Here is a 144,179-nt window from a genome sequence, read left to right as displayed (position 1 = left end):
AGAAGAAAACTCCTATTGCATCAAATGAACATAACATTTCATTTAAGACTTTTGATGCATCTTATGTGCTAACTAACAAATCAGGCAAAGTAGTTGCCAAATATGTTGAGGGCAAACACAAGGGGTCAAAGACTTGTGTTTGGGTACCCAAGGTGCTTGTTTCTAATATCAAAGGACCCAAGACCATTTGGGTACCTAAGAACAAGGCCTAAAATTGTTTTATAGGTTTATGCATCCGGGGGCTCAAGTTGGATCATCGATAGCGGGTGCACAAACCACATGACAGGGGAGAAGAAGATGTTCTCCTACGAGAAAAACCATGATCCCCAACGAGCCATCACATTTGGGGATGGAAATCCAGGATTGGTCAAAGGATTGGGTAAAATTGCTATATCACCTGACCATTCTATTTCCAATGTTTTTCTTGTAGATTCTTTAGATTACAATTTGCTTTTTGTCTCTCAATTATGTAAAATGGGCTACAACTGTCTTTTCACGGATATAGGTGTCACTGTCTTTAGAAGAAGTGATGATTCAGTAGCATTTAAGGGAGTGTTAGAGGGTCAGCTATACTTAGTTGATTTTAATAGAGCTGAACTCGACACTTGCTTAATTGCTAAGACTAACATGGGTTGGCTCTGGCACCGCCGACTAGCCCATGTTGGAATGAAGAATCTTCATAAGCTTCTAAAGGGAGAGCACATTTTGGGACTAACCAATGTTCATTTTGAGAAAGACAGGGTTTGTAGCACATGTCAAGCAGGAAAGCAAGTTGGTGTTCATCATTCACACAAGAACATCATGACGACTGACAGACCGCTCGAGCTACTCCACATGGATCTATTCGGCCCGATAGCTTACATAAGCATCGGCGGGAGTAAGTACTGTCTAGTTATTGTGGATGATATTCTCTCTTCACTTGGGTGTTCTTTTTGCAGGAAAAATCTCAAACCCAAGAGACCTTAAAGGGATTCTTAAGACGGGCTCAAAATGAGTTCGGCTTAAGGATCAAAAAGATTAGAAGCGACAACGGGACGGAGTTCAAGAACTCTAAAATAGAAGGCTTTCTTGAGGAGGAGGGCATCAAGCATGAGTTCTCTTCTCCCTACACGCCACAACAAAATGGTGTAGTGGAGAGGAAGAATAGAACTCTACTTGACATGGCAAGTGAAAGCATCTAGGCCCCTGGTTGGTTTTAGTGATTAATGACAATGTAATATTATATGTGACTAACGTGTGTTTTGTAGAGACAAATGGTAAGTTAGGTCGCATGACAGGTAGAAGTACTACAACGGTGAAAACAATCCCGGAGATAAGAACTCGAAGCGATGGCTAAAACGACGAAACAAAAGGCAAAGGTCTATGGAGTCCGAGTATCAAGGAGATGTGGACACTCGCGATTTAGTTAGGTCTTTTATTCTCTTTCAGCCGTACTATAAAGAGGGGTTGTCGATGAGTAGTTTGACCAAGAGAGTTCTAGTGTAGTGTTGGTGCACAATCACACTCACATACAGTGCTAGGTGTCACTCTAGAACTCACTCACAAGTTAGAACGAAAACCGATTTGAAAATCAGCTGAAAAACAAGAGTTAGGGTTTCTGGCCCTGGGGCACCGGACTGTCCGGTGTGCACCGGACTGTCCGGTGCACCCTCTGCCAGGTGGGGCCTGGCTGGACTAGGGAAGAGGCATCCCCTTCGCAGAAACCCGAGAGCGCAGGTTTCAGAGATGAATTTTAGTGGCGCACCGGACAACGCACCGGACATCGCACCGGACTGTCCGGTGTGCACCAGACAGTGACTGTTCACTGTCCGGTGTGCCATGAGTCCAACGGCTAGCTGTCAGAACTAGCCATTGGAAACGACCGTTGGCGCACCGGTGGCGCACTGTTGGCGCACCGGTGGCGCACCGGACTGTCCGGTGCGTCAGTGCGCAGAAAGTTGCATGTAACAGCTAGTTGGTGGGTGAGGGCTATTTATACCCCTTCCACCCACCATATTCAATGTCTTGCACTCCACATTTATTCTAGCACATTGCTAGAACATTGCAAGCACCAAAAGCCTAGTGAGGAGATTAGAGAATCTTAATCCGCGTTTGTTCCTCATTAGCGCTAGCGAGAGCCACCTAGAGCACACACCACTTGCATTAGGCTTCTCTTGGTCAAGCGAAAGTCTACGGCTTGTTACTCTTGGTGATCGGCATCACCTAGATGGCTTGGTGGCGTTGGGAGCTCGGTGATCACCGTGAAGATCTTGTTGGTGACCCGACTCAAGTTTGTAAGCGGTCTCGAGGGATCCACCGCGCTGGAGTGGCAAAGGATCATCTCGTAGTGAGCACTTGGTTCTTGCGAGGACCAAGGGGGAGCGATACCCTTGCGCGGGTGCTCCAACAAGGACTAGTGGAGAGTGCCGACTCTTCGATACCTCGGGAAAAATTGGAGGAGTCTTCTAAACCTTGCTTTACATTCCGCACTTAATTCAAGCACTTTACATTGTGTATTTGTTTAGCAAGTATTTGAAGTATTGTCTTAGCATTGTTGCATTTCTAGTATCATATTCTTAGTGCTAGTTGTTGGGGTGAAGTTGGGCTTTTGCTTAGCTCTTGCTTAGGTTTTAATTAGTGTTGATTTTTAGAAAAGCCCAATTCACCCCCCTCTTGGGCATCGTGATCCTTTCAATTGGTATCAGAGCCTTGTTGCTCGTAGATTAGCTTAACCGCTAGAGTTACGATGTCCGGTGGGGATGGACCTCCTCCCGTTTTTTATGGTGACGATTTTCCTTATTGGAAAATTCGTATGGAAGCATACTTAGAGGCTATAGACATTGGTGTCTATAAAGCCGCCACACAAGGATTCCCCGAACCTAGAGATCCCACAAATCTTGTAGGTGATGAGTTCAATTATGAGAAATGGAATGCTAAGGCCAAAAACACCCTTTTTAGAGCCCTTTGCAAAGATGTGTTCAATAGAGTAAGAAATCATAAAAATGCTCATGATTTGTGGATGGACATTTGTGCTCTACACGAAGGAACTAGAAGTGAGCGTGAGGAGAGATATCACATAGCCATGCGAAAGTTAAATTCTTTTGAAATGCTTGCTAATGAAAATGCAAATGCTATGTACTCACGTCTCAATATTCTTGTAGAGGAAGTTAATGGATTGGGGCTTACTCAAATCTCACAACCGGATGTTGTGAGGAAGATTCTCAGTGTCCTCCCAATAGACAAATATGGACACATTGTCACTGTGCTACATCAAATGGATCTTTCAGTTACCACACCTACACAAATTTTGGGAAAGATCAATGCCCATGAGATGTACATGCACATCAACGACAAAGAAGAATAATCTTCCAAAAGAAAGGATTTGGCTCTCAAAGCAAATCATGAAAGAAAAGGAAAAGCAAAAATACAAGTTGAGGAAGAATCCTCAAGTGATGATGACCTTGATGCAAACATTGCCTTGATGGTAAGGAAGACCACCAAGATGTTGAAGAAGCTGAATAGAGAAGGCATCAAATTTGATTCAAGAAAGAAGAAATTCTTTTCCAGCAAAAGAAAGCCCATTTCTGAGATGGACTGCTACAACTGTGGTGAGCTCGGTCATCTTGCTCATCAATGTAACAAGCCCAAGAAGAATAAATTCAAGGGCAAGAAAGAAGATGACAGCGATGATGAAAAGAAGGAAAAGAAATTCTTCAAGAGGAAGGATGGGAAGCAAAAGAGGTTCCACAAGAAGAAGAATGGAAAGGCATATATTGTTGGTGACTGGCTCACCGACATTGAATCATCAAGTGGATCTTCTTCAAGTGAAGAAGAGAATGATGAAAAAGTTGCCGCCATCGCCGGGGACTTCTCTTCACCACCACCATCGCCATCATCGACTTCTCACCTATGCCTCATGGCTAGGGGTGAATGGAAGGTACAAAATGATATTAATATTGCTGATGATAGTGATAGTGATAGTGATGAGGAATTTGCTTCACCTTCATATGATGAGTTAGCTGACTTGCTTAAAGAATATACTCAAATCATTAGAGAGTCAAAAGCTAAATGTGATAGGTTGAAAAATGAAAATGAACCTTTAAATGCCAAATATGACATAGTTATAAAGGCTAGTGATGAAATAAAAGAAGAAAATAAAACTATGTCATCAACTGTAAATGAGCTCACAAACTCCCTAAAAGATGCTAAGGAAAAATGTGACAAATTAAATGAAGCTAATAGGGAGTTGCAAAATAGACTAGTAAAGATCAAGGAAGACTATACTCAAATTAAATTTGATCATGACAATCTTCTTGTTGAAAATGAACTTTTATCTTGCAAAACACATGAGGCTATTAACCCTGTTGTTAAGATTGATGTAGCAACCTCATGTGATGATTTGAGTCAAGAAGAGCAAACTAGTCTACATGCTGAATTGACTGAAAAAGTTGAAGTCCTGACTTTAGACAACCAAAAATTGAAGAATTACTTGACTGATGCAACTACTAGAGGAAAGGTTGCTATTGAGAACAATGATTTCAACAATGAGTTGGCAGTGGATAACCAAAGGCTTAAAAATGAGGTCAAGAAACTAAAAAGTGAAAATGAACATCTTGCAACAAGTGTGCAAAAGTTCAACAAAGGTCAATACCTCCAAAATGAGCTGCTTATGAATATTGTCATGAAAAACAACAAGAGTGGTATTGGATACAATGCTTTTGTGCAAAAGAAAGCTACCACTCAATACAAGCCAAAGCAGACTCACAGGCCTATCAAATGCTTTGAGTGTGGAAATGAAGGTCATTTTGCCCACAACTGCAAAGCCAAACCACCAACTCCCTTGCCTAAGCACTCAAGACCATTTGCTTTCAATGCTCATTATGTTCTAAGAAAGGTTGCAAATGGAAAGGTCAAAGTAACATTCCTAGGTCCACCAAACAAGAGCAGACCTAGACAAATCTGGGTTATTGACAGTGGATGCACACAACATATGACAGGCAACTCACGGATGTTCACCTCACTGGATGAGAATGTTGATGGTCAAGATAAAATCACATTTGGAGACAATTCAAAAGGAAAAGTGCAAGGACTTGGCAAGGTGGCAATCTCAAATGATTTATCAATATCAAATGTTCTCTTAGTTGCACCTTTAAGCTTCAATTTATTATCAGTGGGTCAACTCTGTGATCTTGGACTTCAATGCTTATTCACTCCAACAGAGGTTATTGTAACAAAGATGGATGATGAATCAATGGTATTCAAGGGATTTAGATACAACAACCTCTACTTAGTGGATTTCACTTCAGAAGATGCAGACTTAAGAACTTGCCTCTTCACCAAAGCTTCTCTTGGATGGCTTTGGCATAGGAGGCTTGCACATGTTGGGATGAGCACACTCAAGAAGGTATTAAAGAAAGATATGGTTAGAGGATTAAAGGATGTGGTGTTTGAAAAAGACAAGCCATGCAGTGCATGTCAAGCTGGAAAGCAAGTTGCTAATACACATCCTACTAAAGCTTTCATGTCAACATCAAGGCCACTGGAACTACTTCATATGGATTTATTTGGACCTACAAATTATGTAAGTGCCGGTGGCAACCTCTACTGTCTAGTGATTGTTGATGACTTCTCAAGATACACTTGGGTGTTCTTTCTCCATGACAAATCTGAAGTTGCATCTATATTCAAGAAGTTTGCCAAGAAAGCACAAAATGAATTTGATTGCAAGATCAAGAAGATTAGAAGTGATAATGGCAAAGAATTTGACAACACCAACATTCATGAGTACTATGATGAAATTGGGATCAAGCATGAAGTATCTGCCACATACACACCTCAACAAAATGGAGTTGTTGAAAGGAAAAATAGGACCTTGATCACTCTTGCAAGAACAATGATTGATGAGTATAACACACCGGAGAGGTTTTGGGCCGAAGCTGTCAACACTGCATGTTATGCATCAAACAGGCTATTTCCTCACCGGCTACTTGCGAAGACTCCTTATGAACTGCTAAATGGGAAAAAGCCAGATGTCTCCTTCTTCCGGGTGTTTGGGTGCAAATGCTACATCTACAAGAAACGCCATCACCTAGGGAAGTTTCAAAGACGTTGTGATATTGGTTTTCTTTTGGGTTATTCATTAAAGTCCAAAGCATATGAGTATTCAACCATGCCACTGGCGTGGTAGAAGAAACATATGATGTGGAATTTGATGAGACTAATGGCTCCCAAGGAGCACTTGAAAATCTTGATGATGTAGGTGATGAGCCACTTACGGAAGCAATGAAGAACATGCCTATTGGAGCTATCAAACCAAAAGAAGATGAAGAAGAGGTGCAAATCATTGACAGGCCTTCTTCATCAAATGTACCACAAGATGATGAAAAAGATGAGAGGCATACAAATGAAGATACATTTGTCTCTCATGAACAAGCAAGGGTACAAGCCGAAGATGTTGATGCTCCAGGATCTTCTTCCCAAGTGGTTGACAGGAGAAACTCATCACTACTTCAAGCTCATCCTCAAAACCAAATCATCGGGAGTCCTTCACAAGGGGTTATTACTCGATCACATAGACATAGACATGCCTCTTTTATTGAACATCACTCTTTTGTTTCTTGTGTTGAGCCTACTTGTATAGATGAGGCGCTACAGGATCCGGACTGGGTGAATGCCATGCATGAAGAACTTAACAACTTCACCCGTAACGAAGTTTGGACCCTGGAGAAGCCCCCCACAAGATGCAAGAATCATTGGAACAAAGTGGGTGTTCAGAAACAAACAAGATGATCAAGGTGTGATTGTAAGAAACAAGGCAAGACTTGTTGCAAAGGGATTCTCTCAAGTTGAAGGCTTAGATTTTGGAGAGACCTTTGCACCGGTTGCTCGACTGGAAGCCATCCGTATCCTACTTGCATATGCATCATGCTATGATATAAAACTTTATCAAATGGATGTAAAAAGTGCATTTTTAAATGGCTTCATAAATGAACTTGTATATGTTGAGCAACCGCCTGGATTTGAAGACCCTAGATATCCTAACCATGCTTACAGGTTGTCTAAGGCGCTATATGGGCTAAAGCAGGCTCCAAGGGCTTGGTATGAGCGCCTTCGCGACTTCCTCATCGAAAAGGGCTTCAAGATCGGGACCGTCGACACAACTCTCTTCACAAAGAAACATAACGGTGATATTTTCATTTGTCAAGTATATGTTGATGATATAATCTTTGGCTCGACAAATGACTATCATTGCAAGGAATTTGGTGAGTTGATGTCGAAGGAGTTCGAGATGTCAATGATTGGTGAGCTAACGTACTTCCTCGGCTTTCAAGTCAAGCAAATGAAAGATGGTAACTTTCTCTCACAAGAGAAGTATACCAAAGACTTGTTGAAAAGGTTCAACATGGAGAAGTGCAAACCAATCAAGACCCCCATGCCTTCAAATGGACATCTCGACTTAGATGAGGGAGGTAACCATGTTAATCAAACTCTCTACCGTTCCATGATTGGTAGTTTATTGTACCTTACCGCATCTAGGCCCGATATTATGTTTAGTGTCTGCATGTGTGCTAGATTTCAATCTAATCCTAAGAAAGCTCATCTTCGCGCTGTTAAGAGAATTCTTAGGTATCTCAGGCACACCACAAGCGTTGGTCTGTGGTATCCCAAAGGAGCTACTTTTGATTTAATTGGCTATTCCGATTCGGATTATGCCGGTTGCAAAATTGATAGGAAAAGTACTTCTGGGGGATGCCATCTGCTTGGTAGATCACTAGTTTCATGGACATCCAAAAAGCAAAACAGTGTTGCCTTGTCAACTACCGAAGCGGAATACATTGCCGCAGGTGCTTGTTGTACACAAATTTTATATATGAAACAAACTCTTCTAGACTATGGCGTAGTTCTAGAAAAGGTACCTTTGTTGTGTGATAATGAGAGTGCTGTTAAAATTGCTAATAATCCTGTACAACACTCTCGCACCAAGCACATTGATATCTGTCATCACTTCCTTAGAGATCATGTTGCTAAAGGAGATATAATTCTAGAAGGGGTGAGGCCGGAAGATCAATTAGCGGATATTTTCACTAAGCCACTTGATAAGACCCGCTTTTGCATGTTGAGGAATGAACTGAATATTCTTGATCTCAGAAATTTTATGTAAAATGTCAAATGGTGTTGTCAAGCTTGCATTGCATGTTTAAATTACTTGTATTGCATCTAGGGCTTGTCTAACCTAGTTGAGATAACCGCCAACAAAGCGAGTGAAAAAGCTTAACTCGGGTCAAACTTGACAAGTCTTAGTTTTAAGCTTTTAGCACTTAAATTCTTACTTTTTATGCAATTGTTGGTTCTTGAAATATGCATGAGGTACTGCACTAAGGGGGAGTATTCAACACTCAAATCACTCATGAAAACCCCTAGTGCAAGCCAAAATGCAAATTTCACCATTTGCCTATTTCCTCTAAAAAAATTATCTAGCCTATGGCAAAATATTTTTGAAAAGTATATGAGGGTGCCAATACCTGTCCCAACAAGTGTTATTTTGTGTGATTATAAGTTGGGATTTGGTTTGGTTGGAAATTAGATAGAAAAATTCAAAATTTTCCAATCTTCCCTCTGTCTGGGCTCACCGGACAGTCCGGTGTGCACCGGACACTGCACTGTGCAATGTCCGGTGCTCCGGCAGCCGCACGCTATAATTCCTTTCTTCTGTGCGTTGTCCGGTGGTTCACCGGACAGCTACTGTGCGCTGTCCGGTGTGCACCGGATAGGCACTGTAGACTGTCCGGTGCGCCCATACTCCGTTTTTTAAAAAAAATCCTCTCTGCCCGAGCCTGAGGCCTCGCTCTGTTTTCTCCCCTACCCGCGTCTGCTCTCTGTCTCAGGCGACTTCCCTCCCTTCGTCGGCGATCTCCCTCTCCGGCGGCGATCCTCCGGCGCCCTGTGCCTGCGCTTGTCCCCTCTCCCTCGCTCGGTGAGCAGCTCTCAGCTCTCCTCTCCCTCTGTCTCTTCAATCTATTCCTCTAGCTGTGAGAGGTTGTGCCACCCCTTTTTGTGCCAATCTCCAAATCCTGTGAATTCCTGTGAATCTTTGTTGTGCAATGTGTTCCTCTATGTGCCTTGGGCATTCCTGCAGGTTCTTAGCTCCTTCGGGAGGGTTTCACAACCTAAATTGACTCAATCTCCCAAAACCTAATTCACCGCACGCCAAGTGTTCGGTGAAATGCCCAAACCAGCAAAAAATGCTCCAATTGAACCCAAATTTTTCAGGCACCTTCACAACACTTCCAGTAACATACTTGCCAAATTTCACGTCAATCCGAGATTCCAGGCTTAAATTTCACCAAATTCCCTGTTTCGAGCGATCGTTTCCGAACCGAGTGCCCAAATCTCTTTTTCTTCGCCTAAATTCAAACCAAGCACACACTTCACTCATATTCACCTATATAAACCTATTAGTGAAGTATCGGCTCAATTCCATGTCGTTTCGTGCCTCAATTCAAATTCCAAACCTCCTATGGCACTATTTATCGTTCAAACGTCGTTTTCACGCCGTTTGACCTATCGATCGTCTCGTCTCGTGTTTTCTGTGCCATATTTATCTGTGTATGTATTTATTCACATTTCATATACTTATGACTATGTGACTAATACGTGCTCACCTCTTCTGTCATTTCAGTGACCTTGGTTGCCCGTGTGCCGTCTCCTGTCCTGCCTGGATCGTCACCTCTTGTGTGAGCTTTCCAGGTAGTCATCTCATCCTTTGCTAATTTATCGGACATTTTCGCTCTGTGCTTAGTCACTCTCTCTCATTTGCAGACATCAGTTCAGGATGCCGCGCACGAAAAATGTGTCGGCGCCAGGGGAGGCGATGATGAGGACCCTCGTCGCCCCTTCAGGTAGGTCAAGGGCAAGACAGTTTACTTGGAGCAGCAGGAAGGCCGCAAGAAGCGGCGTTCAGACAGAGCAGCCCGTGCAGCAGCAGTAGCAGCAGCAGCCGCTGCGCAGGCCGAGCTTGGAGATCAGCCGCAGACCCCGTCAGATCAGATTGCATACTGTGTTTGTCGTCTCGCCTCCCGGCCTCGCTCCTCCACTCACACCACTGCTTCCACTCCACCACCCACTATGCCTGCTCCTGTCACCCCTGTTGTGCCATCCACCACCACAGCCATACCCGCTACCTCCACTACGCCAGCTTCCACTGCTCCTCCTCCCGCTCCCGCTTCAGCTCCTCCTGTCCCTCCACCTCGTTTCCGGGAGCGCGATGAGACTGAGGTACAACCACTTGTTGCAGATCCTAGACTGTTTGACCTTCAGCGTGCTACAGCGGCACAGGTACGTAAGTTCAGATACGTACCCATGGAGTCTTGGTTACCAGCTCAGAGGGACCCTGCAGCAGTTGACCTATTCAGCACACGTATTCAGAGTCATTTTTTAGAGCTCAGATGTCTGCTCATATAGCTCTGCGAGTGCACCGGCTTTTGGATCTTCTAGCCTTTCTGCTTGCAGCCGGTGCTGACTCTGAGGCGCACCTCACATATCTGCCTGGCCTTCTGACCCTTTTGACTACCAGCGGCAGGTATGTTGAGGAGTGGGTACGAGTCTTCTACGCCTCTGTATGGATAGACCCGGATCATCACTGGATGAGGTTTCGTTTTGAGCGAGAGGATGTCACCATTACTGCCAGCCAGATCCGCCAGCTCTTTGGATTTCCCGAGTCGACGACTCGTCTTCACAGCCTCTGCTACGGCACTTCTGACCCTCCTCGTCGCCCTCACGGCGGTGTGGCTCCGGGTACAGCTCACGTCGCGGCTCTGTTTCGCCCGCCCTTTTCAGATGGGTCGCGACGTTCACCGGCAGACTTTACTACAGCAGCCAAGTACTTATTTGAGCTTATCAGACGGACTCTTCTGCCGAGGATGGGATACAGGGAGGCTACCACACATATTCAGCTCTGGCTCCTTGGTGCCCTGGTCTCCCACTCTGAGTTTGACGTCGTGGATTTCCTTATTTGTGAGATCGAGGACACCGTTTTGGATGGGATTCGTGCTCGTAGACAGTTGCCATATGCTCACTACTTATGCCACATCTTTGCGCAGCTGATTCAGCCTCCTCGGTTTCAGGGCACACTTGAGGCCTCACGCCTCGTTTTTGGATCCTACCGTCCTGCGCCTGAGGCTCTTGTGCCAGCTTCTGCTCCTGTCTTTGACTCTCAGGCCGAGGATGCAGCTCTTCATCAGTTCGACACTCAGGATACAATAGTTGATGATGATGATGATGATGATTTTGGGGTTCCTCCTCCGCCTCCTATGCCTCCACGCTCACATGATCATGAGGCTGGGAGTTCTAGTGCTGCCCCTGCTGCCCCTCCGGCTATGGACCCTGCTCTTGCTTCGATTCTCCAGTCTATCACTCAGCAGCAGGCTCACCTAGCAGCCGAGCAGGTGAGAGCACCTAGAGGGGGGTGAATAGGTGATCCTGTAAACTTCAACTTATAGCCACAAACTTGTGAAGGGTTAGCACAATAATTGCCAAGTGGCTAAGGAGGAGATCTTGCACAATATGGTAATCACAAAGAGTTCAACACAGAGAAGACACAGTGATTTATCCCGTGGTTCGGCCAAGTACAAAACTTGCCTACTCCACGTTGTGGCGTCCCAACGGACGAGAGTTGCACTCAACTCCTCTCAAGTGATCCAATGATCAACTTGAATACCACAGTGTTATGCTTTTCCTTTCAATTTCCCGTTTGCGAGGAATCTCCACAACTTGGAGTCTCTCGCCCTTACACTTGAGATTCACAAAGAAATACGGAGTAAGGGAGGGAAGCAACACACACAAATCCACAGCAAAATGCGCACACACACGGCCAAGAATCGAGCTCAAAAGACTATCTCAAAGTTCTCACTAGAACGGAGCTCGAATCACTTAGAATGACAAACGAATGCGCAAAGACTGAGTGTGGATGATCAAGAATGCTCTAAGGTTGCTTGGTGTCTCCCTCCATGCGCCTAGGGGTCCCTTTTATAGCCCCAAGGCAGCTAGGAGCCGTTGAGAACAAATCTGGAAGGCCATCTTTGCCTTCTGTCGTCGGGCGCACCGGACAGTCCGGTGCCCGATTTATTTCCATAAACAGCGCAGCCGACCGTTGCCGACCGTTGCAGATCTGGCGCACCGGACAGTCCGGTGCACACCGGACAGTCCGGTGCCTCCTTCCGACCGTTGGCCAGACCACGTGTCGCGCGCAGATTCTGCGGCCGACCGTTGGCTCGGCCGACCGTTGACTCACCGGACAGTCCGGTGCACACCGGACAGTCCGGTGAATTTTAGCCGTACGCCGTCGGCAAATTCCCGAGAGCAGCGTCTTCAGGTCGAGGCAGCCTGGCGCACCGGACACTGTCCGGTGCACCACCGGACAGTCCGGTGCCCCAGACCGAAATAGCCTGTTGGCTGTACACAGCCAACATTCTCCTTTCTTCTTCTCTCTGTTTCTAACACTTAGACAAATATATTAGTACACACAACCAATGTACTAAGGCTTAGAAACTTACCTTTGCTCTTGATTTGCACTTTGATCACCCATGGGCATAGATTCACATTTAAACACTTGTGTTGGCATCCAATCACCAAAATACTTAGAAATGGCCCAAAGGCACATTTCCCTTTCAATCTCCCCCTTTTTGGTGATTTATGCCAACACAACATAAAGCAACTAGAACAAGTGCAAAATCACTTCAAATAAAACTCAAATTGATTTTGATTCAATTTTGGCATATATGGATCATCCTTTGCCACCACTTGGTTTATTTTTGCAAATCAAACTCAAATCTCTATCTCTAAGTCAAACACACATGTTGAAGCATAAAGAGAGTCATTCCAAAAGAGATTTGATCAAAGATTTCAAAAACTCCCCCTATTTCCCATAATCAACACTTCTCCCCACAAGAAGCCATCTTTTGACAAGAGACACAATAAAAGAGTTTTGACAAAACAAAAGGCTCTATTCTACTATTTTCAAAATCTCTCAAGTGGTAGCTGATCCATTTATCGCTTTGGCCTTTATTTTCTCCCCCTTTGGCATCAAGCACCAAAACGGGATCAATCTTGGCCCTTTAACCCCATTGCCTCACCAAAATCTTCAATTAAGAGTACAAAGGCAATAAGATCATAGAGATGAACTTGGAATAAGTTACCCTCTCATCGGAGTGCAGTGGAAGTCTTGCATGGTCCAAGTTCACCTTTCCCTTTCAATTCACTTTCGAGACTAAATCAAGCAAACTCAAGCAAATGGTTAGTCTCAAAGGGTCAAGTTGTAACACATCTCCCCCTAAACATGTGCATCACTTTGCAACGGACTTGTGAGGTCCAGGGAGTGTTTGTACAACTTGAGCACCACAATAAGCAACAAAATGCAGAATGATCATGATCAATGGCATAAACACATGTATGCTATAAGTCAATCCAAGTTCCGCGAATCTAAGACATTTAGCTCACTACGCAACCTGCAAAAGGTCTTCTCATCTAGAGGCTTAGTGAAGATATCGGCTAGCTGGTTCTCGGTGCTAACATGAAACACTTCGATATCTCCCTTTTGCTGGTGGTCTCTCAAAAAGTGATGCCGGATGTCAATGTGCTTTGTGCGGCTGTGTTCAACAGGATTCTCCGCCATGCGGATAGCACTCTCATTATCACATAGGAGTGGGACTTTGCTCAGATTGTAGCCAAAGTCCCTGAGGGTTTGCCTCATCCAAAGTAGTTGCGCGCAACACTGTCCTGCGGCAACATACTCGGCCTCAGCGGTGGATAGGGCAACGAAGGTTTGTTTCTTAGAGTTCCATGACACCAGGGACCTTCCTAAGAATTGGCACGTCCCCGATGTACTCTTCCTATCGACCTTACATCCAGCATAGTCGGAGTCTGAGTATCCAACTAAGTCAAAGGTAGACCCCTTTGGATACCAGAGCCCGAGGCAAGGCGTAGCAACCAAATATCTAAGAATTCGCTTCACCGCCACTAAGTGACACTCCTTAGGATCGGATTGAAATCTAGCACACATGCATACGCTAAGCATAATATCCGGTCTACTAGCACATAAGTAAAGCAAAGAACCTATCATTGACCGGTATGCTTTTTGATCAACGGACTTACCTCCTTTGTTGAGGTCGGTGTGTCCGTCTGTCCCCATCGGAGTCTTTGCGGGCTTGGCGTCCTTCATCCCAAACCTCTTTAGCAAATCTTGTGTGTACTTTGTTTGGGAGATGAAGGTGCCATCCTTGAGTTGCTTCACTTGGAACCCAAGGAAGTAGTTCAACTCGCCCATCATCGACATCTCGAATTTCTGCGTCATCACCCTGCTAAACTCTTCACAAGACTTTTGGTTAGTAGAACCAAATATTATGTCATCGACATAAATTTGGCACACAAACAAATCACCATTACAAGTCTTAGTAAAAAGAGTTGGATCGGCTTTCCCAACCTTGAAAGCATTAGCAACTAAGAAATCTCTAAGGCATTCATACCATGCTCTTGGGGCTTACTTAAGTCCATAGAGCGCCTTAGAGAGCTTACACACATGGTCGGGGAACCGATCATCCTCGAAGCCAGGGGGTTGCTCTACGTACACCTCCTCCTTGATCGGCCCGTTGAGGAAAGCGCTCTTCACATCCATTTGGTACAACCTGAAAGAATGGTGAGCGGCATATGCTAGCAAGATTCGAATTGACTCTAGCCTAGCCACAGGAGCAAAAGTCTCCTCGAAATCCAAACCTGCGACTTGGGCATAACCTTTTGCCACAAGTCGAGCCTTGTTTATCGTCACCACCCCGTGCTCGTCCTGTTTGTTGCGGAACACCCACTTGGTTCCCACAACATTTTGCTTCGGACGAGGCACCAGCGTCCAAACTTCATTTCTCTTGAAGTTGTTGAGCTCCTCCTGCATGGCCAGCACCCAGTCCGGATCTAGCAAGGCCTCCTCTACCCTGAAAGGCTCAGTAGAAGAGACAAAAGAGTAATGCTCACAAAAATTAACTAAACGAGAACGAGTAGTTACTCCCTTGCTAATGTCACCCAGAATTTGGTCGACGGGATGATCCCTTTGAATCATCGCTCGAACTTGGGTTGGAGGTGCCGGTTGCGCATCTTCCTCCATCACATGATCATCTTGTGCTCCCCCTTGATCATCCGCCTCCTGTTGATGAACCTGTTCATCGTCTTGAGTTGGGGGTAGCACCGTAGTTGAGGAAGAAGGTTGATCTCGTTCATCTTGTTCCTGTGGCCGCACTTCTCCAATCGCCATGGTTCGTATAGCGGCCGTCGGAACATCTTCTTCATCTACATCATCACAATCAATAACTTGCTCTCTTGGAGAGCCATTAGTCTCATCAAATACAACGTCGCTAGAAACTTCAACCAAACCCGATGATTTGTTGAAGACTCTATACGCCTTTGTATTTGAGTCATAACCTAATAAAAACCCTTCTACAGCTTTGGGAGCAAACTTAGAATTTCTACCCTTCTTCACTAGAATGTAGCACTTGCTCCCAAATACACGAAAGTAAGATACATTGGGTTTGTTACCGGTTAGAAGCTCATACGACGTCTTCTTGAGGAGGCGGTGAAGGTAGACCCTGTTGATGGCATGGCAAGCCGTGTTCACGGCTTCCGACCAAAAACGCTCGGGGGTCTTGAACTCTCCAAGCATAGTCCTCGCCATGTCGATTAGTGTCCTGTTCTTCCTCTCTACCACACCATTTTGCTGTGGTGTATAGGGAGCGGAGAACTCGTGTTTGATCCCTTCCTCCTCAAGGAACTCCTCCACTTGAAGGTTCTTGAACTCGGACCCGTTGTCGCTCCTTATCTTCTTCACCTTGAGTTCAAACTCATTTTGAGCTCTCCTGAGGAAGCGCTTGAGGGTCCCTTGGGTTTCAGACTTATCCTGCAAAAAGAACACCCAAGTGAAGCGGGAAAAGTCATCAACAATAACTAGACCATACTTACTCCCTCCTATGCTCAGATAGGCGACGGGTCCGAAGAGGTCCATATGCAGCAGCTCCAGGGGTCTTGAAGTGGTCATCACATTCTTGCTGTGATGTGCTCCTCCCACTTGTTTACCTGCTTGACAAGCTGCACAAGGTCTATCTTTTTCGAATTGCACGTTAGTCAAACCTATCACGTGTTCTCCCTTTAGAAGCTTGTGAAGGTTCTTCATCCCCACATGTGCTAAGCGGCGATGCCACAGCCAGCCCATGCTAGTCTTAGCTATTAAGCATGCATCTAGACCGGCCTCTTCTTTTGCAAAATCAACTAAATAAAGTTTGCCGTCTAATACACCCTTAAAAGCTAGTGAACCATCACTTCTTCTAAAGACAGACACATCTACATTTGTAAATAGACAGTTATACCCCATGTTGCATAATTGACTAACAGATAGCAAATTATAACCAAGAGACTCAACTAAAAACACATTAGAGATAGAGTGCTCATTAGAAATTGCAATTTTACCTAACCCTTTTACCTTGCCTTGATTCCCATCACCGAATATAATTGAATCTTGGGAATCCTTATTCTTGACGTAGGAGGTGAACATTTTCTTCTCCCCCGTCATATGGTTTGTGCATCCGCTGTCGATAATCCAGCTTGAACCCCCGGATGCATAAACCTGCAAGGCAAATTTAGGCTTGGGACTTAGGTACCCAACTCTTGTTGGGTCCTACAAGGTTAGTGCAAATTTCCTTAGGGACCCAAATGCAAGTTTTGTCTCCCTTGCATTTTGCCCCTAACTTCCTAGCAACTATCTTCCTATCCTTTCTACAAATAGCAAAGGAAGCATTTAAAGCACAATAAATTGTAGAAGGTTCATTTACTACTTTCCTAGGAGCATGAATAGTATTCTTTCTAGGCACATGATAAATAGCATTTCTCCTAGTCATATCTCTACCATGCATATAGGAAGAACTAGAAGCAGTCATGGCATAAGAATCATAAGCATGTGAATCAAAAGCATCATAACTTCTAAAAACATTTCTAGAATTTTTCCTATCATGATACAAAAAGGCATGGTTCTTTTTAGCACTAGTAGCCATAGGGGCCTTCCCTTTCTCCTTAACGGGAATGGGAGCCTTATGGCTTGTTAAGTTCTTGGCTTCCCTTTTGAAGCCAAGTCCATCCTTAATTGAGGGGTGTCTACCAATCGTGTAGGCATCCCTTGCAAATTTTAGCTTATCAAATTCGCTTTTGCTAGCCTTAAGTTGAGCATTAAGACTAGCCAATTCCTCAGTTAGTTTGGAAATTGAAACTAAATGATCACTACAGGCATCAACATCGAAATCTTTACATCTAGTGCAAATCTCAACATGTTCTACACAAGATGTTGAATTACTAGATTTTTCTAGTTTAGCATTTAAATCATCATTTTTGCTCTTTAAACTAGCAATTGAATCATGACATGTAGACAACTCACAAGAAAGTATTTCATTTCTCTTAATCTCTAATGCAAGTGATTTTTGTGCTTCTACAAATTTGTCATGTTCTTCATACAACAAATCTTCTTGCTTTTCTAAAAGCACATTCTTATCATTCAAGGCATCAATCAATTCATTTATTTTGTCTATTTTAGATCTATCTAAACCCTTGAATAAGCATGAATAGTCTATGTCATCATCATCACTAGACTCATTATCACTAGAAGAAGCATAAGTGGAGTTTCGAGTACTCACCTTCTTCTCCCTTGCCATAAGGCATGTGTGACGCTCGTTCGGGAAGAGGGATGACTTGTTGAAGGCGGTGGCGGCGAGTCCTTCATTGTCGGAGTCGGAGGAGCAATCCGAATCCCACTCCTTTCCAATGTGTGCCTCGCCCTTGGCCTTCTTGTAGTTCTTCTTCTTTTCCCTCTTGTTCCCCTGTTCCTGGTCACTATCGTTATCGGGGCAGTTAGCGATAAAATGACCAATCTTACCGCACTTGAAGCATGAGTGCTTCCCCTTTGTCTTGGTCTTGCTTGGCTGTCCCTTGTGACCTCTTAGCACCGTCTTGAAGCGTTTGATGATGAGAGCCATCTCTTCATCATTAAGTCCGGCCGCCTCAATTTGTGCCACCTTGCTAGGTAGCGCCTCCTTGCTTCTTGTTGCTTTGAGAGCAAGAGGTTGCGGCTCGTTGATTGGTCCATTCAAGGCGTCGTCCACGTACCTTGCTTCCTTAATCATCATTCGCCCGCTGACGAATTTTCCTAGGACTTCTTCGGGCGACATTTTGGTGTACCTGGGATTCTCACGAATATTATTTACCAAATGAGGATCAAGAATGGTAAAGGACCTTAGTAATAGTCGGACGACGTCATGGTCCGTCCATCGCGTGCTTCCATAACTCCTTATTTTGTTGATGAGGGTCTTGAGCCGGTTGTATGTTTGGGTTGGCTCCTCGCCCCTTATCATTGCAAACCTTCCAAGCTCGCCCTCCACCAATTCCATTTTAGTGAGCATGGTGATGTCGTTCCCCTCGTGAGAAATCTTGAGGGTGTCCCATATTTGCTTGGCATTGTCCAAGCCGCTCACCTTATTGTACTCGTCCCTGCACAAAGAGGCTAGCAACACAGTAGTAGCTTGTGCATTTTTGTGAATTTGTTCATTAATAAACATAGGGCTATCCGAGCTATCAAATTTCATTCCATTCTCTACGATCTCCCATATGCTTGGATGGAGAGAGAATAGATGACTACGCATTTTGTGACTCCAAAATCCGTAGTCCTCCCCATCAAAGTGTGGAGGTTTGCCAAGAGGAATGGAAAGCAAATGCGAATTCGAACTATGTGGAATACGAGAATAATCAAATGAAAAGTTTGAATTGACCGTCTTCCTGTAGTCGTTGTCGTCGTCCTTTTGGGAAGAAGAGGATTCGTCGCTGTCGTAGTAGACGATCTCCTTGATGCGCCTTGTCTTCTTCTTCTTCCCATCTTTATGTCTGTGGCCCGAGCCAGAGTCGTTGGATTTATCATCTTTTGGCTCGTTGACGAAGGACTCATTTTCCTTGTCGTTGATCACGATTCCCTTCCCCTTAGGATCCATCTCTTCGGGCGGTTAGTCCCCTTCTTGAAGAGAACGGCTCCGATACCAATTGAGAGCACCTAGAGGGGGGGGGGTGAATAGGTGATCCTGTAAACTTCAACTTATAGCCACAAACTTGTGAAGGGTTAGCACAATAATTGCCAAGTGGCTAAGGAGGAGATCTTGCACAATATGGTAATCACAAAGAGTTCAACACAGAGAAGACACAGTGATTTATCCCGTGGTTCGGCCAAGTACAAAACTTGCCTACTCCACGTTGTGGCGTCCCAACGGACGAGAGTTGCACTCAACTCCTCTCAAGTGATCCAATGATCAACTTGAATACCACAGTGTTATGCTTTTCCTTTCAATTTCCCGTTTGCGAGGAATCTCCACAACTTGGAGTCTCTCGCCCTTACACTTGAGATTCACAAAGAAATACGGAGTAAGGGAGGGAAGCAACACACACAAATCCACAGCAAAATGCGCACACACACGGCCAAGAATCGAGCTCAAAAGACTATCTCAAAGTTCTCACTAGAACGGAGCTCGAATCACTTAGAATGACAAACGAATGCGCAAAGACTGAGTGTGGATGATCAAGAATGCTCTAAGGTTGCTTGGTGTCTCCCTCCATGCGCCTAGGGGTCCCTTTTATAGCCCCAAGGCAGCTAGGAGCCGTTGAGAACAAATCTGGAAGGCCATCTTTGCCTTCTGTCGTCGGGCGCACCGGACAGTCCGGTGCCCGATTTATTTCCATAAACAGCGCAGCCGACCGTTGCCGACCGTTGCAGATCTGGCGCACCGGACAGTCCGGTGCCTCCTTCCGACCGTTGGCCAGACCACGTGTCGCGCGCAGATTCTGCGGCCGACCGTTGGCTCGGCCGACCGTTGACTCACCGGACAGTCCGGTGCACACCGGACAGTCCGGTGAATTTTAGCCGTACGCCGTCGGCAAATTCCCGAGAGCAGCGTCTTCAGGTCGAGGCAGCCTGGCGCACCGGACACTGTCCGGTGCACCACCGGACAGTCCGGTGCCCCAGACCGAAATAGCCTGTTGGCTGTACACAGCCAACATTCTCCTTTTCTTCTTCTCTCTGTTTCTAACACTTAGACAAATATATTAGTACACACAACCAATGTACTAAGGCTTAGAAACTTACCTTTGCTCTTGATTTGCACTTTGATCACCCATGGGCATAGATTCACATTTAAACACTTGTGTTGGCATCCAATCACCAAAATACTTAGAAATGGCCCAAAGGCACATTTCCCTTTCAGCAGGCCCGGTTATCCGAGAGGATGCTCTCGATGTTTCAGAACATGCAGGACAGGCAGGATGCGCTTCAGCAGCAGCTACTCCAGGATCGGGCTGAGAGCAGGGCATTCATGGCTCTTATGCTACAGCATTCTGGTGTCTCAGTTCCCCCAGTTCAGTCTGCTCCACCTCCTCCGCTTTAGGCTCCAGTTGTGCCAGCGATTCAGACCGGACCCCCTATTCCTTCTGTTGGTCCCTCTCCGCTCCGGCCGGTCACTTTGGCTTTGACCTCTCCAGTTCTCAGCTCTGTCTGCCCGCAGCCGCCAGTGCCACCAGCATCTGCTGTTACCACTACTGCTGTGGCAGTATCTGTGACCACTTCTATTCCAGCAGCTCCTACAGTGCGGCCTCAGTCTGAGTCAGTACCAGCTCCAGCTTCTACCGCAGGTCCTGGATCCGAGACTGACTCTGACCCTCCGCCGGCGTTCGCTCTGCTGCCTCGACCGCGACCGGATGCGCCCCCGCCGCCTCCTCCCGCTTCAGATGTTAGGGTTCGGGTGCCCTTTTGGTGTTTGACGCCAAAGGGGGAGAGATATGAGTTGTGAGAGCTAGGGGGAGTTAGAGAGTTAGTAGAGAGTCATTTTGATGTAATATATGTGCTTGCCTCTCTCTGTACTAGCTTGATGTTTTTGGCTCACAAACTCGATATATACTCTCGTTGCTTATGATTGACTGTGTGTATTATGTTTTCACCTTATATTTTATCACCAGTCTTCTAGTTCTTGTTTCATTGTTTAACTTCACTTTTATATGAACAAGAATCTTATGATGTGTATGCGCTCACTCTTATTATTATGGTACACGTTCTTTCTGTCAAAGATTACTGAGTATAACTAACCATCCTTTCTATTGACAGAAACTTCAAAACAAACTACTCTCACAAAACTTGTAGGGTTGTCATCAATCACCAAAAAGGGGGAGATTGAAAGCATCTAGGCCCCTGGTTGGTTTTAGTGATTAATGACAACGTAATATTATATGTGACTAACGTGTGTTTTGCAGAGACAAATGGTAAGTTAGGTCGCATGACAGGTAGAAGTACTACAACAGTGAAAACAATCCTGGAGATAAGAACTCGAAGCGACGGCTAAAACGACGAAACAAAAGGCAAAGGTCTACGGAGTCCGAGTATCAAGGAGATGTGGACACTCGCGATTTAGTTAGGTCTTTTATTCTCTTTCAGCCGTACTATAAAGAGGGGTTGTCGATGAGTAGTTTGACCAAGAGAGTTCTAGTGTAGTGTTGGTGCACAATCACACTCACATACAGTGCTAGGTGTCACTCTAGAACTCACTCACAAGTTAGAACGAAAACCGATTTGAAAATCAGCTGAAAAACAAGAGTTAGGGTTTCTGGCCCTGGGGCACCGGACTGTCCGGTGTGCATCGGACTGTCTGGTGCACCCTCTGCCAGGTGGGGCCTGGCTGGACCAGGGAAGAGGCATCCCCTTCGCAGAAACCCGAGAGCGCAGGTTTCAGAGATGAATTTTAGTGGCGCACCGGACAACGCACCGGACTGTTCGGTGTGCACCGGACAGTGACTGTTCACTGTCCGGTGTGCCATGAGTCCAATGGCTAGCTGTCAGAACTAGCCGTTGGAAACGACCGTTGGCGCACCGGCGGCGCACCGGACTGTCCGGTGCGCCAGTGCGCAGAAAGTTGCCTGTAACGGCTAGTTGGTGGGTGAGGGCTATTTATACCCCTTCCACCCACCATATTCAATGTCTTGCACTCCACATTTATTCCAGCACATTGCTAGAGCATTGCAAGCACCAAAAGCCTAGTGAGGAGATTAGAGAATCTTAATCCGCGTTTGTTCCTCATTAGCGCTAGCGAGAGCCACCTAGAGCACACACCACTTGCATTAGGCTTCTCTTGGTCAAGCGAAAGTCTACGGCTTGTTACTCTTGGTGATCGGCATCACCTAGACGGCTTGGTGGCGTTGGGAGCTCGGTGATCACCGTGAAGATCTTGTTGGTGACCCGACTCAAGTTTGTAAGCGGTCTCGAGGGATCCACCGCGCCGGAGTGGCAAAGGATCATCTCGTAGTGAGCACTTGGTTCTTGCGAGGACCAAGGGGGAGCGATAATCTTGCGCGGGTGCTCCAACGAGGAATAGTGGAGAGTGCCGACTCTTCGATACCTCGGGAAAAATTGGAGGAGTCTTCTAAACCTTGCTTTACATTCCGCACTTAATTCAAGCACTTTACATTGTGTATTTGTTTAGCAAGTATTTGAAGTATTGTCTTAGCATTGTTGCATTTCTAGTATTATATTCTTAGTGCTAGTTGTTGGGGTGAAGTTGGGCTCTTGCTTAGCTCTTGCTTAGGTTTTAATTAGTGTTGATTTTTAGAAAAGCCCAATTCACCCCCCTCTTGGGCATCGTGATCCTTTCAGCAAGGACCATGCTTGATGAATACAAGACTTCGGACCGGTTTTGGGCGGAAGCAATCAACACCGCTTGCTACGCCATCAACCGCCTCTACCTCCACCGAATCCTCAAGAAGACATCGTATGAACTCCTAACCGGTAAAAAGCCAAATGTTTCATATTTTAGAGTCTTTGGTAGCAAATGCTTTATTCTTGTTAAAAGAGGTAGAAAATCTAAATTTGCTCCTAAGGCTGTAGAAGGCTTTTTACTAGGATATGATTCAAACACAAGGGCATATAGAGTCTTTAACAAGTCCACTGGACTAGTTGAAGTTTCTTGTGACATTGTGTTCGATGATACTAACGGCTCTCAAGTAGAGCAAGTTGATCTTGATGAGCTAGATGATGAAGAGGCTCCATGTGTCACGCTAAGGAACATGTCCATTGGGGATGTGTGTCCTAAGGAATCCGAAGAGCCTCCACATGCATAAGATCAACCATCTTCCTTAATGCAAGCATCTCCACCAACTCAAGATGAGGATCGAGCTGAAGATGATGATGAAGATCAAGAGGAGCCACCTCAAGAGGAGGACAATGATCAAGGGGGAGATGCTAATAATCAAGACAAGGAAGATGATGAGGGTCCAAGGCTGCCACACCCAAGAGTCCACCAAGCAATCCAACAAGATCACCACGTGAACACCATCCTCGGCGATATTCATAAGGGGGTAACCACTCGATCTTGTGTTGCTCATTTTTGTGAACATTACTCCTTTGTTTCCTCTATTGAGCCACACAGGGTAGAGGAAGCACTTCAAGATTCGGATTGGGTGTTGGCGATGCAAGAGGAGCTCAACAACTTCACGAGGAATGAGGTATGGCATTTAGTTCCACGTCCTAACCAAAATGTTGTAGGAACCAAGTGGGTCTTCCGCAACAAGCAAGATGAGCATGGTGCGGTGACAAGGAACAAAGCCCGACTAGTGGCCAAGGGTTATTCACAAGTCGAAGGTTTGGATTTCGGTGAAACCTATGCACCCGTAGCTAGGCTTGAGTCAATTCGTATATTACTTGCCTATGCTACTTACCATGGCTTCAAGCTTTATCAAATGGACTTAAAGAGTGCCTTCCTCAATAGACCAATCAAGGAGGAGGTCTATGTTGAGCAACCTCCCGGCTTTGAAGACAGTGAGTATCCTAACCATGTCTATAAACTCTCTATGGCGCTTTATGGGCTCAAGCAAGCCCCAAGAGCATGTATGAATGCCTAAGAGACTTTCTTATCGCTAATGGTTTCAAAGTCAGAAAAGTCGATCCTACTCTCTTTACTATAACTATTGCAAATAATTTGTTTGTATGCCAAATTTATGTTGATGATATCATATTTGGGTCTACTAACAAATCTACTTGTGAAGAGTTTAGTAGGATAATGGTTCAAAAATTTGAGATGTCAATGATGGGAGAGTTGAAGTATTTCTTAGGATTCCAAGTCAAGCAACTCCAAGAAGGCACCTTCATTAGCCAAACGATGTACATTCAAGATATTCTTACCAAGTTTGGGATGAAGGATGCCAAGCCCATCAAGACACCCATGGGAACCAATGGGCATCTCGACCTCAACACGGGAGGTAAATCCGTAGATCAAAAGTTATATCGATCGATGATAGGTTCTTTACTCTATTTATGTGCATCTCGATCGTATATTATGCTTTCCGTATGCATGTGTGCAAGATTCCAAGTCGATCCTAAGGAAGTTCACCTTAGGGCAGTGAAATGAATCTTGAGATACTTAGTTTATACTCCTAAGTTTGGCCTTTGGTACCCCAGGGGATCCACATTTGATTTAATTGGATATTCAGATGCTGATTGGGCAGGGTGTTAGATTGATAGAAAGAGCACATCAGGGACTTGCCAGTTCTTGGGAAGATCTCTGGTGTCTTGGGCTTCAAAGAAACAAAATTTTGTAGCTCTTTCTACCGCCGAAGCCGAGTATATTGCCGCATGCCATTGTTGCGCGCAATTGCTTTGGATGAGGCAAACCCTTAGGGACTATGGTTACAAATTAACCAAAGTTCCTCTTCTATGTGATAATGAGAGTGCAATTCGCATGGCGGATAATCCCGTTGAGCACAGCCGCACTAAGCACATAGCCATTTGGTATCACTTTTTGAGGGATCACCAACAATAGGGAGATATCGAAATTGCTTACATTAACACCAAAGATCAATTAGCTGATATCTTCACCAAGCCATTAGATGAGAAATCTTTTACCAAACTTAGGCATGAGCTAAATATTCTTGATTCTAGGAATTTTGATTGATATTTTGCACACATAGCTCATTTATATACCTTTGATCATATTTCTTTCATGTGCTATGACTAATGTGTTTTCAAGTGAATATTATGCTAAGTCATAGATTGAAAAGGGAAATGGAGTTCTCGGCGAAGACAAAAGGCTTCCACTCCACTCCATCGAATTATTCATCCTTCGTCGTCGCTCCACAACGCTCTCCAATTTGGTATAATCTTCACTCCTATATTATTTACCAAAGGGGGAGAAAGTTTGAAAAGGGGCTTATATTTCACTCACAAGTATCCGTTTTTGGTGATTCATGCCAAAGGGGGAGAAAATATTAGCCCAAAGCAAAAGGACCGCACCACCACCAATTTCAAAAATTTGTAGTATTTCAATTTATATTAAGGAAGTGTTTTTAAAGATTTTCAAATTGGTATCTTAGTGTTGATATAATTTCAAATTGGTATAACCTCTTCAAAATTAATGTATAAAACCCTCTTGAACACTAAGAGGAGAATTTCATTGAGGGGGAGTTTTATTTAGTCAAAAGAAAAGCATTTGAAGCAGGGGGAGAAAATTTCAAAACTTGAAAATGCTTCTCAAAATCCTATTCATATACCTTTGGCTATTTGCAAAAAGACTTTGAAAAATAATTTCTAAAAGAGTTTGCAAAAACAAAACAAGTGGTACAAGCGTGGTCCAAAATGTTAAATATGAAGAAAGCATCCATGCATATCTTATGAAATGCATATTGGTTTAATTCCAAGCAACCTTTGCACTTAAATTAAGTAAACTAGTTCAATTCTGCACTTTTATATTTGCTTTGGTTTGTGTTGCCATCAATCACCAAAAAGGGGGAGATTGAAAGGGAAATAGGCTTACACCTTTTCCTATATGAATTTTGGTGGTTGAATTGCCCAACACAAATAATTGGACTAACTAGTTTGCTCTAGATTATAAGTTTTACAGGTGCCAAAGGTTCACAACAAACCAATAAAAAGACCAAGAAAGGGTTCAAACAAAGAGAGCAAAAGACAACCGAAGTGTGCCCTGGTCTGACGCACCGGACTGTCTGGCGTGCCACCGGACAGTGTTCGGTGCACCACCGGACAGTGTCCGGTGCACTAGGGAACCCGACTCCAAACTTGCCACCTTCAGGAATTCTGGGAGCCGCTTCGTTATAATTCACCGGACTGTCCGGTGTAGCACCGGACTGTCCGGTGCGCCAGCGGAGCAACGGCTACTTCGTGCCAACGATCGTCTGCAGAGAGCAATTAATGCGCTACAGTGCGCGCAGAAGTCAGAGCAGAGCGAGAAGGCGCACCGGACACTCTACAGGACCTGTCCGGTGCACCACCGGACTGTCCGGTGGCCCAGATGTCAGAAGCTCCAACGGTCAGAATCCAACGGCCGAGTGACGTGGCTGGCGCACCGGACAGTGTCCGGTGGCGCACTGGACTGTCCGGTGCGCCATGCGACAGAAGCCCTCACCAACGGTTCTTTTGGTGGTTGGGGCTATAAATACCCCCCTACCACCACACTTCATTGCATCCAAGTTTTTAGCCTTCACACCTCTTACAAGAGCTATAGCATTCAATACAAGACACAAACAAAGAGATCAAATTCTCTCCCAAGTCCGGAATCACTCCAACCAAATTAGTGACTATAGAGAGACATTTGTGCTCATTTGAGCTCTTGCGCTTGGATTGCTTTTCTTCTTCATTCTTTCTTGATTCCAACTCAATTGTAACCAAGGCAAGAGACACCAATTGTGTGGTGGTCCTTGTGGGGACTTAGTGTCCCGGTTGATTGAGAAGAGAAGCTCACTCGGTCTAAGTGACCGTTTGAGAGAGGGAAAGGGTTGAAAGAGACCCGGTCTTTGTGACCACCTCAACGGGGAGTAGGTTTGCAAGAACCGAACCTCGGTAAAACAAATCACCGTGTCACACTCTTCATTTGCTTGTGATTTGTTTTCACCCTCTCTTTCGGACTCGAATTTAATTCTAACGCTAACCCCGGCTTGTAGTTGTGCTTAAAGTTTGTAAATTTCAGATTCGCCCTATTCACCCCCTCTTTAGGCGACTTTCAGATATCATGACACGGGTTAGGTTTTAAGAACTCTGATACCATGTTATTGTTTCTCGAAGCAAAAAAAAGATCACATCTAACTAAGATACAAGTAATCACAGTGTTTCTTTAAACCGTCAAAAAGATCAAAACAATTACAATATTTGACACTTCTGCACTTAGCTTCAAACTAAAAAAAGTAACATCAATTTCATAATCGCGGTCGCGAGATAGGATCACAGTTCACGGGAAGACAACCGAATCAGGTGTTGCGGCCAGGGCCAGGCTTCAACCTTGCCGGGCTGTCCTGGACTCCTGGTGTCGGGATGGGCTATTGGGCTGGAAAGATTTTGTTATGTGTTTTCTATGAAACATATTCCTACTGTTATTGGGCCTCGTCCTGGACTGCAGCCTGGGGCCCAAATCCACTCCTAAGGACTTATCATTTTAAAAAAGGATTTTTAAATTTGTGTTGCAAATGACAAATACATATAAGATTCTCACTAATTATAGAATCTACTTATGCACAACAAATACAAACTTTAGGACGAAGTACGGATCAAAACTAGAAATACTAAACATGTGGTAAATGGCACAAATGTATGCATAATTGTATAGCTCAGCCAGGAAGAGGAATAATAGCAGCAGGACAAGGAATCAGACCTAAGACCTTGGCTGTTTTGTTTGGCGACATCAATGAAACATATATGGCCCTGTTTGGCACAGCTTATTTTCAGCTTCTTCACAAATTTAAGCAGAAGTTCTGCCAAACAGCTAGCTTCTGCAGCAGCTTATCAGTTCAGCTGCTTCTCAGAATACACTAAAAGCAGCTAACAAGCAGAAGCTGCTTTTCACCAGCTTATCAGATAAGCTGCTTTTTCAACAAGCAGCAGTTGTGCCAAACAGGGCCTATGAGCAAACCACAGTTCAAGTGACATTGTAGAAAAAAAAAAGTCGTGGCCTCTTCTCCCTTAAAAAGCATCGCAAAAGTAGAGACCAACAAGCCATCCTTGATTTTGCTTGTAAACCCTGCCTGGAGCAGACTCTGTGCCTTTGGTTGCAATGATATGAAGGTACGGGATGAATCGATCCCTCAAATAAGATTGTTTGATTTAGGGTCAAAGGTTAGGACAAGACTATCTCAATGTTGTCTCCAGTTATTCGTCAAAATTGAAGGGACAGAGGACGTCTCTGTCCTGTCTGTCCGGCAACCAAACGCACCCATTTAGATTAGGTTCTTGAATGGTCAGTATAAGAAATTCATGAATATTGAGAGATAGTGTCTTGGACAGTAAACATTTTCTCAACAATGGTCAGTATCACAAATTCAGAGTACAGGTTCCTAGACTGACATAACACATTGTCAAGCCAGCCAGGGCTTGCTAAGACCATGCAGTTGAAATTGAAAGTTTTTCCAGTTACTGGGGTGAAAATTTTGTATTTTGTTCTTTTTAGAAACCTTTTTTTTACAAATAGACCTCTGATGAGACCTTTTAAAAAAAAGGACCTAAAACTCGGCGTTTTAGGACACCACGCCGTGGTCCCAAGGGTCGGCGTGCTCCTCTGGCCCCTTGCGCCGTGGATCGCCACATTACTCTCCGTCGTCTCCGACCACTCTAGAGTACACTTCCCCGGCGCCGCCGAAGCGTGCCCGTTGCTTCTTCACCTCTGCATTTCTGATTGTTCTGTTCGCTGAACTTTACTGAAACCACACTATATGTTTCAGGAATCATTCGTCGTCTGAGATTGTAAACGCTCAAAAAGGAACAAAAGCCTCAACTGACAGAGTCCGATAAATCAGGCAGAAACTGGAGCCACTTCAAGCTCCAGATCAGTCACAACCCAAAGGACACTTCTTTTTTTTAACAACAAAGATGGGATAGCCAAAGGCACGCCGCCTTTCTATGCATGGCACTCATTAACCAAGCACCAATTTGCCTTTGCCTTTCTGTATGAAAATCATCACAAATTCTACGGATAACGTGCAGCGTTTTAGTCTCCAGCAAATTCAGATGCGTAGGACGATGGCATTGTAGGGTCTGGAAGAACCGTCGCCGTCTGAAATTGTAACGCTGAAGAGGAAGAAGAGCCTGAAGCTGACAGCCCGATGAACCAGGCCGAAACAGAAGGCTGCATGCATGCAGCTGGCTCGAACTCCACCCAGAATCCCAGATCAGATCTCAGCCAGAGGCCAAACGGACGCCGCTTTCGACCGACAAAAGGTAGTAGGATCACGAAAGGCATGCATGTCTGCCTCTCATCGCTACGAATGGCAATACGGCATCTCTCGGCAGAAAAGAAACCGGTCAACAAAACTCAGCAGCGGAAAGCGACGGTTCGTCAGAATGGGCTGTTAGATATCATCTAGAACTCTAGAGGATAATACGTCGATTGAGCACTGCATGCGAAGAAGAAAGAAAAAAACCATTCAACGCTGCACGTGCGACGTCCCATCCCTCGCCTTAGCTTGCTTCATGGCCTAACCTTATCGGTTAAAGAAACGCAACATGCATCACGGCGGAAAGATACACTACTCGTAGCATGCATTGGAGTGGTTCAGAATTCAGAGAGGTTTCCGCACGTGGAGTCGTGGACTGTGGAGCTTGCTCGAGTGTTCAAAGAGCAGTTCATGATTCCTCGTAGGAAATTGTCTTCCAGAACCAGAATGTTCTAGCTGTTGCTTTGAACTACCACTTTGCTCGCTGGCACTTCTTACGTGAATCGTGATTGTCTTCTTTATATCCTTTTGGTCTGCTTCCAGTAGCACGAAAGCGACACCACACCCTGCTTGTGCTTGATAGGTAGGTTTTACATCACTAATGTCTTTATCATGGATATTATTTTTCTTTTTTGCATGTTGCCACGAGGTCGCACAAACCGATAAAATGGACTAGTGAAAAAAGACCTACAAAATGGGGCCAGGTTTTACCAGTTCTAGATCCAAGGCTTGCTGTGGAAGTGCTCAGAGCCTAGCGTCAAAGAATCCTTGGCAGTAGAGGTGTTAATAGGGAATTCTCCACCCACATACCTATCATACATATAAGATTTATCACATATCCATCTTCATTCGAGTATTAGATTCCCAATGGATCCTCGTCGCTGACAACAAAAATATGATCATATTATATTTTATATGACATTAACAGACACATAACAACCATCAACAATACACCACAAATAAATCTGACATGTCACAAGCAAAAATATTATTTAGCCATGTAAAACAGCAAAACAAAGTGACACGTTCTAGAAATAGTAACTTACTTAATCCCAACATGTACATGTTTTTGAATTCAAATAGAGTATGAATGATAAAAACTTGCATCTCTCAAGGTGACTACCACCACCAGGATGCACACCTAATTTTACTGGATGAATATTACCCATAGGTAATCAGGTTCGGGTTCTGCTTACCCATACACATACCCAGCATACCTAATAGAGAAAGAATTTCTCCTAAATTTGTACTTATGGGGATTAAAATCTCCCCATACCCCAAACCTAATAGAGAAATTCTCCATGGGTTAACGGGAATCGGGTCTATATTGACACCTCTATTAGCGGGACAACGTGAGTGGAAGATATTTTTTGGACTTCTTAGGACGTATGCTAAGTTGGGAAGATAAGATATGTCCTTTAAAACTGTAGAAAATATATTTATAATGTTCCAAGGCCCAACTACTCATTAGAACTAACCCACTCATGTCTGTGGAATGTTGTACCGTCCGAACTCCGAAGCCCTAGGGTTGAACCATAGTGCATGGGTCTAATGCCCTCTGATGCGGCCATGTGTACTAGTTGTTTAAATATTACCAATGCCACCCAACGAACATATGCCTGTATAGTCTGATGCCTTTATGTTCGACGACCGTCAAACCAAAACCTTTAGGGCTAATGATCTACACAGAACACAACCAAGATAGCCAACTCTCGTTGGACTAGTCTAGCGACTACCATCGGACCAAAGTCCATGGTCCGACACCCATGTTCCCAGTCACAATAGTTATCTAACAGTGGGATCCCTTAGGTGAACAATGCACCTATCTTGTTTGATGCCATGTTTTGCTTAATTGTTGGATCAAAGGTAACGAGTTCGATGTATTCCAGAGAGTGATCAGAGAGAAATCTAGGTCGTTGACTAGTCTGACACCCAATATCAGACCATATCTATAGGTTTGACCATCTCTCTCTCAGTGCACTATAGTTCGTTGGACTTTGTATCAGTCTGACACCATCAATAGTTAGGGTCTAATGCCCTCTGTTTATCTCATATCTTCCCATATTTTCATATGTGCTAACTCCAACATGTTCAAAACACTATGGATCATGAGTCAGCCTAAGTCAGTGCTGACTAAAGTGGTTTTCACAACTTTATTAGGTTCTAATGTATATACATGAGTTATCTCACTAGTAGCACATAAGCAACTATCTTGAACCATGAGTTCCTCTTAATAGCACAATTATTTATCCTAAATTTGATCACACACTCTATTGTGTCTTGATCGGTAAAGCAAAATGCCCTAGCTTATACATTTCCCTTGCATTTGCATCTTGCTTTTATTTCTTCCTACGATTATTCGCTTCTGCAGCGTCAATGACATCCCTAGATCCAACAATGCTAGGCACCTCGATTGCCTTACTCTTATCAATATGTATCCTTGTAGAGCATGTGTTTATCTTTGTGAGCTTCAACTTATCTTATTAATGACACTAAAAATTAGGTTAGTCCACCTAGTTGTTTCAACTACCAGAACCACACATAGAGCTTTCAGCGCCCCACCGAGCTCCCCTCTAGGTGGAACAAGAGAGCAAGGAGGGAGAGGGACGATAGGCTCAAAGCTAGGTTGCTCACTATAGTCTAGTGCATCGAATCATTTGCTGGCCAGAGGTGCCATCTCACTACCAAGGGCGCGAGCATGCTCGTAGCTTGTCAGTTAGGGCAAGGGGGACCTTCACACATGGTGGTGGTGGTGACCGCATGGTGGCCCCACTGTGCATAGCTCGAGAGCTAGCCCCGTCAAGCTTCCCTAGAGTTGAAAGGGGTCGAGACAGGCGGGAAGGGTGCTCTCTTGTGCTAGTGTGGAGAGCATCGCGGGCGACGACTGCACGACGAGCATGCCATGGCCAACAACCACGCATGGGGTTAGAAGTGGTGATGTGGTGGTCGTAGTAGATAAAGCTTGGGGAGAACAGTAGGAGGTGGGCACCATCATCTAGGCAGAATTTGGTGATGATAGTGGCATGAAGGAGCAACCGCAATGTGGCGTCGCCTTAACCGTGAGAGGGCGCCGGGCTCACTGTGGCCAATAACCACATGGTTTGGTGAAGGACGGGTGTGGTGGAAGAAGAGAGGAGAGAGGCGAGGAGGGGAGGAGTGGCAAATACGAGGGCATCGCCCTATCTAACGGGCACGTTTGGCCTATGTTAGTATCTCTTATGTGAACTAGAAATTGTATAGCAAAGGTCAAATATCGAAGTTTAGTTTAGATCGAATAACTCAAATTATATGTTATATTTACTAAAAAAAGACCATCGTATAAGAAGGAAAAGGTCATAAGTAGATGAATAACAAAATTCACTCTGACTTTTGCCATAAGAATCAGTGTCTTTATTATTCAGCAGAAATGTATTATTCAACCAAACAGACCTGTTGCAAGCTTCCAGACGGTGCCAATAGGTAGGACGTTGTATTCGGTTGTTTTTTTAGGGAAAAGTCTATAATACAATTTATTAGTACGGTATTTCCAACCCGGACATTGAACCAAGATAAACGCATATTTGGAGTCAGTCAAATCGTTAGGCAATTCTCTCTACGCTGAGACTGGAGCCGAGTACTGCCTGTTTAATTAAGTTTAACTGCACGCGCGGGGTCCGTTACTCCGTCCAACATTTGAACAACAAATACGCATGCGGACAGAAGCTACGGACAAGTCTAAAGTCTTCTCCGTCCACAAAACTACACGTTAATATATGTTACTTTTCGCCTGACGGGAGATCGAAATGCTTTTTTTTTCAGGAACGGCGCCCGCGTGGACTGTAATTTCTGCGTCTATATGCGTGCTCGAAGAACAGTCAGTCAAACGTCGGCGCTGGTGGCTTCGCCTAATTTTCCAATACACGGAAAAGGAAATGAAGGAACGCGCGGTAAAAGATTGCGGTGGAGGAAAAAGCCAAATGAATCAAAATGGCCTGAACAACAACTGGACGAACGCGTCGTTATATACAGTAGTATCGGTAGCTTCGGTTTGTCGTCGTCTTGCTTTACAAACTGCTGGAGTACGTCAGCCGCTTATTTGTAACGACGCATTTATGACTGCGGTTTGAGCAGATGGGTAAGCATTATCCACCATGTCAGTAGTGCTTGAAATGAACCATTAAAACGTCTCCTGTTTGACGCTGGCAAATTCGGGGTTATATATATATATATATATATATATATATATATATATATATATATATATATATATATATATATATATATATATATATATATATATATATATATATATATATATATATATATATTAGGAGCCCTGTACTTCCAATAACTAAAGGAAGCTCAGGCCAGACAATGCAATCCGGTCGAGCCAGACCAGGTCCAGACGTCTATAAAATAAAATTCGTAGTGCTAGGGATCAGTTTTTCACGCCCTATCTCGATTCATTAGCGACGGCGGTTGCCCGATAGCGCGCGCGGCGGTGGACCCCCGGCCGGTGGCTGCGGTGGCCGCGGCTCCCCGACCTCAACATGCGGTGGCGGCGGTTCCCAGGCCGGCGGCGGCGGCCCCCGATCCAGAGGGCGAGCGACGACAGTGCCCTTGTGCGGTGGCGGCGCGGTTCCCAGGCCGGTGGCCGCAACTCCATTACCTCGACGCGCGGTGGCGGAGGTTCCTCGATCCGGAGTAGTGACGGCGGTTCCCCAATCCAGAGGGCGAGCGACAGCGGGGCTCTTGTGCGGGCAAGCGGCGGCGTCCCTGAAGTCCCGAGGAGGCGGCACTTCCAAGGCCGGCGAGCAAGCAACGCCCGTCGACGTGCGAGTAGCGACGGCGATGCATGAGGCGCGATGTTCGAGCGAGCGACGTCACGGAAGGCGCGAGATGCGCGCAGCGATGATCGCACGTGACATCCTCCGATCCGGCGCAGTTTTCTTTTCGATTATTGTGTTTTATGCCTACCACATATATTATTTACGCTAAAAACTATACGATTTTATGCTTGAACACAGAGTTCGTATATCAGTTTACTGCATGCACATTGGAAAGACAATTCCTTGATTTATGCTGTTCGTAATTTGCGCGCATGCAATGGAAACTTCCACGATTTTGCCACAATTTTTGGATCTGTATAAAAATAGAAACCGTATGGATGCGGCTGCCATGTTTTTCGGATCTGTCATAAAAATAGGATCGTAATAACAACCTACTAAAGCTATCAACCTCTCATTGACTCGGTATTTACGCTTATAATTGAGGGATTTTATACTCAAAACTTAAGGTTTTTACGCTCCACCCGGAGATGCGTCCACCAGTGAACAACAAGCCAGATTTTTTACGCAGTGTAAGGAATTGCATAAATACCTACACCGTATAGTATAATTTGTTTTAGTATAAATCATAAACTAGTTATAAAGCGTTTAGCTGCATGGCTGTTGGAGGGATCCTATATTTATGAAGGAAATAAAACATTAAATGCGATTTTTTGTTTCTATGCATGCAATTCATTTCGTTTCATTGTATATTCCTTCCATCATAAATTCGTGTGCATGCAGCTGGTAGGTTATTTTTACGCAGTATACCAAATTGCATAATTATCTACACAGTGTAGTATATTTAGTATCAGTATATATCATAAAATGGTCATTACGAGTTTTAGTTGCATGTCTGTTTAAGCGATCCTAAATTTATGGAGGAAATAAAGCATTTAAAATAGAAATCGCCACACATATCTTTCCTAAATTTACGCGCATGCAAGGGAACATGTTTGACTCATGCATGCATTTTGCCATAATTTTTGGATCTATATAAAAATAGAAACTGCATGCATGCGGCTGCCATATTTTTCAAATCTGCCATAAAAATAGGATCGTAATAACAACCTACCAGAGCTATCAACCTCTCACATTGGTCAGGTATTTACGCTTATAATTGAGAGATTTTATGCTTAAAACTTAAGGTTTTTACGCTCCAACCCGGAGATGCGTCCACCAGTGAACAACATGCTAGATTTTTTTACGCAGTATACCGAATTGCATAAATACCTACACCATGTAGTATATATATATATATATATAGAAGGTATAACGGGAGCCCTGGGCTTCCAATAGTTAAAGAAAGCCCAGGCCGATCATCCTGCAACCTAGTTCAACCCAGCGCACCGACTGGACCAGTCTGTCGGTTGCACCACCCGCGCCCATGTCTGTGCGCGCAAAAAAAGGAAATGCATGCATGAGTCAAACATGTTCCCTTGCATGCGCGTAAATTTAGGAAAAATATGTGTGGCGGTTTCTATTTTTAAATGCTTTATTTTCTCTGTAAATTTAGGATCGCTGCAACAGCCATGCAGCTATATTCGTAAGGACCATTTTATGATATATACTGCTACCCTGTGTAGATAATTATGCAATTCGGTATACTGCATAAAAATCTGTTACCAGCAACATGCACACGAATTTATGATGAAAATAATGTGCAATGAGAGGAAGTGAATTACACGCATAAAAACAAAAAATCGTATTTAATGTTTTATTTCCTTCATAAATATTAGATCCCTCCAACAGCCATGCAGCTAAACACATTAGATCTAGTTTATGATATATACTGATATAAATTATACTACATGGTGTAGGTATTTATGAAATTCGTTACACTGCGTAAAAAATATGGCATGTTGTTCACTGGTGGACGCATCTCCGGGTTGGAGCGTAATAACCTTAAGTTTTGAGCATAAAATCCCTCAATTATAAGCGTATATATCGAGCCAATGTGAGAGGTTGATAGCTCTAGTAGGTTGTTATTACGATCCTATTTTTATGACAGATCCAAAAAAATGGCAGCCGCATGCATGTGGTTTCTATTTTTATACAGATCCAAAAATTATGGCAAAATTGTGGGAGTTTCCATTACATGCGCGCAAATTACGAATAGCATAAATCAAGGAATTGCCTTTCCAATGTACATGCAGTAAACTGATATACGAACTCTGTGTTCAAGCATAAAATCGTACAGTTTTTAGCGTAAATAATACATGTGGTAGGCATAAAACACAATAATCGAAAAGAAAACTGCGCCGAATTGGAGGATGTCACGCGCGATCATCGCTGCGCGCATCTCGCGCCTTCCGTGACACCGCTCGCTCGAACATCGCGCCTCATGTGTCGTCGTCGCTACTCGCACGTCGACGGGCGTCGCTTGCTCGCCGGCCTTGGAAGTGCCGCCTCCTCGGGGCTTCGGGGACGCCGCCGCTTGCCCGCACAAGGGCCCCGCTGTCGCTCGCCCTCTAGATCGGGGAACCGCCGCCACTACTCCGGATTGAGGAACCTCCGCCACCGCGCGTCGAGGTAATGTAGTTGCGGCCACCGGCCTGGGAACCACCACCACCGCATAAGGGCACTGCCGTCGCTCGCCCTCTGGATCGAGGGCCGCCGCCGGCGGCCTGAGAACCGCCGCCTCTACTTTGGATCGAGGAACTGCCGCCACCGCATGTCGAGGTTGGGGGGTCCACCGCCGCGCGCACAATCGGGCAACCACTGTCGCTAATGAATCGAGATGGGCATGGAAAACTGATCCCTAGCACTACAGATTTTCTTTTATAGACGTCTGGACCTGGTCCGGCTCGACCGGATTGCACTATCTAGCCTGGGCTTCCTTTAGTTATTGGAAGCCCAGGGCTCCTAATATACAATCTATATATATATATATATAGCCATGGGCTCTGTTTAACTACAGGAAGCCCCAACCACGTACCGACCAGGTGCGCAGACCGCACCAGACCCTTTTGGCTTATTATACCTAACTGCTTACGACAAATTATAATACGAATTATGCTGATTTGTGTAACAATTTATGCAAATCTATGGGCCAACGCATAGATTTCATCCCGCATATTACGTGCATAGGGCCCACGATCCCACCCACGCGCTCGCAGTTATCCGGTCCCACGCTGCCACTATAAAAACACCCCCACGATGCTAGAGATTAGGTTTTAGTAGGCGGTTCCCTCGGGCGTGCGAGCGCCGGTGATCCTGGGGGGCAGCAGCGGTGCCACCCCCAGGCAGGCGACCGACTGCGGTGCTCCACCAGGAACGAGTGACAGCGACGCTCCTGAGGCGGGCGTGCAAGCGGCGACGGCATTCTCGAAGCGGACGGACGACGACAGCGCACCCTAGGCCCGATGGCAACGACGTTTGTCCCGTCTGTCTCTGCGATGGCCACCGCCGCTGCCGCTCCAGCGTCTGTGGCGCCGTCCCTTGCGCCAAAGGCCAACAACAGCAGGAAGGCGGTGGTGCCTAGGATGACTGGGTACGAGCTGCTCAAGCGCGTCAAGGAGTCGGCGGTGCTCAGGGACATCCTCGTCGTCATCATGTCGTCGGAGAACGTGCCCACCCGCATCACCCACTGCTTGGAGGAGTTCGACCCGCGCCTCACCGTAATTTAGGCCCTATTCGTCGTTACGAAATAAATTGATGATGTACGCTAAAATTTGTACCCATTTACGCTGTTTTGGTTCACGTTTTACGCTGAAATTTGACCAAGCCAGAATCCGTGCACGATCGAACGTGCGCAATTTTCACGCCGTAATTTTTGGGCCCCATTCGCTGTTACGAAACAGGTCTATAATTTACATAAATTTTGTATTCATTTACGCTATTTTGGTTCATGTTATTGAAAGGGAAATGTGCCCTTGGGCCCATTTCTAAGTATTTTGGTGATTTAGTGTCCAACACAAGTGCCAAAGTGTAAAAAGGTGGACAAAGTACAAATCAAGAATAAAGGTATGTTTCTCAGACTTAGTACATTGTTTTATGGACTAATGTATTGTGTCTAAGTGCTGGAAACAGGAAAAATCCAATTGTAAATGTCTTGGCTCGAGCAGCCAAGACTCTACTGAGTCTGGGAGCACCGGACTGTCCGGTGGTGCACCGGACAGTGTCCGGTGCGCCAGGCTGGTTAGAGCGAAGTGGCCGCTCTCGGGAATTCACCGGCAACGTACGACTATAATTCACCGGACTGTCCGGTGTGCACCGGACTGTCCGGTGAGCCAACGGTCGGCCGCGCGATCTGCGCGGGACATGTGGCCGAGCCAACGGCTAGAAGGGGGCACCGGACTGTCCGGTGTGCACCGGACATGTCCGGTGCGCCAACGGCTCCAGGTCTGCCAACGGTCGGCTTCGCCATTTAAGGAAAGAAATCAGGCACCGGACAGTGTCCGGTGTGCACCGGACTGTCCGGTGCACCAGTCGACAGAAGGCAAGATCAGCCTTCCAAGATTGCTCTCAACGGCTCCTAGCTGCCTTGGGGCTATAAAAGGGACCCCTAGGCGCATGGAGGAGAACACCAAGCATTCCTACAACATTTCTAAGCACCAAGACATCGATTTCACGCATTCTTTTCATTGTGATAGCATATAGAGCTCTAGTGGAGTTGTGAACTCATTGAGTTGTGTCGCGAGCTCATGTTGCGACTTGTGTGCATGTGACACTCTGATTCTTGTGTCTTGTGTGTGTTGCTAATCCCTCCCTTGCTCCGTGTTCTTTGTGAATTTCAAGTGTAAGGGCGAGAGGCTCCAAGTTGTGGAGATTCCTCGCAAACGGGATTGAGAAAAAGCAAGCAAAACACCATGGTATTCAAGTGGGTCTTTGGACCGCTTGAGAGGGGTTGATTGCAACCCTCGTCCGTTGGGACGCCACAACGTGGAGTAGGCAAGCGTTGGTCTTGGCCGAACCACGGGATAACCACCGTGTCATCTCTGTGATTGATCCTTGTTGGTTATTGTGTTTTGTTGAGGATTCCTCTTTAGCCACTTGGCAATTATTGTGCTAACGATTAACCAAGTTTTGTGGCTTTAGTTTTCAAGTTTCACAGGATCACCTATTCACCCCCCCTCTAGGTGCTCTCAATTGGTATCAGAGTCGTTCTCTTCACAAAGGGACTAACCGCCCGAAGAGATGGATCCTAAGGGGAAGGGAATCGTGATCAACGACAAAGAAAAGGAATCCTTCGTCAACGAGCCGAAGGACGACAAGCCTACCGACTCCGGCTCGGGCCATAGATGGAAGGAAGGGAAGAAGAAGAAGACGAGGCGCATCAAGGAGATCGTCTACTACGACGACAGCGATGAGTCTACTTCTTCCCAAAATGACGACGACCACAACGACTACGAGAGAAGAAAACCGGTTAATTCGAATTTTTCTTTTGACTACTCTCGTATTCCGCAAAGTTCAAATTCACATTTGCTCTCCATTCCACTCGGCAAGCCTCCACACTTTGATGGGGAGGACTACGGATTTTGGAGCCACAAAATGCGTAGTCACCTATTCTCTCTCCATCCTAGTATATGGGAGATTGTAGAGAGTGGAATGCACTTTGATAGTTCGGATAGTCCCATGTTCATTAATGAGCAAATTCATAAGAATGCACAAGCTACTACTGTTCTTCTAGCTTCATTGTGCAGGGATGAATATCACAAAGTGAGCGGCTTGGATAACGCCAAGCAGATCTGGGACACCCTCAAGATTTCTCATGAGGGCAACGACGTCACCTTGCTCACCAAAATGGAGTTGGTGGAGGGCGAGCTTGGACGGTTCGCGATGATAAGGGGCGAGGAGCCAACTCAAACATACAACCGGCTCAAGACCCTTATCAACAAAATAAGGAGCTATGGAAGCACGCGATGGACGGACCACGACGTCGTCCGACTGATGCTAAGGTCCTTTACCGTTCTTGATCCTCATTTGGTGAATAATATTCGTGAGAATCCCAGGTACACCAAAATGTCGCCCGAAGAAGTCCTAGGAAAATTCATCAGCGGGCGAATGATGATCAAGGAGGCGAGGTACGTGGACGACGCCTTGAATGGTCCGATCAACGAGCCGCAACCTCTTGCTCTCAAAGCAACAAGAAGCAAGGAGGCGCTACCTAGCAAGGTGGCACAAATTGAGGCGGCCGGACTTAATGATGAAGAGATGGCCCTCATCATCAAAAGATTCAAGACGGCGCTTAAGGGTCGCAAGGGACAGCCAAGCAAGACCAAAGCCAAGGGGAAGCGCTCATGCTTCAAATGCGGTAAGCTTGGTCACTGTCCCGACAATGATAGTGATCAGGACCAAGGGAACAAGAGGGAGAAGAAGAAGAATTATAAGAAGGCAAAGGGCGAGGCTCATCTTGGCAAGGAGTGGGATTCGGACTGCTCCTCATCTGACTCCGACAATGAAGGACTCGCCGCCACTGCCTTCAACAAGTCATCCCTCTTCCCCAACGAGCGTCACACATGCCTTATGGCAAGGGAGAAGAAGGTATGTACTCGAGACTCTACTTATGCTTCTTCAAGTGAGGACGAATCTAGTGATGAAGATGAAATAGATTATTCATGTTTGTTTAAGGGCCTAGATAGAACCAAGGTAGATAAAATTAATGAGTTGATTGATGCTTTGAATGATAAGAATAGGCTTTTAGAAAAACAAGAGGACTTATTGTATGAAGAACATGACAAATTTTTAGAAGCACAAAAATCTCATGCCTTAGAAGTTAAGAGAAACGAAATGCTTTCTTGTGAATTATCTTCTTGCCATGAAACAATTTCTAGCTTAAGGAGCATTAATGATAATTTGAATGCTAAGTTAGAAATAGCTATTAAATCAACAACTTGTGTAGAAAATGTTGTTACTTGCAATAGATGTAAAGAGTTTGATATTGATGCCTGTAATGGACACCTAGTTTCAATTTCAAGATTAAATGATGAAGTAGCTAGTCTTAATGCTCAACTTAAGACTACAAAAGTGATTTCGATAAGCTAAAATTTGCAAGGGATGCCTACACGATTGGTAGACACCCCTCAATTAAGGATGGACTTGGCTTCAAGAGGGAAGCCAAGGACTTAACAAGCCATAAGGCTCCCGTCTCCGCCAAGGAGAAAGGGAAGGCCCATATGGCAAGTAGTACTAAAAAGAACCATGCTTTTATGTACAACGATAGAAGACAGTCTCATAGGAATTGCAATGCTTTTGATTCTCATAACTCGTATGCTATGTTTGCTCCTAGTTCTTCCTATATGCATGGTAGGGGTATGCCTAGGAAAAATGTTCATCATGTGCCTAGAAAAAATTTTGTTCATGCTTCTAGGAAAGTTATGAATGGTCCCTCTACAATTTATCATGCTTTAAATGCTTCCTTTGCTATTTGTAGAAAGGATACGAAGATAGTTGCTAGGAAATTAGGGGCAAAATGCAAGGGTGATAAAACTTGCATTTGGGTCCCTAAGGAAATTGTGACTAACCTTGTAGGACCCAACAAGAGTTGGGTACCTAAGACCCAAGCCTAAATTTGCCTTGCAGGTTTATGCATCCGGGGGGTTCAAGCTGGATTATCGACAGCGGATGCACAAACCATATGACGGGGGAGAAGAAGATGTTCACCTCCTACGTCAAGAATAAGGATTCCCAAGATTCAATCATATTCGGTGATGGGAACCAAGGCAAGGTGAAAGGTTTAGGCAAGATTGCAATATCCAATGAGCACTCTATCTCTAATGTGTTTTTAGTTGAGTCTCTTGGATATAACTTACTATCTGTCAGTCAATTATGTAATATGGGATATAATTGTCTATTTACAAATGTAGATGTGTCTGTCTTTAGAAGATGTGATGGTTCACTAGCTTTTAAGGGTGTACTAGACGGCAAACTTTACTTAGTTGATTTTGCAAAAGAAGAGGTCGGTCTAGATGCATGCTTAATGGCTAAGACTTGCATGGGCTGGTTATGGCATCGCCGCTTAGCACATGTGGGGATGAAGAACCTCCACAAGCTTCTAAAGGGAGAACACGTGATAGGTCTAACCAATGTTCATTTCGAAAAAGATAGACCTTGTGCAGCTTGTCAAGCAGGTAAACAAGTGGGAGGAGCACATCACAGCAAGAATGTGATGACCACGTCAAGACCTCTGGAGCTGCTGCATATGGACCTCTTCGGACCCGTCGCCTATCTGAGCATAGGAGGAAGTAAGTATGGTCTAGTTATTGTTGATGACTTTTCCTGCTTCACTTGGGTGTTCTTTTTGCAGGACAAGTCTGAAACCCAAGGGACCCTCAAGCGCTTCCTCAGGAGAGCTCAAAATGAGTTTGAGCTCAAGGTAAAGAAGATAAGGAGCGACAACGGGTCCGAATTCAAGAATCTTCAAGTGGAGGAATTCCTTGAGGAGGAGGGGATCAAGCACGAGTTCTCCGCTCCCTACACACCTCAGCAAAATGGTGTAGTAGAGAGGAAGAACAGGACGCTCATAGATATGGTGAGGACTATGCTTGGAGAGTTCAAGACCCCCGAGTGCTTTTGGTCGGAAGCCGTGAACACAGCTTACCACGCCATCAACAGGGTCTACCTTCACCGCCTCCTCAAGAAGACTTCATATGAGCTGCTGACTGGTAACAAACCCAATGTATCGTACTTTCGTGTATTTGGGAGTAAATGCTACATTCTAGTGAAGAAGGGTAGGAATTCCAAATTTGCTCCCAAAGCCGTAGAAGGGTTTTTATTAGGTTATGATTCAAATACAAAGGCGTATAGGGTCTTCAACAAATCATCGGGTTTGGTTGAAATCTCTAGCGACGTTGTATTTGATGAGACTAATGGCTCTCCAAGAGAGCAAGTTGTTGATCTTGATGATGTAGATGAAGAAGACGTTCTAACGGCCGCGATACGCACCATGGCGATTGGAGATGTACGGCCTCAGGAACAATTGGAGCAAGATCAACCGTCTTCCTCAACTATGGTGCATCCCCCAACTGAAGATGACAAACAGATACCTCAAGTGGAGGCGCATGATCAAGGGGGAGCACAGGATGTTCAAGTTGAAGAGGAAGAAGCACCTCAGGCACCTCCAATCCAAGTTCGAGCGACGATTCAAAGGGATCATCCCGTCGACCAGATATTGGGTGATATTAGCAAGGGAGTAACTACTCGTTCAAGATTAGTTAATTTTTGTGAGCATTACTCCTTTGTCTCTTCTATTGAGCCTTTCAGGGTAGAAGAGGCCTTGCTAGATTCGGACTGGGTGTTGGCCATGCAGGAGGAACTCAACAATTTCAAGCGCAATGAAGTTTGGACACTGGTGCCTCGCCCCAAGCAAAATGTTGTGGGAACCAAGTGGGTGTTCCGCAACAAACAGGACGAGCACGGGGTGGTGACAAGGAACAAGGCTCGGCTTGTGGCAAAAGGTTATGCCCAAGTCGTAGGTTTGGACTTTGAGGAGACATTCGCTCCTGTGGCTAGGCTAGAATCAATTCGTATCTTGCTAGCATATGCCGCTCACCATTCTTTCAGGTTGTACCAAATGGATGTGAAGAGCACTTTCCTCAACGGGCCGATCAAAGAGGAGGTGTACGTGGAGCAACCCCCTGGCTTCAAGGATGAACGGTACCCCGACCACGTGTGTAAGCTCTCTAAGGCGCTCTATGGACTTAAGCAAGCCCCAAGAGCATGGTATGAATGCCTTAGAGACTTTTTAATTGCTAATGCTTTCAAGGTTGGGAAAGCCGATCCAACTCTTTTTACTAAGACTTGCGATGGTGATCTTTTTGTGTGCCAAATTTATGTCGATGACATAATATTTGGTTCTACTAATCAAAAGTCTTGTGAAGAGTTTAGCAGGGTGATGACGCAGAAATTCGAGATGTCGATGATGGGCGAGTTGAACTACTTCCTTGGGTTCCAAGTGAAGCAACTCAAGGACGGCACTTTTATCTCCCAAACGAAGTACACGCAAGACTTGCTAAAGCGGTTTGGGATGAAGGACGCCAAGCCCGCAAAGACACCGATGGGAACTGACGGACACACCGACCTCAACAAAGGAGGTAAGTCCGTTGATCAAAAAGCATACCGGTCCATGATAGGTTCTTTGCTTTATTTATGTGCTAGTAGACCAGATATTATGCTTAGCGTATGCATGTGTGCTAGATTTCAATCCGATCCTAAGGAGTGTCACTTAGTGGCTGTGAAGCGAATTCTTCGATATTTAGTCGCTACGCCTTGCTTCGGGATCTAGTATCCAAAGGGGTCTAACTTTGACTTGATTGGGTACTCAGATTCCGACTATGCTGGATGTAAGGTCGATAGGAAGAGTACATCGGGGACGTGCCAATTCTTAGGAAGGTCCCTGGTGTCATGGAATTCTAAGAAACAAACTTCTGTTGCCCTATCCACCGCTGAGGCCGAGTATGTTGCCGCAGGACAGTGTTGCGCGCAACTACTTTGGATGAGGCAAACCCTCAGGGACTTTGGCTACAATCTGAGCAAAGTCCCACTCCTATGTGATAATGAGAGTGCTATCCGAATAGCGGAAAATCCTGTTGAGCACAGCCGCACAAAGCACATTGACATCCGGCATCACTTTTTGAGAGACCACCAGCAAAAGGGAGATATCGAAGTATTTCATGTTAGCACCGAGAACCAGCTAGCCGATATCTTTACCAAGCCTCTAGATGAGAAGACCTTTTGCAGGCTGTGTAGTGAGCTAAATGTCTTAGATTCGCGGAACTTGGATTGAAATGTAGCATACATGTGTTTATGCCTTTGATCATGTTCATTCTGCATTTTGTTGCTTATGGTGGTGCTCAAGTTGTACAAACACTCCCTGGACCCCACAAGTCCTTTTTGCAAGTGATGCACATGTTTAGGGGGAGCTGTGCTACAACTTGACACCTTGAGACTAACCCTATGCTTGAGTTTGCTTGTTTTAGTCTCAAAGGAGGTTTGAAAGGGAAAAGGTGGACTTGGACCATGAAAGACTTCCACTGCACTCCGATGAGAGGGTAACCTATTCCAAGTTCATCTCATGTACTCTTATTGCCTTTGTGTTCTTATTTGAAGATTTTGGTGAGGCAATGGGGTTAAAAGGCCAAAATTGATCCCGTTTTGGTGCTTGATGCCAAAGGGGGAGAAAATAAAGGCCAAAGCAATAGATGGATCAGCTACCACTTGAGAAATTTTGAAAATAGTAGATTAGAGCTTTTGGTTTGTCAAAACTCTTTTATTGTCTCTTATGTCAAAAGTTGGCCTCTTGTGGGGAGAAGTGTTGATTATGGGAAAAAGGGGGAGTTTTTGAAATCCTTGATCAAATTTCCTTGGAAAACCTCTCTTTATGTCTCTACAAGTGGATTTGACTTAGAGATAGGAATTTGAGTTTGATTTGCAAAAACAAACCAAGTAGCGGCATAGAGTGATCCATATATGTCCAATTTGAATCAAATAAACTTTGAGTTCTTAGTTGAATTGATTTTGTACTTGTTCTACTTGCTTTATGTTGTGTTGGCATAAATCACCAAAAAGGGGGAGATTGAAAGGGAAATGTGCCCTTGGGCCCATTTCTAAGTAATTTGGTGATTTAGTGTCCAACACAAGTGCCAAAGTGTAAAAAGGTGGACAAAGTACAAATCAATAATAAAGGTATGTTTCTCAGACTTAGTACATTGTTTTATGGACTAATGTATTGTGTCTAAGTGCTGGAAACAGGAAAAATCCAATTGTAAATGTCTTGGCTCGAGCAGCCAAGACTCTGCTGAGTCTGGGAGCACCGGACTGTCCGGTGGTGCACCGGACAGTGTCCGGTGCGCCAGGCTGGTTCGAGCGAAGTGGCCGCTCTCGGGAATTCACCGGCGACGTACGGCTATAATTCACCGGACTGTCCGGTGTGCACCGGACTGTCCGGTGTGCACCGGACTGTCCGGTGAGCCAACGGTCGGCCGGGCCAACGGTCGGCCGCGCGATCTGCGCGGGACACGTGGCCGAGCCAACGGCTAGAAGGGGGCACCGGACTGTCCGGTGTGCACCGGACATGTCCGGTGCGCCAACGGCTCCAGGTCTGCCAACGGTGGGCTTCGCCATTTAAGGAAAGAAATCAGGCACCGGACAGTGTCCGGTGTGCACCGGACTGTCCGGTGCACCAGTCGACAGAAGGCAAGATCAGCCTTCCAAGATTGCTCTCAACGGCTCCTAGCTGCCTTGGGGCTATAAAAGGGACCCCTAGGCGCATGGAGGAGAACACCAAGCATTCCTACAACATTTCTAAGCACCAAGACATCAATTTCACGCATTCTTTTCATTGTGATAGCATATAGAGCTCTAGTGGAGTTGTGAACTCATTGAGTTGTGTTGCGAGCTCTTGTTGCGACTTGTGTGCGTGTGACACTCTGATTCTTGTGTCTTGTGTGCGTTGCTAATCCCTCCCTTGCTCCGTGTTCTTTGTGAATTTCAAGTGTAAGGGCGAGAGGCTCCAAGTTGTGGAGATTCCTCGCAAACGGGATTGAGAAAAAGCAAGCAAAACACCGTGGTATTCAAGTGGGTCTTTGGACCGCTTGAGAGGGGTTGATTGCAACCCTCGTCCGTTGGGACGCCACAACATGGAGTAGGCAAGCGTTGGTCTTGGCCGAACCACGGGATAACCACCGTGTCATCTCTGTGATTGATCCTTGTTGGTTATTGTGTTTTGTTGAGGATTCCTCTTTAGCCACTTGGCAATTATTGTGCTAACGATTAACCAAGTTTTGTGGCTTTAGTTTTCAAGTTTCACAGGATCACCTATTCACCCCCCCCCCCCTCTAGGTGCTCTCAGTTATATGATTAAATCCACCCGAGCCAGAACCCTAGCACGGTCGGCTGCACGCGATTTTCATGCCGTAATTTTGGGCCCTATTTGCTTTACAAAACAGATATAGGATTTACGCTAAATTTCGTATTCATTTACGCTATTTTAGCTCACGTTTTACGCTGGAATCCGCCCGAGCCAGAACCCGCGCACGATCGGCTGCACGCGATTTTCACGCCGTAATTTTGGGCTCCGTTTGCTGTTACAAAACAGATATAGAATTTACGCTAAATTTCGTACTCATTTACGCTGTTTTAGCTCACGTTTTACGCTGGAATCGGCCCGAACCAGGACCGGCGCACGATCGGCTGCACGCGATTTTCACGCCATAATTTTAGGCTCTGTTTGCTGTTACAAAACAGATATAGGATTTACGCTAAATTTCGTACTCATTTACGCTGTTTTAGCTCACGGTTTACGCTGGAATCCGCCTGAGCCAGAACCAAAACCACATACTGCATGATTTATGTTGTCAAGTACATGTCATTATGCAGTCGTAAACGCTGTCTACAGTGTCATATTCGTTCCACGTGATTCGGGCGTCAAAAGATTCCTTTATACATGGTTTACGCATCTTTATCCATATATATATGCACCCAGGTGCAATAACACCCTGAGCATGCCCTCGACCCTCCTGTACGCGCGCCTCCCTGCCCCCGCCGTGGGTATCCTCTAATTGCAAACTTGAGTCTCTGTTTTTACTCCTTGATTACCATTGCATGGTGTGTTGTTGCTCCAGTTGCAACGTTTGTTGCTTGTTGATTGCAACTATGGGTATTCGCTAATTGCAAACTCATGATTGTGTGTTGTTCTATAGGATGCAAACATACTTGATGTGTTTGTCCCCAGGGTGCGGTAAACATTTGATACAAGGGAAGAAGCCTACCTCTTTTACCTTGACTATGCAAAGTTGGCTGGTTTTAGTGTCAGGACAAAGAGGTGTAATTGCAACTACTGGTGTGGTGTGATTGCAACCCCGCATTAGGTGTGATTACAATTGCTGTATAATTCTACCCAAATATCTGTTAAAAAATGTAAACAAAATGATTGCAACTGCTGGTGTGTTGTAATTGCAACTACTGGTGTGGTATGGATGCAACTGCTGAGTTGCTCTGATGTGATTGCAAAAAATATGATTGCAACTGCTGGTCTGGTGTAATTGCAACTGTTGGTCTGGTGTGATTGCAACTTCTATATAACTAGATGCAACTGCTGGTCTGGTTCGAAAATTGTAGCATTCTGTCGGGAGCGTGCGGGAGGGACGAAGACGAAGCGTCGGTTCGGTCTGGGTGGGGCGGTTGGCTTGGACCAGGTGCTCCTGGCGCGTAGGTTAGGCCTGGGTGCATTCTCTACATTGAATGCACCCAGGTGTAATATATAAATACAGTGTATATATATATATCACGGTAAGATTTTGTTTGAATCCCCTAGAGCTAACAATTTAACTGGCTAATAACCTTCTAGTTGGATTAGTTGTCTAATTATTAGGGAGAGTTATTTGGAACCCTAGTTGATAGATTGGCTAAAAGTGATATATGACCATAGTACCCCTGTTACTATCATCTATTTTTAGTGCAGCACTGAAAGTTTTTTAAAGTCAAAACTAAATTGTTTGTGAAAAGAAAAATTAAAGTCACACAAAAGTTTCCAACTCGTGCACACATAGAGGTGGGTATCAAGCCAACTCGGCTCGATATAGCTCGACTCGTTATGGCTCGTTACTATAATGAGCTAGCTCGGCTCGACTTGTTATACTAACGAGTTAAACACAGCTCGTTAAAGACTTTGAGCCAGCTCGATAGACTCGCGAGCCTCACATAGTTTAAGTGTTTAACACTATAGGTTTAAAACCATTATAACATTACTACCATACTATTGTCCTAGGTTCTAACTTGTAAGATTAAATCGAACAACCAAATATATACTAGAGTTGTAGATTTACAACCCTTATTATAACAAGATAGCAACCAACGTCGTTGTAGAGTAATTCACCATCCATTCCACAATTACGCAATATTTCATTGCACAACACTTGTGTTGCATGCTGCTAGCAACCATATGTTTACAAAACCACAACCAATAGCTATTAAATGTTAAATTTGTAGTGCAAGTATGCGGCCATGCAACAATGCAAACATTTAAGCATATATCACATCCACACATGTCAATATTACTGATCATAACTACGAAAGCGCAAGACTGAAAGACGTGACGACCAAATGAACTTTGTGTTGTGGCTTGTCTTGGCTCGAGCTGACTTATTAGAAAACCAAGCTAGAATGTTGGCTAGGCTTGCTACAAAATTAAAATGAGTCAGGCCAAGCCAAGCCGAGCGAGTTATCGAGCCACGGGTATTTTGTCCAGCCTTGTGCATAGAACTACAATAAACTTGATAGTGTGTTACTAGGTCACCACGTCTGATAGGGCTCGGTGGAATCTAGACCCGACAAAAGGATGGGTAATTATATATTTGGCCAGTTACTAGCTGATGTGTTAACTAAGGTTGGCCAGCTAAGGAGTAGTTGAGGATGTAGCTAAGCTATTAGTTGAATTGTTTGGAGAACTATTGTTGATATTAGCAGCTAATTATTAGTTTCATTGGATTCATCAAACAGAGCCTGAGTTTACATGGAGCCAATGAATCAGGCTCTAATACTTCTCTAAGGCTGTCTTTAGTGGCTATCCTATATATATATCATATCTTATTTTAAATTTTACTCTGCAAACAGTGAAATCTATATTGTAAATGATCTATTTTATACGATCTACCGTCGACTGTCTAAGAATGTAAGACCGTTCGAGCAAACGCGACAGCTCAGATTGCCATCTTTGTTTACCGGATGATATCACTAGTACAATTTGGCTCTATACAAGTGGTAGGCTTTTTACATCACAGGCGGTTTGGTTAGAAAACCGCCTGTGATGTCCCAGGCGGTTCAGTACGCCTGTGATGTAATAGTATCACAAGCGGTTTTTGTTTAGGACCGCATGTGGTGCTCTATCCTTTTCACAAACGGATCCTAAGAAAAAACCGCCTGTGATTGTAAAAATAATTTTAATTTTTAACAGAAATATGCAAATACAATTTAAATGAATTAATATTTAATTTTTAACAGAAATATGCAAATACAATTTAAATGAATTAATATTTAATTTTTAACAATAATATGCAAATACAATTTAAATGAATTATAATAGCACACATAGATAACTAGAGAGATTTTAAATTAATTGGCAACCACAATTCATAGTCGATCATACATGATAACAAGTACAATTTGATTCATACAATTTTTCATGAACTACCATTTTTCCGCATGTATGGCTTTAAGTTCTTATCAATTTTCTTTTCCACACGCTTGATTCTCTCTGGACCGTTAAAGACGAACATCTCTTCATACTTATTGTATTCCTCATCTTGGTCTCCCACATTCTCAACTCCAACAATTTTTTGCTTTCCAGAAATAACTACATGCATCTTCTCATCTGCTGGATCGAGTACATAGAACACTTGTGCAACACATTCGACGAGAACCCACGGGTCATCTTTATATCCTACTTTCTTTAAGTCTACCAGTGTGAGTCCGTAGTTATCCACTATCACCCCCATGGGATGTTGTACCCATTGGCACTTAAATAAGGGTATTTTCATGCTTGGGCCATAATCAAGTTCCCATATTTCCTCTATGAATCCAAAATATGTGGTCTTCTGTCCATGTAGGTCAAAAGCATCGATACGAACACCGCTATTTTGTGCAACACTTTTCATGTCTTTTGATTTAGTGTAGAATGTGTACCCATTGATGTCATATGCTTGCCATGATGTCACAAAACACGATGGCCCAGAAGCCAAATTCTTCATTGTTTTCTCTTCCAAAGAGTCTCCGAATGAGATGTTTTTGTCCATTAACCATTCGCTGAAACGATGTTTGTGCTCCCTCATGATCCAGTCCTCTGTGCGGTTCTGATTTTCTTTACGAAGCTCATCCAGGTGTTCCTCTATGTAAGGCTCGGCTATCGTGAGATGTTGTAGTACACTACCATGAGCACAATGTACTAGCTTGTAATCCTCAACGCGAAAAGTTTTCTTGCCCATTCTCCCTCTCCCACATAGTTTACCCTCATGTTTAGGTACAGGCACACCTATCATTGTTCCGTCACTGATGTAATCTATACAGCTCTCAATCACTTCTTCTGTAGTGTATCCCTCCATGATTGAACCCTCTGGGTGAGCGCGATTTCGCACATAACCTTTTAATACTCCCAGGTATCGCTCCAACTGAAACATATGATGTAAATATAGTGGCCCTAATATTTTTATCTGATCCACGAGATGTATGATTAGGTGTACTTGCATATCAAAAAATGATGGAGGAAAACACATTTCAAGCTTGCACATAGTCTCGATGATGTATGCCTTTAGATAGTCCAAGTCTTCTAAAGCTATTACTTTTTGTGAAACCACATTGAAAAAGTAACACAAGCGTGTGATGACAACTTTGACATGCTCTGTTTCGAGGGCTCTTACCGCAATTGGGAGGAACACCGTCATCATCACATGGCAGTCATGAGAGTTGTAGCCAAATAGAGACAAGTCCTTCATCCTGACTAGTCTGCTGATATTGGATAAGAAACCTGTGGGCACTTTGACCCCACACAAACATTTGCAAATCTTTGTTCTCTCCTCAACTGACAAGTTGTAGCTAGCTGGGGGGAGGTAAGGCTTCCCTTTGCCACTATCCACTGGATGAAGTTCCGGTCTGATTTGAAGATCTACTAGATCATTGCGTGATTTGAGTCCGTCTTTTGTCTTACTCGGCATGCCCAGCAAGGTTCCAATGATGCTGTCAAAAACATTTTTTGTTACATGCATCAAATCAATGCTGTGGCAAATTTCCATATCCTTCCAGTATGGGAGGTACTTGAAAAAAATTGATTGCTTCTTGAAAGTTGTGTAAGTTGAAGGGTCAGTTCTCTTTCTCTTTTCTCCTTTGTTTTTTCCCTTTCCGAATACAACATGAATGTTCTTTACAATTTCAAAAACAAGTTTCCCACTATAAGGCTTTGGTGCACCTTCACTTTCCAGTTGATTGTTAAATTCCGCTTTCATCTTTCGGTACTTATGCTGCTTCATCAAGAACCGTCTGTGTCCCATGAACACCAACTTCTTGGATGATTTAAGGTACATGGAAGCAGTTCCATCGACGCACACTACACAACCATTCTTTCCTTTAGTCTTTTGCCCTGATAGTGTGGCGCCACCGGGAGAATCATGGATGGTAACAAATATAATTGCTCTTAAGTTGAAATACTCATGGCAATACTCATCCCATATTCTAACTCCTTCATTCCAGAGCTTTGTCATATCTTCCATAAGAGGTTCTAGGAACACATCAATATCAACACCAGCTGATTTCGGACCTTGAATAAGAATAGTCAACATAATGTACTTTCTTTTGTGACACAGCCATGATGGAAGGTTGTACATCGTTAAAGTCACGGGCCAGGTGCTATGTACACTTCTTTTTTCACCAAATGGATTCATTCCGTCTGTACCCAAAGCAAATCTTACATTTCTGGTTTCTTTGGCAAACTCAGGATACATAAGATCGAAATTTTTCCATTGTGATGCATCAGCAGGGTGTCGAATCTGTTTGTTATTCTGCTTGCGATTTTCAGCATGCCAACGCATAAGCTCAGCCTCCCTAGGATTTGAGAACAAACGTTTTAAGCGATCAATTACTGGAAGATACCACATCACCAAAGCTGGGTTCTTTGACTTCTTTTTCCCATCCATGTCATCCAAAGTGTCATCGTCACTTTCAGGTCCAATAGTGGATTTCTTGTTTTTATTTTTCTTCGGAAATTTTTTTACACAGTCTTGATTGTAGCTCTTCTTGTATCGACTGACATTGCAAACTGGGCATCTTGATGCGTTCTCAAAATCGCCACGATACATAATACAATGGTTCGGACATGCATGAATTTTTTGCACACCCAGAGCTATGGGAGATATAAGCTTCTTCGCTTTATAAGTGCTTGTTGGTAGTTTGTTGGGTTTTGGTAGTAATTGGGACAGAAAATTCAAAAGATCTGTGAAGCTAGTATCAGACCATCCGGCACTAGCCTTCAACTTCAGAAGTTCTAGAACTGTACGCAGTGTAGTAAACTCTTTGTCACAACCCTTTGATTCATCATATAAAGGTTCTTTTGAAGCACTTTCCAGTCCCTCCATTTTAGATAGCCCTTTCTGCGATCCCACGAAACTCAACATTTCTGGTTCCATATGGCGCAACATCTCTTCGCAATCAAATTCTTCAAAATCTTGATTAGCATCCACATTATCCACTTTACCATCAACTTTAAGATCTAAAATTCCGACAACTCTCTCGTCATTACCAGGCACTTCAGACGGATCCAACTCACCATGTTCTGACCATATCATGTAATTGTCTTTAAACCCTCTTTTTAGCAGATGTGATTGGATTACTCCTGTATCTCTCCAAGCTATCTTATTATCACAGTCGATGCACGGACATAATATCTCCTTGCTCTTTCGCAAATTCGCGTGCTTGTTGGCCGCTTCAATAAAGCTTCTCAAATTTTGAATATACAACGGATGTGGTCTTGGCACATTGTACATCCAACCTCGGTCCATTACCTATCCTTATATTGATTAACATCAATAAAATCATTAATTAATTGAATTCATCCATAAAACATGAAACGAATTGATGTGCATGAAAATGAAACAAACATTGCAACAATAGGTACCTTGAGGTGAGACAACTGTGTTTTTAAAGAATCTTTAAACTAGATCAACTATTATAAGTCCAAATCTTGAATTCCAAAGCTTTTCTTCAAATCTGGTCTATATTACAAAATTGAGGCAAAAAATCGCATCAAAATGAGAAAGAAAACAAATGGAGATCATATATATGCATAAACTATTGAAATCAATCAATAAACTCAAAAACAAAACCTTCTCCCTGTAAATCTCAAAAAAAACCTACCGCCGCTACAGTGCTGTGAAGGTTCTGGGAGTTAGGGTTCTGGAACCCGTGGGGGGCGAGTCCTTTTATAGTGTACACACATCACAGGCGGATATTTAGCAAAACCGTCTGTGATAGACAACATCACAGGCGGTTTTTTACGTCGACCGCCTATGAAGTTAATTTATCACAGGCGGTCGGAATTAACAACCCCCATCGCCTGGGGTCAACCGGATATCACCATAAAGTTGTGAAGTGGAACAGGATAATCGAGGAAGCTATAGCTAACGACACTTTGGACCCAGTATTAAAAGATATCGATGAGCGAGCTATTCGTTGGATCTTAGGTCGGGCAGGTTTGAGTGAGGACGGCAAACTTTTGCATCCAGAATTGGTAGGCGAAGTTTCGACAAAAATTCAAGAATATGCAGATAAGAGAAAAAAGGAGAATTTAAGCCTCGGAGGGAGAATGACATACTAACTGCAGCACTAGGCAATCCTGAACACACTGGACGGGCTCGGGGAATCTCTTCTAAGATTTCCTGGAGAGAGGCTTTTCCAGAGTATGCATCGTCATATAGGAAACACGAGAAGTCGAAAAGGACTCTTGAAGAGACTATTGATGAAAGGGTACAAAAGGCTATTAATGACGTGATGAACAAAATGAAGAAAACAGAATGCATATCATTTGAACTCAAGCCAAGCCACATGAGTCCACCTATAGTCCCTAGCAGCGTAGGATCTGTGCAAGAGTTGACCAAGTACCCTGTAGACGATATTGTTGAGGACAAGCCTTGCTTTCTTCATATTCCAATCAATCGATCTGGGACAAAAACAAAGCAAGCTGCTACTGGTTTGGTAAAACCAGGACTTGTTAACTACAAGGATAATCCTGTCCCACCACACTATGCTGTGGTCCAAGTTCTAGAAATCACAGACAGTGGTTGTGAAGATTGGGAGATAGATTTTCCAGTTGAGGGGATCATAACTTTGCAGGAGGCAATGAACGAGTTGGTCCTTTGGCATCGACGCGACATCAAGTTGGGTGATGAGCCGAATTCAACACCAATGCAACAAAAAGATAGTTCGATCATTCCACACCCCATGGTGCAGGAAGATCTGACACCGACCTCCAAAAAAATCGTTGAAACAATCATATCGCCTCTTGTGAAGGAACTCGACGAGGGGGACGTAGACAAAATTGTTCCTCAGAATGTCGACGTCAACATAAAAAAAGGAACCAAAGGTTGGCACCAATGTTGAAGGGCCAACTATTTCAAAGAAAATTCATAAGCGAATCGTCACTGACGATGTCAAGAAACCGTCAGAATCAGTGGCACGCTACCTGCATAAATTGCAGAGAGTTATGACAAATCAATCAAAAGCGGAATCAACATCTCATGGAGTAGGCACACGGTCCCAAATAGACAATTTCGAAGTATGGGAAGAAGATGGAATGATTCATACTCGAGAATCATTACGTCTTAAAACCAATATCTCGGTATACAAGAAGGAGGATGTTCCTCCAAAATTTGTGAATGGGAGGCCGTTCTTGACGACGGTGCAACTTTCTAAGTTGTCGACTCCGGAGATTAGAATGCATGAGTGGTACATGGTGGCTAGCAACAAATACAAACTCGAGGACTTCACATTTGTTGTGCCAGAAGATGCATTTTGGAGCAATGATCATATAGATCCTGTGCGACATTTATTCTTTGACGATCTCTGGTCGTTGTACCACCGACAAAGGATGGAAACCAACTACTTAACCCTCTTTTGCTTGTAAGTACCTCTAAACTTTCATATTTATTAGTTTTGTACACGCACACATAAACGAGAGTCTAACGATTAACACTATTACACGTAGGATGCAATACATGGATGATAAGAAGAAACAACTTAAGACAGGGTTTCTTGACCCGTTGATGATATCCCAAGCTCGCTACAAAGTAGTTGCTCGGAGGCATGGAGAAGAATACAAAGACTTGGACGATGCTGAATTTGAGAAAGCCGTCAAACAGAAGCAGAGAAACAAAATGAAGGTAATGGCGGCATACATTGGACGAGCCATGTATAATCATGTACAACATGGCAAGTACTTAATAATAGCTCCGCACCACTTTAAGTAAGTTATCGACATGGTTTAATTTTGAACTATAAATTATGGCAATCGTGATCTTAACATGTGTTTTCGTCTATGTCTATATAGTGACCACTACATTTGTATCATGATCTTTCCAAAGGATGGTAAAGTCGTGGTCTTCGACTCACTAAGAATGGAAAAGGCTACATATAATGACTTCTTGAAGATTTTAGAGAAGTATGATTATTATTGCACACTTGTACTTATTACAACTTAACAAATGTATTCTTAATCTCACAATGCTATTCTTATATGTAGTGCATACCGTTTTTATTGGAAAGATCTTGGCGGCGAACATCCAGAGGACAAGCCTAATTTGTCAATATCATTATTTCCATATGGTGACAAACAACCTCCGGGTACTGTCCTGTGCGGTTATTATGTATGCGAATGGTGTCGTGTCACCTTCCATTACATGGTCAATCGTGAGGATGTAAGTTCGCTATCATTGTCTATGTTGCAATTTTTATGTTATATTAATGTTTCTCATCACATTACTCTTAGCACCGCTTGTTTTTTGCTTTTATTGCAGGTTCCTAAATCCAAGATCAATGCTGAATGGTTAGAAAGAGATATGGTTTCCGTCGGCGTTGCTAAAGTTGTAAGAGACTTGCTTTACTTTATGCGCCGTGAAGTTCTTCATCAACAAGGGCTATTCTACAATACAAATGGAAATTTGCAAAAATTCCCAGAACTAAGTTTGTACACAATATCACACAGTGTTTAGGTCTTTAGTTAGGAACTTTAGATGTTTAGTTGTCTATGGAACTTTGAGATGTTTAGTTGTATATGGAACTTGATATGTGTATAAATCTGTGTATGACGATGGAACTTGATATGTGGATGAATCTGTGTATTATACCTGTTATGGAACTTGTAATATGTGTATGAAATCTGTGTAAGCAATCTGTGTGAATCTGTGTATGAAATCTGTGTATATTTTGTGTTTGAAAATTCTGTATATATGAATCTGTGTAATGAAAACCGTCTGTGATTTATATTGTATGCAGTCGGACTTATATAAAAAACCGCCTGTGATGTGTGTCTATCACAGGCGGCTAGGATAAGAAACCGCCTGTGATGTGTGTCTATCACAGGCGGTTCCTTTGAACTGGACCGCCTGTAATCTGTGTTTTTCACAGGCGGTTTTTGATTGACCGCCTGTGATGTTGTTTTACATCACAGGCGGTGCACCACAAGCGGTTCCTGGAACCGCCTGTGTAGAGGTTAACCGGACCGCCTGTGCAGAGGTATGCTGTAGTAGTGTATATCTGGAGGTGTGTCCTGTCGGAAAACATTCTATATATATCACCGGGGTCGCGAACAACCTTTTGCTCATTTCTTTTGCACAAAGCACACGATCATATGCCGTGCTCTGATCAGCGTGTGAATCCTGTTGCTATTTTAAGCGCAGTCCCTTAATTTGGGTAATGCTGCCTGCTGCCTCCGCTGGCTACAGCACCTCACCCAAAAAAAAACGCAGTATCAACAAGAGACTTTTGGCACTGCCCTAGTATAGCCGCGCTCATCTGCCCATTATATTAGCGCCTACTATACACGATCCCATTGTTTATCCTCAGTGGGCGGCTCGAGACGGCGATTAACCGGCGCAGTCGCTGCCGCACAGCTACAGCTACAGCTGAGCTGCCCTATCCACCCAGTTTTCAACTGTACAGATCATACCGATTTGTAACGTAGCGACGAAGATGTTGGGGGATTACGGGTCACGAGGATTCCCCCTTCCCCCGGTTTCGGTCTACCGTGGCAGCACTGGCTGGCTGACAGGTGGGCCAACCAGGGTGCCATGAATTGCTCGCGTGTGCGTGTTCATCATAAGCCTTCCAACGCACTCGGTTTTTTTTTTCAGTCGGGGTCGTGGCTTTCTGCCCATGCATGCGTCTCTCTCTCTCTCTCTCTCTCTCTCTCTCTCTCTCTCTCTCTCTCTCTCTCTCTCTCTCTCTCTCTCTCTCTCTCTCTCTCTCTCTCTCTCTAGATCTTGCCCCAGCAAATGGAATAATGATGACACATGGGCGTGGTGCTGGTGGTGCCGAATGAGAGCGGAGACCGGTCCACGGCGAGCTACATCACTAGACGCCAGTAGTGTGTGCGCCACGCTTGTCGACGTCGCCGCGAAATCATAGCTCCATCTCACTCCTGAGTTGGAAGCTGTTTAGCATATCATGTCGATCTGAAGTACAAGCTCAAAGCAATCTGCCAGCTCCAGTTAGGCAGTTATGCTTATGCCAGTCATGTGAGCTTAAATTTCTTTTTAAACTTCGGCCAACTTCATACCCAAAAAAAAAAACAAATTCTCCCAACATCTCCGATGCCAAATTTGTTTTTTTTTATTAAATCCTTCATAGAAGAAATGTGCCTTGGCAATGCGTTTGCTCAGAACCTATACTAGAAGGTTGGCACGTTTTCCTAAAAAGTGTATTTAAAGTCCGCCAGTTTTTTTTTCTAAATGTAAAACTAAGGTCATGTACAACCCCATTTAATACGGAGTCCTTTGAAGGGTCTCTAATGGCTAAGTAAAAAGATACAAGAGACGAGCTCTTTACGAAGAGCTCAAATCTTCACGACTTTCGATACACTACGTCTCTTATCTGTATTTATGTCTCAGGATCTCAGAATTATATCATATAGTCACTTAGTCGTCTCTTATACTTAGAAAACCGACTGAAAAAGAAGAAAAAGTGGATTTCTAGTGGTAGGATGCAAAAATCAGAATAAATTAGAACCATTAACTATAATATATTAATATAATTAACTATAATATAATAAAATTATTTTTTTGAATTGCAGTAGTGAACGACTCTTAAATCGTTATCCCCTATTATTTTGAATGGCATAATAAAATAGAATAAGAATAAATGTTTTCCTAATCTATATAGAGGGAAACTACATATCCCCCTTATGTACATATTTCTATGGGGAATCGTGCTTTAATTTTTCATTGTATTAAATGTCTTAAATAAAAAAAGAGGGAATTTGATCTGATATAGATTATAGCCAGACTTTTTTGGCCCACCTAATTGTAATTACAATATATCTTATGATTGTACATGCCCTAAAGTACAGATGCCCTAAAAGTACAGAACTGAAGACGGGCGGAGCAAATCAATCAGCTGCCCATCTTTTGCATGGAAAACCTCGCATGCAAACAATCCGCGCACCGTAGAGAAGAAGAGACGATACAAGTTACATGTTCACGTTTCTTTCCCGACTTTTGGATGCATGCATGATCTTGTCGATGCATGCACGCAGCTCAAACACTACCTGCAACCACATGATCACGCTCTCTGCATCAGCAAGCATCTCCCTTTTTCGTACTGACTCACATAGAATTATATTCGGATCACGATCAGCACCTAGCCCAAAGGCATGTCTCTTTTTTACTCGGCGAGTTGGCAGCTCATAATTCGGGTCCTTACAATATATATTTTTTTTTTTTGCAAACCTGCTGCTCTGTGGGAGAAGGGGGAGGAGCATTGCAAATCGCGTTTAGGAAGAGCAGGCAGCCTGCCTCTCTCCTGTCAATGCATCATGCAAGCAAGCAGCAGTTGCGAATTGCGTTCCAAACCGATCCCCCAACTCTGACTGTCCCCACGCTTTCAGGCCGCCAACTTTTTCCCCGCACTCCCTCTGGCCTCTGCTCCGGTCGTCCAATCACTAGACCTTTCCCTTTCCAGGACCGCCCGCTCGGGCTCGCTCCACCTTTGCCTTTATCTTCTTCCTGCAACCACGATGCGGCTCGACGCATGGAGCGTGAAGCAAAGCACACGCCCCCTCTGGCCCCTCTTCTCACTTGCCCCTCCCTCGCCTCGTTCCATTCCATCTCGCCACTCCATTCTCTCTCTCTCTCTCTCTTCTTCGATCGAGGAGAGCCCATACACATCCAGCCAGCACAGTAGCCTGCCTGCGTGCCTAGTCCATCTCGTGTGCAGCAACTTCAACTACTAGTACATCGCGGCAGCTCCTGCTGTTTCGGCCGGCTTTATGGCCATCACCTCACCTGCAGCAACTTCAACTACTAGTACTCGTTACAGCCACAGCGGCTGACCACAGCGCGCGCAGTAACTCTGCTGCAGTCACCTCCGTCACCTGTTACGTCGCCGTCGCGTCGCCATGGATCATCGGTCCTTGATGGGGATGATGCATCATGCATGGGAATGGGAGTGAGTGCTCGAGGCAATATCGAGAGAGATTTTCTGGTACCGCGCGCTGCATTCTCGCCGCCCTGTTTGTGAGTTGCTCAGCAGGCAGCAGCTGGTGTCGGTGCTGGCTCTTGATCTGGATCTTGCCATCTTAGATCGCGGCAGCGAGAAGCATGATACCTGCTGGGCGTTTCTTTATTATTGCATCTCGTTGATCCGGTCCGTGGTGGTGGACGACTGGTGGTGCGCGCGCGCAAGATGAGCATCCCGCACCTGTTCCGGTGCCCCATCAGCCTGGACATCTTCACGGACCCGGTGACGCTGTGCACGGGGCAGACGTACGACCGCCCCTGCATCGAGCGCTGGCTCGCCGCCGGCCACCGCACGTGCCCGGTCACAATGCAGCCGCTCGGCGACGCCGCGCTCGTGCCCAACCGCACCCTGCGCCACCTCATCGAGCGCTGGCTGTCCGCCGACCACCAGATCTCCGACGCGACGACGCCCGCCGCCGCCGCCGCCACCAGCGACGACAACGCGGAGGAGCCGTCGCTCGCGGCGCTCAAGCGCTGCCTCCAGTCCGGCGCCGGCAGCGGCGCCAAGGTGGCCGCGCTCAAGAAGGGCGTCGCGCTGGCCTCCGAGTCGGACGTCGGCCGCGCGTGCATGCTCCAGCTGGGCTTCCTCCCCGTGCTGCTGCAGCTCGTCTTCCACGCGCCCACGACGCGGGACCTGTCCGAGCAGGAGGGGCTTGCGCTGCAGTGCGCGCTCACCCTCCTGCCGTCGAGCCCGGCCTCGCCGCAGCACGGCTGCCTCAACATGCTCAAGACGGAGGCCAGCCTCACGTCCTTCGTCGGGCTCCTCGCGCGCGGCCCCGCCGCGGCCAAGGCGGGCCTGTGCCGCCTCCTGGAGACGATCGCCACGGCCGCCGCGACGCGGGACCTGGCGCTCGCCGCCGCCGCGTCGCCGCGGGTGTGGCAGGCGCTTCTGCCGCTGCTTCGGCACGACGACGAGCGCGTCTCGGTCGCCGCGGTGCGCGCGGTGGCCGCGATCTGCTGCGCGGCCGAGCCCGCGCGCGGCAGCGCCGTCCACCACGGCGCCGTCCCCGCGCTCCTCGGCTGCCTGGCGTGGGCGTCGGCGGGCAAGGGCCGTGGCGCCGCGGCGTGGAGCGCGCTCGCGGCGCTGGAGGCGCTCGCCGCGTCCGAGGCAGGGCGCCGGGCCGTGGCGCGCGATCCCGGCGCGGTGCGGTCGCTGGTGAGGCACGTGTTCATGATGTCGTCGAGTAACGAGGGAAGCGAGCACGCGGTGGCCGCGCTGCTGGCCGTGTGCAGGGAGTCCAGGGCGGCACGGACCGAGGCTGCCGCCGCGGGGCTGGTGACGCAGGTGCTGCTGCTGCTGCAGAGCCAGTGCGGAACCAGGGCCAAGACCAGGGCGAGGTCGCTGCTCAAAATGTTCAAGTCCATGTGAAACAAGCGCTTAGTTTAGGTGTCAATGCTGGATGTTCTTGGCTTCAAGCTGTAAGTTTGTGCTTCAAAAACGTCCGCTAATTAATTTCATGCGTAGTTTCTTGGAAGCTGCTCGCAACCAGGTGTGATGACTGATGAGCCGTAGCTATGGTTATTTCATGCCTCCAAGTAACGCAGAATCAGGCGATCTGAAAGAGTTTAGCCAGTTTAGTTGACACTGAATGTTATTATATACAACATATATAAATTACATATCAATCTAAAACATCAAGCGGGGATAGCTCAGTTGGGAGAGCGTCAGACTGAAGATCTGAAGGTCACGTGTTCGATCCACGTTCACCGCAATATTTATTTAAAAGTTTTTCTTTTTTTTAAACCTTTTCTGAGAAGATAAATTTAATCCTGCTGATTTATTTAATTTGGCCCTGTTTAAAACCTTTTCTGAATACACAAATTTGTTCACCCTTTAAACCTTTCGAATAAACAATATTCTAATCTTGTTCTGTCTTAAAACCTCTTCTGAATAGATAAATTTAACCGTGCTGATTAATTTAATTCGGATCCGTTTTAAAAAAACATTTCTTTCAATACACAAATTTGGCCAAATTTGGTCCTCTTAAACCTTCTGAATAGACAAAGTCGTAAGTATTTTTTGAGTTTATATGTGTGCATACATAATTATATACCTCGGTCCTTTTTCAGTCCTCTCAAGCCTTTTGAACCAGGCACCGTGTATATTGCATTTCGATGACAAAATGTGATCTAACCATGAGTTTACATCGGGACGTATATGTACGTATAACTACATGTCTATATAGCAAGAGCGACAACAAACCTTAAACCCTAGGAATATACAGAACTTCCTGTTACAGCTTCCTCAAGAGCTCCATTTGGCTGTACTGAACATCCGGTAACTATACGAACAAGTTGCTGACGGAACATCTCTGGATACCTTGTCATGGAGATATTGCGCTCTTGATTCTCCTTTTCATAAATCGCTCTCAGAACCTTTTGGGGGAAATATTGGGGCTTTGGAGTTTCATCTAGCCAACATCCAACCAGGGATCTGAGATGGCAGGAGCTGGAATGCGTCTTGTCTGATTATGCGTGTAACTTGATGTATTGCCAAGGCCAGGGGAGAGCATTGGATGAGGCGGAGAACGCATGCACCTCACGTTGGACTGCTTAAACTGCCGCAGGGGGCTTGAGCATGGTGAAACTGGCTCATCCAGGATTAGGGCTGTTGTACCACGAACATTGTCAGTCAGTCAAAATTGTGGGAAACGGTACACGGTAAAGATGGAAGTAGAATACCTGTGTGGTGAAGGAACAACAGTGGAAAATCCAGTGAAATCTCTCATGCTCAGTCCAACACCCTTCAGAGGGGTAATAATCTTCCGAGATGGCAACTTCCTGTTGGACTGCAACAAGAAGATCAGGATAAGGAGGGTGAGCATTCAGAGCATATCTTGCGAATGAAATATGATGGCATTTTCTTCCCCCTTTTACACTAAACAATTTATAATGAAATAAAGTAGCACTTGCTGACATTGTCAAGCTAGTAAGATAGGTTAATTATCACCCTTCAATACCCCCCCATCACAAAAGAAAGTAACACCGACAAATGTGCCCGAATGGGTTCAAAGTTCAAACGAGAGCATATAACTCAAGCAAACATGAAGTGCTCAAATCAGTGATCCACTATATGGCTATCTCCAGCAGTTTACTTATCATCATCTTCTATTTCCACTCTGTAAATAGTACAGAACAATTCTTTGCACAACCATATGCACGATCTACCGGCCAAGGTGTTCTAGTTTCTATAACTGCACTTGGAAAGTTGAAAAGAAAATACAACTATTAAAGAATGAGAAAAAACTGACATTGCTTAACTAGAAACAATACCATTGTGTGTCTGCCATCTGCAGGAGAAGAGGATGTGTTCCTCAATGCACTGGATTTTACAGCTCTCACTGCAGGATGGTCCTGAACAAAAGGATGATCCATTAGTTGGACCGCAGATGCACGAGATGCAGGGTTACGTTTCAAGAAAAGCTGCAAGAAACTTTTCCCTTCCTCTAAGAAAATGTTTGGGATTTCATGTATATCTTTACTGTTTGTGATCTTAAATATTGCTGCCACCTGCAAAATAGTATTAGATGACATTGGATTAGTGTTATTCATCACAGTTACATGGAAAATCACTCCTTTCTAAATGAAAGCCTACCCCCTCATATTGGTGCCAAGGAGGTCTTGTCGTCGCCATTTCAATAATGGTACAACCCAGACTCCAAATGTCCACTGATAAACTGTAGCTTGCACTGTTCATTATAACCTGAAGGTTTCCTAATGATGAGAGAACTTCATTAAGAGACGCGTAGCAGATTACGACAAACAACCAGTGAAGTTCATTATTACAATAGCTCACCTCAGGAGCCATCTAGTAAGGACTTCCTTTGACAGAGCGTATTTCAGCAAAAGATGATATCTGCTCAACAAAGTAAAGAAAAAAATGGGTTTACTAAGGAAAACAGAAGCAAGCACAATCATTGGGTGCCCTTGTTTTGGAGACCACCAAAGAGCCAGAAACTTGTTAATTGTTAAGAATCCTTTAGCTAGAGTGCTGGATAGGCAGAGAAGGGCAATAGGCCATTAGCACCCCTTCAAAACTTTTTCTCCACCTTTATGTGAGTAGGCACTAGGCAGATAACTGTATACTTGGGTTTATAAGAAACCGGAGCTCACACCTACTTTAATTCTATTTCTATTGAAAACATGGATGTTAGTGCCATTGAGTAATATTTACTGCAACTTCTATTTGAAACTGTATTGTACTCTTTAAGGATGCATATAAGCATTCCTCAAGGAATTTCCAGGGTGCATACTGCATAGGCAAAAAGACTGTGGGCCGTACAAAATGGAGAGCACTTAGATAAAATCAGCAGTTGACATTTTAAGTCTAGAAAAAACTAAATGTTATGATAATTGAAAGTGCTAAACACAGACAGATAGACAGCAGAAAGTAAATGTTGCATACATGCTTAGCCATGCCAAAGTCAGCAAGCTTTACTTCACCATTAGGACCCACAAGTATGTTTGCTCCTTTGATATATCTGCCAAGAAAATAAGTATGATATGATTATTCCATTCTGTGCTATATGACTATACGTATGGAATGAGAACACAGTTTTAGACAACAAAACAACCTGTGGACAGTGTTCCGCCGATGCAAGTAGGCAAGACCAGCAAGAATTTGCCCAGTGTAATTACGAATCGCTGGTTCCTTAAAAGGGCCATACTCTCTCAGTAATTTGTGGATTGAACCCCCCGAAACATACTCAAGGTAAATGGAAAGTGCTTCATCACTCTACATACAGAAACATGAACGATTACAAAGTGTAACAAAACAAGTATATTGAGCACTATGATAGAAGAACCACAAAAGTAACCCATGGTGGACAAACAATAGAACATAAAAGGAAATGAAAATAAGCCAAAAAAACAACAGCAAATGAAAGAAGGCCCTATGGCTCCCCCCCCCCCCAACACACACACATTCTACCACCACAAAAACCATCCATGCATGTATGAACTTTACCTGAAACCTGTAATGGTTCGCATGAGTACCACAATACCGCCCAAACCACTGAATGATGCCATATTGTTTAGGTCACTATAGTCACATGCATTGGAGCACATAATTAATGTTGCAACCATATATGTGTACATATCAGATCTTTCTTACTCAGTCAAGCACAAATGCATTATATAAGTTAGTATCCGTGGAATCTCACTAAATTTGTCACGATTTTCTACTAGCTCAGAAAATGAACCATATTCATATCAGACAAGTGCTATCGTGATGTTAAGGCCAATTTCTCAAGCATGCACGAGGAAATAGTTGTCTACATTTTCCACAAGGGTCTCAGGAACCAAGAGCTCTCCTAGAAACTCATTCGCGAGGCTCCAACATCTCTATTCACTCTCTTCGAGGTGCCCGACAAATACGTCACGAGCGAGAAGTGCTGCAGAACATGTCCTCGTCTCAGAAAGACAAGGATAAGGTGAGGCAAAAGGACAATCTAGAGAAGTGACAAAAGTGGAGGCAGGAATGTCGAGTCAATGCGGTTGAGCGAGGAACTCGATAACACCATGGAAATGCACTCCTTGGGAAAGAAGGCTACAACAAATTCTAGAACAACATGGATGGGAGATACATTTACCATCTGTAGAGCAATCACACCACTCAGGAATGCTGATACATCAAAGGTTTTCACATAGAAATTGTTGAAGGAACCTGATCCCAAGGCCCAGAAGCCGAAAAGCAACAAGACTTGCAAGAAGCATGACTCAGCTGACGACGCCAGAGCCAAATTCCTAGAGCCAATTGTAACACCCTGAATTTGGGGGTAGAATTTTTTCTTCTTTTCTCTCACCAAATTCGGGCGTTACTCTCTTTTCTCTTTCCCCGTTTTGCTCATTCTTCCCAATTTCAAACCAGTATAGTGACAGGTGTTCGTGTCATGTATAAACCAAAACCTAAGTGTCATGGGTGTTGCATCATGCCGAAGCACATTTCTTTGTCTGATGTTGAGTGTTCGTCTCGTTCCGTTCCGGATTTCGATTCGCGATTTAATTCCATTTAGTGGTCCGCGCTCGTCGTGGGTTTTCGATCCGCGAAGTGGCCCGGCCCAGCCTAGCCCAGCCCAGCCCAGCCCTGCCCGGCCCGGTCCGGCCCGGCCCTGCGCGCCCCTGGCGCCCAAACCCCCCATGCGCCCCCCTTCTCCCTCTCTCTCTCATTTGGATCTCCCGCGCAACAACCTCTCCTCTCCCTCTTCCACCTCTCTCTCCCCGTGGTGCCCTAGGATTTGGAGACAGCGATCACCGGATTTTGGACCCCGAGGTGAGCTCCCCTCCCCTCCCCTTCCCTTCTCCCTCTCCCTCTCCCTCCTCTTCTTCCCCCCGCGCGCGCCCTCCCTCTCCCCCTGCCCGCGCACGCCCCCGCCCTTCCCCCTGCGCGCGGCGGCGCGGCGGCGCGGCCCCCCACCCCGGCCCGCGGCGGCGCCCCTGCCCGCCCCTCCTCGGTCCCGCGCGGCGGCGCTCGGCCCCTCCCCCTCCCTCCCCGGCGGCGCTCGGCCCCGCCCCGGCCTCCCCGGCGACGCTCGGCCCCCCGCCCGGCCTCCCTCCCCGGCCCCCGCTCGGCCCCTCCCCCGGCCTCCCTGGCGGCGCTCGGCCCCCGCCCGGCCTCCCCTCGCGGCGGCGCGGCCCCGCCCCCTGCCCCTCCCCGGGGCGGCAGCGCCCGCCCCGTGCCCCTGCCCCTGCCCCTCCCCGGCGCGGCGGCGCCCGCCCCTGCCCCGGCCCCTGCGCGTGGCGCTCGCCCGCCCCGCCCCTCGGCTCGGCCGGCCGTGGTGGCCCGGCGCCCTCCCGCGGCGCGGCGAGCCCCGCTCGCCCGCGCGTGCCCGCCCCCGGCTCGGCCGCCCGCCTCCCGGCGAGCTCGGCCGCCCCTGGCCGGTTCAACCGCCCCCCTGGCCGGTTCTACCGCCCCGGCCCCGGCCCGGTCGCCCCGCCCCCGTCCCGGCCTCGCCCGACCGTGTCGCGCTCGCTCGCGCTCGTGGTGATTATTTGTTAATTAGCGTGCTGCGTCGCGCGCTTCGCCGCGCGACGGATTGTCTAATTTCAGATTCTATCTGTGTGTTGCGTCGTGCGCTTCGTCGCGCGACGATCCATTTTAATTTCAGGTTGTTTAAGGTGTAACGTCGCGTGTGTATTCACGCGACGTTCCACTTTGGACTCAGTTTAGTCGACGTATGCCGTCGTGCGTTTCGTCGCGCGACGCTTAACGTCTCCTCATAACTAAGGCGAAGTGTCTCGTTGCGTGCTCGGTCGCGCGACGAGTCGTTAACTTCTTAATTTGTTTTAGAGTGCTATGTCGCGCGTCTCGCCGCGCGACCATCCTTTTTATTTAACTCCACCTGCTTATAATGATTAGACATGAAACATGACTTTACTTTACGCTAAACATAGTGTCTACATTAAATTTCCTTCCATTAGGCGAGTGGTTAATTTATAATCATGTAACGTGATCGTTTCTCGACTGTCTTTTCCTCTTTCTGAAAGGGAAATGTGCCCTTGGGCCATTTCTAAGTATTTTGGTGATTGAGTGTCAACACAAGTGCTTAAATGTGAATCAATGCCCATGGATGAACAAAGAGAAAATCTAGAGCAAAGGTATGTTTCTAAGTCTTAGTACATTGGTTTTGTGTACTAATATATTTGTCTAAGTGTTAGAAACAGAAAGAAGAAGAGAAGAGAAGACTTGGCTGTGTACAGCCAAGAGGCTGTTTCGGTCTGGGGCACCGGACTGTCCGGTGGTGCACCGGACAGTGTCCGGTGGTGCACCGGACAGTGTCTGGTGCGCCAGGCTGCCCCGGCCGAAGAGGCCGCTCTCGGGAATTCGCCGACGGCGTACGGCTAAAATTCACCGGACTGTCCGGTGTGCACCGGACTGTCCGGTGAGCCAACGGTCGGCCGGGCCAACGGCCGGCCGCGCGATCTGCGCGGGACACGTGGCCGAGCCAACGGTCGGAAGGGGGCACCGGACTGTCCGGTGTGCACCGGACATGTCCGGTGCGCCAACGGCTCCCGCATCTGCAACGGTCGACTGCGCTGTTTAAGGAAGGAAATCGGGCACCGGACAGTGTCCGGTGTGCACCGGACTGTCCGGTGCGCCCGACGACAGAAGGCAAAGATGGCCTTCCAGATTTGTTCTCAACGGCTCCTAGCTGCCTTGGGGCTATAAAAGAGACCCCTAGGCGCATGGAGGGAGAGAACAAGCATTCCTTGAGCACTCTTGATCACTCACACATCAATCTTGCACACTTGTTCGATTTTCTAGTGATTTGAGCTCCATTCTAGTGTGCTAGTCTCTTGAGCTCAAGTCTGGGTCTTGTGTGTGCGTATTCGCTGTGATCTTTGTGTTGTGTGTGAGTTGCTAATCCCTCCCTTGCTCCGTGATTCTCTGTGAACATCTTTTGTAAGGGCGAGAGGCTCCAAGTTGTGGAGATTCCTCGCAAACGGGATTGAGAAAAGAAAAAGCAAGAACACCGTGGTATTCAAGTTGATCATTGGATCACTTGAGAGGAGTTGAGTGCAACTCTCGTCCATTGGGACGCCACAACGTGGAGTAGGCAAGTTTGTGTACTTGGCCGAACCACGGGATAACCACCGTGTCATCTCTGTGATTGATTTCTTGTGGTTATTGTGTTTTGACTCCTCTCTAGCCACTTGGCCATACTTGTGCTAACACTTAACAAGTTTTTGTGGCTTAAGTTTTGAAGTTTTACAGGATCACCTATTCACCCCCCCTCTAGGTGCTCTCAATTGGTATCAAAGCCGTTCTCTTCACAAAGGGACTTACCGCCCGAAGAGATGGATCCTAAGGGGAAGGGAATCGTGATCAACGACAAAGAGAAGGAATCCTTCGTCAACGAGCCGAAGGACGACAAGCCTACCGACTCCGGCTCGGGGCATAGACGGAAGGAAGGGAAGAAGAAGAAGACAAGGCGCATCAAGGAGATTATCTACTACGACGATAGTGATGAGTCTACTTCTTCCCAAAAGGATGATGACAACGACTACAAAAAGACGGTCAATTCGAACTTTTCATTTGATTATTCTCGTATTCAACATAGTTCGAATTCGCATTTGCTTTCCATTCCTCTTGGCAAACCTCCACACTTCGATGGGGAGGACTACGGATTTTGGAGTCACAAAATGCGTAGTCACTTATTCTCTCTCCATCCAAGCATATGGGAGATTGTGGAGAATGGAATGAAATTTGATAGCTCGGATAGTCCTATGCTTATAAATGAACAAATTCATAGAAATGCACAAGCTACTACTGTTCTCTTAGCATCTTTGTGCAGGGAAGAATACAATAAGGTGAGCGGCTTGGACAATGCCAAGCAGATATGGGACACCCTCAAGATCTCTCACGAGGGGAACGACATCACCATGCTTACCAAGATGGAGTTGGTGGAGGGCGAGCTTGGACGATTCGCCATGATAAGGGGAGAGGAGCCAACTCAAACTTACAACCGGCTCAAGACCCTTATCAACAAAATAAGGAGCTACGGAAGCACGCGTTGGACGGACCACGACATCGTCCGCCTACTACTCAGGTCCTTTACCGTTCTTGATCCTCATCTCGTGAACAATATTCGTGAGAATCCCAGGTACACGATGATGACGCCCGAGGAAGTACTTGGAAAATTCGTGAGCGGGCGAATGATGATCAAGGAGGCAAGGTACGTCGATGACGCGTTGAACGGTCCAATCCACGAGCCTCAACCCATTGCTCTCAAGGCATCGAGAAGCAAGGAGGCACTACCAAGCAAGGTGGCGCAAATTGAGGCGGCCGGGCTTAATGATGAAGAAATGGCTCTCATCATTAAGCGCTTCAAGACGGCGTTAAGGGGTCGCAAGGAGCATCCCAACATGGCCAAGACCAAGGGAAAGCGATCATGCTTCAAATGCGGTAAGCTTGGTCATTTTATTGCTAACTGTCCCGAAAATGATAGTGACCAGGAGCAAGGGAAAAATGGGAAGAGAGAGAACAAGAAGGTTTACAAGAAGGCCAAAGGCGAAGCACACCTTGGAAAGGAGTGGGATTCGGATTGCTCTTCGTCCGACTCCGACGACGAAGGACTCGCCGCCACTGCCTTCAACAAATCGGCTCTCTTCCCCAACGAGCATCACACTTGCCTCATGGCAAGGGAAAAGAAGGTAATCACTCGTAATGCTAATACTTATGATTCTTCTAGTGATGATGAATCTAGTGAGGATGAAATTGATTACTCTAGTTTATTCAAGGGATTGGATAGAACTAAGATAGCTAAGATTAATGAGTTGATTGATGCCTTAAATGAAAAGGATAGAATCTTAGAGAAACAAGAAGACCTTTTATATGAAGAACATGATAAATTTGTTAGTGCTCAAAATTCACTTGCTCTAGAAGTTAAAAGAAATGGAATACTTTCTTGTGAACTTTCTACTTGTAATGAAAACATTTCTTCTTTAAAAGGTGAAATTAATGTTTTAACTGCTAAACTAGAAGTAGCAAGTAACTCATGTGTTGAAAATATTACAATTTGCACTAGGTGTAAGGATTTTGATGTTAATGCTTGTAGTGAGCACTTAGTTTCAATTTCAAAACTAAATGATGAGGTGGCTAGTCTTAATGCTCAACTTAAGACTAGCAAGAGTGAAGTTGATAAAATAAAATTTGCAAGGGATAGACACCCCTCAATTAAGGATGGTCTTGGCTTCAAGAGAGAGGCCAAGAACTTAACAAGCCATAAGGCTCCCATCTTCGTCAAGGGGAAAGGGAAGGCCCCTATGGCTAGTAGTGCTAAAAGGAACCATGCTTTCTTGTACCATGATAGGAGACATGCTAGAAATGCTTATAATGATTTTGATTCACATGTTTATGATTCTCATGCCATGTTTGCTTCTAGTTCTTCCTATAAGCATGATAGAGATATGTGTAAGAGAAATGTTGTGCATATGCCTAGGAGAAATTTTGCTCATGTTCCTAGAAAAGTTGTGAACAAACCTTCCACCATTTATTATGCTTGCAATGATCCCTTTGCTATTTGTAGAAAGGGTAAGAAGGTAATTGCTAGGAAGTTAGGGGCAAAATGCAAGGGAGACAAAACTTGCATTTGGGTCCCTAAGGAAATTTGCACTAACCTTGTAGGACCCAACATGAGTTGGGTACCTAAGTCCCAAGCCTAAATTTGCCTTGCAGGTTTATGCATCCGGGGGTTCAAGCTGGATTATCGACAGCGGATGCACAAACCATATGACGGGGGAGAAGAAGATGTTCACTTCCTACGTCAAGAATAAGGATTCCCAAGATTCAATTATATTCGGTGATGGGAATCAAGGCAAGGTAAAAGGGTTAGGTAAAATTGCAATTTCAAATGAGCATTCTATCTCTAATGTATTTTTAGTAGAGAGTCTTGGATATAATTTGCTATCTGTTAGTCAATTATGTCATATGGGGTATAACTGTCTATTTACAAATGTAGATGTGTCTGTCTTTAGAAGAAGTGATGGTTCACTAGCTTTTAAGGGTGTATTAGACGGCAAACTTTATTTAGTTGATTTTGCAAAAGAAGAGGCCGGTCTAGATGCATGCTTAATAGCTAAGACTAGCATGGGCTGGCTGTGGCATCGCCGCTTAGCACATGTGGGAATGAAGAACCTTCACAAGCTTCTAAAGGGAGAACACGTGATAGGTTTGACTAACGTGCATTTCGAAAAAGATAGACCTTGTGCAGCTTGTCAAGCAGGTAAACAAGTGGGAGGAGCACATCACAGCAAGAATGTGATGACCACTTCAAGACCTCTGGAGCTGCTGCATATGGACCTCTTCGGACCCGTCGCCTATCTGAGCATAGGAGGGAGTAAGTATGGTTTAGTTATTGTTGATGACTTTTCCCGCTTCACTTGGGTGTTCTTTTTGCAGGATAAGTCTGAAACCCAAGGGACCCTCAAGCGCTTCCTCAGGAGAGCTCAAAATGAGTTTGAGCTCAAGGTGAAGAAGATAAGAAGCGACAACGGGTCCGAGTTCAAGAACCTTCAAGTGGAGGAGTTCCTTGAGGAGGAAGGGATCAAGCACGAGTTCTCCGCTCCCTATACACCACAGCAAAATGGTGTGGTAGAGAGGAAGAACAGGACGCTAATCGACATGGCGAGGACTATGCTTGGAGAGTTCAAGACCCCCGAGCGTTTTTGGTCAGAAGCCGTGAACACGGCTTGCCACGCCATCAACAGGGTCTACCTTCACCGCCTCCTCAAGAAGACGTCATATGAGCTTCTAACCGGTAACAAACCCAATGTATCGTACTTTCGTGTATTTGGGAGCAAGTGCTACATTCTAGTGAAGAAGGGTAGAAATTCAAAATTTGCTCCCAAAGCTGTAGAAGGGTTTTTGTTAGGTTATGACTCAAATACAAAGGCATATAGAGTCTTTAACAAATCATCGGGTTTGGTTGAAGTCTCTAGCGACGTTGTATTTGATGAGACTAATGGCTCTCCAAGAGAGCAAGTTGTTGACTGTGATGATGTAGATGAAGAAGATGTTCCGACGGCCGCTATACGAACCATGGCGATTGGAGAAGTACGGCCACAGGAACAAGATGAACGTGATCAAACTTCTTCCTCAACAACGGTGCATTCCCCAACTCAAGACGATGAACAAGTTCATCAACAGGAGGCGTGTGATCAAGGGGGAGCACAAGATGTTCATGCGATGGAGGAAGAAACGCAACCGGCACCTCCAACCCAAGTTCGAGCGATGATTCAAAGGGATCATCCCGTCGACCAAATTCTGGGTGACATTAGCAAGGGAGTAACTACTCGATCTCGATTAGTTAATTTTTGTGAGCATTACTCCTTTGTCTCTTCTATTGAGCCTTTCAGGGTAGAGGAGGCCTTGCTAGATCCGGACTGGGTGTTGGCCATGCAGGAGGAGCTCAACAACTTCAAGCGCAATGAAGTTTGGACACTGGTGCCTCGTCCCAAGCAAAATGTTGTGGGAACCAAGTGGGTGTTTCGCAACAAACAAGACGAGCACGGGGTGGTGACAAGGAACAAGGCTAGACTTGTGGCAAAAGGTTATGCCCAAGTCGCAGGTTTGGACTTTGAGGAGACCTTTGCTCCTGTGGCTAGGCTAGAGTCTATTCGTATCTTGCTAGCATATGCCGCTCACCACTCTTTCAGGTTGTTCCAAATGGATGTGAAGAGCGCTTTCCTCAACGGGCCGATCAAGGAGGAGGTATACGTGGAGCAACCTCCTGGCTTCGAGGATGAACGGTACCCCGACCACGTATGTAAGCTCTCTAAGGCGCTCTATGGACTTAAGCAAGCCCCAAGAGCATGGTATGAATGCCTTAGAGATTTCTTAATTGCTAATGCTTTCAAGGTTGGGAAAGCCGATCCAACTCTTTTTACTAAGACTTGTAATGGTGATTTGTTTGTGTGCCAAATTTATGTCGATGACATAATATTTGGTTCTACTAACCAAAAGTCTTGTGAAGAGTTTAGCAGGGTGATGACGCAGAAATTCGAGATGTCGATGATGGGCGAGTTGAACTACTTCCTTGGGTTCCAAGTGAAGCAACTCAAGGACGGCACTTTCATCTCCCAAACGAAGTACACGCAAGACTTGCTAAAGAGGTTTGGGATGAAGGACGCCAAGCCCGCAAAGACGCCGATGGGAACCGACGGACACACAGACCTCAACAAAGGAGGTAAGTCCGTTGATCAAAAAGCATACCGGTCAATGATAGGTTCCTTGCTTTATTTATGTGCTAGTAGACCGGATATTATGCTTAGCGTATGCATGTGTGCTAGATTTCAATCCGATCCTAAGGAGTGTCACTTAGTGGCGGTAAAGCGAATTCTTAGATATTTAGTTGCTACGCCTTGCTTCGGGCTCTGGTATCCAAAGGGGTCTACCTTTGACTTGGTTGGATACTCAGACTCCGACTATGCTGGATGTAAGGTCGATAGGAAGAGTACATCTGGGACGTGCCAATTCTTAGGAAGGTCCCTGGTGTCATGGAACTCTAAGAAACAAACTTCCGTTGCCCTATCCACCGCTGAGGCCGAGTACGTTGCCGCAGGACAGTGTTGCGCGCAACTACTTTGGATGAGGCAAACCCTCCGGGACTTTGGCTACAATCTGAGCAAAGTCCCACTCCTATGTGATAATGAGAGTGCTATCCGCATGGCGGAGAATCCTGTTGAGCACAGCCGCACAAAGCACATAGACATCCGGCATCACTTTTTGAGAGACCACCAGCAAAAGGGAGATATCGAAGTGTTTCATGTTAGCACCGAGAACCAGCTAGCCGATATCTTCACTAAGCCTTTAGATGAGAAGACCTTTTGCAGGTTGCGTAGTGAGCTAAATGTCTTAGATTCGCGGAACCTGGATTGAATTGTAGCATACATGTATTTATGCTTTTGATCATGTTCCTTTTTGCATTTTGTTGCTTATTATGGTGCTCAAGTTGTACAAACATTCCCTGGACCTCACAAGTCCGTTGCAAAATGATGCACATGTTTAGGGGGAGATGTGTTACAACTTGACCCTTTGAGACTAACCATGTGTTTGAGTTCAATGATTTAGTCTCGAAGGAGGATTGAAAGGGACAAGGTGGACTTGGATCATGAAAGACTTCCACTGCACTCCGATGAGAGGGTAACTTATTCCAAGTTCATCTTTAGACTCTTATTGCCTTTGTATTCTTATTGAAGATTTTGGTGAGGCAATGGGGTTAAGAGGCCAAGATTGATCCCGTTTTGGTGCTTGATGCCAAAGGGGGAGAAAATAAAGGCCAAAGCGATAAATGGATCAGCTACCACTTGAGAGATTTTGAAAATAGTAGAATAGAGTTTTTGTTTTGTTAAACTCTTTTATTGTCTCTCCTGTCAAAAGTTGGCTTCTTGTGGGGAGAAGTGTTGATTATGGGAAATAGGGGGAGTTTCTGAAATCTTTGATCAATCTCTTTTGGAATGACTCTCTTTATGCTTCAACATGTGTGTTTGACTTAGAGATAAAGATTTGAGTTTGATTTGCAAAAACAAACCAAGTGGTGGCAAAGGATGATCCATATATGCCAAAATTGAATCAAAATCAATTTGAGTTTTATTTGAAGTGATTTTGCACTTGTTCTAGTTGCTTTATGTTGTGTTGGCATAAATCACCAAAAAGGGGGAGATTGAAAGGGAAATGTGCCCTTGGGCCATTTCTAAGTATTTTGGTGATTGAGTGTCAACACAAGTGCTTAAATGTGAATCAATGCCCATGGATGAACAAAGAGAAAATCTAGAGCAAAGGTATGTTTCTAAGTCTTAGTACATTGGTTTTGTGGACTAATATATTTGTCTAAGTGTTAGAAACAGAAAGAAGAAGAGAAGAGAAGACTTGGCTGTGTACAGCCAAGAGGCTGTTTCGGTCTGGGGCACCGGACTGTCCGGTGGTGCACCGGACAGTGTCCGGTGCGCCAGGCTGCCCCGGCCGAAGAGGCCGCTCTCGGGAATTCGCCGACGGCGTACGGCTAAAATTCACCGGACTGTCCGGTGTGCACCGGACTGTCCGGTGAGCCAACGGTCGGCCGGGCCAACGGTCGGCCGCGCGATCTGCGTGGGACACGTGGCCGAGCCAACGGTCGGAAGGGGGCACCGGACTGTCCGGTGTGCACCGGACATGTCCGGTGCGCCAACGGCTCCCGCATCTGCAACGGTCGACTGCGCTGTTTAAGGAAGGAAATCGGGCACCGGACAGTGTCCGGTGTGCACCGGACTGTCCGGTGCGCCCGACGACAGAAGGCAAAGATGGCCTTCCAGATTTGTTCTCAACGGCTCCTAGCTGCCTTGGGGCTATAAAAGAGACCCCTAGGCGCATGGAGGGAGAGAACAAGCATTCCTTGAGCACTCTTGATCACTCACACATCAATCTTGCACACTTGTTCGATTTTCTAGTGATTTGAGCTCCATTCTAGTGTGCTAGTCTCTTGAGCTCAAGTCTGGGTCTTGTGTGTGCGTATTCGCTGTGATCTTTGTGTTGTGTGTGAGTTGCTAATCCCTCCCTTGCTCCGTGATTCTCTGTGAACATCTTTTGTAAGGGCGAGAGGCTCCAAGTTGTGGAGATTCCTCGCAAACGGGATTGAGAAAAGAAAAGCAAGAACACCGTGGTATTCAAGTTGATCATTGGATCACTTGAGAGGAGTTGAGTGCAACTCTCGTCCATTGGTACGCCACAACGTGGAGTAGGCAAGTTTGTGTACTTGGCCGAACCACGGGATAACCACCGTGTCATCTCTGTGATTGATTTCTTGTGGTTATTGTGTTTTGACTCCTCTCTAGCCACTTGGCCATACTTGTGCTAACACTTAACAAGTTTTTGTGGCTTAAGTTTTGAAGTTTTACAGGATCACCTATTCACCCCCCCCCTCTAGGTGCTCTCACTTTCTCTCTTAACCGTACTCGCGAGCCCGCGTGGAACGTCTGTTTACTTATTGCATTCTATTGAATGGTGTACTGTTCTTTTGTATTAAATATGTGGATGTATGTATGTTTGCGCTCGCATAGAGAACGATCCGGTCGGAGAACCCGAAGAACCCGCAGGAGAAGCCCCTGAGCAGCAGTCGGTTGGTGGAGGCAAGTGTCCTTTGACCTATCTCTGTCCTATTCATTATTTAATTCACCTCCCGCTTTACATATTTATACCTAAGGTTTGACTAGCTTTTGTTATCCATGTCCTTGTTTACCTATCTGGGTTGGATTATTATTGTTTAGCTTTATGCTATTGCTTAACTCTAATCAATGAACATGATGAGATTATCTATGATACGCTGTTTTCCCTTCTCTTATTATGATGTTGTACTTGTGGCTTTAAGGGGGCTCGAGCGGTTTCTCGAGTGCCTCTCCGTAAGGACCTGTTCTATGGATGACCGCCCGGGAAAACAGTGCAACCATGAGGGTGGAATGGGATGCCCTTAGCTGAATAATTAGAGGATCTGGGGTGTAGTTCGCTTCGCCGTCGTGCCGTCAATGGGGCTCGGTGTATGCGGCTCGCTCTGCCAAGGTTGATTTGTCCCTTGGGGAGGAGTGCGGTACATTTAGGAAACCTAACGGGCGGCTACAGCCCTGGGGAATCTTTGTAAAGGCTATGTAGTGAAACCCTGCCTATTCACCTTGGTAGTGCTTAAGGGTTTGATCGGCCCGAGGCAAGAGGGAATCACGGCTTGTGGGTAAAGTGCACAACCTCTGCAGAGTGTTTGAAAACTGATATATCAGTCGTGCTCGCGGTTATGAGCGGCCAAGGGAGCTCCAGTGATTAGTGGTACTTGATCAGAGACATTATGGTACAGGTGGCTATGAGATCGATGGCTTTGGTTATGACTATGGTGCTGGTAAGTGGTACTCTTTCTGTTTGGAAAGGAGTACGTTTGGGTTAATAACGTGGGTTAAATCTAAAACTTGGCTTTCTCTACTAGAAATAATAATCTGACCAACTAAAAGCAACTGCTTGACTTATCCCCACATAAAGCTAGTCCACTACAGCCAAACAGGATACTTGCTGAGTATGTTGATGTGTACTCACCCTTGCTCTACACACCAAACCCCCCCATCCCCAGGTTGTCAGCATTGCAACCACTGCTCAGGAGAAGATGAAGCTGTGGAAGGAGACTTCCAGGAGTTCCAAGACTACGACGAGTTCTAGGCGTGGGTTAGCGGCAACCCCCAGTTGGCTGCCTGTGAAGGCCGCGTTTATCTGCGTTTCTTTTCCGCACTTTGATTTATTGTAAGGACTATATGGACGTCTCAGACGTATGATGTAATCGACTATTATTTCCCTTTTAATACTATTTGAGCACTGTGTGATGATGTCCATGTTATGTAACTGCTGTGTACGTGAATAACTGATCCTGGCACGTACATGGTTCGCATTCGGTTTGCCTTCTAAAACCGGGTGTGACATAAGTGGTATCAAAGCCGTGCTGACTGTAGGACCGCTAACCTAGAATAGAATGGTCGTTCTAAGGACTATAGACCTCTGTCCCTGCCTTGACTTTGATATCCCTTCAAAAGTTGGTCATACCGACCAAACCTATGTTCTACTATATATTATACCTTGCTGAAAAATTGTGTTTTATTCTAATCCTTCATTTATTTATGATTCATTACTTGCTGGTCATATTGATTCTGTTCTCATCCTTTTGCTTGCGATGTCTTATGGCTCGACTTAGACACACTGCACGAAAGTCTATCATCCCCTTCTTACCCTCCCGCCTTGCTGAGCGTCCGCTTCGCCATCCCGTGGCCGGACAGTCCAGCCACTTGGAGAGACTGCACCACCGTCTGCATGAGGAGCAGGAACGTCGACGACAGGAGCAGCAGGGCTCTTCCTTCTCGCTCCAACAGGAGATAGAGTCCGTGAGGAGCTGCTCCCCCGTGCTTCCTCTGGAGGCGCCCCCTGCACCACCACTGGGTGCCCCAGCCTCTGGAGTAGCTGCTGGAGGAGACCCAGACGACGGAGGTGGCGACGACAGCTCGAGCCACGACACCGACCTCTCTGCTAACCATGAGCCGGAAGGATGGATTGCTCGATCCATCACTCACGACGCTGCTCGCGGGTGTCACTTCCACGATGCGCTCGACACCCTGCTACGTCGGGCACTTAACCGGCATACTTGGTCCATCGAGTATCGCTGTCTGGTCTACCAGCACAGTCGCGGGGTCTACCCGGACCGCTGGGAGGCGACCTGCTTGGTGCGCCGTCCGGAGAACAGTCTCCAGGGGGCGGAGGCCTGCTCAGAGCACTATTCTATCTCTAAGCGGGACTCAGCTGAGGCAGCCATGCAAGATGCTGCACGGCTTGCGCTTTCGCACTACTGCTCGGTTTTCAGTGGGGTAGCTGACGGTCTTGACCTGAAGTATTACCCCCGCCGTCCATCTGGCAGCACAGGAGGCGTGATTGTCTCACCTGTCGGTGAGGGCAGTCCTAGGTTGAGCAGCACAGTCAACCTAGCCGCCGTGCTAAACACGGAGCTGGACCATGCACTAGACGAGCTGAGTAGGGCTCATGCTGAGATCGCCCTGCTGCGGGCTGAGCGCGCGGAACGTCGTCACCTGGACGATGGTTCCCCCGCTCCCGTCGGGACTCAGCACCCGTACCGCTCACCTCGGCGTGGACACCAGTCTTATGGCAACCCCGACTGCAAGACCAAGATAAATCTAGAACCATAGATCGTTAGAATCGGATCTTGTAATTAATACGATATATATATATACATAGAAGCTTCAGTCTTAGCGTTAGTCTCGGTCTTAGTTAGTCTTAGTTAGACAGGGTAGTTTGCTATATCCTGTGCATTTATGTTTGTCATGATGAACTATGTTTGGTTTGGATCTTTGTAATGATTGTCACCAGAGTGTGGGTATCCCCTGCATTTTGGTTTACCTATTATGTTAATGGAGTTAGTTATATAGTTGGGAAACCTTTTGTTCCACTTTCCTTTTATCTGAGAGGTTGTGTGGTCTGTGTTGGAGATCAGTGAAGATGCTCATCTATTCAGTGCTGTTGAAGAATTCTATACTCTTTTCTTATGCTGCAAGATTTGCCAGATCAGTTCTGATGTGTGGTTGCATTCTGCAGATGTCAGAGAACAGGCGTAGAGGAGGAAGGCGTGCTCAGCAGGAGCGAGCCGCTCAACAGGAGGAGGTGCCTCAGCAGCAGCACCTGCCACCCCCGCCCCCGATGTCCATCGAGCAGATGTTTCTGATGCAGACTCAGGCAGTTCAAGCCATCGGTCAGACTCTGGCCGCCATTCAGCAGCAGCAGCAGCAGGCACCACCTCAGCCTCAGCCTCAGATGCCCAGAGACAAGCGTGCTGAATTCATGAGAGGCCATCCACCAACGTTCGCTCATTCTTCTGACCCCATGGATGCTGAAGACTGGCTGCGCACTGTGGAGCGGGAGTTGCATACCGCTCAGTGCGATGACAGGGAGAAAGTCCTGTACGGTCCCCGTCTGTTGAGAGGAGCAGCCCAGTCATGGTGGGAGTCTTACCTCGCCACCCATGCCCACCCTGACGCCATCACCTGGGAAGAGTTCAGAGGTAGCTTTCGTCAGTACCATGTTCCTGCAGGTCTGATGACAGTGAAGAAGGAGGAGTTCTTGGCCCTCAAGCAAGGGCCATTGTCTGTCAGTGAGTACCGAGACAGGTTTCTGCAATTGTCTCGCTATGCTCCTGAAGATGTCAACACTGACGCCAAGCGACAGTACCGTTTCCTGAGAGGCTTGGTTGACCCTCTGCAGTATCAACTGATGAATCACACCTTCCCGACATTCCAGCACCTGATTGACAGAGCAATCATGACAGAGAGGAAGCGTAAGGAGATGGAGGATCGTAAGCGCAAGATCAGTGGACCCCAGCCTGGAAGCAGCAGCCGTCCTCGTTTCTCAAGCAATCAATCTCAGCAGTTCAGGCAGAACCAGCGTCCACCTCAGCAGCATCAGCAGTTCCAAAGGCAGTTTTCTCAGCATCAGTATCAGAATCGTCAGAACAATCAGTCAGGAGGAGGTCAGTTTCAGAGGCAGAATCAGCAGACACCTCGTCTTCCTGCCCCAGCAAGCCAGCAGAACAGTCAGGCAGCACCAGCTCAGGTTGGAAACAGGGCATGTTTCCACTGTGGAGAGCAAGGCCATTGGGTGATGCAATGTCCGAAGAAGGTAGCCCAGCAGCAGTCAGGCCCCAATGCCCCGGCAAAGCAGAATGTGCCTCAGCCAGGAGCAGGCAACCGCTCTCAGCGGCGTTATAATCATGGGAGACTGAACCACTTGGAGGCTGAAGCAGTTCAGGAGACCCCCGACATGATAGTAGGTATGTTCCCAGTCAACTCCCATATTGCAGAAGTGTTATTTGATACTGGAGCAACGCATTCTTTCATTACTGCATCATGGGTAGAAGCACATAATCTTCCAATTACTACCATGTCAACCCCCATTCAAATTGACTCAGCCGGTGGTAGAATTCGAGCCGATAGCATTTGTTTGAATGTAAGTGTGGAAATAAGGGGGATAGCGTTTCCCGCTAACCTTATAGTAATGGGTACTCAGGGAATAGATGTCATCCTAGGGATGAATTGGCTAGATAAGTATCAGGCAGTTATCAGTTGTGATAAGAGGACAATCAAGTTAATGTCCCCACTTGGAGAGGAAGTGGTGACGGAGTTAGTCCCGCCTGAGCCAAAGAAAGGAAGTTGTTATCAGATGGCTGTCGACAGCAGTGAAGCAGACCCAATTGAGAGTATCAAGGTTGTGTCCGAGTTCCCGGATGTGTTTCCAAAGGACTTACCGGGTATGCCACCAGAGCGGAAAGTTGAGTTTGCTATAGAGCTTCTTCCTGGAACTGCCCCTATCTTTAAGAGAGCTTACAGAATATCGGGACCAGAGTTGGTTGAGCTTAAGAAGCAGATCGATGAGCTGTCAGAGAAAGGTTACATTCGGCCAAGCACCTCGCCTTGGGCCGCTCCTGTCTTGTTCGTGGAAAAGAAAGATGGCACCAAAAGGATGTGTATTGATTATCGAGCTTTGAATGAAGTCACGATCAAGAACAAGTATCCCTTGCCCAGAATAGAAGATCTGTTCGACCAGTTGAGAGGAGCCAGTGTGTTCTCCAAGATTGATCTGAGGTCAGGTTATCATCAGCTCAGGATCCGACCTTCGGACATTCCGAAGACGGCATTCATTACCAAGTATGGTTTGTATGAGTTCACAGTGATGTCTTTTGGTTTGACCAATGCGCCAGCGTTCTTTATGAACTTGATGAATAGTGTGTTCATGGAGTATCTCGACAAGTTTGTGGTGGTATTCATCGATGACATTCTGATTTATTCTCAAAGCGAAGAAGAGCATGCAAGTCATTTGAAGAGGGTGTTGCAGAGATTGCGAGAGCACCAGTTGTATGCAAAGTTAAGCAAGTGCGAATTCTGGATTAACGAAGTCCTGTTCTTGGGTCACATAATCAACAAAGAAGGATTGGTTGTAGATCCGAAGAAAGTGGCAGACATTCTGAACTGGAAAGCGCCAACAGATGCTCGAGGAATCAAGAGTTTCATTGGAATGGCCGGATATTATCGGCGATTCATTGAAGGGTTTTCGAAGATTGCGAAACCAATGACAGCGTTGCTAGGCAACAAAGTTGAGTTCAAGTGGACCCAGAAATGCCAAGAGGCCTTTGAAGCGCTGAAAGAGAAGTTGACTACAACGCCTGTCCTAGTCTTGCCTGATGTGCACAAGCCCTTCTCGGTGTACTGTGATGCTTGTTACACCGGTTTGGGGTGTGTGTTGATGCAAGAGGGAAGAGTTGTGGCTTACTCGTCCCGACAGCTGAAGGTTCATGAGAAGAATTACCCAATCCATGATCTAGAGTTGGCAGCAGTGGTTCACGCACTGAAGACATGGAGGCACTATCTGTATGGACAGAAATGCGATGTTTACACAGATCACAAGAGTCTGAAGTACATATTCACTCAGTCAGAGTTGAACATGAGGCAACGAAGATGGTTAGAGTTGATCAAAGATTACGAGTTGGAGATTCATTACCATCCAGGCAAAGCAAACGTAGTGGCAGATGCTTTGAGCAGAAAGAGTCAAGTCAATCTGATGGTCGCTCGTCCGATGCCTTATGAGTTGGCCAAGGAGTTCGACAGGTTGAGTTTCGGATTTCTGAACAATTCGCGAGGAGTCACAGTTGAGTTGGAACCTACCTTAGAGCGCGAAATCAAAGAAGCGCAGAAGAATGATGAGAAGATCAGTGAGATCCGGCGACTGATTCTAGATGGCAGAGGCAAAGATTTTCGAGAAGATGCAGAAGGCGTGATATGGTTCAAAGACCGCTTATGTGTTCCCAATGTCCAGTCCATTCGGGAGTTGATCCTCAAGGAAGCTCATGAGACAGCCTATTCGATTCACCCTGGCAGTGAGAAGATGTATCAGGATCTGAAGAAGAAATTCTGGTGGTACGGAATGAAGAGGGAAATCACAGAGCATGTGGCTATGTGTGATAGTTGTCGAAGAATTAAGGCAGAGCACCAGAGACCAGCTGGATTGTTGCAACCGTTGCAGATCCCTCAGTGGGAATGGGACGAAATCGGTATGGATTTCATAGTCGGATTGCCTCGCACTCGAGCCGGCTACGATTCCATTTGGGTAGTAGTGGACCGCTTGACCAAGTCAGCCCACTTCATACCTGTCAAGACCAACTACAGCAGTGCAGTATTGGCAGAGTTGTATATGTCTCGGATCGTTTGTCTTCATGGTGTGCCAAAGAAGATAGTGTCAGACAGAGGAACGCAGTTCACCTCCCATTTTTGGCAGCAGTTGCATGAAGCCTTGGGCACGCATCTGAATTTCAGTTCAGCATATCATCCGCAGACAGATGGCCAGACCGAAAGGACTAATCAAATTCTTGAAGACATGTTGAGAGCCTGTGCGTTGCAAGATCAGTCCGGATGGGACAAGCGATTGCCTTATGCAGAATTTTCCTATAACAACAGTTACCAGGCCAGTTTGAAGATGTCACCATTTCAGGCGCTCTATGGAAGGAGTTGCAGAACTCCGTTGCAATGGGATCAGCCTGGAGAGAAGCAAGTGTTTGGGCCAGACATTCTGCTTGAAGCCGAAGAGAACATCAAGATGGTCCGAGAGAATCTGAAGATAGCGCAATCAAGACAGCGAAGCTATGCAGACACAAGAAGAAGAGAGCTGAGTTTCGAAGTCGGAGACTTTGTCTATCTGAAAGTGTCCCCGATCAGAGGAGTCAAAAGGTTCGGAGTCAAAGGCAAGCTAGCACCCCGCTACATTGGTCCATACCAAATTCTTGCAAGACGTGGAGAAGTGGCCTATCAGCTCAGTCTGCCAGAGAATTTGTCTGCTGTGCACGATGTCTTTCATGTGTCTCAGTTGAAGAAGTGCTTGCGTGTGCCAGAAGAGCAGTTGCCAGTGGAAGGTCTTGAAGTCCAAGAGGACTTGACCTACGTTGAGAAGCCAGTGCAAATCCTTGAGGTTGCAGACAGAGTCACCCGAAGGAAGACCATCAGAATGTGCAAAGTCAGATGGGATCACCACTCTGAGGAAGAAGCAACCTGGGAGCGTGAAGATGATCTGTTGACTAAATACCCTGAGCTCTTTGCTAGCCAACCCTGAATCTCGAGGGCGAGATTCTTTTAAGGGGGATAGGTTTGTAACGCCCTGAATTTGGGGGTAGAATTTTTTCTTCTTTTCTCTCATCAAATTCGGGCGTTACTCTCTTTTCTCTTTCCCCGTTTTGCTCATTCTTCCCAATTTCAAACCAGTATAGTGACAGGTGTTCGTGTCATGTATAAACCAAAACCTAAGTGTCATGGGTGTTGCATCATGCCGAAGCACATTTCTTTGTCTGATGTTGAGTGTTCGTCTCGTTCCGTTCCGGATTTCGATTCGCGATTTAATTCCATTTAGTGGTCCGCGCTCGTCGTGGGTTTTCGATCCGCGAAGTGGCCCGGCCCTGCGCGCCCCTGGCGCCCAAACCCCCCATGCGCCCCCCCTTCTCCCTCTCTCTCTCATTTGGATCTCCCGCGCAACAACCTCTCCTCTCCCTCTTCCACCTCTCTCTCCCCGTGGTGCCCTAGGATTTGGAGACGGCGATCACCGGATTTTGGACCCCGAGGTGAGCTCCCCTCCCCTTCCCTTCTCCCTCTCCCTCCTCTTCTTCCCCCCGCGCGCGCCCTCCCTCTCCCCCTGCCCGCGCGCGCCCCCGCCCTTCCCCCTGCGCGCGGCGGCGCGGCCCCCGCTCGGCGCGGCGGCGCGGCCCCCCGCCCCGGCCCGCGGCGGCGCCCCTGCCCGCCCCTCCTCGGTCCCGCGCGGCGGCGCTCGGCCCCTCCCCCTCCCCCTCCCTCCCCGGCTGCGCTCGGCCCCGCCCCGGCCTCCCCGGCGGCGCTCGGCCCCCCCGCTCGGCCCCTCCCCCTCCCTCCCCGGCGGCGCTCGGCCCCCCGCCCGGCCTCCCTCCCCGGCCCCCGCTCGGCCCCTCCCCCGGCCTCCCCGGCGGCGCTCGGCCCCCGCCCGGCCTCCCCTCGCGACGGCGCGGCCCCGCCCCCTGCCCCTCCCCGGCGCGGTGGCGCCCGCCCCCTGCCCCTGCCCCTCCCCGGCGCGGCGGCGCCCGCCCCTGCCCCGGCCCCTGCGCGTGGCGCTCGCTCGCCCCGCCCCTCGGCTCGGACGGCCGTGGTGGCCCGGCGCCCTCCCGCGGTGCGGCGAGCCCCGCTCGCCCGCGCGTGCCCACCCCCGGCTCGGCCGCCCGCCTCCCGGCGAGCTCGGCCGCCCCTGGCCGGTTCAACCGCCCTGGCCCCGGCCCGGTCGCCCCGCCCCCGTCCCGGCCTCGCCCGGCCGTGTCCCCGCTCGCTCGCGCTCGCGGTGATTATTTGTTAATTAGCGTGCTGCGTCGCGCGCTTCGCCGCGCGACGGATTGTCTAATTTCAGATTCTATCTGTGTGTTGCGTCGTGCGCTTCGTCGCGCGACGATCCATTTTAATTTCAGGTTGTTTAAGGTGTAACGCCGCGTGTGTATTCACGCGACGTTCCACTTTGGACTCAGTTTAGTCGACGTATGCCGTCGTGCGTTTCGTCGCGCGACGCTTAACGTCTCCTCATAACTAAGGCGAAGTGTCTCGTTGCGTGCTCGGTCGCGCGACGAGTCGTTAACTTCTTAATTTGTTTTAGAGTGCTATGTCGCGCGTCTCGCCGCGTGACCATCCTTTTTATTTAACTCCACCTGCTTATAATGATTAGACATGAAACATGACTTTACTTTACGCTAAACATAGTGTCTACATTAAATTTCCTTCCATTAGGCGAGTGGTTAATTTATAATCATGTAACGTGATCGTTTCTCGACTGTCTTTTCCTCTTTCTCTCTTAACCGTACTCGCGAGCCCGCGTGGAATGTCTGTTTACTTATTGCATTCTATTGAATGGTGTACTGTTCTTTTGTATTAAATATGTGGATGTATGTATGTTTGTGCTCGCATAGAGAACGATCCGGTCGGAGAACCCGAAGAACCCGCAGGAGAAGCCCCTGAGCAGCAGTCGGTTGGTGGAGGCAAGTGTCCTTTGACCTATCTCTGTCCTATTCATTATTTAATTCACCTCCCGCTTTACATATTTATACCTAAGGTTTGACTAGCTTTTGTTATCCATGTCCTTGTTTACCTATCTGGGTTGGATTATTATTGTTTAGCTTTATGCTATTGCTTAACTCTAATCAATGAACATGATGAGATTATCTATGATACGCTGTTTTCCCTTCTCTTATTATGATGTTGTACTTGTGGCTTTAAGGGGGCTCGAGCGGTTTCTCGAGTGCCTCTCCGTAAGGACCTGTTCTATGGATGACCACCCGGGAAAACAGTGCAACCATGAGGGTGGAATGGGATGCCCTTAGCTGAATAATTAGAGGATCTGGGGTGTAGTTCGCTTCGCCGTCGTGCCGTCAATGGGGCTCGGTGTATGCGGCTCGCTCTGCCAAGGTTGATTTGTCCCTTGGGGAGGAGTGCAGTACATTTAGGAAACCTAACGGGCGGCTACAGCCCCGGGGAATCTTTGTAAAGGCTACGTAGTGAAACCCTGCCTATTCACCTTGGTAGTGCTTAAGGGTTTGATCGGCCTGAGGCAAGAGGGAATCACGGCTTGTGGGTAAAGTGCACAACCTCTATAGAGTGTTTGAAAACTGATATATCAGCCGTGCTCGCGGTTATGAGCGGCCAAGGGAGCTCCAGTGATTAGTGGTACTTGATCAGAGACATTATGGTACAGGTGGCTATGAGATCGATGGCTTTGGTTATGACTATGGTGCTGGTAAGTGGTACTCTTTCTGTTTGGAAAGGAGTACGTTTGGGTTAATAACGTGGGTTAAATCTAAAACTTGGCTTTCTCTACTAGAAATAATAATCTGACCAACTAAAAGCAACTGCTTGACTTATCCCCACATAAAGCTAGTCCACTACAGCCAAACAGGATACTTGCTGAGTATGTTGATGTGTACTTGAGAGCACCTAGAGGGGGGGTGAATAGGTGATCCTGTGAAACTTAAACTTATACCCACAAAAACTTGTTAAGTGTTAGCACAATAATCGCCAAGTGGCTAGAGAGAAGGTCTTGCACAATACGATAATCACAAAGAATTCAACACAGAGAAGACACAGTGATTTATCCCGTGGTTCGGCCAAGTACAAAACTTGCCTACTCCACGTTGTGGCGTCCCTACGGACGAGAGTTGCACTCAACTCCTCTCAAGTGATCCAATGATCAACTTGAATACCACAGTGTTATGCTTTTCTTTTCTTATCCCGTTTGCGAGGAATCTCCACAACTTGGAGCCTCTCGCCCTTACACTTTTGATGTTCACAAAGAATCACGGAGTAAGGAAGGGAAGCAACACACACAAATCCACAGCAAAATGCGCACACACACGGCCAAGAATCGAGCTCAAAAGACTATCTCAAAGTTCTCACTAGAACGGAGCTCGAATCACTGAGAATGACAAACGAATGCGCAAAGACTGAGTGTGGATGATCAAGAATGCTCTAAGGTTGCTTGGTTATCTCCTCCATGCGCCTAGGGGTCCCTTTTATAGCCCCAAGGCAGCTAGGAGCCGTTGAGAGCAAATCTGGAAGGCCTTTCTTGCCTTTTGTCGTTGGGCGCACCGGACAGTCCGGTGCACACCGGACACTGTCCGGTGCCCGATTTCCTTCCTTAAATGGCGAAGCCGACCGTTGCAGATGCGGGAGCCGTTGGCGCACCGGACATGTCCGGTGCACACCGGACAGTCCGGTGCCCCCTTCCGACCGTTGGCCCGGCCACGTGTCGCGCGCAGATTTCGCGGCCGACCGTTGGCCCGACCGACCGTTGGCTCACCGGACAGTCCGGTGCACACCGGACAGTCCGGTGAATTTTAGCCGTACGTCGCCGGTGAATTCCCGAGAGCGGCCACTTCGCCCGAGCCAGCCTGGCGCACCGGACACTGTCCGGTGCACCACCGGACAGTCCGGTGCCCCAGACCGAAACAGCCTTTTGGCTGTACACAGCCAACTCTTCTCTTTTCTTCTTCTTTCTGTTTCTCATACTTAGACAAGTATATTAGTACACAAAACCAATGTACTAAGACTTAGAAACATACCTTCGCTCTTGATTTGCACTTTGTCCATTCATGGGCATGGATTTACATTTAAGCACTTGTGTTGGCACTCAATCACCAAAATACTTAGAAATGGCCCAAGGGCACATTTCCCTTTCAATCTCCCCCTTTTTGGTGATTTATGCCAACACAACATAAAGCAACTAGAACAAGTGCAATATCACTTCAAATAAAAACTCAAATTCATTTTGATTCAATTTGGCATATATGGATCATCCTTTGCCACCACTTGGTTTGTTTTTGCAAATCAAACTCAAAATCCTATCTCTAAGTCAAATCCACTTGTAGAGACATAAAGAGAGGTTTTCCATAGAAAATTGATTCAAGATTCTAAAAACTCCCCCTTTTTCCATAATCAACACTTCTCCCCACAAGAGGCCAACTTTTGACAAAAGAGATAATGCAAGAGTTTTGACAAACCAAAAGCTCTATCCTACTGTTTTCGAAGTTTCTCAAGTGGTAGCTGATCCATTTATTGCTTTGGCCATTATTTTCTCCCCCTTTGGCATCAAGCACCAAAACGGGATCAATCTTGGCCCTTTGACCCCATTGCCTCACCAAAATCTTCAATTAAGAGCAAATAGGCAATAAGAGATTAAAGATGAACTTGGAATAAGTTACCCTCTCATTGGAGTGCAGTGGAAGTCTTTCACGGTCCAAGTCCACCTTTCCCTTTCAAACCTTCTTTGAGACTAAAACAATCATACTCAAACAAACGGTTAGTCTCAAAGGGTCAAGTTGTAACACGTCTCCCCCTAAATATGTGCATTATTTTGCAACGGACTTGTGAGGTCCAGGGAATGTTTGTACAACTTGAGCACCACAAAATGCAGAATAAACATGATCAAAAGCATAAACATATGTATGCTACATTTCAATCCAAGTTCCGCGAATCTAAGATATTGAGCTCACTACGCAGCCTGCAAAAGGTATTCTCATCTAGAGGCTTGGTAAAGATATCGGCTAGCTGGTTCTCGGTGCTAACATGAAACACTTCGATATCTCCCTTTTGCTGGTGGTCTCTCAGAAAGTGATGCCGGATGTCAATGTGCTTTGTGCGGCTGTGTTCAACAGGATTTTCCGCCATGCGGATGGCACTCTCATTATCACATAGGAGTGGGACTTTGCTCAGATTGTAGCCAAAGTCCCTGAGGGTTTGCCTCATCCAAAGTAGTTGCGCGCAACACTGTCCTGCGGCAACATACTCGGCCTCAGCGGTGGATAGGGCAACAGAAGTTTGTTTCTTAGAGTTCCACGACACCAGGGACCTTCCTAAGAATTGGCACGTCCCCGATGTACTCTTCCTATCGACCTTACATCCAGCATAGTCGGAATCTGAGTATCCAACCAAGTCAAAGGTAGACCCCTTTGGATACCAGAGCCCGAAGCAAGGCGTAGCAACCAAATATCTAAGAATTCGCTTCACCGCCACTAAGTGACACTCCTTAGGATCGGATTGAAATCTAGCACACATGCATACGCTAAGCATAATATCCGGTCTACTAGCACATAAATAAAGTAAAGACCCTATCATTGATCGGTATGCTTTTTGATCAACGGACTTACCTCCTTTGTTGAGGTCGGTGTGTCCGTCGGTCCCCATCGGAGTCTTTGCGGGCTTGGCGTCCTTCATCCCAAACCGCTTTAGCAGATCTTGCATGTACTTCGTTTGGGAGATAAAGGTGTCGTCCTTGAGTTGCTTCACTTGGAACCCAAGGAAGTAGTTCAACTCGCCCATCATTGACATCTCGAATTTCTGCGTCATCACCCTGCTAAACTCTTCACAAGACTTTTGGTTAGTAGAACCAAATATTATGTCATCCACATAAATTTGGCACACAAACAAATCACCATCACATGTCTTAGTAAACAGAGTTGGATCGGCTTTCCCAACCTTGAAAGCATTAATCATTAGAAAGTCTCTAAGGCATTCATACCATGCTCTTGGGGCTTGCTTAAGTCCATAGAGCGCCTTAGAGAGCTTACACACGTGGTCGGGGTACCGTTCATCCTCGAAGCCAGGGGGTTGCTCCACGTACACCTCCTCCTTGATTGGCCCGTTGAGGAAAGCGCTCTTCACATCCATTTGGTACAACCTGAAAGAATGGTGAGCGGCATATGCTAGCAAGATACGAATTGATTCTAGCCTAGCCACATGAGCAAACGTCTCCTCAAAGTCCAAACCTGCGACTTGGGCATAACCTTTTGCCACAAGTCGAGCCTTGTTCCTCGTCACCACCCCGTGCTCGTCCTGTTTGTTGCGGAACACCCACTTGGTTCCCACAACATTTTGCTTGGGACGAGGCACCAGTGTCCAAACTTCATTGCGCTTGAAGTTGTTGAGTTCCTCCTGCATGGCCAATACCCAATCCGGATCTAGCAAGGCCTCCTCTACCCTGAAAGGCTCAATAGAGGAGACAAAGGAGTAATGCTCACAAAAATTAACTAATCGAGATCGAGTAGTTACTCCCTTGCTAATATCACCCAGAATTTGGTCGACGGGATGATCCCTTTGAATCATCGCTCGAACTTGGGTTGGAGGTGCCGGTTGTGCTTCTTCTTCCATCACATGATCATCTTGTGCTCCCCCTTGATCACACTCCTCTTGATGAACCTGTTCATTGTTTTGAGTTGGGGGATGCATCATTGTTGAGGAAGAAGGTTGATCTTGCTCCAATTGTTCCTGTGGTCGCACATCACCAATCGCCATGGTGCGCATAGCGGCCGTTGGAACGTCTTCTTCATCTACATCATCAAGATCAACAGCTTGCTCTCTTGGAGAGCCATTAGTCTCATCAAATACAACGTCGCTAGAGACTTCAACCAAACCCGATGATTTGTTGAAGACTCTATACGCCTTTGTATTTGAGTCATAACCTAACAAAAACCCTTCTACAGCTTTGGGAGCAAATTTAGAATTTCTACCCTTCTTCACTAGAATGTAGCACCTGCTCCCAAATACACGAAAGTAAGATACATTGGGTTTATTACCGGTTAGTAGTTCATACGAAGTCTTCTTGAGGAGGCGATGAAGGTAGACCCTGTTGATGGCGTGGCAAGCCGTGTTCACGGCTTCCGACCAGAAACACTCGGGGGTCTTGAATTCTCCAAGCATCGTCCTCGCCATATCAATTAGCGTCCTGTTCTTCCTCTCTACCACACCATTTTGCTGTGGTGTGTAGGGAGCGGAGAACTCGTGCTTGATCCCTTCCTCCTCAAGGAACTCCTCCACTTGAAGGTTCTTGAACTCGGACCCATTGTCGCTCCTTATCTTCTTCACCTTGAGCTCAAACTCATTTTGAGCTCTCCTGAGGAAGCGCTTGAGGGTCCCTTGGGTTTCAGACTTATCCTGCAAAAAGAACACCCAAGTGAAGCGGGAAAAGTCATCAACGATAACTAGACCATACTTACTTCCTCTTATGCTCAGATAGGCGATGGGTCCGAAGAGGTCCATATGTAGCAGCTCCAGGGGTCTTGATGTTGTCATCACATTTTTGGTGTGATGAGAGCCTCCCACCTGTTTCCCTGCTTGACAAGCTGCACAAGGTCTATCTTTTTCGAAATGAACATTGGTTAGACCTATCACGTGTTCTCCCTTTAGAAGCTTGTGGAGGTTCTTCATCCCCACATGTGCTAAGCGGCGATGCCACAGCCAGCCCATGCAAGTCTTAGCCATTAAGCATGCATCTAGACCGGCCTCTTCTTTTGCAAAATCCACTAAGTAAAGCTTGCCATCTAGAATACCCTTAAAAGCTAGTGAACCATCACATCTTCTAAAGACAGACACATCTACATTTGTAAACAAACAGTTATATCCCATGTTGCATAATTGACTAACAGATAGCAAATTATATCCAAGAGACTCTACTAAAAACACATTAGAGATAGAGTGCTCATTTGAGATTGCAATTTTACCTAACCCTTTTACCTTGCCTTGATTCCCATCACCAAAGATTATTGAATCTTGGGAATCCTTATTCTTGACGTAGGAGGTGAACATCTTCTTCTCCCCCGTCATATGGTTTGTGCATCCGTTGTCAATAATCCAGCTTGAACCCCCGGATGCATAAACCTGCAAGGCAAATTTAGGCTTGGGTCTTAGGTACCCAACTCATGTTGGGTCCTGCAAGGTTAGCACAAATATCCTTAGGGACCCAAATGCAAGTTTTGTCTCCCTTGCATCTTGCCCCTAATTTTCTAGCAACTATTTTCCTATCCTTTCTACAAATAGCAAAGGAAGCATTCAAAGCATGATATATTGTAGACGGCTCATTAACTTTCCTAGGAACATTTCTCCTAGGCATATTATGAACAACATTTCTCCTACCAACATTTCTATCATGCACATCGAAAGAACTAGAAGCAAACATGTCATGAGAATCATAAACATATGAATCAAAAACATTATAACTTCTATTTGTATTTCTAGTATGTCTCCTATCATGATACATAAAAGCATGGTTCTTTGTAGCACTACTAGCCATAGGAGCCTTCCCTTTCTCCTTGGCGGAGATAGGAGCCTTATGGCTTGTCAAGTCTTTGGCTTCCCTCTTGTAGCCAAGTCCATCCTTAATTGAGGGGTGTCTACCAATTGTGTAGGCATCCCTTGCAAATTTTAGCTTATCAAAATTACTCTTGCTAGTCTTAAGTTGAGCATTAAGACTAGCCAATTCATCATTAAGTTTGGAAATTGAAACTAGGTGTTCACTACAAGCATCAATGTCAAAATCTTTACACCTATTACAAGTTTCAACCATTTCTACACAAGACTTAGATTTACTAGCTACTTCTAGTCTAGCATTTAAATCATCATTAAAATTTTTTAACTTAGCAATAGTTTCATGACAAGAAGATAGTTCACTAGAGAGCATTTCATTTCTCTTAATTTCTAGAGCAAGAGATTTCTGAGCTTCTACAAATTTATCATGTTCTTCATACAACAAATCCTCTTGCTTTTCTAAAAGTATATTCCTATCATTCAAGGCATCAATCAATTCATTAATTTTGTCTACCTTGGTTCTATCTAATCCCTTGAATAAGCATGAGTAATCTATCTCATCATCATCACTAGACTCATCCTCACTTGAAGAAGCATAAGTACTAGTATTATGAGTGCTTACTTTCTTCTCCCTTGCCATGAGGCAAGTGTGTCGCTCGTTGGGGAAGAGGGATGACTTGTTGAAGGCAGTGGCGGCGAGTCCTTCATTGTCGAAGTCGGACGAAGAGCAGTCCGAATCCCACTCCTTGCCAAGATGAGCCTCGCCCTTTGCCTTCTTATAGTTCTTCTTTTTCTCCCTCTTGTTCCCTTGATCCTGATCACTATCATTGACGGGACAGTTAGCAATAAAATGACCAAGCTTACCGCATTTGAAGCATGAGCGCTTCCCCTTGGCTTTGGTCTTGCTTGGCTGTCCCTTGCGACCTTTAAGCACCGTCTTGAATCTTTTGATGATGAGAGCCATCTCTTCATCATTAAGTCCGGCCGCCTCAATTTGTGCCACCTTGCTAGGTAGCGTCTCCTTGCTTCGTGTTGCCTTGAGAGCAAGGGGTTGCGGCTCGTTGATCGGACCATTCAAGGCGTCGTCCACGTACCTTGCCTCCTTGATCATCATTCGCCCGCTAACAAATTTCCCAAGAACTTCTTCGGGCGACATCTTGGTGTACCTGGGATTTTCACGAATATTGTTCACCAAATGAGGATCAAGAACGGTAAATGACCTTAGCATTAGGCGGACGACGTCGTGGTCCGTCCATCGCGTGCTCCCGTAGCTCCTTATTTTGTTGATAAGGGTCTTGAGTCGGTTGTATGTTTGAGTTGGCTCCTCGCCCCTTATCATTGCGAACCGTCCAAGTTCGCCTTCCACCAACTCCATTTTGGTGAGCAAGGTGACATCGTTTCCCTCATGAGAGATCTTGAGGGTGTCCCAGATCTGCTTGGCATTGTCCAAGCCGCTCACCTTGTGATACTCGTCCCTGCACAAAGAGGCTAGCAATACAGTAGTAGCTTGTGCATTTCTATGAATCTGTTCATTAATAAACATGGGGCTATCCGAGCTATCAAATTTCATTCCACTTTCCACAATCTCCCAAATGCTTGCATGGAGAGAAAACAGGTGAGTACACATTTTGTGGCTCCAAAATCCGTAATCCTCTCCATCAAAGTGAGGGGGCTTGCCAAGTGGAATGGGAAGCAATTGAGCATTTGAACTATGCGGGATGCGCGAATAATCGAAAGAAAAGTTTGAGTTAACCGTCTTTCGTCTATCGTAGTCGTCGTCGTCCTTTTGGGAGGAGGAAGATTCGTCGCTGTCGTAGTAGACAATTTCCTTGATGCGCCTTGCCTTCTTCTTTCTCCCGTCTTTTCTTTTGTGGCCCGAGCCTGAGTCGGTGGGCTTGTCATCATTGGGCTCGTTGACGAAGGACTCCTTTTCCTTGTCGTTGATCACCATCCCCTTGCCTTTAGGATCCATCTCTTCGGGCGGTTAGTCCCTTTCTTGAAGAGAATGGCTCCGATACCAATTGAGAGCACCTAGAGGGGGGGGTGAATAGGTGATCCTGTGAAACTTAAACTTATACCCACAAAAACTTGTTAAGTGTTAGCACAATAATCGCCAAGTGGCTAGAGCGAAGGTCTTGCACAATACGATAATCACAAAGAATTCAACACAGAGAAGACACAATGATTTATCCCGTGGTTCGGCCAAGTACAAAACTTGCCTACTCCACGTTGTGGCGTCCCTACGGACGAGAGTTGCACTCAACTCCTCTCAAGTGATCCAATGATCAACTTGAATACCACAGTGTTATGCTTTTCTTTTCTTATCCCGTTTGCGAGGAATCTCCACAACTTGGAGCCTCTCGCCCTTACACTTTTGATGTTCACAAAGAATCACGGAGTAAGGAAGGGAAGCAACACACACAAATCCACAGCAAAATGCGCACACACACGGCCAAGAATCGAGCTCAAAAGACTATCTCAAAGTTCTCACTAGAACGGAGCTCGAATCACTGAGAATGACAAACGAATGCGCAAAGACTGAGTGTGGATGATCAAGAATGCTCTAAGGTTGCTTGGTTATCTCCTCCATGCGCCTAGGGGTCCCTTTTATAGCCCCAAGGCAGCTAGGAGCCGTTGAGAGCAAATCTGGAAGGCCTTTCTTGCCTTTTGTCGTTGGGCGCACCGGACAGTCCGGTGCACACCGGACACTGTCCGGTGCCCGATTTCCTTCCTTAAATGGCGAAGCCGACCGTTGCAGATGCGGGAGCCGTTGGCGCACCGGACATGTCCGGTGCACACCGGACAGTCCGGTGCCCCCTTCCGACCGTTGGCCCGGCCACGTGTCGCGCGCAGATTTCGCGGCCGACCGTTGGCCCGACCGACCGTTGGCTCACCGGACAGTCCGGTGCACACCGGACAGTCCGGTGAATTTTAGCCGTACGTCGCCGGTGAATTCCCGAGAGCGGCCACTTCGCCCGAGCCAGCCTGGCGCACCGGACACTGTCCGGTGCACCACCGGACAGTCCGGTGCCCCAGACCGAAACAGCCTTTTGGCTGTACACAGCCAACTCTTCTCTTTTCTTCTTCTTTCTGTTTCTCATACTTAGACAAGTATATTAGTACACAAAATCAATGTACTAAGACTTAGAAACATACCTTCGCTCTTGATTTGCACTTTGTCCATTCATGGGCATGGATTTACATTTAAGCACTTGTGTTGGCACTCAATCACCAAAATACTTAGAAATGGCCCAAGGGCACATTTCCCTTTCAGTACTCACCCTTGCTCTACACACCAAACCCCCCCATCCCCAGGTTGTCAGCATTGCAACCACTGCTCAGGAGAAGATGAAGCTGTGGAAGGAGACTTCCAGGAGTTCCAAGACTACGACGAGTTCTAGGCGTGGGTTAGCGGCAACCCCCAGTTGGCTGCCTGTGAAGGCCGCGTTTATCTGTGTTTCTTTTCCGCACTTTGATTTATTGTAAGGACTATATGGACGTCTCAGACGTATGATGTAATCGACTATTATTTCCCTTTTAATACTATTTGAGCACTGTGTGATGATGTCCATGTTATGTAACTGCTGTGTACGTGAATAACTGATCCTGGCACGTACATGGTTCGCATTCAGTTTGCCTTCTAAAACCGGGTGTGACACCAATGTAGGACATTATATGCATCAGCGGTGACCCTAACTCATACAAGTAAAAAAGAAAGCAAAAGCTTGAGGCAAAGGATATCTACGTTGTGTAACCAACTACACCAGAGTCCCTACGATGGTGAGAGGTACCTATTAATTTTGATAGATCTAATCATTCTGACCATGTGCCACATCTGGGCGATATCCTCTCATCGTGAACCCAACTAAGGGTGATGCGTGACTACAATGAGTCATCATCGACGATAAGAGCAGCTTGAACATCCTCTTCACCAATACATTTAGAAAAGATGGGCTTGACTAAGAAATCATTGAGGATGAGTTATGTGCCATTCTACAAGATCATTCTAGGCAAGTCCACAACTCCCTTAAGGCAAATAAGGTTCCATGTCACCTTCAGCACCAAGAAGAGCTTCCATACAAAATTCTTGCACTTTGAAGTTATGAACATTGATGTGGCCCAACACACAATCATTAGAAGACCCGGGCTTGCAAAATTTATGGCAATCCCCACTACACATACCTGGTCCTCAAAATGTTAGGTCCTAATGGAGTGATCACCATTAGAGGCAACCAAAATGTAACACTCCATCCAATCCCTAGACCAGCGGTACTTACTCCTATCAGCTCTCTAGGATCATATATCGTCTCCATGGACCAACACAAGTCTTTTGTGCGCACTTTGTCCTCACTCATGCGCACCCGAGAAAAACTTTCCGGTCGGTCACTCATCCCAAATTGCTCCAAGCCAAGCACGCCTAACATAGAGGTTCTTTCGAGATAGGCTTTGGAAAAAGAAGATCACTTTGTTGGTATGGATACTCTATTAATTCTATTAAACCTTGGGCCAGTATATTACCATCCCAGGGGCCAGGATATCACAATCCACCCCCCTTAGAAGACTGATGTCCTCATCGGTCAACCCCAATCCAGGAACCTCCCCTCTTAGTCACGTCTGTGTGTCTAGTGTCGTCATATGCCATGTCATGTGACCACTCCGGGCCCACATGTGCCATGCGTCATATACCCGAACCCCTAACCCACACATGCCCGTGAAACCGTGAGGGTCGGCTCTGATACCACTTGTAACACTCCGTCCAATCTCTGGACCAGCGGTACTTACTCCTGGCAGCTCTCTAGGATCATATATCGTTCCCACAGACCAACACGAGTCTTATATGCGCACTTTGTCCTCACTCATGCGCACTCGAGAAAAACTTTCCGGTCGGTCACCCATTCCAAATTGCTCCAAGCCAAGCATGCTTAACTTGGAGGTTCTTTCGACATAGACTTCCGAAAAGGAAGATGCACCTTGTTGGTATGGATATTCTATTAATTCTATTAAGTCTTGGCCCAGGACATCACCATCCCAGAGGCTAGGATATCACACTAAAGCAGTCCTACACCCGTGACAAAGCAAAGTGTAGTCTCACTGAATCCCAGGTGATGTAGGTGGAATGTGGCAACATGAAGGAAGCTCTCTGGCATAGTCATCCAGAGGCAGGAAAGGCTGAAGATCTTGAACCTCTAAAGAATAAAACCTCACAAGCAACTATGTAAGCCAAGTTCAAGCCATGATGTGGTGCTTGGCTAATAGTTGTGCGAGGACCTAAGTGGACATGGGTGATCGGGAGACAAAACTCCTATAACTCCACAATGGGAGATCAAGAGACAAAAAAACTCCCATAACTCCAGAAGTCACGGTAGGAGATCAAGGGTCAGGAAACTCCAGAAAACCTAAAACTCGAATCCCAAGAGACGGTAGCTCAGAAACTCCTGAATCACAAGAGATGGTAACTCTCACTTCACATACAACTCTCTGAGTTACAAAACATCATCATACTCTGTTGCAATGTGGTCGCACAATACCTCGACTCGGCAGAGCACGCGTGTGTCGCGCCTTTATCCTTTTCTCAATAACTCTATGAAGACAAACAAAAGCGTAACATATAGCTTATTTAATACGGACCTTTAAGATTTTTTAAAATATTTATATCGATCAAGTCCATTAAACCAGATTAGATTATCTCTCGCGGTCATACTCATCGTATCTTCTATTTCAATGTAAAACAACGTTTTGCGTGATCATATGCACGATTTGCTAGTCATATCCTTTTGAGGCGCACACTCATGCGAAGTTCATCCAAAATAATGATTTGGACTAGCCGCCGGAAGCATTTCTACTTGTTCAATAAATATGGGTGATAATAGACTCTAAATTTTAAACTACAAAATTTAAGAATCATAACGGATTAGGATCAGGCTCTATTTCTATTTATTTTTGATTAAAAATAATTGAGGACTCAAATACATGTTGTGAATAAACATTTGTATCGTGATCTAGTGTCACACCCGTTTCCCAAGGGCAGAGCCGGGTGCATAGCATATGTGTGCCAGGATCTATTTCCACACATATGTTGACGTCACAAGTGTAATATATCAAAAGAACAATGCATAAAAGCATAAATAACGATTATATTAACATATTACACTTTGAACAGACATAATGTCTTAACCTTTATTCATCAAAGTACAGCGAAACAAGGACATCCATCCACAGGAAGATGACCGAGGGTATCACTAGACTAGCATCCATGGAGTTCAGCATCATATCTTCATCTGCAACTTCTGATCAAAATTAAGCAAGGGTGAGCTCACTTATGGTCGGGGCTCAGCAAGTGGGGGAAAAACTAATGCAAGTCTAACAAGGTGAGGCTGAGGTTGAGCAGTAAGCATTTTAGTTGGTCAACATTTTATTAACAACACCTGTCTTACTAATAACTGTGAATCCCAAGTATTCCCATTAAACAAAAGTATGAGAGTATGTCAAAAACATTTAAGTGAAACCACTTAAGAAAACCATTGGTAGATCATCGGATCTCAATTTATTTCCATCTTTAAGTTCAATTATCATGTGAGGAGTCCAGGCTGCTCATAACCGTGAGCACGGCTGATATATCAGTTTTACACTCTGCAGAGGTGGCGCATCTTTACCCATGAGTCGCGATTCCCTTCTAGCCCGGGTTAGCTAGACCCGTATTCACTTCCGAGGTGAATGGCCAGGGTCTCACTACGAGGCTTCTCCCTAGAGTCCTCATTACGCAAATGCTGGAAATGGTCAAACTGCATAAGGCACACCTACCGTAACCAACTTATAGTCCAGACTACAGGGTAAAGCTTTGGGAACTATGCCCGTATCCAATCTGCCTGAGCCGGAACTATAAGAGCTTGCCAGATGCCCCCGTTCCTGTCGACCACGACCAGCACCCAACATAAGACTTCCCTAGTTATTTAGCCAAGACCAGAGCCATGATAGTTCTCATGGTAGTACTGTTTTCCCGGGTGGTCACTCCATGTTCCAATTAATATGCAATAATCTTGTTTAACCATCGGGTTAACAACCATAATGTAAACTTACCAAGTTTGGAACATTAATATCATAAGCGGGAGTGACTGCATAAAGTTAAGTTGTAGCAATAGCATAGCTACTAATGTAAAGTATAATTCCCAGGTTTGATCAAGGAATAAGGTTGGAAAGGTTATCTAAATAGGTATCCCGTCAAATTATGCATATATATCCAAAAGAGTAAACTTTATTAAATGTATTGTTTGGGATCAAACAGAGTATGCAGAGGGAGAAGTCCACTTGCCTTGCTTATTGAAAACTTGAGGTTCTTCCACGGATAGGAATAGATCTTGATTCTTAACTACTAGATCAACCACTGAATATCACACAAACAAACAAGAAGAACAAACACCACTCAATAACATACAACATTCATCATACGTAAAGCTAAAAGAAAGCCTAACGAAAAGAGCATCTGCTTTATAAAAACGTCGCAAGTAGTGGTTATAATAAGAATGTATTCTTTTCAAAAATGTGTGATCTATATATATATTTTATAAAACAAGACATTAGCTTAAAATATATTAATTAAAATATACAAATATTTGGTTTACCAATTTAGTCTTTTATAAAACGTCATATGTGGTATGTCTAAGATTAAGGGTTTATAAGACGATAAAACACGTTATAACAATATTAGACATTTTTAACCTTTTAGAAAAAGATATAAGTTATATATCTAAGGTTAATGCGTTATGAAATACATTATTAATTTTAGAAGCATTATGGAACGTATCATAAATATTGTTAACCACTCCCTTATGATAAATTAAGATATAAGTCTAAATAGGTTTTATATGAAAAGATCATCATTATTATTAAACACCTATTTATGGAAAGTTATGATATATGCTTTAATGAACTTTTATGTAGAAGACAATGAACAACAATTATATTTTATTTTTATTAAAAAGTACATGTCCTATATTTTATTAAGAAAGCTATATACAAAACAATATACAAACTAACATTATTATTAAAGAACACGAACACTAATTTCCTTAGTTTATTCTTTAGGAAAAACTAAGTGACACATATATAAATAATATGAACTAATTTTGATTAAATGATTAATTAAGCATATATAACCAGTTGTAAACAAATATAAATCTAATTAACTAGGTTATGAGAGGACATAATTACTCTATTATTTGTCTTTACATTTAGTCTAGAAACATATGACCTAAGAATGAATATTATATTCATTGGTATGTTATTAACTCTTATTTTTATGACGATGTGAGCACTTAATTAAGCCATTATATAATTGTTAGAAAAGTTATATGACATAATTCTATTGTAAATCATATTATTATGGGTACTTAAACATCTATAACGAACCTTATTAAATCAAAATCATGATGTCTATTAAAAAGGTTATTTTACAGTTAGAAACAAATTCTCTAATTCTTTATTAAGAAACCTGTATTTACCAATATAACTATCAATTCTTTAATAGGAAAGTATGAGCGCCTAGTTAAGTTATTTTAACATTATTATAAATTCTACTATTTCAGTTTTCTCCTTTCTTTTCTAAATAAAATTTATACGTATAACTAAAAATTATTTATTTATAATTCTTCTAACATTAATATACTAGAATTAATTGTAAATTACTAAATAAGACTTTTAATAACCTATTCATGGTTATTATGATATAAATGAATATTTTACTATTCTAAGTAATTAGGTGCTATACTTATGGATACATTTATTATGAACAGTAAAATCTATATATTTTCATTCGACCAAAAATACGTGGCTTAATTCTCATTTTAATTTCTAAAAAATATACTTATATTAATACTAACCAACTATCGCTCCATACACTAAAGCGAAATTAATTATAAACATTTCTAGTATGAAAACCACTGAAGTAGTGCATAGTGACCGTACTTATTTTTAAAATTATAAAATCATACACGTATTAAAGCGTTGTCGCGGGGTTCGATTTTGACTACACATATAAAACGAAATCTCTAAAATCATACATGAATCGCCAAATCGCATCAATATTACAACGATAAATCACAAGATTCAAAATATGATTTAGAAAATAAATCAGTGGGTTGTCTTCAACCTTGGGTGAACGGACGATGGTGAACGGCGTGGACACTGTCGCCGGGGTGCTGCGTGGGCGAACTTCACGGTGGCGAGCAGGGACTCGATCGAGTTGGTGTTCCTAGCGCGGTGGTTCATCGGGATGTAGACGTCGACGGAAAACAGAGGGCGACGTTGCAGCTCGACGTGGGCAGCAACAGCAGGGACACGTAGGAAGAGCACGGAGGTGAGGACGAACGGGCGATGAGGGGCTCGAGCTCGTGGTGGCTATGACACAGTCGCACAAAGCAGTGGCGTGGCGCGCAGCAACAAGCAGGCGAGCGGAGGCGAGTGCATACAAACGGGAGTAGGAGCTCGCGTCCAATTTATAGAGGATGGGAGGGAAGGAGAGAGGTCGGCCGGGAGGGAGAGGGAGAAACGGCCATGGCTTTAAGGCCATTGATGGCGTGTATCAATGGGGAGAAACGGTCGAGTTAACGAAGGAAAAACGGACGGGGCGCGGCGCTTCGGTTTCATGCGTGTCGATGGCGCGGTCGGTTTCTGGCTTGGGCGGGCAGGGGCGCGGGGACTGGGCGCGCTCGGCGGCTGGCGCAGAAGCTCCTGGCGCGGCGTCGAGTTGGGTGGCTCGGTCGGCATCGGGCGGGTGCGCGGTCGACTCGGCAGCTGGGCGCGGGCTCCATGGGCGGTTGGTGCAGGGGCTCGAGCACGGGCTCGGTCGGCTCCAGGCGGGGACGCGCTCGGCGGCGTCAGGTCCGGCTGGGGCGGCTTGGCGCGCAGGGCTCGGGTTGAGGACGGGGTCGCGTCGCGTGGGTGCCTGCGCGGCCGGGGCCTGGGCGCGCGGCTCGGTGTCGCGGAATGGCGGCCGGGCGAGGTCGGTCTTGAGTGCGTGGCTCGGGTCTGCGTCCTGGAAGAGAGAGATGGGAGAAGAGAGAGAGAGAGAGACAGTCGGGTGGGAGAGAGGGGAGAGGAAGGTGGCGGCTGGGAGAGGGAACCAGGGGTAGCGGCGGCTAGGGTTAGCAGGGGGCGGCGGCCGGCTGTTGGGCCTTGGTGGGCCGATTCGGCCAGCTAGGTTAGGTTAGGTTTTGTTTTGTTTTTTTTCTTTTTTTTATTTCCTTTTCAAATTTCGAAATACATATTTAAATAATCATAAAATTTGTAAGAATCAAACTAAAATTATTTATAAATAACATATTAATTCTTGGACTAATATTTATTATATTATTTATGTGAATTTTTATTTAAGAAGAAATGATATTCCATATTCAAAATCAATCATGAGCATTCAAAAAACATTCCAAAGACAAATAAATAACGAACACTTAAGAGAAAATTAATTATCATAAATATCATTATTAACTAAATGTATTATTTTTATTTAATGATTTTCATAGTGTCACATCTAGTACTACCCCTATCAATACAGCGTTGACTACATACATGCATATGGCTGTCATCAATAGAGCCTCCCATGATTATTACATCCCGATCGATCGCGGCGTCGCGGCAGCAAAAATCCAAGCGGCAAGGAGCCACAAACTCGGAACCCAGACAGAGTCCCAGCGGCTAGCTTGGTTACATTATACAACTACAATCTCGCCCCTTTTCACGTTTGCCAAGTCAAGGCTCGAGAGTTTAGCTTCACTCCGAGGCTAGTGAAGTCATCGTTAGCTTTCTCGCCTTTCTGCTTCTCCAGCCCTTTTGTCTCTAATCATATGTAATGTTAAAAAAAACGTCCTGCTTCGTGAGCCCTTGTCTTGATTTTGATTGAGTTATTTTTATAAGGGAAAAAGCAAAAGAAAAGGTAAATTCCAAATCCTTTTTTCTTCGGACTTTCCCAAACACAAAATACCTCCTTCCTTGTATTCGCATTCTCAAATAAGAATGGAAGAAATTCGACTTTCATATAATATCTTAAAGGCCCGTTTGTTTCGTTGGAATTGAATTCCATTTTAATAATTATAATTTAGATAAAACTAATTAAGTTTATATATTTATATATGTAATATATTTGAATATTATCCTAAATCATATGAGAGAGATAGTTATATACTATATTTATGTTATATCGAAGGAAGTAGAAGAGTGTGAAATAAGTTGTGCATCGGAAAAATAATATGTAAATCTATAGAATCAATTTCCATTTCTCACCCCATGAATTTGAGATAGACTAATATGATAACTTTGGAAAGTGGTGGAATGTCATATTCTAAAAAAATAGACTATTACATTAGTAAGATTCTAATTCCTCAAAATGAAAAGAAACAAACGGGACCTAATAGAATTTCATGTAATGATCAATACATTTTTTGGATTCTATATTATCTGTATGTCTAGAATCCTAGCAAGAAAATATCTCTCATTTTTTAGGTAATTGAATTGGGATTGACGAATAATATACAGTTATACCAACTAGCTAAGCGTGGACTACTAGCTTATAACTGAACTGGATTATAAGGCAAGCTGGTGGTACGTCGTACTACTAGTCAAGCAGGCAATTAGTTAAGATCACTGCTGACCTCAGTTGCTCTGTCGGTTTCTGGGAGTACGAAATCGTACACGTAGCTTCAAGCTGAGGTACTTTCACGGCAAGGCAAGAGGTCATTAGCAAGAAAGAAAAGAAAAAAAAAATATACTGTCACAATATTCGTGCTTGAATTATTAGCTCTCATGATTACACAGAAAGCAACCATGGTCTGTTGGGGGCCTTACTCTTTCGAAAGTTCTCAAAAACATGACTAACAATATACTTTTAGTATAATGATGATTATCACAGGGAGCTTCGGTTCATGAAGAGAGTGTTCTCCCTCACTCAAAGGCATAGCCCGAAAGCGAAGACAATGAACGACCAAAGATATAGTCAAAGGAAAACAACTTCGGTTTAAAGCAACGCCGAATATCAAATATGGAGCCGAGCCAAAGAGGAAAAAATTAGCTAGTCACTAATGATTTATGTTACAGTAATAAGTAAATGTTAAGGTTATAAATATACTTTTACTCATGCTGCGTCACGTGCCTATCGTACTGTTCACGCTGGATGATAATCGCTCTCGCGTCAACACCTTCAAACAACCGAAGGTCACGTGCCTATCGTACTGTTCACGCTGGATGATAATCGCTCTCGCGTCAACACCTTCAAACAACCGAAGGTATCAACGTTATGTAAATTTTGTTAATGTTCAGGTGTATATTGTGAAAACATATGTAAATGAACTGAAGGGATACATTCATTATCTCTATATACTCTCATTATTATGAATAATGAAGGTTTATCTTTCATGACTTTTGTCTGAAAATCATTATATCTAAGAGGATATAAAGCTTCGGAGGACCAAGGTCTTTGACTTTTGACAATTGTATTGTCTTGTTTTTGATTCACAACATTTGAGAACAAGTGACTAACATGGTCCGACTCTGCCGATTGTTTGTTCCTGTCAGAAAAAAAACCGGACAAATCTGGTATTGGCAAACATAGATCCAATACAACAGCCCCACCAGGCACCAAGAATTCCAACTGATGCTACAGCAGTTAATCGACAAGGTCAAAGCCTGACGCACGCCACGATGCCACCCACAAGAAAGAACACAGCACTCTTCGTCCCGATTTAAACAATGCTAAACTGCTAACCAGTAAAAAAAAAACCCTCTCACCCTGTCACGGGGGGAGACAACGCATTGATCCGCCACGTACCACCAGCCTCGCCATGGCCAGACTCCCGATCCCTCAGCATCCTCACGTAACGCTCGAGGGTGTGCGCTCTCTCCTCTACGCGGTCGCTGGACACCGTGTCCTCGGCCAGCTTCACTGCGGCCCTCTGGGACACTTCGAAGCTGTCTGCAGCCTCCTGCACCCGACGGGCCGTCTCCGCTTTCCCCAGCTGTATTAGAGCCACGAGCAGGCTCTTCAGCTCGTTTTGGGCACCGCCTGTCAACGCCATCCCCCTGAGATGCTCCACGAGGGCCATTTCCTCCCCGGGGCTGCATGCATAAAAATAAAGATTAGTCCACACGACAAACAAACAAACAAACGCAAATCAACACCAAGAGCAAAGGTTGCCGACCTTCCAGCTCGTATTTTGCCGCCCTTCTTTTGCCGCCTTGCCGCCCGTGATTTGCTGGCGTTGCTGGACATGACCGAAGCGCTCGACTCCCTGTCCACACAGAAAAGCCAGAGTTCCACACTGATAACTAACTTGACACGGAAATTCAATTTTTAGAGCTCTTTCTGAGACAGGACATTATGGAACTATGCAGCGAGGAAGGAAACCATAAACAGAGGTGGCACGAGCCGTGCAAACCCAAAATGGTGCAGGGCGCAACCTTCCTTACCTTGTGGTATATGCGCTCATTTCACTGAAGCTAGTGCTCGTTTCTGAAACGCTGTCATCTTCAACATCCATAAACCGATCTTCCGACCGGAGTTTGGCAGCGAGCGACAATCTCCTCTGCCGTACGGCCAAATAGCGTGCTGCATATTTACCGATCTTCAACAGTCCTTCCTGGTACTCGGCTATCAGTGATGCGGCGCATTCTGAAGCTGCGTCTCTGACAGCTTCAACCAGATCATGCGTGCTAAGCATGTAAGCGACTCTAAGAGCCTCTTCCCATTCCCTTGCCATGATATAGTAGCTTACACCTCTTTCAGCATCTGAACAGTACTCCAGTGCTACTCTAGCAGCATCTCCTGGCTTGCCAAGTGCCTGGAACTCATCACATAACTCGTGTGCGAGTTGAACGATTTCTTCCCTTTTTAACTCCAGAAGACCTGCAACGGTAAAAACACCTCTCCAGTCTCCACAGGCACGGTAAGCTCTCAGTGACTTCTGATATGATGAACAGCACTGATAAGTCAAAGCGGCGTCTTCAAAGCATTTCTCTCCAGAGAGATGGTCACCCCATGCCTCAAGAATTTGATTCCTTTTATCTGGTTCATTAAATAACTGGAGGCCCAGTGGGAACAGCTGAGGATTATCATTGAGGAGTTTCATGCAATCCTCATGGTACGCGTCGCCAGCAGAAACAATGTTTCTGAGAGCACTCTCGTATCTTCCAAGTCTTAAATCAATCGTATACCTCATGATAGCAGGAGGAAGGCATTCAAGACTCTTAAGGAAAGGAAGGAACTCTTTTGGATCTTTTTGGGAATTCAAAGCAACAATAGCAGCAAGATTCAGATCATACAATCCCAAGGCAGCACTAAAAACAGCTTCAGTGTCCGTTAACCAAAGCAAATGCTTCAGTGACTCTTCAGCAGAAGGGTAGAGCTTTCGCTTGGCATCGTCAAGCCCAAGAAGTTCTGATTCTCGAAGGAGCTTTATTCTATTCAGTGCCTGCTCCAACAATGGAGGTTCACTACGGGCCAAAGTGGTCAATATACAAAGTTCTCTTGATGAGCTCTCTTCTATTTGTTCCTCAAGGGCTTTTCGAATGGCCATAAGTACAGAAGTGACTTTGTTACCCAAAAATAAACCAGGTGAACTTTCATTATCCGCCATTGGGATTGCACACTGATCAGGAAATGATATATAGGCTTCATACAATTTGCTGCTGACATTGCTATTCTTCATTGAGCAAACAAATTCAGTGACATGGGTAAGGTTATTAACTTGTTTAACGAAGTCTGCAGCTGAATCCATAAAAGCATTCAAACCACAATAGTCAACAATGATATTAAAATCTATCCGATGCCTCCTCACCATGCCTATTGCATCTTTGAAACGCTTCTGAACCAGTGCCTGAACAATTGAAACAAGGACTAGCTTCCTGGGGTAGGTACACTCTAAGTTACCACGTGTTGTTTGCATTATGACAGCTGCTTCATCACCATGGAGAACACCAACCAACTTCGCTCCCTTTTCCCACACAGTGATGTACTCTTTGTTTTGCTTACCGCGAGCAGGACTACTGACAAGGCCATCAATTGTGACCTCGATGTCTTTAAGTAAGACCTCATTGACATCCACAATGAATAGAAGATCTTGCTTAGTAGTCACAAGCAAGTGGCTCATAACTGGCTCAGTGGCTCCATAAACACTGGAGTATAATGTGAAGCTGCTGCAGTTGTTGCTCAATAACCTTTTGCCCATATAAAGCTTGCCGCTTTCATCAAGTCCAAAGAGAAGCGGTTCTGTCATACCATTTTCATAGCACAGAACTGCAGTCATCCAAGGACATGATGCTGGAAAACAAAGGTCAGAACCAATGCCACTGAATTGTGCTGGTGGACACATATTCAACAGATTTAAACTTGAGCAGTACTCAATAATCTTTCCACCACTAACTTGAATGAAGGCTGAACCTCTTTTTGCTGGGTTTGGAGAGACTCCAATGACTGAACTCTCCAACTGCACTTTCTTTGATACTCTAGCATGCCAACCAGATGAACACACTGAACCTGGCACAGAACTCTCTGAACATTTAAGTTCAATCTCATGGATGAAAAACAGCGAATCATGTTTATCTACAAGGTTACTGGCTTCACTGGACCTGATTTTTGTTGAAGAGAGGTGTTCACTATAGCAACAGATACCGATCAAGGTGCGTGTATCTATCCAAGTGAGGTGCATACAGTTATTCAAAGTGAAGTCAGAACAGCAAGGATCAACACTTATCCCATTGCCTTCAAATTCTTCCCAGGTATCAGGTGCTGGAAGTTCCACAACAGACAGGCTGCCATTTGAGAGATAAGCAGCCAAATGGCTCTTCGAGTTATTGGTCACAAAAGAAACCTCATTCACTGCACAAGGAAATGCAAGGTGGAACAGAGACATGGGAGGTGGCATGAGGCCCAAAATAAGAGGAGTAACAAGAACATGAGAACCATCAATCACAAGTGCAATTGAACTCTCACTGACTGCCGTAGTCCAAGCAAACTTGTGAATAATGACCTGGCCACTCAGTGTCCAGCAAATCAGATGCATTGGTTTCGTTGGATCCCAAAAGAACTTCACCCCCTCTTCCTTTGTGTACCGCAGTTCATGTTTCAAGTACCAGTGATTGTTCCTGCAGGTCCATATCTTGATAACATCATGCTGACCAGAAGAAACCAGAGCAGCAAGGATCTCAGAATTGCAGTTCCACTTTAAAGCTTGAATGGCAACCTCTCCTGGCTCATCAATAGAAAAGTGACTCCTCTCTAAGCCATTCTTCTCATAGAAAATAATAAGAGGACACTTTCCCTCTGTCCTCCTATCAAGGGCTGTAGCAACCTTCGCTCCACTAGGCATCCAATCTAGCGATGCTCCCATAAAAGTTTTGGCATCTGAAGAAGAATGCAGTTTTCCCGATTCACGTTCCCAGACATTAAGTTTTGTAGGGCTAGAAAAGCTCTCAGGGGCTACAAGTGTAGCGAAATACTTCCCATCCCCTCGCCAAGAAATTGCACTTCGACTCTGACCACCGGTACTGTCTGTGTTGTCAATGGTCTCGTCCTGAGAAGAAGGATGTTTAGAATTGGGAGAGAACACAAACACACACAAAAAGAACGTGTATATTCAGTAAGACTTTAGTATATTAAACATACTTGAGGGTCAAGTGAAGTCTCAAACAGCACTTCCCAGTCCTGTGTGATGACAAGCAGTTGGCCGAGTCCAGTGGTGACAGAGAGAAGGGCCCCATCGGGGCTAGAGGCAATGGTGTTGACACCACCTTCCAGTCTTCCGACAACTTCAGTTGTTTTCTCCTCCACGTTATATAAGAGAAGACAACCATCTGACGACCCAAGGAGTAGAGACTCCCTCTCCATAAGATAATCCATGGCAACAATGCGATCTCCAGGATCAAGAACAACCTCCTCCATGTCAGAGTGTTGAGTAGCAGTTTTGCTCCATTGCAGTAGTTGCTGCAGAAGTGGTACGAAAGCAAGATAGTCAGCACAACCTGGAAAGCTACAAGATGAAGTTGTTGGCATAGCGAACTTTTTTTCCTGGACTGAAAAAATTAAACCATTGGCTATACAAGAATACAGCAATATTTTAGTAAGTGTTGCTTGCTGGCTTTCTAGCGTAGACACAGTGAAAGAAACAAAGAAGCAAGGAAAAAAAAACTCGTCTTGATCAGCAGGGGATGGGGTGGAATTGGAGACCTGTTCCTGGGTGGAGGACGAGGGCAGTGAGACGGTGTAGATGAAGTTGGCGGAGGAAGCGAAGAAAGCGCGGCGGCTCTCTGCGTCGATGGCGGAGGCGACGAGGGTTTCGCCGTCTATCTGGAGCTGGAGCTGCTGCGGGAGCCTCGTCACAAGGCGCAGGTTCTTCATCTCGCCGACGCCGCGCTGCCGACGTCGAGGGTTTTAGTAGAAGCCGGTAGTTCGAGGAGTTTTTATTTGGTTTGCCGTTCGCTCGCTTTTGGGAAACGGCAGCTGGCGGCGGCGGCGGCCGTGGGCGGGCGGGACGGCGACGACGGCTGTGTTTTCGTTCGGTCGAAGAAATTGGCTAGGTCAACACGAGGATGAAAGGAAACCGCCGGAAGGCAGAAAGTAGAGAGCCCACCAAGGCCCAAAACAATGATTCGGGAAACTGTGTTGTTTGTTTTAAGGGAAATTTGGATCCATACCATTAAAAGATCACCACTTTGGATCCATACCATTACTATCTCACTTACATGTGGGTCCACATGAGTCAATGACATGTGGGGTCCATGGTATATATCTAAAGATTGGATCTTTTAATGGTATAGATCCAATTATTCCTTGTTTTAAATCACTTTTGGAATTCCTTCGTTTTTTTAAATCCATAGCTAACTACCACGTCACTAATTATCATTTTCAGAAAACACAGCCATAACACAAAAATAACTAACTTCCACTTCACATTTTTCCCTACCATATACCTCTCCATGTAGAGTTGTAGACCTTACAGTGTAACATCTTATCTCTGAGTTCCCAGTTTCTCATGTGGACTTTATGAGTTTGTAACATTTGTCCACTGTAGCCACATCCAACACATGGCATAGACAGTATTATTTATAGAGAGAAATTTTAAAATAAAAGATGAGATTAGAGAGATGGTTGGACATGGCATAGACAGTATTATTTTAAGATTTATGCGATCGATCCTGAAGCTGCATTGCCGCGTACATGCATCCTGATACATTTCATGAAGTACAGACAAAACCTTAGAACAGCTATTCAAATTATTCATATGCAGATATGCTATACCCCTTTACACGTGAAATCTGTACAGGTCGAAAACCCAAAAGAAACGCCAGGCAAAAAGTTTCATCGGCGAGAGCGACGAAGCCAATCCTGGATAGCGAACCGAAGGGCGTGGTTAGGTGTGAGACTGAGATGCTCCAGTTTCAGGTTGTTCAGAGGCGCTGTCCCCTGCCCAGTCTCCAACTCCATCCGCTCACGGATCGCCCGCCCTTCGTAGGTCACCCCATCAGCAGCGCACACCTGAGGATCATGCATTATCTCCTGCAAGCCAAAACAGAAGAGGGAAAGAATAAAAGAAACGCACCGAGTTTCTTGTCATCATCACAATTCACATCGATCCAACCCCCATACCCGTTTCCCTAGTTAACAATGGTGCAAGACGATGGTACTTGCCTGCATAATCGGGCACAGGAAAGAGGAGGGTGCTTGTTCCTCCTCCCTCGTCAAGTGTAGCTGTTCCAGCTCTCGTACGGTCTCAGCAGTCAGGTCTGGGCGATCCCGGCTTCTGTCCTCACTGCACCTCAGGCCCAGTTCCGCTAGCCTTCCGGCCACCTCCATAGGCCAATGCCCAGCAGCAGGGTCGAGAATTGACGATAGCTTGCCACAAGCCATGGCACACCTTACTTCACCAGCAAGCCGCCGTGCAGGCTCCTGTCTTCCGGTCAGTAGCTGGAGTATCACGGTTCCGAAGCAGTATACGTCAGACTTGGGTGTCAACACTTTGCTTCTCATGTACTCCGGATCTGCGTAGGGAAAAGACCCTTCCGGAGGCTCAGAACCCCCCGACGGGTAATCCTTCACGTCGCCTGTGAATAGCCGAGAGATACCGAAATCGGCTATCTTGCAATGGCATTCGGTATCTAGAAGGATGTTCTCGAGTTTCAAGTTGCCGTGTACGATCGTCTGAGGCTTACAGGAATGCAAGAACAGCAGCGCGTCTGAGATCTCGGCGACGATGCGTGCACGAATTCTCCACGGCAAGTGACGGCTGCTGCGTCTGCTGAAGAGGCGGTCGTGAAGGCTCCCGTTTGGCAGGTATTCATAAACGAGGCACAGCGCTTCCGGGCACGCCCCAACCAGTGTCACTAGATGAGGGTGCCTCACATTGCTGAGGATATAAACCTGACATAGAAAAGAGAAATAAGTATCTTCAGCTATGCGAGGATATGTTCTTAGACACATACATAACTGATAAAAGGTCCCCATGAATTCAATAGCAACTTCTAGAGTGCACTGGCTAATCAATAAACATATCAAGTGCAAAAGATGAGAAAATCGGAGAAACATGGAATACCTCTTGCTGGAACTGCCTCACGCTCTCAATGCTATGGCAGTGCAGCTTATAGATCATCACAGTTCTGTTCATAATTTCTCCTTTGTAAACACACCCACGACCTTGCGACCACATCCTGAAGCTCTCTGAGAATTTACACGTAGCAGATTGCATATCCAACACTGTAAATTCTCTGAAGCCGTATAAATCATCTCCAAAAGCATTTGAGGCGCAATTTGACAGTGTGGCATGGCTGTATGTGCACCCCTTATCCAGGTCAATATGTTTGCTTTCTAGCCTTTGCATTTTTAGTTTCTTCTGGCGAAGAGTTTCTATGGAAGATTGGATCACTTCAAGCTCTGCCGAGAACTCATCTATCTGAAGCTTTATTTTTTCAGCATGGGCATCTAGAATAGCTGATCTCCTCGTAGAAGAGTCCAGTACTGATACTGCTCTCTCTTTATTCTTTATAAGGTCTTCATGCTGCTTTCTTGTGTCTACCAATACAACTTCAAGTTCCTCCCTCATTTCTATTTCATGTTTTTTGGCAGAATCAGAATCTTTTGTCTGCATAAAGGCCAAGAGATGGATAAGAACAATGAACAAGTGCAATAGTTTTCTGCGCTTTAATTGACATGGAATGTTTACTGCTGAGTATTGGAATTTCACCTGGCTTCATATTCATGTTGCATAAAAGCTACAAGAATAGGCCAGGAAAGTAAATAACCATCCGTGCCAAAACCTAGTTCACTTTAGATTTCTCAAGTCTGGTAGTGTGGCCACTTGAGATGGCTGGAGATTATATAGGCCATCATGGTTTTTGTATAGGCTTCGTTTTGGTTGGATAGGTGTTTGGGGTGGTTTTCATTAATTTGGAGAAGATTTATGATGAAATATTAAGGAATGTTATACGGTAGAGTTGGGACAAATATAAAGTTTCAACAAAGTACGTTCAACTCATTAAGGACATATACAACAATGTTGTGGCTAATGTTCAAACAAATGACATGGACATGAATGACTTCTCAATTAAAATAAGAATAATAAAAAATCAACTTTGAGCCCTTACCTTTTTTGTCTTTATGATGGATGAGGTCACAAAGAACATATAAGGGGATATTCCTTACGTACGATGCAATGCTAGTTCATGAAAGTCGGATAGGAGTAGATAGGAATTTAGAGTTGTGGCAGAAGACTTTAGAGTCCAAAGATTTTAGGCTCGGTAGAACTGAAACCAAATACATGAGATGTTACTCCGGCACTATTAAGGAATGAGATGTTAGTTTGCAAGGTTAAGCAGTACCTAGAAAGAATACCGTACCTTCCGGTTTTTAGGATCAATGCTATAGAGAGATATGGGCATAGAATCAAAGCAGGATGGAGGAAGTGGTGCCAAGCATCTCGTGTTCTATGTGACAAGAATGTACCACAGAAGCTAAATGGCAAGTTATATATGACAACGGTTAGACTTGCTATGTTGTATAGTGCAGAATATTGGCCAACAAAAGATCGTCATGTTTAGCAAATAAGTGTTGCAAAAAATATGTATGTTGTGTTGAATTTATAGCCTTACAAGAGATTGAGTCTGGAACTAGAAAGATGATATACATGATTGACTAGGGGTATCACCAATTAAATAAATCCTATCCAACACTGATTGAGATGGTTTGGACGTGTCCAAGAGACCTCCAGAGACACAGTGTGTAATGGGATTCTAAGGCGCAATGTTAATGGAAAGAGAGATAGGAGAAGGCTAAAGTTGATATAAAAAGATGTGGTAAAAGAAGACTTAACCTTGAACGGTAGCAAATGAAAAACAACTATTGACATGCTGAACCTTAATTTGTGGCTTTTGTAAGGTTTTAATTTTATCCTACCAACTTATTTAGGACTAAAAAGCTTATTGTTGTTGTGATTTAAGATAAAACTAAGTGAACTATAATTTAGAATGGAGGGGATATGCGATATCTTAAATGGTGAGAAGTAGATGTCACATACCTTGGCAAAAGCACTCGCAGCTTTTGACTCCGTTTCTTTACGCTTCATCAACTCAGAAAACGCTTCTTTCCTTGATCTGTCAGCTTCCATCATTAGTTGTTTGACATTAGCCAATACCTCCTGAAATACTATCCACATAATGTTTAACACAATCTCAAGCATGAACTACCGATGCATATATGCATATAAATAAAGCAGAGGGACCACCTTAGGATCTAACTGTAATGTATCAGCATGTATTGAAGAACGAGACCAAAATGTTGAGTTGAGTTCTGGTTCTGTATCATCTTGCCAATCTGAAATGCTCATACCGCGTAAATGGTTGACCTCATGTTCCCCAAAAGCTTCATAATCATTAGATTGACCACAATCTGAAACAACACCTTGATTTAGATCAACTGTTGTTAATGCCTCATGCGCAGGATATCCTTCATCAAGTATGGCTCCAGTGTTGTCAGTATATGAACTGAACCTAATTCTTTTTGTAGTCATCACATCATATTGGTACTGAACTGGGGTAGCATTGTCGGTGGCTGCACTCGCTTCTCTGGTCCAGATGTGCCTTCCTCTCCACACGAACCAGATTTGACAAAACGCAGGAGCACTGCTGGCCATTAAAGATTCTTTGCCATATTTTAACTTGAAGCAACTGCATGCATTCGGTGCCATAGGATCAGGATACAGTTCACAGACAAATAGCAGAGCGTAATGCATGCTACTAGCTTCAAGAGATACGAGAAGCATACTTATCGGGTGTAGAACCCATTACGAGCTTGGTGATCCTGTGATGGTCGACCAGACTGAGGATGCCGTCGTGGATTTGGCCGTTCTCCGTGACAAGAAGCCTGGCCTGGACCTTGGCTCTGTGGCAGAAGGCGAGGTAGGTGAGGAGGATCTTGTTCATCTCCTCCTTCTCGGACTTGCGATGGGAGAGCACCACCTCCTCTGTGGCTTGGACCGCGGGGATCTTTCCTACTGATTTTTTGTTTTCAGTTCATTTAGTTGTTCAATGAATGAGAATGGTGAATGGTTTAACTACAGAAATGAAAGGCAGATGGCAATAGAGGTTAGAGGATGATCGACTCGTCTACAGTACTCACAGAGGGTTGGGATGAGCGGCGACGGGTGGTGGACGTGGAGCAGGACGATCCGGCTGCAACCGAAGCGGCGCAGGGCCCATCGTAGCAGCGAAAGCGTCTTCTCCGGCGACCTCCCGACAGCCACGTGGACCCACGTCTCGCCGTGGTGCTGCTCCCAGTGACCGCCGCAGCGTAGGAGTGGGCAGTGGCTGGGTGGCGGCGACGGACTCAGGATCTCCATCACCGGCGATCCAGGGGTGATTTGGACGATTGGTGTGAAGAAGTCAACGGCGTTGTCTTGTCCGAAATATATAGACCGTTTGTCTGCTTATTTTAGCCGACCAATATGTACAGGGTTAGAGAATGAGAGAATCAGAATCTTGCAAGAATATTCTCTTATCTTCTCTGACCCTTTCTCGTTATTTGTATACTGGTACACTCTCTGAAAACAAAAGAAGGCTGAATGCTACAAGCCTACAATCTAAAGGATATCCGGTGAATGTTACGTATCTATGCAAATCTAGATATGTTTTAATTTAGAAATGTAAACATATTTGTGATAGTACTATATACACATGTAATTTATTCGCAAAATAAATACATAGAAATTGTACTAAAGATATGGATGGAAAACAAATCAACAATACTTGCAGATGGCCCTATCACATCATTTTCACTTGTGGATGTAATGGGTTTGTTGAGCACCAAATTTGGCATATGAACGACCAGACAGTCTAGACCTCGGACAGTCTGCCATTAGATTAATTCAGACTAAAATTCTTATCCTTTTACGCAATTATCTTAACTAACTCATGAAAAACCATTGGGTTTTACCTAGGAACAATCCAGACCCCCACATATATGAAGAGGTACAACCGATGAAACACACAATAATCGGTCCATCAAACCACTTTTACCTTTTGCACTAGTTCTAGCGGTAGTTTAGCCTTGATTGTAGTTTCCTAACCTCAATATTCATCTCTATCTTTAGCTTGACGTCGTCTACATGCATCTTAGGTGGCATGTCGATCCCAAGACAACCCTATAATCTTTTATCTCCGAAAGGTCCCTCCCGGGAGACAAGATCTAGGTTCTGTGGATGATTCAGTAAGCCCTATGCGCCCTCGCGGACGGTCTACGCGTCCATAGAGAAGAGAGGAGCTCTCTGCGCAGAGTCGCAGACAGTCTACACCTGCAAAGAGATCCCCAAGGTCTCGTTCCCAGCGGTAGAACCTAGGGATCGTTGGTGTTTGGCTCAAAAATGTGTCAACACACTTTTTTAGCGACCCCGCTGAAGAGAACTGCGTTTTAGAGCTATTAGATCGATCATGATGGTTGGTTCCAAAGATCGCATCAACGTCTTCCCATGTAACATTATCATGTCGACTATGGGAAGTTTGTTGGCCAAGGAGCAGCTGAAAGGATCACGATGCCCAAGAGGGGGGTGAATTGGGCTTTTCTAAAAATCAACAGTAATTAAAACCTAAGCAAGAGCCCAGCTTCACCCCAACAACTAGCACTAAGATAATAATACTAGAAATATAACAATGCTAAGATAATACTTCAAATACTTGCTAAACAAATACACAATGTAAAGTGCTTGAATTAAGTGCGGAATGTAAAGCAAGGTTTAGAAGACTCCTCCAATTTTTCCCGAGGTATCGAAGAGTCGGCACTCTCCACTAGTCCTCGTTGGAGCACCCGCGTAAGGGTATCGCTCCCCCTTGGTCCTCGCAAGAACCAAGTGCTCACTACGAGATGATCCTTTGCCACTCCGGCGCGGTGGATCCCTCGAGACCGCTTACAAACTTGAGTCGGGTCACCAACAAGATCTTCACGGTGATCACCGAGCTCCCAACGCCACCAAGCCGTCTAGGTGATGCCGATCACCAAGAGTAACAAGCCGTAGACTTTCGCTTGACCAAGAGAAGCCTTATGCAAGTGGTGTGTGCTCTAGGTGGCCCTCGCTAGCGCTAATGAGGAACAAATGCGGGATTAAGATTCTCTAATCTCCTCACTAGGCTTTTGGTGCTTGCAATGCTCTAGCAATGTGCTGGAATTAATGTGGGCAGCAAGACATTGAATATGGTGGGTGGAGGGGGTATAAATAGTCCTCACCCACCAACTAGTCGTTACCAGCATTCTTCTGCGCATGGGCGCACCGGACAGTCTGGTGCGCCACCGGTGCGCCAACGGTCGACTCCAACGACTAGTTCTGACAACTAGTCGTTGGGCTAATGGCACACCGGATAGTCCGGTGCACTGTCCGGTGCACTGTCCGGTGCGCCACTAAAATTCATTTCTGAAACTGGCGCTCTCGGGTTTCTTCGGGGAAAACTCTTCCCCAGGGCCACCTTGGCCCCACCTGGCAGAGGGTGCATCGGACAGTCCGGTGCACACCGGACAGTCCGGTGCCCCAAGGCCAGAAACCCTATTTCTTGTTTTCAACTGTATTTCAAATCGGTTTTCATTCTAACTTGAGTGTGAGTTCTAGAGTGACACCTAGCACTATATGTGAGTGTGAATGTGCACCAACACTACACTAGAACTCTCTTGGTCAAACTACTCATCGACAACCCCTCTTTATAGTACGGCTAAAAGAGAATAAACGACCTAACTAAATCACGAGTGTCCACATCTCCTTGACACTCGGACTCCGTAGTCCTTCACCTTTTGTTTCGTCGTTTTAGCCGTCGCTTCGAGTTCTTATCTCCGGGATTGTTTTCACCGTTGTAGTACTTCTACCTGTAATGCGACCTAACTTACCATTTGTCTCTGCAAAACACATGTTAGTCACATATAACATTACGTTGTCATTAATCACTAAAACCAATCAGGGGCCTAGATGCTTTCAATCTCCCCCTTTTTGGTGATTGATGACAACCCTACAAGATTTGTGAGAGTAGTTTGTTTTGAAATTTCTGTCAATAGAAAAGATGGTTAGTTATACTCAGTAATCTTTGACAGAAAGAATGTGTACCATAATAATAAGAATGAACGCATACACATCGTAAGTTTCTTGTTCATATAAAAGTGAAATCAAATCGATGAACAAGAACTAAAAGACTGGTGATAACATATAAGGTGAAAACATAATACACACACAGTCAACATAAGCATCGAGAGTATATATAGAGTTTGTGAGCCAAAAGCACCATACAAAAGTGAAGCTAGTACAGAGAGTAACAAGCACATATATTACATCAAAATGACTCTCTTCTAACTCCCTAACTCCCCCTAGCTCTCACAACTCATATCTCTGCCCCTCTGGCGTCAAACACCAAAAGGGTACCCGAACCTACAAATCAAAAGTGGGAGGAGGCGGCGGGGGCGCATCCGGTCGTGGTCGAGGCAGTAGAGCGAATGCTAGCTATGGGTTAGAGTCACTCTCGGATCCAGGATCTGCTGTAGAAGCTGGAGCTGGTACTGACTTGGACTGAGGCTGCGCTGCAGGGGCTGCCGGATCTGAAGTGGTCACAGACACCACCACAGCAGTAATGGAAACAGCAGAAGCTGGTGGCACTGGCTGCTGAGGGCAGACGGAGCTGAGAACCGGTGCCGTGAAAGCCAGGGTGACCGGCCGGAGCGGAGAGGAAGAAGGACCAACTGAAGGAAGAGGGGGTCCTGGCTGAATCGCTGGCACAACAGGAGCCTAAAGAGGTGGAGGCGATGCTGACTGAACCGGGGAATCGATACACCAGAATGTTGTAGCATAAGTGTCATGAATGCCCTGCTCTCAGCCCGGTCTTGAAGAAGTTGCTGCTGTAGAGAATCATGTCTGTCCTGAATTGTCTGAAACATCGAGAGCATTCTCTCGGACAACTGCTGGTGGGCTGCTGCCTGACGGGTCTGCTCGGCTGCCAAGTGAGCCTGCTACTGAGTAAGTGTATGGAGGATCGAAGCAAGAGCAGGGTCAATGGCAGGAGGGGCAGCAGGGGTAGCACGAGAACTCCCAGCCTCATGATCATGTGAGCGTGGAGGCATAGGAGGCAGAGGTGGAATCCCAAAATCATCATCATCACCATCAACTGATGCGTCCTGAGCTTCAAACTGATGAAGAGCAGTATCGTCAGCCTCAGTGTCAAATACTGGAGCAGGTGCTGGCACAGGATCCTCAGGCGCTGGACGGTAGGACCCAAAGATGAGGCGTGAGGCCTCAAGTGTGCCCTGGAACTGTGGAGGCCGAATCAGCTGAGCAAAAATGTGACACAGATAGTGAGCATACGGCAGCTGTCGACGAGCACGCAGACCATCCAGAACGGTGTCCTCGATCTCACAAATAAGGAAATCCACAACATCAAACTCTGAGTGAGAGACCAGGGCACCAAGGAGCCAGAGCTGGATATGAGTGGTGGCCTCTTTATACCCCATCCGCGGCAGAAGTGTCCATCTCATAAGCTGATATAGAAACTTTGTTGCTGTGGTGAAGTCTGCCAGAGAGCGTCGCGACCCATCTAAGAAGGGCGGCCGGAACAGAGCCGCGACGTGAGCTGTACGAGGAGCAACATCACCGTGAGGGCAACGAGGAGGGTCAGAGGTGCCATAGCATAAGCTATGAAGACGAGTCGATGACTCGTGAAATCCAAATAGCTGGCGAATCTGGCTGGCATGAATAGTGACATCCTCTCGCTCAAAACGAAACCTCATCCAGTGGTGATCAGGGTCGATCCATACAGTCGTGTAGAAAACTCGGACCCATTCCTCAACATACCTGTCGCTGGTAGTCAAAAGAGAGAGAAGGCCAGGTAGATAGGAGAGGTGCACCTCAGAGTCAGCACCGGTGGCTAGCAGAAAAGCGGGAAGGTCCAAAAGCCGGTGCACTCGCAAAGCAATCTGTGCAGACATCTGGGCTCTGAAAAAGGACTCCTGAATACGGGTGCTGAAGAGGTCAACTGCAGCAGGGTCCCTCTGAGCCGGTAACCAAGACTCCACGGGTACATATCTGAACCGACGTACCCGTGCCGCTGTAGCACGCTGAAGGTCAAACAACCTGGGATCTGCAGCCAGAGGTCTCACCTCAGTCTCATCACGCTCCCGGAAACGAGCAGGTGGGATAGGTGGAGCAGAAACGGGAGCGGGAGGAGGAGCAGTGGAAGCTGGTGTAGTGGAGGTGGTGGATGGTCTAGCAGGAGTGACGGGAGCAGGCACAGTGGGTGGTGGAGTAGAAGCAGTGGTGGGAGTGGAGGAGCGAGGCCGGGAGGCGAGGCGACGAACTCGGTACGCAATCTGATCTGAAGGAGTCTGAGGCTGATCTCCTAGCTCAGCCTGCTCAGCGGCAGCTACTGCTGTTGCCGCTGCTCGGGTTGCTCTGTCCATACACCGCTTCTTGCGGCCTTCCTGCTGCTCCAAGTACACGGTCTTTCCCTTGACCTGCCTGAAGGGGCGACGAGGATCCTCATCATCGCCTCCCCTAGGCGCTGACACATTCTTCGTGCGTGGCATCCTGACCTGACGACTGCAAATGAGAGAGAGAAGCTAAGCATATGTCGATAATAGCCGATAGAATATCAAAAGAGGAGATGGCTACCTGGAAAGCTCACACGAGAGGTGAAAATCCAGGCAGGACAGGAGACGGCACACGGGCTGTCAAGGTCACTAAAATGACAGAAGAGGTGAGCACGTATTAGTCACATAGTCATAAGTATATGAAATGTGAATAAATACATACACTGAGAATTATGGCACAGAAAACGAGAGATATGGCAATCGAGAGGTCAAACGACGCGAAAACGGCGTTTGAACGAGAAATGGTGCCATAGGAGGTTTGGAATTCGAATTGAGGTATGAAATGACATGGAATGGAGCCGATACTTCACAAATAGGTTTATATGGGTAAATATGAGTGAAGTGTGTGCTTGGTTTGAATTTAGGCGAAGAAAATGGAATTTGGGCACTCGGCTCAGAAACGATCGCTCGAAACGGGGAATTGAGTGAAATTAAAGCCTGGAATATCGGATTGGCTTGAAATTTGGCGAATATGTTACTGGAGGTGTTGTGAAGGTGCCTAAAAAATTTGGGTTTGAAAGTCGCCTAGAGGGGGGGGGTGAATAGGGCGAAACTGAAATTCTCAAAAATAATCACAACTACAAGCCGGGTTAGTGTTAGAGATATAATCAAGTCCGCGAGAGAGGGTGCAAAACAAATCGCGAGTGAAGTGTGACACATGGATTTGTTTTACCGAGGTTCGGTTCTCGCAAACCTACTCCCCGTTGAGGTGGTCACAAAGACCGGGTCTCTTTCAACCCTTTCCCTCTCTCAAACGGTCCCTCGGACCGAGTGAGCTTTCTCTTCTCAATCACTTGGAACACAAAGTTCCTACAAGGACCACCACAAGATTGGTGTCTCTTGCCTCAATTACAAGTGAGTTTGATCGCAATAAAGAATCAAGAAAGAAGAAAGCAATCCAAGCGCAAGAGCTCGAAAGAACACAAGCAAATCTCTCTCACTAGTCACTAAAGCTTTGTGTGGAATTTGGGAGAGGATTTGATCTCTTGAGTGTGTCTAGAATTGAATGCCTAGCTCTTGTAAGTGGTTGGAAGTGTAAAAACTTGGATACAATGAATGGTGGGTGGTTGGGGGTATTTATAGCCCCAACCACCAAACTAGCCGTTTGGTGGGGCTGACTGTCGTATGGTGCACCGGACATGTCCGGTGCGCTAGCCACGTCACCAAAGCCGTTGGGTTCCGACCGTTGGAGCTCTGTCTTCTGGGCCCGCCTGGATGTCCGGTGGCGCACCGGACATGTACTGTAGAGTGTCCGGTGCGCCAGTATGGGCGTGCCTGACTTCTGCGCGCGCTGGCGCGCATTTAATGCGCTGCAGGTAGCCGTTGGCGCCGAAATATCCGTTGCTCTGTTGTCACACCGGACAGTCCGGTGCACACCGGACATGTCCGGTGAATTATAGCGGACTAGCCGTTGCGAATTCCCGAAGCTGGCGAGTTCCTGAGGCGTCGTTCCTTGGAGCACCGGACACTGTCCGGTGTACACCGGACAGTCCGGTGAATTATAGCGGAACGCCACTGGATTTTCCCGAAGGTGACGAGTTTGACTTGGAGTCCTCTGGTGCACCGGACACTGTCCGGTGGTGCACTGGACACTGTCCGGTGGCACACCGGACAGTCCGGTGCGCCAGACTAGAGGTGCCTTCGGTTGTCCCTTGGCCCTTTTGTTGAACCCAAATCTTGGTCTTTTTATTGGCTAAGTGTGAACCTTTGGCACCTGAATAACTCATACACTAGAGCAAACTAGTTAGTCCAATTATTTGTGTTGGGCAACTCAACCACCAAAATCATTTAGGAAATATGTGTAAGCCTAATTCCCTTTCAATCTCCCCCTTTTTGGTGATTGATGCCCACACAAACCAAAGCAAATATAGAAGTGCATAATTGAACTAGCTTGCATAATGTAAGTGCAAAGGTTGCTTGGAATTGAGCCAATATAAATACTTATAAGATATGCATGGATTGTTTTCTCTATTTCTTAACATTTTGGACCACACTTGCACCACATGTTTTGTTTTTGCAAATTCTTTTGTAAATCCTTTTCAAAGTTCTTTTGCAATTAGTCAAAGAAAAATGAATAAGATTTTGTGAAGCATTTTCAAGATTTGAAATTTTCTCCCCTTGTTTCAAATGTTCTTCCTTTGACTAACAAAACTCCCCCTAGATGAAAGCCTCATCTTAGTGTTCAAGAGGGTTTTGATATAGATTTTGAAAATACTACTTTTCTCCCCCTTTTGAACACAATAAGATACCAATTTGAAATTTATCAATTTGAGAATCATACCAATTGAAAAAAACTCTTTTAAAATTAGGTGGTGGTGCGGTCCTTTTGCTTTGGGCTAATACTTTCTCCCCCTTTGGCATGAATCGCCAAAAACTGAGTCATTAGAGCCCTTTAATTACATTCTCCCCCTTTGGTTATAAATAAATGAGTGAAGATTATACCAAAGATGGAGTCCTTTTGCTTTGGATTCTCCCCCAAAAGATGGAGAGATGCGAGGAGCGACGACGAAGGATGAGTTACGGAGTGGAAGCCTTTGTCTTCGCCGAAGACTCCAATTCCCTTTCAATATACCTATGACTTGGTTTGAAATTCACTTGAAAACACATTAGTCATAGCACATGAAAGAGACACGATCAAAGGTATATAAACGATCTATGTGTGCAAATCAACAAAAGAAGTTCCTAGAATCAAGAATATTTAGCTCATGCCTAAGTTTGTTAAAAGTTTGTTCATCAAGAGGCTTGGTAAAGATATCGGCTAATTGATATTTAGTATTAATGTATGAAATCTCGATATCTCCCTTTTGCTGGTGATCCCTTAAAAAGTGATACCGAATGACTATGTGTTTAGTGCGGCTATGCTCGACGGGATTATCCGCCATTTTGATTGCACTCTCATTATCACATAGAAGAGGAACTTTGGTTAATTTGTAACCGTAGTCCCTAAGGGTTTGCCTCATCCAAAGTAGTTGCGCGCAACAATGGCCTGCGGCAATGTACTCGGCTTCGGCGGTAGAAAGAGCTACGGAATTTTGCTTCTTTGAAGCCCAAGACACCAAGGATCTTCCCAAGAACTGGCAAGTCCCCGATGTGCTCTTTCTATTGATTTTACACCCCGCCCAATCGACATCCGAATAACCAATCAAATCAAATGTGGATCCCCTAGGATACCAAAGCCCAAACTTAGGAGTATAAACCAAATATCTCAAGATTCGTTTTACGGCCGTAAGGTGAGCTTCCTTAGGGTCGGCTTGGAATCTTGCACACATGCATACGAAAAGCATAATATCCGGTCGAGATGCACATAAATATAGCAAAGAACCTATCATCGACCGGTATACCTTTTGATCTACGGGTTTACCTCCCTCGTCGAGGTCGAGATGCCCATTGGTTCCCATGGGTGTCTTGATGGGTTTGGCATCCTTCATCCCAAACTTGCTTAGAATATCTTGAGTATACTTCGTTTGGCTTAGGAAGGTGCCCTCTTGGAGTTGCTTCACTTGAAATCCTAAGAAATACTTCAACTCCCCCATCATAGACATCTCGAATTTTTGTGTCATGATCCTACTAAATTCTTCACATGTAGACTCGTTAGTAGACCCAAATATAATATTGAAAGCATCTAGGCCCTTGGTTGGTTTTAGTGATTAATGACAACGTAATATTATATGTGACTAATGTGTGTTTTGCAGAGACAAATGGTAAGTTAGGTCGCATGACAGATAGAAGTACTACAACGGTGAAAACAATCCCGGAGATAAGAACTCGAAGCGACGGCTAAAACGACGAAACAAAAGGCAAAGGTCTACGGAGTCCGAGTGTCAAGGAGATGTGGACACTCGCGATTTAGTTAGGTCTTTTATTCTCTTTTAGCCGTACTATAAAGAGGGGTTGTCAATGAGTAGTTTGACCAAGAGAGTTCTAGTGTAGTGTTGGTGCACAATCACACTCACATTCAGTGCTAGGTGTCACTCTAGAACTCACTCACAAGTTAGAACGAAAACCGTCTTGAAAATCAGCTAAAAAACAAGAAGTAGGGTTTCTGTCCCTGGGGGCACCGGACTGTCCGGTGTGCACCGGACTGTCCGGTGCACCCTCTGCCAGGTGGGACCAGGCTGGTCCGAGGAAGAGGTTTCCTCCACAGAAAACCCGAGAGCGCCTGTTTCATAGTTGAATTTTAGTGGCGCACCGGACATCGCACCGGACTGTCCGGTGTGCACCGGACAGTGACTGTTCACTGTCCGGTGTGCCATGAGTCCAACGGCTAGCTGTCAGAACTAGCCGTTGGAAACGACCGTTGGCGCACCGGTGGCGCACCAGACTGTCCGGTGCGCCAGTGCGCAGAAAGTTGCCTGTAACGGCTAGTTGGTGGGTAAGGGCTATTTATACCCCTTCCACCCACCATATTCAATGTCTTGCACTCCACATTTATTCCAGCACATTGCTAGAGCATTGCAAGCACCAAAAGCCTAGTGAGGAGATTAGAGAATCTTAATTCGCGTTTTGTTCCTCATTAGCGCTAGCGAGAGCCACCTAGAGCACACACCACTTGCATTAGGCTTCTCTTGGTCAAGCGAAAGTCTACGGCTTGTTACTCTTGGTGATCGGCATCACCTAGACGGCTTGGTGGCGTTGGGAGCTCGGTGATCACCGTGAAGATCTTGTTGGTGACCCGACTCAAGTTTGTAAGCGGTCTCGAGGGATCCACCGCGCCGGAGTGGCAAAGGATCATCTCGTAGTGAGCACTTGGTTCTTGCGAGGACCAAGGGGGAGCGATACCCTTGCGCGGGTGCTCCAACGAGGACTAGTGGAGAGTGCCGACTCTTCGATACCTCGGGAAAAATTGGAGGAGTCTTCTAAACTTTGCTTTACATTCCGCACTTAATTCAAGCACTTTACATTGTGTATTTGTTTAGCAAGTATTTGAAGTATTGTCTTAGCATTGTTGCATTTCTAGTATTATATTCTTAGTGCTAGTTGTTGGGGTGAAGTTGGGCTCTTGCTTAGCTCTTGCTTAGTCTTTAATTAGTGTTGATTTTTAGAAAAGCCCAATTCACCCCCCCTCTTGGGCATCGTGATCCTTTCAATTGGTATCAAAGCCTTGTTGCTCATAGATTAGCTTAATCGCTAGAGTTACGATGTCCGGTGGGGATGGACCTCCTCCCGTTTTTGATGGTGACGATTTTCCTTATTGGAAAATTCGTATGGAAGCATACTTAGAGGCTATAGACATTGGTGTCTATAAAGCCGCCACACAAGGATTCCCCGAACCTAGAGATCCCACAAATATTGTAGGTGATGAGTTCAATTATGAGAAATGGAATGCTAAGGCCAAAAACACCCTTTTTAGAGGCCTTTGCAAAGATGTGTTCAATAGAGTAAGAAATCATAAAAATGCTCATGATTTGTGGATGGACATTTGTGCTCTACACGAAGGAACTAGAAGTGAACATGAGGAAAGATATCACATAGCCATGAGAAAGTTAAATTCTTTTGAAATGCTTACTAATGAAAATGCAAATGCTATGTACTCACGTCTCAATATTCTTGTAGAGGAAGTTAATGGATTGGGGCTTACTCAAATCTCACAACCGGATGTTGTGAGGAAGATTCTCAGTGTCCTCCCAATAGACAAATATGGACACATTGTCACTGTGCTACATCAAATGGATATTTCAGTTACCACACCTACACAAATTTTGGGAAAGATCAATGCCCATGAAATGTACATGCACATCAACGACAAAGAAGAATCATCTTCCAAAAGAAAGGATTTGGCTCTCAAAGCAAATCATGAAAGAAAAGGAAAAGCAAAAATACAAGTTGAGGAAGAATCCTCAAGTGATGATGACCTTGATGCAAACATTGCCTTGATGGTAAGGAAGACCACCAAGATGTTGAAGAAGCTAAATAGAGAAGGCATCAAATTTGATTCAAGGAAGAAGAAATTCTTTTCCAACAAAAGAAAGCCCATTTCTGAGATGGACTGCTACAACTATGGTGAGCTCGGTCATCTTGCTCATCAATGCAACAAGCCCAAGAAGAATAAGTTCAAGGGCAAGAAAGAAGATGACAGCGATGATGAAAAGAAGGAAAAGAAATTCTTCAAGAGGAAGGATGGGAAGCAAAAGAGGTTCCACAAGAAGAAGAATGGAAAGGCATATATTGTTGGCGACTCGCTCACCGACATCGAATCATCAAGTGGGTCTTCTTCAAGTGAAGAAGAGGATGATGAAAAAGTTGCCGCCATCGCCGGGGACTTCCCTTCACCACCACCATCACCATCATCAACTTCTCACCTATGCCTCATGGCTAGGGGTGAACGGAAGGTACAAAATGATATCAATATTGCTGATGATAGTGATAGTGATAGTGATGAGGAATTTGCTTCACCTTCATATGATGAGTTAGCTGACTTGCTTAAAGAATATACTCAAATCATTAGAAAGTCAAAAGCTAAATGTGACAAGTTGAAAAATGAAAATGAATCTTTAAATGCCAAATATGACATAGTTATAAAGGCTAGTGATGAAATAAAAGAAGAGAATAAGACTATGTCATCAACTATAAATGAGCTCACAAACTCCCTAAAAGATGCTAAGGAAAAATATGACAAATTAAATGAAGCTAATAGGGAGTTGCAAAATAGACTAGTAAAGATCAAGGAAGACTATACTCAAATTAAATTTGATCATGACAATCTTCTTGTTGAAAATGAACTTTTATCTTGCAAAACACATGAGGCTATTAACCCTGTTGTTAAGTTTGATGTAGCAACCTCATGTGATGATTTGAGTCAAGAAGAGCAAACTAGTCTACATGCTGAATTGACTGAAAAAGTTGAAGTCCTGACTTTAGACAACCAAAAATTGAAGAATTACTTGACTGATGCAACTACTAGAGGAAAGGTTGCTATTGAGAACAATGATTTCAACAATGAGTTGGCAGTGGATAATCAAAGGCTTAAAAATGAGGTCAAGAAACTAAAAAGTGAAAATGAACATCTTGCAACAAGTGTGCAAAAGTTCAACAAGGGTCAATACCTCCAAAATGAGCTGCTTATGAACACTGTTATGAAAAACAACAAGAGTGGTATTGGATACAATGCTTTTGTGCAAAAGAAAGCTACCACTCAATACAAGCCGAAGCAGACTCACAAGCCTATCAAATGCTTTGAGTGTGGAAATGAAGGTCATTTTGCCCACAACTGCAAAGCCAAACCACCAACTCCCTTGCATAAGCACTCAAGACCATTTGCTTTCAATGCTCATTATGTTCTAAGAAAGGTTGCAAATGGAAAGGTTAAAGTTACATTCCTAGGTCCACAAACAAAAGTAGACCTAGACAAATCTGGGTGGCAAAGTCCTTAATTGAGAGAGTCACTGGTCCTATGCAATATAGGGCCCTCAAAACTCAAGCTTGAATTGTCTGTGGATGTAGGTGAACTACAAGACCGGTGGGAGCCATTGGGTTATTGACAGTGGATGCACACAACATATGACAGGCAACCCACGGATGTTCACCTCACTGGATGAGAATGTTGATGGTCAAGATAAAATCACATTTGGAGACAATTCAAAAGGAAAAGTGCAAGGACTTGGCAAGGTGGCAATCTCAAATGATTTATCAATATCAAATGTTCTCTTAGTTGCACCTTTGAGCTTCAATTTATTATCAGTGGGTCAACTCTGTGATCTTGGACTTCAATGCTTATTCACTCCAACAGAGGTTATTGTAACAAAGATGGATGATGAATCAATGGTGTTCAAAGGTTTTAGGTACAACAACCTCTACTTAGTGGATTTCACTTCAGAAGATGCAGACTTAAGAACTTGCCTCTTCACCAAAGCTTCACTTGGATGGCTCTGGCATAGGAGGCTTGCACATGTTGGGATGAGCACACTCAAGAAGGTATTAAAGAAAGATATGGTTAGAGGATTAAAGGATGTGGTGTTTGAAAAAGACAAGCCATGCAGTGCATGTCAAGCTGGAAAGCAAGTTGCTAATACACATCCTACTAAAGCTTTCATGTCAACATCAAGGCCACTGGAACTACTTCATATGGATTTATTTGGACCTACAAATTATGTCAGTGCCGGTGGCAACCTCTACTGTCTAGTGATTGTTGATGACTTCTCAAGATACACTTGGGTGTTCTTTCTCCATGACAAATCTGAAGTTGCATCTATATTCAAGAAGTTTGCCAAGAAAGCACAAAATGAATTTGATTGCAAGATCAAGAAGATTAGAAGTGACAATGGCAAAGAATTTGACAACACCAACATTCATGAGTACTGTGATGAAATTGGGATCAAGCATGAAGTATCTGCAACATACACACCTCAAAAAAATGGAGTTGTTGAAAGGAAAAACAGGACCTTGATCACTCTTGCAAGAACAATGATTGATGAGTATAACACACCGGAGAGGTTTTGGGCCGAAGCTGTCAACACTGCTTGTTATGCATCAAACAGGCTATTTCCTCACCGGCTACTTGCGAAGACTCCTTATGAACTGCTAAATGGGAAAAAGCCAGACGTCTCCTTCTTCCGAGTATTTGGGTGCAAATGCTACATCTACAAGAAACGCCATCACCTAGGGAAGTTTCAAAGACGTTGTGATATTGGTTTTCTTTTGGGTTATTCATTAAAGTCCAAAGCATATCGAGTATTCAACCATGCCACTGGCGTGGTAGAAGAAACATATGATGTGGAATTTGATGAGACTAATGGCTCCCAAGGAGCACTTGAAAATCTTGATGATGTAGGTGATGATGCACTTAGGGAAGCAATGAAGAACATGCCTATTGGAGCTATCAAACCAAAAGAAGATGAAGAAGAGGTGCAAATCATTGACAGGCCTTCTTCATCAAATGTACCACAAGATGATGAAAAAGATGAGAGGCATGCAAATGAAGATACATTTGTCTCACATGAACAAGCAAGGGTACAAGCCAAAGATGTCGATGCTCCAGGATCTTCTTCCCAAGTGGTTGACAGGAGAAATTCATCACTACTTCAAGCTCATCCTCAAAACCAAATCATCGGGAGTCCTTCACAAGGGGTTATTACTCGATCACATAGACATGCTTCTTTTATTGAACATCACTCCTTTGTTTCTTGTGTTGAGCCTACTTGTATAGATGAGGCGCTACAGGATCTAGACTGGGTGAATGCCATGCATGAAGAACTTAACAACTTCACCCGTAACGAAGTTTGGACCCTGGAGAAGCCCCCCACAAGATGCAAGAATCATTGGAACCAAGTGGGTGTTCAGAAACAAACAAGATGATCAAGGTTGTCCAAGGCGCTATATGGGCTAAAGCAGGCTCCAAGGGCTTGACATGAGCGCCTTCGCGACTTCCTCATCGAAAAGGGCTTCAAGATCGGGACCGTCGACACAACTCTCTTCACAAAGAAACATAACGGTGATATTTTCATTTGTCAAGTATATGTTGATGATATAATCTTTGGCTCGACAAATGACTGTCATTGCAAGGAATTTGGTGAGTTGATGTCGAAGGAGTTCGAGATGTCAATGATTGGTGAGCTAACGTACTTCCTCGGCTTTCAAGTCAAGCAAATGAAAGATGGTAACTTTATCTCACAAGAGAAGTATACCAAAGACTTGTTGAAAAGGTTCAACATGGAGAAGTGCAAACCAATCAAGACCCCCATGCCTACAAATGGACATCTCGACTTAGATGAGGGAGGTAACCCGGTTAATCAAACTCTCTACCGTTCTATGATTGGTAGTTTATTATACCTTACCGCATCTAGGCCCGATATTATGTTTAGTGTCTGCATGTGTGCTAGATTTCAATCTAATCCTAAGAAAGCTCATCTTCGCGCTGTTAAGAGAATTCTTAGGTATCTCAGGCACACCACAAGCGTTGGTCTGTGGTATCCCAAAGGAGCTACTTTTGATTTAATTGGCTATTCCGATTCGGATTATGCCGGTTGCAAAATTGATAGGAAAAGTACTTCTGGGGGATGCCATCTGCTTGGTAGATCACTAGTTTCATGGACATCCAAAAAGCAAATAGTGTTGCCTTGTCAACTGCCGAAGCGGAATACATTGCCGCAGGTGCTTGTTGCACACAAATTTTATATATGAAACAAACTCTTCTAGACTATGGCGTAGTTCTAGAAAAGGTACCTTTGTTGTGTGATAATGAGAGTGCTGTTAAAATTGCTAATAACCCTGTACAACACTCTCGCACCAAGCACATTGATATCCGTCATCACTTCCTTAGAGATCATGTTGCTAAAGGAGATATCATTTTAGAAGGAGTGAGGTCGGAAGATCAATTAGCGGATATTTTCACTAAGCCACTTGATAAGACCCGCTTTTGCATGTTGAGGAATGAACTAAATATTCTTGATCTCAGAAATTTTATGTAAAATGTCAAATAGTGTTGTCAAGCTTGCATTGCATGTTTAAATTCCTTGTATTGCATCTAGGACTTGTCTAACCTAGTTGAGATAACCGCCAACAAAGCGAGTGAAAAAGCTTAACTCGGGTCAAACCTGACAAGTCTTAGTTTTAAGCTTTTAGCACTTAAATTCTTACTTTTTATGTAATTGTTGGTTCTTGAAATATGCATGAGGTACTGCACTTAGGGGGAGTATTCAAAACTCAAATCACTCATGAAAACCCCTAGTGCAAGCCAAAATGCAAATTTCACCATTTGCCTATTTTCTCTAAAAATTATCTAGCCTATGGCAAAATATTTTGAAAAGTATATGAGGGTGCCAATACCTGTCCCAACAAGTGTTATTTTGTGTGATTATAAGTTGGGATTTGGTTTGGCTGAAAAGTAGATAGAAAAATTCAAAATTTTCCAAACTCCCTCTGTCTGGGCTCACCGGACAGTCCGGTGTGCACCAGACACTGCACTGTGCAATGTCCGGTGCACCGGCAGCCGCGCGCTAAAATCCTTTTTCCTGTGCGCTGTCCGGTGGCTCACCGGACAGCTACTGTGCGCTGTCCGGTGTGCACCAGACAGGCACTGTAGACTGTCCGGTGCGCCCATATCGCGTTTTAAAAAAAGGCCTCCAGCCCGAGACCGAGCCAGAGGCTCATTTCCAACGCTCTCTCTCTCTGTCTCTCTAGCGATTCCCTTTCCCCCGCCGGCGACCTTCCCTCTCTGGCGACCACCGTACTCCGGTGACCATGCTCCGCCTGGGCTTGTCCTCTCCCTCTCGGTGAGCAGCCCATCCATCTCTCCCTCAGTTCTCTCTCACTCTCTGTTCTGGTGAGCAGAGGCTCCCATTTCCACCGTTTGTGAATTTCTTCAAATCCTGTGAATCCTAGTGACTCCAAATGGTGGAATGTGTTCCTATGTGTGCCTTGAACACTCCTGCAGGTTATTAGCTCCTTCGGGAGGGTTTTCACACCTCAAATGCCCATTTCACCGAAAACCTAATTCCCCGCACGCCACGTGCTCGGTGAAATGCCCAAACCAGCCAAAAATGCTCCAATTGAACCCAAATTTTTTCAGGCACCTTCACAACACTTCCAGCAACATACTTGCCAAATTTCACGCCAATCCGAGTTTCCAGGCTTCAATTTCACTCAATTCCCCGTTTCGAGCGATCGTTTCCGAGCCGAGTGCCCAAATCTCGTTTTCTTCGCCTAAATTCAAACTAAGCACACACTTCACTCATATTCACCTATATAAACCTATTCATGAAGTATCGGCTCAATTCCATGTCGTTTCGTGCCTCAATTCGAATTCCAAACCTCCTATGGCACTATTTATCGTTCAAATGTCGTTTTCACGCCGTTTGACCTATCGATCGTCTCGTCTCGTGTTTTCTGTGCCATATCTCTCTCTGTGTGTATTTATTCACATTTCATATACTTATGACTATGTGACTAATACGTGCTCACCTCTTCTGTCATTTCAGTGACCTTAATTGCCCGTGTGCCGTCTCCCGCCCTGCCTGGATCGTCACCTCTCGTGTGAGCTTTCCAGGTAGTCATCTCATCTTTTGCTAATCTATCGGTCATTCTCGCTCTGTGCTTAGTCACTCTCTCTCATTTGCAGACATCAGTTCAGAATGCCGCACACGAAGAATGTGTCGGCGCCAGGGGGAGGCGATGATGAGGATCCTCGTCGCCCCTTCAGGCAGGTCAAGGGCAAGACCGTTTACTTGGAGCAGCAGGAAGGCCGCAAGAAGCGGCGTACGGACAGAGCAGCTCGTGCAGCGGCAGCGGCTGCAGCAGCCGCTGCGCAGGCCGAGCTTGGAGATCAGCCGCAGACTCCGTCAGACCAGATCGCATACCGTGTTCGTCGTCTCGCCTCCCGGCGCTCCTCCACTCACACCTCTGCTTCCACTCCGCCACCCACTCTGCCTGCTCCCGTCACTCCTATTGCTCCATCCACCTCCACAGCCATACCCGCTACCTCCACTACGCCAGCTTCCACTGCTCCTCCTCCTCCTGCTCCCGCTTCAGCTCCTCCTGTCCCTCCACCTCGATTCTGGGAGCGCGATGAGACTGAGGTTCGACCCCTGGCTACGGATCCTCGACTGTTTGACCTTCAGCGTGCTACAGCGGCACGGGTACGTAGGTTCAGATACGTACCCATGGAGTCTTGGCTACCGGCTCAGAGAGACCCTGCAGCAGGTGACCTGTTCAGCACTCGTATTCAGGAGTCATTTTTCAGAGCTCAGATGTCTGCTCAGATAGCTCTGCGAGTGCACCGGCTTTTGGATCTTCCAGCCTTTCTGCTTGCAGCCGGTGATGACTCTGAGGCGCACCTCACCTATCTGCCTGGCCTTCAGACCCTTTTGACTACCAGCGGCAGGTATGTTGAGGAGTGGGTACGAGTCTTCTATGCCTCTGTATGGATTGACCCGGATCATCACTGGATGAGGTTCCGTTTTGAGCGAGAGGATGTCACCATTATTGCCAGTCAGATCCGCCAGCTCTTTGGATTCCCCGAGTCGACGACTCGCCTTCACAGCCTCTGCTACGACACTTCTGACCCTCCTCGTCGCCCTCACGGCGGTGTGGCTCCGGGTACTGCTCACGTCGCGGCTCTGTTCCGCCCACCCTTCTCAGATGGGTCGCGACGTTCACCGGCAGATTTTACTACAGCAGCCAAGTATTTATATGAGCTTATCAGACGGATTCTTCTGCCGAGGATGGGATACAGGGAGGCTACCACTCATATTCAGCTTTGGCTCCTTGGTGCCCTGGTCTCCCACTCGGAGTTTGACGTTGTGGACTTCCTGATTTGTGAGATCGAGGACACCGTTTTGGATGGGATTCATGCTCGTCGGCAGTTGCCCTATGCTCACTACTTGTGCCACATCTTTGCGCAGCTGATCCAACCTCCTCGGTTTCAGGGCACCCTCGAGGCCTCACGCCTCGTTTTTGGATCCTACCGTCCTGCGCCTGAGATTTCTGTGCCTGCTTCTGCTCCTGTTTTGACTCTCAGGCCGAGGATGCAGCTCTTCGTCAGTTCGACACTCAGGGTACAGCAGCTGATGATGATGATGATGATGATGATGATGATGATTTTGGGGTTCCACCTCCGCCTCCTATGCCTCCCCGCTCACATGATCATGAGGCTGGGAGTTCTAGTGCTGCCCCTGCCACTCCTCAGGCTATGGACCCTGCTCTTGCTTCGATTCTCCAGACTCTCACTCAGCAGCAGGCTCACCTGGCAGCCGAGCAGGCCCGGTTATCCGAGAGGATGCTCTCGATGTTTCAGAACATGCAGGACAGGCAGGATGCGCTTCAGCAGCAGCTACTTCAGGATCGGGCTGAGAGTAGGGCATTTATGGCTCTTATGCTACAGCAGTCTGGTGTCTCAGTACCTCCGGTTTTGTCTGCTCCACCTCCTCCGCTTAACGCTCCAGTTGTGCCATCGATTTTGTCAGGACCCCCTATTGGTACCTCTCCGCTCCGGCCGGTCACTTTGGCGTTCACCTCTCCGGTTCTCAGCTCTGTCTGCCCGCAGCCGCCAGTGCCACCAGCATCTGCTGTTACCACTACTGCTGTGGCAGTATCTGTGACAACTTCTGTTCCGGTAGCTCCTGCAGCGCGGCCTCAGTTTGAGTCAGTACCAGCTCCAGCTTCTACCGCAGATCCTGGATCCGAGACTGACTCTGACCCTCCGCCGGTGTTCGCTCTGCTACCTCGACCGCGACCGGATGCGCCCCCGCCGCCTCCTCCTACTTCAGATGTTTAGGTTCGGGTACCCTTTTGGTGTTTGACGCCAAAGGGGGAGAGATATGAGTTGTGAGAGCTAGGGGGAGTTAGAGAGTTAGTAGAGAGTCATTTTGATGTAATATATGTGCTTGCTACTCTCTGTACTAGCTTGATGTTTTTGGCTCACAAACTCGACATATACTCTCGTTGCTTATGATTGACTGTGTGTATTATGTTTTCACTTTATATTTTATCACCAGTCTTCTAGTTCTTGTTTCATTGATTTAACTTCACTTTTATATGAACAAGAATCTTATGATGTGTATGCGCTCACTCTTATTATTATGGTACACGTTCTTTCTGTCAAAAATTACTGAGTATAACTAACCATTCTTTCTATTGACAGAAACTTCAAAACAAACTACTCTCACAAAACTTGTAGGGTTGTCATCAATCACCAAAAAGGGGGAGATTGAAAGCATCTAGGCCCTTGGTTGGTTTTAGTGATTAATGACAACATAATATTATATGTGACTAACGTGTGTTTTGCAGAGACAAATGGTAAGTTAGGTCGCATGACAGGTAGAAGTACTACAACGGTGAAAACAATCCCGGAGATAAGAACTCGAAGCGACGGCTAAAACGACGAAACAAAAGGCAAAGGTCTACGTAGTCCGAGTGTCAAGGAGATGTGGACACTCGCGATTTAGTTAGGTCTTTTATTCTCTTTTAGCCGTACTATAAAGAGGGGTTGTCAATGAGTAGTTTGACCAAGAGAGTTCTAGTGTAGTGTTGGTGCACAATCACACTCACATTCAGTGCTAGGTGTCACTCTAGAACTCACTCACAAGTTAGAACGAAAACCGTCTTGAAAATCAGCTGAAAAACAAGAAGTAGGGTTTCTGTCCCTGGGGGCACCGGACTGTCCGATGCACCCTCTGCCAGGTGGGACCAGGCTGGTTCGAGGAAGAGGTTTCCTCCACAGAAAACCCGAGAGCGCCTGTTTCAGAGTTGAATTTTAGTGGCGCACCGGACTGTCCGGTGTGCCATGAGTCCAACGGCTAGTTGTCAGAACTAGCCGTTGGAAACGACCGTTGGCACACCGGTGGCGTACCGTTGGCGCACCGGTGGCGCACCGGACTGTCCGGTGCGCCAGTGCACAGAAAGTTGCCTGTAACGGCTAGTTGGTGGGTAAGGGCTATTTATACCCCTTCCACCCACCATATTCAATGTCTTGCACTCCACATTTATTCCAGCACATTGCTAGAGCATTGCAAGCACCAAAAGCCTAGTGAGGAGATTAGAGAATCTTAATTCGCGTTTTGTTCCTCATTAGCGCTAGCGAGAGCCACCTAGAGCACACACCACTTGCATTAGGCTTCTCTTGGTCAAGCGAAAGTCTACGGCTTGTTACTCTTGGTGATCGGCATCACCTAGACGGCTTGGTGGCGTTGGGAGCTCGGTGATCACCGTGAAGATCTTGTTGGTGACCCGACTCAAGTTTGTAAGCGGTCTCGAGGGATCCACCGCGCCGGAGTGGCAAAGGATCATCTCGTAGTGAGCACTTGGTTCTTGCAAGGACCAAGGGGGAGCGATACCCTTGCGCGGGTGCTCCAACGAGGACTAGTGGAGAGTGCCGACTCTTCGATACCTCGGGAAAAATTGGAGGAGTCTTCTAAACTTTGCTTTACATTCCGCACTTAATTCAAGCACTTTACATTGTGTATTTGTTTAGCAAGTATTTGAAGTATTGTCTTAGCATTGTTGCATTTCTAGTATTATATTCTTAGTGCTAGTTGTTGGGGTGAAGTTGGGCTCTTGCTTAGCTCTTGCTTAGTCTTTAATTAGTGTTGATTTTTAGAAAAGCCCAATTCACCCCCCTCTTGGGCATCGTGATCCTTTCAAATATCATCAACATAAATTTGGCATACAAACAAGTCATTCTCAAGAGTTTTTGTAAATAGAGTAGGATCGGCCTTTCCGACTTTGAAGCCATTATCTAAAAGAAAATCCCTAAGGCATTCATACCATGCTCTTGGGGCTTGCTTGAGCCCATAAAGCGCCTTAGAGAGTTTATAAACATGGTTAGGGTACTCACTATCTTCAAAGCCGGGAGGTTGCTCAACATAGACCTCTTCCTTGATTGGTCCATTGAGGAAGGCGCTTTTCACGTCCATTTGATAAAGCTTGAAGCCATGGTAAGTAGCATAGGCTAATAATATACGAATTGACTCAAGCCTAGCTACGGGTGCATAGGTTTCACCAAAATCCAAACCTTCGACTTGGGAGTATCCCTTGGCCACAAGTCGGGCTTTGTTCCTTGTCACCACACCATGCTCATCTTGCTTGTTGCGGAAGACCCATTTGGTTCCTTCAACATTTTGATTAGGACGTGGAACTAAATGCCATACCTCATTCCTAGTGAAGTTGTTGAGCTCCTCTTGCATCGCCACCACCCAATCCGAATCTTGTAGTGCTTCCTCTACCCTGTGTGGCTCAATAGAGGAAACAAAAGAGTAATACTCACAAAAATGTGCAATACGAGATCTAGTGGTTACCCCCTTATGAATGTCGCCGAGGATGGTGTCGACGGGGTGATCTCGTTGGATTGCTTGGTGGACTCTTGGGTGTGGCGGCCTTTGTTCTTCATCCTCCTTGTCTTGATCATTTGTATCTCCCCCTTGATCATTGTCGTCGTCTTGAGGTGGCTCATTTGCTTGATCTTCTCCTTCATCAACTTGAACCTCATCCTTATTTTGAGTTGGTCGGGATGCTTCCGTGGAGGAGAATGATTGATCTTGTGCATTGGGAGGCTCTTTGGATTCCTTAGGACACACATCCCCAATGGACATGTTCCTTAGCGCGATGCACGGTGCCTCTTCAATACCTATCTCATCAAGATCAACTTGCTCTACTTGAGAGCCGTTAGTCTCATCAAATACAACGTCACAAGAAACTTCAACTTGTCCAGAGGACTTGTTAAAGACTCTATATGCCCTTGTGTTTGAATCATATCCTAGTAAAAAGCCTTCTACAGTCTTAGGAGCAAATTTAGATTTTCTACCTCTTTTAACAAGAATAAAGCATTTGCTACCGAAGACTCTAAAATATGAAATATTGGGCTTTTTACCGGTTAGGAGTTCGTATGATGTCTTCTTGAGGATTCGGTGTAGATATAACCGGTTGATGGCGTAGCAGGCGGTGTTGACCGCCTCGGCCCAAAACCGATCCGATGTCTTGTACTCATCAAGCATGGTTCTAGCCATGTCCAATATAGTTCTATTCTTCCTCTCCACTACACCATTTTGTTGTGGGGTGTAGGGAGAAGAGAACTCATGCTTGATGCCCTCCTCCTCAAGGAAGCCTTCAATTTGTGAGTTCTTGAACTCCGTCCCGTTGTCGCTTCTAATTTTCTTGATCCTTAAGCCGAACTCATTTTGAGCCCATCTCGAGAATCCCTTTAAGGTCTCTTGGGTATGAGATTTTTCCTGCAAAAAGAACACCCAAGTGAAGCGAGAATAATCATCCACTATTACAAGACAATACTTACTCCCGCCGATGCTTATGTAAGCAATCGAGCCGAATAAATCCATGTGGAGTAGCTCAAGCGGCCTGTCGGTCGTCATGATGTTCTTGTGTGGATGATGAGCACCAACTTGCTTTCCTGCTTGGCATGCGCTACAAACCCTGTCTTTATCAAAATGAACATTGGTTAGTCCTAAAATGTGCTCTCCCTTTAGAAGCTTATGAAGATTCTTCATCCCAACATGAGCTAGTCGGCGGTGCCAGAGCCAACCCATGTTAGTCTTAGCAATTAAGCAAGTGTCGAGTTCAGCTCTATCAAAATCTACCAAGTATAGCTGACCCTCCAATACTCCCTTAAATGCTATTGAATCATCACTTCTTCTAAAGACAGTGACACCTATATCAGTGAAAAGACAGTTGTAACCCATTTTGCATAATTGAGATACAGAAAGCAAATTGTAATCTAATGAATCTACAAGAAAAACATTGGAGATAGAATGATCAGGAGATATAGCAATTTTACCCAATCCTTTGACCAAACCTTGGTTTCCATCCCCGAATGTGATCGCTCGTTGGGGATCTTGGTTTTTCTCGTAGGAGGAGAACATTTTCTTCTCCCCAGTCATGTGGTTTGTGCACCCGCTATCGATGATCCAACTTGAGCCCCCGGATGTATAAACCTACAAAACAAGTTTAGTTCTTGACTTTAGGTACCCAAACGGTTTTGGGTCCTTTGGCATTAGAAACAAGAACTTTGGGTACCCAAACACAAGTCTTGGAGCCCTTGTGTTTGCCCCCAACAAACTTGGCAACTACCTTGCCGGATTTGTTAGTTAAAACATATGATGCATCAAAAGTTTTGAATGAAATGTCATGATCATTTGATGCATTAGGAGTTCTCTTCTTAGGCAACTTAGCACGGGTTGGTTGCCTAGAACTAGATGTCTCACCTTTATACATAAAGGCATGATTTGGGCCAGAGTGAGACTTCCTAGAGTGAATTCTCCTAATCTTGCTCTCGGGATAACCGACAGGGTATAAAATGTAACCCTCGTTATCCTGAGGCATGGGAGCCTTGCCCTTAACAAAGTTGGACAATTTCTTAGGAGGGGCATTAAGTTTGACATTGCCTCCCTGTTGGGAGCCAATGCCATCCTTAATGCCAGGGCGTCTCCCACTATAGAGCATACTTCTAGCAAATTTAAATTTTTCATTTTCAATTTCATGCTCGGCAATTTTAGCATCTAATTTTGCTATATGATCATTTTGTTGTTTAATTAAAGCCATGTGATCATGTATAGCATTAACATCAACATCTCTACATCTAGTACAAATAGAAGTGTGCTCAACGGTAGATGTAGAGGGTTTGCAAGATTTTGATTCTACAACCTTAGCATGCAATATATCATTCTTAGTTTTAAGGTCGGAAATAGTAGCATTGCAAACATCAAAATCTTTAGCCTTAGCAATCAATTTTTCATTTTCATTCCTAAGGCTAACAAGAGCTAAGTTTAATTCTTCAATCTTAGCAAGCAAATCATCATTATCATTCCTAAGATTGGGAATTGAAATATTACAAATATTTGAATCAACCTTAGCTAGTAAATTAGCATTTTCATTTCTAAGGTTGTCTATAGTCTCATGGCAAGTGCTTTGCTCACTAGATAATTTTTCACATTTTTCAACTTCTAGAGCATAAGCATTTTTAACTTTAACATGCTTTTTGTTTTCCTTGATTAGGAAGTCCTCTTGGGAGTCCAAGAGGTCATCCTTCTCATGGATGGCACTGATTAATTCATTTAATTTCTATTTTTGTTGCATGTTTAAGTTGGCAAAAAGAGTACGCAAATTGTCTTCCTCATCACTAGCATTATCATCACTAGAGGACTCATATCTAGTGGAGGATTTAGATTTAACCTTCTTCTTTTTGCCGTCCTTTGCCATGAGGCACTTGTGGCCGACGTTGGGGAAGAGAAGGCCCTTGGTGACGGCGATGTTGGCGGCGTCCTCGTCGTCGGAGGAGTCGCTAGAGCTTTCGTCGGAGTCCCACTCCCGACAAACATGGGCATCGCCGCCCCTCTTCTTGTAGTCTCTCTTCTTCTCCTTTCTTCTCCCCTTCTTGTCGTCACCCCTGTCACTGTCACTAGAAATAGGACATTTTGCAATAAAGTGACCGGGCTTACCACACTTGTAGCAAACCTTCTTGGAGCGGGGCTTGTAATCCTCCCCCCTCCTTTGTTTGAGGATTTGGTGGAAACTTTTGATGACGAGCGCCATTTCCTCATTGTCAAGCTTGGAGGCGTCAATTGGTTGTCTACTTGGTGTAGACTCCTCCTTCTTCTCCTCCGTCACCTTGAAAGCACCCGGTTGAGCTTCAGACGTGGAGGGACCGTCAAGCTCGTTGATTTTCCGTGAGCCCTTGATCATAAATTCAAAGCTCACAAAATTCCCGATTACTTCCTCGGGAGTCATTAGTGTATATCTTGGATTGCCACGAATTAATTGTACTTGAGTGGGGTTAAGGAAAATAAGAGATCTTAGAATAACCTTAACCACCTCGTGGTCATCCCACTTTTTGCTCCCGAGGTTGCGCACTTGATTCACCAAGGTCTTGAGCCGGTTGTACATATCTTGTGGCTCCTCTCCTTGGCGAAGACGGAAGCGACCGAGCTCCCCCTCGATCGTTTCCCGCTTGGTGATCTTGGTGAGTTCATCACCCTCGTGCGCCGTCTTGAGCACGTCCCAAACTTCCTTGGCGCTTTTTAGTCCTTGCACCTTGTTGTACTCCTCCCTACTTAGAGAGGCGAGGAGTATGGTTGTGGCTTGGGAGTTGAAGTGCTCGATTTGGGCCACCTCGTCCTCATCATAGTCCTCATCCCCTACGGATGGTACCTATGCTCCAAACTCAACAACATTCCATATACTTTTGTGGAGTGAGGTTAGATGAAATTTCATTAAATCACTCCACCTAGCATAATCTTCACCGTCAAAGGTTGGCGGTTTGCCTAAAGGAACAGAAAGTGATGGAGTATGTTTAGTAATGCGAGGGTAGCGTAGGGGGATCTTACTAAACTTCTTGCGCTCATGGCGCTTAGAAGTTATGGAGGGCGCGTCGGAGCTGGAGGTAGAAGGTGATGAAGTGTCGGTCTCGTAGTAGACCACTTTCCTCATCTTCTTTATTTTGTCGCCACTCCGATGCGACTTGTGAGAAGAAGTCTTCTTTTCCTTCTTCTCCTTCCTCTTCTCTTTGTTGCGGGACTCTTCCGATGAAGCCTTCCCATGGCTTGTAGTGGGTTTTTCGCCGGTCTCCATCTCCTTCTTGGCGTGATCTCCCGACATCACTTCGAGCGATTAGGCTCTAATGAAGCACCGGGCTCCGATACCAATTGAAAGTCGCCTAGAGGGGGGGTGAATAGGGCGAAACTGAAATTCTCAAAAATAATCACAACTACAAGCCGGGTAAGTGTTAGAGATATAATCAAGTCCGCGAGAGAGGGTGCAAAACAAATCGCAAGCGAGTGAAGTGTGACACACGGATTTGTTTTATCGAGGTTCGGTTCTCGCAAACCTACTCCCCGTTGAGGTGGTCACAAAGACCGGGTCTCTTTCAACCCTTTCCCTCTCTCAAACGGTCCCTCGGACCGAGTGAGCTTTCTCTTCTCAATAACTTGGAACACAAAGTTCCTACAAGGACCACCACAAGATTGGTGTCTCTTGCCTCAATTACAAGTGAGTTTGATCGCAATAAAGAATCAAGAAAGAAGAAAGCAATCCAAGCGCAAGAGCTCGAAAGAACACAAGCAAATCTCTCTCACTAGTCACTAAAGCTTTGTGTGGAATTTGGGAGAGGATTTGATCTCTTGAGTGTGTCTAGAATTGAATGCCTAGCTCTTGTAAGTGGCTGGAAGTGTAAAAACTTGGATACAATGAATGGTGGGTGGTTGGGGGTATTTATAGCCCCAACCACCAAACTAGCCGTTTGGTGGGGCTGACTGTCGTATGGTGCACCGGACATGTCCGGTGCGCCAGCCATGTCACCAAAGTCGTTGGGTTCTGACTATTGGAGCTCTGTCTTCTGGGCCCGCCTAGATGTCCGGTGGCGCACCGGACATGTACTGTAGAGTGTCCGGTGCGCCAGTATGGGCGTGCTTGACTTCTGCGTGCGCTGGCGCGCATTTAATGCGCTGCAGGTAGCCATTGGCGCCGAAATATCCGTTGCTCCGTTGTCACACCGGACAGTCCGGTGCACACCGGACATGTCCGGTGAATTATAACGGACTAGCTGTTGCGAATTCCCGAAGCTGGCGAGTTCCTGAGGCACCGTTCCTTAGAGCACCGGACAGTCCGGTGAATTATAGCGGAACGCCACTGGATTTTCCCGAAGGTGACGAGTTTGACTTGGAGTCCTCTGGTGCACCAGACACTGTCCGGTGGTGCACCGGACACTGTCCGGTGGCACACCGGACAGTCCGATGCGCCAGACCAGAGGTGCCTTCGGTTGTCCCTTGGCCCTTTTGTTGAACCCAAATCTTGGTCTTTTTATTAGCTAAGTGTGAACCTTTGGCACCTGAATAACTCATACACTAGAGCAAACTAGTTAGTCCAATTATTTGTGTTGGGCAACTCAACCACCAAAATCATTTAGGAAATAGGTGTAAGCCTAATTCCCTTTCAGGGTTCAATCGGAGCATTTTTGGCTGGTTTGGGCATTTCACCGAGCATGTGGTGTGCGGAGGTTTAGGGTTTCGGTGAAAAGGCTATTTGGGGAGGTGAAACCCTCCCGAAGGAGCTAAGAACCTATAGGGGATTCAATGGAGCACTAGGGCACATAACCATGCACTAGGATTCATAAGATTTACACAAGAATTTGAAATGGGCATAAGAGGTGGGAAGGAGTTCACTGACCAGAGAAATAGAGAGAGAGAGAGGGAAGACAGATGCAGAGGGGAGCAGGGATGCTCACCAGAGGAGGGCAGGAGATGGAGCACTGGGTCGCCGGAGCACGGTGGTCGCCGATGAGGTGAGGTCACCGGCGAGAAAGAGGAAATCGCCAGGGAGGCAGTGAGCCAGAGAGTAGAGAAGGAGAGTGGCCTCTGGCTCGGGCGCGGGCTGGAGGCCTTTTTTTAAAATACGATATGGGCGCACCGGACAGTCTACAGTGCCTGTCCGGTGCACACCGGACAGCACACAGTAGCTGTTCGGTGAACCACCGTACAGCGCACAGGAGAAGGGGATCTTGCGCGCGCGGCCGGTGCACCGGAAAGTGCACAGTGCAGTGTCCGGTGCACACCGGACTGTCCGGTGAGCCAAGACAGAGGGAGAATGTCACATTCGGTTTTAGAAGGCAAACCGAATGTGAACCCTGTACGTGCCAGGATCAGCAATTCACGT

The 144,179-nt window shown here is 45.6% G+C and overlaps 3 protein-coding genes, 1 non-coding gene and 1 pseudogene across 6 annotated transcripts; 2 read left to right on the top strand and 3 right to left on the bottom strand.

The window, feature by feature from the left end:
* The first annotated feature begins 59,816 nt into the window (after positions 1-59,816).
* Positions 59,817-61,712, top strand: LOC107305677 (uncharacterized). The gene is given in 1 exon segment (NM_001320797.1): positions 59,817-61,712. A coding segment is annotated over 1 exon segment (1,203 nt). The 5' UTR covers positions 59,817-60,461; the 3' UTR covers positions 61,665-61,712.
* A 222-nt stretch (positions 61,713-61,934) lies between these two features.
* TRNAF-GAA (transfer RNA phenylalanine (anticodon GAA)) lies at positions 61,935-62,007 on the top strand. Its single transcript has one exon. It is a non-coding gene; the product is annotated as a tRNA-Phe (tRNA).
* A 657-nt stretch (positions 62,008-62,664) lies between these two features.
* Positions 62,665-103,564, bottom strand: LOC103648629 (mitogen-activated protein kinase kinase kinase 3-like; annotated as a pseudogene).
* Positions 103,565-105,525: 1,961 nt separating this feature from the next.
* Positions 105,526-110,697, bottom strand: LOC100193043 (uncharacterized). Its single transcript, NM_001357854.2, has 5 exons — positions 110,175-110,697; positions 109,614-109,931; positions 106,421-109,521; positions 106,153-106,242; positions 105,526-106,069 (listed from the first exon to the last, which is right to left on the bottom strand). The coding sequence occupies exons 1-5, from the start codon at positions 110,343-110,345 to the stop codon at positions 105,739-105,741; spliced, it is 4,011 nt and encodes a 1,336-aa protein (NP_001344783.1). The 5' UTR covers positions 110,346-110,697; the 3' UTR covers positions 105,526-105,738.
* A 412-nt stretch (positions 110,698-111,109) lies between these two features.
* On the bottom strand, positions 111,110-115,892 carry LOC103646429 (uncharacterized). Of its 3 annotated transcripts, XM_008671165.4 has the most exons (8): positions 115,614-115,890; positions 115,260-115,488; positions 114,897-115,162; positions 114,721-114,809; positions 114,514-114,633; positions 112,537-113,082; positions 111,636-112,364; positions 111,110-111,503 (listed from the first exon to the last, which is right to left on the bottom strand). In XM_008671165.4, exons 1-8 carry the CDS (start codon positions 115,831-115,833, stop codon positions 111,306-111,308), a joined length of 2,397 nt encoding a protein of 798 aa, XP_008669387.1. In that variant the 5' UTR covers positions 115,834-115,890; the 3' UTR covers positions 111,110-111,305. The 3 variants fall into 3 exon arrangements, with proteins under 3 accessions (XP_008669387.1, XP_008669388.1, XP_008669386.1); XM_008671166.4 differs by having other exon boundaries at positions 114,721-115,162; positions 115,260-115,485; positions 115,614-115,892; XM_008671164.3 differs by having other exon boundaries at positions 114,721-115,162.
* Positions 115,893-144,179: the final 28,287 nt, after the last annotated feature.

This window comes from Zea mays, chromosome 2 (assembly GCF_902167145.1).
Source record: "Zea mays cultivar B73 chromosome 2, Zm-B73-REFERENCE-NAM-5.0, whole genome shotgun sequence".
NCBI classification, from domain to species: domain Eukaryota; kingdom Viridiplantae; phylum Streptophyta; class Magnoliopsida; order Poales; family Poaceae; genus Zea; species Zea mays.
This window is presented reverse-complemented; position numbering and strand designations above follow the sequence as displayed.

Coding starts and splice junctions, on each gene's coding strand:
- LOC100193043 (NM_001357854.2), bottom strand. CDS start 110,345: ATGAAGAACCTGCGCCTTGTGACGAGGCTCCCGCAGCAGCTCCAGCTC. Junction 109,522..109,613: donor AGACTTCACTTGACCCTCAA/GTATGTTTAATA, acceptor CCTTCTTCTCAG/GACGAGACCATTGACAACAC. Junction 106,070..106,152: donor GGCAAAATACGAGCTGGAAG/GTCGGCAACCTT, acceptor TTATGCATGCAG/CCCCGGGGAGGAAATGGCCC.
- LOC103646429 (XM_008671164.3), bottom strand. CDS start 115,833: ATGGAGATCCTGAGTCCGTCGCCGCCACCCAGCCACTGCCCACTCCTA. Junction 115,489..115,613: donor GCCGCTCATCCCAACCCTCT/GTGAGTACTGTA, acceptor ACAAAAAATCAG/TAGGAAAGATCCCCGCGGTC. Junction 114,634..114,720: donor CATTACAGTTAGATCCTAAG/GTGGTCCCTCTG, acceptor ATAGTATTTCAG/GAGGTATTGGCTAATGTCAA.